The sequence below is a fragment of the Camelina sativa genome, chromosome 15, assembly GCF_030686135.1.
Source record: "Camelina sativa cultivar CO46 ecotype springtype chromosome 15, ASM3068613v1".
NCBI classification, from domain to species: Eukaryota; Viridiplantae; Streptophyta; class Magnoliopsida; order Brassicales; family Brassicaceae; genus Camelina; species Camelina sativa.
Window position 1 is genome coordinate 17,317,044 of NC_141894.1, and position 138,197 is coordinate 17,455,240.

The 138,197-nt window shown below is 37.9% G+C and overlaps 18 protein-coding genes, 1 long non-coding RNA gene and 4 pseudogenes across 27 annotated transcripts in view; 13 read left to right on the forward strand and 10 right to left on the reverse strand.

The window, feature by feature from the left end:
• Nucleotides 1–11,165: 11,165 nt before the first annotated feature.
• LOC104747112 (uncharacterized) lies at nt 11,166–17,213 on the forward strand. Its single transcript, XM_010468683.2, has 15 exons — nt 11,166–11,738; nt 11,871–13,738; nt 14,087–14,263; nt 14,351–14,422; nt 14,517–14,597; nt 14,672–14,709; nt 14,790–14,877; nt 14,964–15,089; nt 15,429–15,623; nt 15,709–15,788; nt 15,902–15,971; nt 16,049–16,153; nt 16,306–16,411; nt 16,547–16,634; nt 16,715–17,213. The coding sequence occupies exons 1-15, from the start codon at nt 11,354–11,356 to the stop codon at nt 16,902–16,904; spliced, it is 3,669 nt and encodes a 1,222-aa protein (XP_010466985.1). The 5' UTR covers nt 11,166–11,353; the 3' UTR covers nt 16,905–17,213.
• Nucleotides 17,214–18,481: 1,268 nt separating this feature from the next.
• Nucleotides 18,482–19,934, reverse strand: LOC104747113 (putative E3 ubiquitin-protein ligase XERICO pseudogene; annotated as a pseudogene). The gene is made up of 2 exons (XR_015581400.1): nt 19,794–19,934; nt 18,482–19,287 (listed from the first exon to the last, which is right to left on the reverse strand). The product of XR_015581400.1 is annotated as a putative E3 ubiquitin-protein ligase XERICO pseudogene (transcript).
• Nucleotides 19,935–21,426: 1,492 nt separating this feature from the next.
• LOC147926764 (uncharacterized) lies at nt 21,427–25,423 on the reverse strand. Its single transcript, XM_087487198.1, has 4 exons — nt 23,891–25,423; nt 23,733–23,792; nt 22,105–23,589; nt 21,427–21,498 (listed from the first exon to the last, which is right to left on the reverse strand). The coding sequence occupies exons 1-4, from the start codon at nt 25,421–25,423 to the stop codon at nt 21,427–21,429; spliced, it is 3,150 nt and encodes a 1,049-aa protein (XP_087343324.1).
• Nucleotides 25,424–33,993: 8,570 nt separating this feature from the next.
• Nucleotides 33,994–35,052, reverse strand: LOC104748582 (F-box protein At1g11270 pseudogene; annotated as a pseudogene). Its single transcript, XR_015582801.1, has one exon. The product of XR_015582801.1 is annotated as an F-box protein At1g11270 pseudogene (transcript).
• A 6,713-nt stretch (nt 35,053–41,765) lies between these two features.
• LOC147926765 (uncharacterized) lies at nt 41,766–42,635 on the forward strand. Its single transcript, XM_087487199.1, has 2 exons — nt 41,766–41,908; nt 42,185–42,635. Exons 1-2 carry the CDS (start codon nt 41,766–41,768, stop codon nt 42,633–42,635), a joined length of 594 nt encoding a protein of 197 aa, XP_087343325.1.
• A 2,039-nt stretch (nt 42,636–44,674) lies between these two features.
• Nucleotides 44,675–46,368, forward strand: LOC104748583 (AAA-ATPase At1g43910-like). Its single transcript, XM_010470199.3, has 3 exons — nt 44,675–45,119; nt 45,206–45,758; nt 45,845–46,368. The coding sequence occupies exons 1-3, from the start codon at nt 44,764–44,766 to the stop codon at nt 46,238–46,240; spliced, it is 1,305 nt and encodes a 434-aa protein (XP_010468501.1). The 5' UTR covers nt 44,675–44,763; the 3' UTR covers nt 46,241–46,368.
• Nucleotides 46,369–47,251: 883 nt separating this feature from the next.
• On the forward strand, nt 47,252–48,800 carry LOC104748584 (AAA-ATPase At1g43910-like; annotated as a pseudogene).
• Nucleotides 48,801–52,447: 3,647 nt separating this feature from the next.
• On the forward strand, nt 52,448–58,000 carry LOC104747115 (ribonuclease E/G-like protein, chloroplastic). 2 transcript variants are annotated; one of them, XM_087488080.1, is made up of 14 exons: nt 52,448–52,826; nt 53,164–53,267; nt 53,393–53,574; nt 53,734–53,986; nt 54,075–55,132; nt 55,216–55,533; nt 55,638–55,679; nt 55,981–56,105; nt 56,198–56,345; nt 56,654–56,726; nt 56,870–56,982; nt 57,144–57,263; nt 57,426–57,581; nt 57,701–58,000. In XM_087488080.1, the coding sequence occupies exons 1-14, from the start codon at nt 52,732–52,734 to the stop codon at nt 57,890–57,892; spliced, it is 2,979 nt and encodes a 992-aa protein (XP_087344206.1). In that variant the 5' UTR covers nt 52,448–52,731; the 3' UTR covers nt 57,893–58,000. The 2 variants fall into 2 exon arrangements, with proteins under 2 accessions (XP_087344206.1, XP_087344207.1); XM_087488081.1 differs by having other exon boundaries at nt 52,486–52,826; nt 53,757–53,986.
• A 123-nt stretch (nt 58,001–58,123) lies between these two features.
• LOC104747114 (uncharacterized) lies at nt 58,124–59,892 on the reverse strand. The gene has a single exon (XM_010468686.3). It carries the CDS (start codon nt 59,890–59,892, stop codon nt 58,183–58,185), a length of 1,710 nt encoding a protein of 569 aa, XP_010466988.2. The 3' UTR covers nt 58,124–58,182.
• A 268-nt stretch (nt 59,893–60,160) lies between these two features.
• On the reverse strand, nt 60,161–62,515 carry LOC104747116 (uncharacterized). Of its 3 annotated transcripts, none has more exons than XR_015582094.1 (5): nt 62,240–62,427; nt 61,296–62,137; nt 61,051–61,130; nt 60,638–60,979; nt 60,161–60,563 (listed from the first exon to the last, which is right to left on the reverse strand). XR_015582094.1 is itself a non-coding variant. In XM_010468687.3 (5 exons), the coding sequence occupies exons 2-5, from the start codon at nt 62,059–62,061 to the stop codon at nt 60,304–60,306; spliced, it is 1,371 nt and encodes a 456-aa protein (XP_010466989.1). In that variant the 5' UTR covers nt 62,062–62,137; nt 62,240–62,515; the 3' UTR covers nt 60,161–60,303. The 3 variants fall into 3 exon arrangements, 2 of the variants coding, with proteins under 2 accessions (XP_010466989.1, XP_010466990.1); XM_010468687.3 differs by having other exon boundaries at nt 60,638–60,902; nt 62,240–62,515; XM_010468688.3 differs by having other exon boundaries at nt 60,638–60,902; nt 61,296–62,133; nt 62,240–62,422.
• A 2,741-nt stretch (nt 62,516–65,256) lies between these two features.
• LOC104747117 (putative fructokinase-7) lies at nt 65,257–67,786 on the forward strand (annotated as a pseudogene). Its single transcript, XR_015582826.1, has 6 exons — nt 65,257–66,328; nt 66,450–66,662; nt 66,744–66,941; nt 67,041–67,181; nt 67,269–67,383; nt 67,468–67,786. The product of XR_015582826.1 is annotated as a putative fructokinase-7 (transcript).
• Nucleotides 67,787–76,648: 8,862 nt separating this feature from the next.
• Nucleotides 76,649–78,722, forward strand: LOC104747118 (uncharacterized). Of its 2 annotated transcripts, none has more exons than XM_010468689.3 (4): nt 76,649–76,829; nt 77,603–77,878; nt 78,066–78,254; nt 78,355–78,722. In XM_010468689.3, exons 2-4 carry the CDS (start codon nt 77,630–77,632, stop codon nt 78,436–78,438), a joined length of 522 nt encoding a protein of 173 aa, XP_010466991.1. In that variant the 5' UTR covers nt 76,649–76,829; nt 77,603–77,629; the 3' UTR covers nt 78,439–78,722. The 2 variants fall into 2 exon arrangements, with proteins under 2 accessions (XP_010466991.1, XP_019092078.1); XM_019236533.2 differs by having other exon boundaries at nt 76,689–76,829; nt 77,607–77,878.
• LOC104747119 (toll/interleukin-1 receptor-like protein) lies at nt 78,634–80,158 on the reverse strand. Its single transcript, XM_010468690.3, has 2 exons — nt 79,556–80,158; nt 78,634–79,466 (listed from the first exon to the last, which is right to left on the reverse strand). The coding sequence occupies exons 1-2, from the start codon at nt 79,975–79,977 to the stop codon at nt 79,265–79,267; spliced, it is 624 nt and encodes a 207-aa protein (XP_010466992.2). The 5' UTR covers nt 79,978–80,158; the 3' UTR covers nt 78,634–79,264.
• A 19,350-nt stretch (nt 80,159–99,508) lies between these two features.
• LOC147926766 (pre-mRNA-splicing factor ATP-dependent RNA helicase DEAH10-like) lies at nt 99,509–100,697 on the reverse strand. Its single transcript, XM_087487201.1, has 5 exons — nt 100,662–100,697; nt 100,184–100,273; nt 99,894–100,093; nt 99,753–99,785; nt 99,509–99,644 (listed from the first exon to the last, which is right to left on the reverse strand). Exons 1-5 carry the CDS (start codon nt 100,695–100,697, stop codon nt 99,509–99,511), a joined length of 495 nt encoding a protein of 164 aa, XP_087343327.1.
• A 3,270-nt stretch (nt 100,698–103,967) lies between these two features.
• On the forward strand, nt 103,968–105,343 carry LOC147926767 (uncharacterized). Its single transcript, XR_015581959.1, has 4 exons — nt 103,968–104,104; nt 104,201–104,355; nt 104,456–104,528; nt 105,019–105,343. It is a non-coding gene; the product is annotated as an uncharacterized LOC147926767 (long non-coding RNA).
• A 2,859-nt stretch (nt 105,344–108,202) lies between these two features.
• LOC104747121 (long chain acyl-CoA synthetase 8) lies at nt 108,203–112,319 on the forward strand. The gene is made up of 12 exons (XM_010468692.2): nt 108,203–108,558; nt 108,665–109,185; nt 109,275–109,355; nt 109,448–109,720; nt 109,869–110,000; nt 110,087–110,260; nt 110,344–110,573; nt 111,086–111,203; nt 111,289–111,420; nt 111,506–111,640; nt 111,741–111,947; nt 112,028–112,319. Exons 2-12 carry the CDS (start codon nt 108,679–108,681, stop codon nt 112,190–112,192), a joined length of 2,154 nt encoding a protein of 717 aa, XP_010466994.1. The 5' UTR covers nt 108,203–108,558; nt 108,665–108,678; the 3' UTR covers nt 112,193–112,319.
• On the reverse strand, nt 112,272–114,167 carry LOC104747120 (uncharacterized). The gene is made up of 6 exons (XM_087486701.1): nt 113,760–114,167; nt 113,494–113,639; nt 113,142–113,301; nt 112,954–113,052; nt 112,791–112,873; nt 112,272–112,707 (listed from the first exon to the last, which is right to left on the reverse strand). The coding sequence occupies exons 1-6, from the start codon at nt 114,102–114,104 to the stop codon at nt 112,572–112,574; spliced, it is 969 nt and encodes a 322-aa protein (XP_087342827.1). The 5' UTR covers nt 114,105–114,167; the 3' UTR covers nt 112,272–112,571.
• Nucleotides 114,168–118,443: 4,276 nt separating this feature from the next.
• LOC147926768 (uncharacterized) lies at nt 118,444–119,559 on the forward strand. Its single transcript, XM_087487202.1, has 2 exons — nt 118,444–118,718; nt 118,944–119,559. The coding sequence occupies exons 1-2, from the start codon at nt 118,444–118,446 to the stop codon at nt 119,557–119,559; spliced, it is 891 nt and encodes a 296-aa protein (XP_087343328.1).
• A 90-nt stretch (nt 119,560–119,649) lies between these two features.
• LOC147926769 (uncharacterized) lies at nt 119,650–120,062 on the forward strand. The gene is made up of 2 exons (XM_087487203.1): nt 119,650–119,790; nt 119,880–120,062. The coding sequence occupies exons 1-2, from the start codon at nt 119,650–119,652 to the stop codon at nt 120,060–120,062; spliced, it is 324 nt and encodes a 107-aa protein (XP_087343329.1).
• Nucleotides 120,063–128,993: 8,931 nt separating this feature from the next.
• Nucleotides 128,994–132,266, forward strand: LOC104747123 (indole-3-glycerol phosphate synthase, chloroplastic). 2 transcript variants are annotated; one of them, XM_087486702.1, is made up of 11 exons: nt 128,994–129,161; nt 129,388–129,921; nt 130,172–130,435; nt 130,524–130,700; nt 130,951–131,025; nt 131,116–131,160; nt 131,241–131,405; nt 131,511–131,589; nt 131,675–131,757; nt 131,840–131,908; nt 132,024–132,266. In XM_087486702.1, the coding sequence occupies exons 2-11, from the start codon at nt 129,751–129,753 to the stop codon at nt 132,108–132,110; spliced, it is 1,215 nt and encodes a 404-aa protein (XP_087342828.1). In that variant the 5' UTR covers nt 128,994–129,161; nt 129,388–129,750; the 3' UTR covers nt 132,111–132,266. The 2 variants fall into 2 exon arrangements, with proteins under 2 accessions (XP_087342828.1, XP_010466995.1); XM_010468693.3 differs by lacking the exon at nt 128,994–129,161 and having other exon boundaries at nt 129,305–129,921.
• Nucleotides 132,267–132,317: 51 nt separating this feature from the next.
• On the reverse strand, nt 132,318–133,863 carry LOC104747124 (protein NOI4). Its single transcript, XM_010468694.3, has 3 exons — nt 133,662–133,863; nt 132,708–132,890; nt 132,318–132,607 (listed from the first exon to the last, which is right to left on the reverse strand). Exons 1-3 carry the CDS (start codon nt 133,665–133,667, stop codon nt 132,566–132,568), a joined length of 231 nt encoding a protein of 76 aa, XP_010466996.1. The 5' UTR covers nt 133,668–133,863; the 3' UTR covers nt 132,318–132,565.
• A 2,950-nt stretch (nt 133,864–136,813) lies between these two features.
• Nucleotides 136,814–137,518, forward strand: LOC147926770 (uncharacterized). The gene has a single exon (XM_087487204.1). It carries the CDS (start codon nt 136,814–136,816, stop codon nt 137,516–137,518), a length of 705 nt encoding a protein of 234 aa, XP_087343330.1.
• Nucleotides 137,519–137,682: 164 nt separating this feature from the next.
• The window catches only part of LOC147926771 (uncharacterized), an 897-nt gene continuing 382 nt past the window's right edge, over nt 137,683–138,197 (reverse strand). The window contains exon 1 of the mRNA XM_087487205.1: nt 137,683–138,197. This exon is cut by the window's right edge and continues 382 nt beyond it. Within this exon, the coding sequence (XP_087343331.1) occupies nt 137,683–138,197 (515 nt within the window).

Consider the following 138,197-nt stretch of genomic DNA (forward strand, 5'->3'; position numbering starts at 1 on the left):
ACAGTCGGCTCGAAGAGGATGTTCTAGGACTCCATGCCACACACAATTGACTAACTCACATAATCAATCAAGACATGTAATCCCAAACATCTACAACAAAAACCTAGTGAACCCAAACCTAGAACCGTAAGGGCTCTGATACCAAAATGAAACGACCGACTTTTTTTTTTAAATAATAAATAATAAATAATAGTATAATATAATAAATAAACTACAACTAGTAGTACCATACCCACTAGCCACCTTACAACAATCACAACCAACAGCGGAAAAACCAATACCAATCAATATCCAAATAATATTCCATTAATAACCAATAATCATAACATCAACAATATCCAATAATCAAATAGCAGAAATCATAGAACCAGCAACCTAGCAATGTTCTAATGACTCAACTCTAGCAACCTAGCCAGACAACGTCAAACTGAGTCCCTAGAACATCCTCCTCTTCATTGCCTTGATTCCACGATCACACTTTGCCTTTACCTGCACCACAAACACATATTGCAATGCATGAGTATTTTATAAACACTCAGTAAGGCAATCCTCCCATCTACTGGGCTATACACACAAGCAATAGAGATATCTCTAACCATCAAACAACATTCAACAATCAACAATAACAAACCAGGACTCTGCATCGACCGATACCAACATACATCGACCGACACCAGATGGAGGTTGCGTCGACCGACGCAAGATCAGCGTCGACCGATGCAAGGTTAACTTGCATCGACCAATGCAAGATATGCATCGACCGACGCATGCTCGACATAACACGAAAACCCTAGAGTTTACGCGCCGTCCTCGCATCTGCATCGACCGACGCACAAAGTGCATCGACCGATGCAATGCCGAGCATCGTTTGTCTCCAAAGCTTCTCGCCGGATCTTCGTTCCTGCAACCACAAAACTCGATCCCAAGCCACAAGAAAGCTTCCTAACGTCCCAAATAACAATCTAACCAACCTATCGACACATAACAAGCAAATCAGAGAGATCTCTAGCTTAGATAAGCCATGGTCATGCACTTACCTTTGCCATAGAAGAATCTGAACCTCTAACAACAAGAACAAGCTCCTAGGAATCTCCTACAACGATCCCAGCTACAGATCTCACCAAGAAACGCCACAAATCCCCAGAAATCACCAAGAACTCTCAATAACCTTTTTCTCTCTTTTCGTTTCTCTCAAAAACGGCCACAACCCACCAATGAGACAAAACTCGCGTTAAGGGTTTTTCCTTCACCAAAAATGCAGCGTTTGACTTAAGTCAATACGCAGAGAAACAACCTTGCATCGACCGATGCAACTCCCAAATCGGGATTCTGGTTCACGGATGTTACAGTTATGTTTGATTCTGGAGCTTCTCATAGCTTCATTACTCCGGAGTGTGCAGAGTGTGCGGGGATCAGTGGGGATCCTGGAGAGCGTGCAGGAGTTGTCAGGGTTGCGGGAGGTGAGTTCCTGAGAGTGATTGGACGAGCTAGAGGAATTGATATTCAGATCGCAGGGGAGTCGTGGCCAGCGGATTTGCTTATCAGTCCAGTAGATCTATATGATGTTATTCTTGGGATGGATTGGTTGCATCGGCATAGGGTGCATTTGGATTGCCATCGGGGTAGAGTGGAGTTTGAGCGCTCAGGAGGGAAGTTGGTTTTTCAGGGTATTAGACCAACTTCGGGGAGTCTCGTGATCTCAGCCATTCAGGATGGGAAGATGATCGAGAAGGGCAGTGAGGCTTATCTGGTTACTATATCTATGCCAGAGTCAGTGGGGAAGTCTATGGTTAGCGATATTCCAGTAGTGGGGAAGTCTATGGTTTGCAGGGATTACCACCATCTCGGTCGGATCCTTTTACCATTGAAATGGAACCGGGGACGATGCCGTTATCCAAGGCTCCTTACAGGATGGCTCCAGCAGAGATGGCAGAGCTGAAGAAGCAGCTAGAGGATTTGTTGAGTAAGGGATTCATCCGTCCTAGTGTATCACCGTGGGGAGCGCCGGTGTTATTTGTCAAGAAGAAGGATGGGAGTTTCAGGTTGTGCATTGATTATCGGGGTTTGAACCGGGTCACTGTGAAGAACAAGTACCCTCTTCCTAGGATCGATGAGCTGTTGGATCAGTTGAGGGGTGCTACCTGGTTCTCTAAGGTAGATCTGGCGTCGGGTTATCATCAGATACCGATAGATGAGGTAGATATGAGGAAGACTGCTTTCAGGACTAGGTATGGGCATTATGAGTTTGTGGTGATGCCTTCGGGTTGACTAACGCACCAGCAGCGTTTATGAGATTGATGAACAGTGTGTTTCAGAAGTTTCTGGATGTATCTGTCATCATTTTCATCGACGATATCCTGGTTTATTCTAAGAGTCCTGAGGAGCATGCAGTGCATTTGAGAGCAGTTATGGAGAAGCGGCGGGAGCAGAAGTTGTTTGCTAAATTGAGCAAGTGCAGTTTTTGGCAGCGTGAGATGGGCTTTCTGGGTCATATTGGGTCTGCAGACGGGGTTTCTGTAGATCCAGAGAAGATTCAGGCTATCAGAGATTGGCCTAGACCGCAGAATGCCACAGAGATCAGGAGTTTTCTTGGGTTGGCAGGATACTACAGAAGGTTTGTGCAGGGGTTTGCAAGCAGAGCACGTCCTATGACTAAGTTGATAGGGAAGGATGTTCCTTTTGTCTGGTCAGAAGAGTGTGAGAAAGGCTTTGCAAGCCTGAAGGAGATGTTGACTACTGCGCCAGTGTTGGCTTTGCCTGAGCAAGGAGAACCCTATGTGGTTTATACAGATGCATCTAGAGTTGGTTTGGGGTGTGTTCTGATGCAGCATGGGAAGGTGATTGCCTATGCTTCGCGGCAGTTGCGGGTGCATGAAGGCAACTATCCTAATCATGATTTGGAGATGTGTGCTGTAGTTTTTGCCCTGAAGATTTGGAGATCTTATCTTTATGGTGCAAAGGTACAGGTGTTTACACTTCATAAGAGCCTGAAGTATATATTCACTCAGCCTGAGCTGAATTTGAGACAGAGGCGGTGGATGGAGCTTGTGCTGGATTATGATTTGGAGATAGCCTATCATCCTGGTAAGGCTAATACGGTTGCAGATGCTCTGAGTCGGAAGAGGGTAGCTTCGGCTCAGGAGCAGGAGTTGGAGTCTCTGGTTGGAGAGATCAGTGCTTTGAGCTTGTGTGATGTTTCACGGGAACCGTTGGGTTTGGAAGCATTTGACAGAGCAGATCTTCTGAGTAGGGTGCGGTTGGCTCAAGAGAAGGATTTGGGGATGGTGAATGCCGCTAATGATGTGGATTCAGAGTATCAGGTCTCAGATAATGGTACTATCTTGGTGCATGGTCGGGTTTGTGTGCCCAAGGATGAGGAGTTGAGGCAGGAGATTCTGAGAGAGGCTCATGCGAGCAAGTTATCTATTCATCCAGGAGCGACTAAGATGTACCGTGACCTCAAGAGGTACTATCATTGGGTCGGGATGAAGAAGGATGTGGCTAGTTGGGTTTCGAGGTGCGATGTATGTCAGCTAGTGAAGGCTGAGCATCAGGTTCCTGGCGGGTTACTGAAGAGTCTACCCATTCCTGAGTGGAAGTGGGATATGATCACCATGGATTTTGTGGTAGGATTGCCAGTGTCACAACCCTTTGATGCTATTTGGGTCATTGTGGACCGGTTGACTAAGTCAGCACATTTTCTGGCCATTAAGAAGACTGATGGAGCAGCGGTCTTGGCTAAGAAGTATGTGAGAAAGATAGTTAGATTGCATGGGGTGCCAGCGAGCATTGTGTCTGACAGAGATTCTAAGTTCACTTCGGTGTTCTGGAAGGCATTTCAGGCAGAGATGGGCACTAAGGTGCATATGAGTACAGCTTATCATCCCCAGACAGATGGACAGTCTGAGAGGACGATCCAGACGCTGGAGGATTTGCTGAGGATGTGTGTGTTGGATTGGGGTGGCCATTGGGCAGATCACCTGAACCTGGTAGAGTTTGCTTACAACAACAGTTATCAGGCGAGTATTAAGATGGTTCCATATGAGACTTTGTATGGGAGACCATGTCGTACACCATTATATTGGACTCAGGTGGGGGAGAGGAGCATGTTTGGTGCTAGTTTTGTTCAGGAGGCCTCAGAGAAGATTCGGGTTCTCAAGCTGAACATGAAGGAGGCTCAGGATAGGCAGGGGAGTTATGCTGATAGGAGGAGGAGAGATCTTGAGTTTCAGGTAGGAGACAGAGTGTACCTCGAGATGGCCATGTTGCGGGGTCCGAACAGGTCGTTGTCAGAGACTAAGTTGATTCTGAGGTATATGGGTCCATTCAGAGTGATTGAGCGGGTTGGACCAGTGGCATATAGATTGGAGTTACCTGAGGTGATGCGTGCATTCCATAAGGTTTTAGATGTATCTATGTTGCGGAATTGTCTCCGTGAGGGTGAGCAGGTGTTGGCTAAGATTCCTGAGGATCTTCAGCCTAACATGACATTGGAGGCGAGACCAGTGAGGGTTCTCGAGAGGAGGATCAAGGAACTTCGGAAGAAGAAGATTCCTTTGATGAGAGTCCTGTGGGACTGTGATGGTGTTGAGGAGCAGACTTGGGAACCTGAGGCAAAGAGGAAGGCAAGGTTCAAGAAGTGGTATGAGAAGCAAGCCGTGACTTGAGCTTGTTTAGCCTGGTCCCATCTGTAATCCGTTGCTGGAGCGGGAATGGAGTATTCCAGCCCATCTCTCTTGTTATTCGGTCGCTTGGGGTGGTTGGTTGTGCGACTCAGTAACAAGATGAAGTGGTGTTCGGGGTACAAAGTTTCCGTGAGGCGGGGTTTTGGAGGAAAGTTTCCTGAAATAGAAGTTTCCAAAAGTGGAAAGTTTCCAAAAATAGAAAGTGCTAAATATGGAAAGTTTTACGGGAGTTAGAATTTTTCTATTTTAGCGGTGGAGAGCCTTGGAGGGGGCTTGTGTGTGGCCTTAATGGCGGACTTTTGAGTCAGTGTGCCAGTGGGTGGCGGTATTTTTAGACTTTGTGTGGTCTTTGTGACGGGCTTTTTAGCCAGAGTGTCTTTGTGACGGTCCTCTTTAGGACATTTGTTTGGCTTTTGTGGTGGGCTGTTTAGCCAGAGTGTCTTTGTGACGGTCCTTCGGGACAGATGGTCTTTGTGACGGGCTTTTTAGCCAGAGTGTCTTTGTGACGGTCCTTTTTAGGACATTTGTTTGGCCTTGGTGGCGGTCCTCTTTAGGACATTTTGTTTGGCCTTGGTGGCGGTCCTCTTTAGGACATTTTGTTTGGCCTTTGTGGCGGCCCTTGTGGCATGTATATGATCCTTGTGTGGTCATGAGGTATTCCAGTGAGGGGATATGTGGTTGGTAGGACATTGAGATGTTTTTACGCGAGCCACGGGAAGGAAACCTGGATAGGGATAAGACTTAGACGTGTTCAGAATTGCTTGCTCGCAGCTCTTGGAGGACTTAGGTTCTCCTAGTACTGCCATATTCAGAGACTTTGTGGCTTGGGAGTATGGTTGGTATATCGACTTCGGACGACGGTCCGGAGGTGCGCTGTAGGGTGACGACCCGAGAGACGAGTTTGGATTTTTCCTTATATATTATGGCATGCGGGTTTAGGCCCGATGAGGAGCCAACATTTGGTATGCAGACTTAGGTCTGATGAGGAGCCAATAAGAACTCAAGGTTTAGGCCTATGAGAAAAAGGAAAGTCCAAAAGTCGAGAGCAAATGACGCCTGGAGCGTGAGTCTATCGCCTAGAGGTGACCTTCTGTAGATCGGTCGGAGGAGTGCAGGCCATGGAGACGGTTGCGTGGGAGTCCTTGGCTGATGGTTGTTCGAGATTCAAGGACAAATCTAGTTTGGTGGGGGAGAATTATAACACCCGCGAACCAGAATCCCGGTTTAGGGTGTGTATCGATCGATGCAGTTGGAGCATCGGTCGATGCTGACTCAATTCTCTGCGTTTTGTCTTAAGTCAAACGCTGCGTTTTGGGCAAAAGGGAAAAGGGAAAACCCTTAAGTCGTTTTTGTCTCATTAGTCGTGGGTTGTGGCCGTTTTTGATAGAAACGAAAAGCGAGAAAAAGTGATTGAGAGTTCTTGGTGATTTTTGGAGATCTATGGCGTTTCTTGGTGAAATCTGTAGCTGGGATCGACGTAGGAGCTTCCTAGGAGCTTGTTCTTGGTTGTGTGAGGTTCAGTTTCTTCTGTGGCAAAGGTAAGTGCATGACAATGGCTTATCTAAGCTAGAGGATTCTTTAATCTGCTTGCTGTGTGATGTTAGGCTTGTTAGATCATTGCTATGGACATTAGTAAGCTTTCTTGTGGCTTGGGGATCGAGTTTCGTCGTTATAGGAATGAAGATCCGGCGAGAAGCTTCGGGAAAACACGGTGCTCGATGTTGCGTTGATCGATGCATAACTTGCGTCGGTCGATGCAAGTGCGAGGACGGCGCGTAAAATTATAGGGCTTTTCGTTACGTCGAGCATGTGTCGGTCGATGCAGATTGGGTATCGGTCGATGCAAGTGTACTTGCATCGGTCGATGCAGCTTCTGTGTCGATCGATGCTTCCCTAATTGGTATCGGTCGATGCTTGTTAGCGTCGGTCGATGCCGAGTCCTGGTTTGTTACTTGTCGTTCATTGATTGTTGTGTGTTGGTTATTGATACTCTATTGCTTGTGTGTATAGCCCAGTAGATGGGAGGATTGCCTTACTGAGTGTTTATAAAATACTCATGCATTGCAATATGTGTTTGTGGTGCATGTAAAGGCAAAGTGTGACCGTGGAATCAAGGCAATGAAGAGGAGGATGTTCTAGTGGTTCGCTTGGTTGTCTAGCTTCTGTTAGGTTGCTAGAGTTGAGTCCTAGAATGTGCTTAGGATTGCTGGTTCACTGGTTTATGTTGTTTGGATCATTAGTTTATGATTGGAATTTATACTGGATATTATTCTATTGGTTATTATATTTATTGGATATTATTTATTGAGTATTGGTATTGTTATTCCGCTGTTGGTTGTGATTGTGGTTAGGTGGCTAGTGGATATGGGACCACTAGTTGTAGTTTATTTATTATATTATATTTATTATTTATTAGTTTTTTTTAAAAAAAAAAAAAAAGGTCGGTCGTTTCAAGACTTGACCAAGAAGACGGTGATTGAAGAAGCTTTGTTCTCAAGCATGGGAGACAACAATCCATCACCACGAACCAAGGATCTTGGATCACTATCGATCCATTGTCCGATGCTAACATCGACAAACTACACAGTTTGGGACCACTAGTTTAGAGTATTTATTATTGATATTAATATTATTATTATTATTATTATTATTATTATTATTATTATTATTATTATTATTATTATTATTATTATTATTATTATTATTATTATTATTATTATTTATTATTTAAAAAAAAAATGGGTCAGGTCATTTTAGTTTGGTATCAAAGCCCTTACGGTTCTAGGTTTGGGTTCACTAGACTTTGTGTTGTAGATGTTTGAGATTTACATGATTTGATTGATTATGTGAGTTAGTCAATTGTGTGTGACATTGAGTCCTAGAACATCCTCTTCGAGCCTACTGTGTGATTCCACAGTGAGTTATGTTTTTTTTTGTGTCCTATATAATTGAGGGCTTAGCCTTCTGTTCATGGTAGTGCAGATGGTTAGAGAGTAAGATGTTGCTGGTTATGGTCGTGGACGCGGCCAAGGTCGTTGTAGGGGCAGAGGCCCAGCAGTTAGTGATACTGTGGACCAGAGTGTGACAGCTGACGGTGTTGGCGAGTCGCAGGGCCTTCAGGAGGGATCCATGAGTGTGGCCGGTGGGGGTAGTGTCGGTCCTCGAGTGGCCGGTGGTGCTAGGGTTACGGGTGTGGGAGTCCTAGCAGGTGGAGTCCCTGGAGGAGGCGTTGATCTTGCGACCTTGTTAGCACAGGTGTTGGAGCGGTTGCCAACAGTGGCTCCGGCTCAGGCTCAAGTGCCACCAGTGGTGGCGGAGGAGCAGCAGCCAGTGGTTGCGGATGTGAGAGATCATGCTCGTTATGTGTCTATGCTGAGGGAGATGCATAACATAGATATTGTGTGGTTTTCATGTGGTACGGATCCTACTGCTGCAAATGCATGGAGGACGAGTGTGGAACGTAACTTCCAGACTCTTAGATGTCCTGAGGAGTTTTGGGTGGACATAGGGGTCCACAACCTGATTGGTGATGCTCAGGAGCGGTGGAGATCAGTGGCTGCTAGGAGAGTGCATAGGGAGATGACTTGGGCTGACTTCATGGAGGAGTTCAACCACAAATACTTTCCGAGAGATTATTAGTTTTGAGGATATCACATAGAAAATAACATTTGACTTAAAGTCTATCTATTTGGTTTTGATTCCAGAAACAAGTATTGTTACGAATATTTTTTTTGGGGATTATTGGTTCTATGATTTTAATAGATTTAAAAATCCAAACAAAAATCAGATGTTATTCAATCACTCGTTTTAAAATATTTATCAAAATAATGTGCTATTGGTTCTATGATTTATAATAACTTGTTAAAATCTCATTTTATTCGTTTAATGATTTGTTTTTGGATTTCAAATCCAAATTATGTTTTACACGGATTTGAATGGATTTCAAAGTGAAAAATAGGAAGATTCAAATCCAAGTGTAAAACATGTTCCTTTAAAATCCAAGTGTTTTGATTTTCGTAATCAATAAGGAATTTAAAATTATATATGGATTTACAAATCAATAAATCAATAACAGCCCCTTAAAATACACATATTATGAAATAACATTGCTGTTTAGTTTTGAAATCAGTGGGGTAACGCGACTTAGTGTAGTAGAACTCCGGTGGGATTAATCGCAGAAGTGGTGATGTAACCACTTGACTAAAGACACATCCTGTTAGTCTATATTTTTACTACAATGAAATAGAGTAACTCTAAAACTTGAGTATAGTTCTCTTCAATATTTATATCTATTTTGTAACTCTAAAAATAGTGTTAGTAGAAAATAGAATAACCCTAAATATAGAGTAATATTTAGTTTTACTTTAAAGTGAAATACAGTGTTAGCTCCATCTACCAAATATTAATTCGAACTCTACTTGTCTTTTCATATCATTGGAGAAAACATGAGTTTAACATATGTCAAAATTTCGAAAAATGGTTGAAAAATAATTAATATTAATACCAAAAAAATATTTAATTCAATTGAATAGAAACTTAAAATACATAAATATTTTAATATAAAAAACAACAAAATCATTGGCATAGTATTCATCTACTAATATAAGCCTAAGTAATTTTGATTTTTTATTTTGAATTTCCAAGCTTTTTCTCACTAATAAGGATATTTACCAACAATTAAAAGGAAAGTAAATCATACACGGTGTTATCTGAATTTGAGGATGAAAAATGTGCAACATTAAGGAATATGATATTTATTTTATATTTCTAATAGGTGAGGTATGTGAGATGGGCCAGAAAACAGTCTAACAAGAAAGAAGCCTAGTCAACACTCTTAAGTCAAGACAAAGTTGACTGTACCTGATGCAGAACCTTTTCTCCATAACGGATTTGGTGTTCTGCAAGATAAGGATAATGACTAGAGTATCACAGTTGTAACTATGAGTCATTATATTCTAGATTGTTCTCTAGATCTCTATATTAAGACAATGTGTCTCAAGAGTGTAAGGATATCCTAAAATTATAATAAAGAATCAAGTTTACTCAAAATTCTCTCTTTATTTTCATCTCTAAACTTCATCATCTTTTTAAAAAAATATTAAAGAAATGTTTATTTTCCAAAATTTGGGCAGCTGAGCTGACCTCCCATCATTACATATGGGTCCGCCTTCGTCGTTGGGTTTCATCCACCTATTGCAATCGCTCATGCAAAGTCTGATTGATGACTACGTTTAAACGAGGTGGTTAGAAAATTATAAGCAGTTGTAGAGAAGGTGGTTAAAAAAGCAGTTAAAGATAAGAAAGGGAAAAGACGGTAGAGTTAAAAAGAGCGGTTGAGTATTTAGTTTTGATTGGTAACATTTGTAGCGGTTGAATAGTATAAATTATAATAATTAGTAAAAAAAATAGTTTAGTTGGAAAATGAAAAATATGGAATAATAAATTATTATTTAATTCATAATATGAAATATGAACATAGTTAAATAAAAATTGTTAAAATGCTAAAGAATTAGTTTTTTTCATAACGATAATAGATTATGATAGTAAATTATCATAAATTATAAGAAATTGAATTAAATATATTCAATGTCATATAACTTTTTTTATATAAAATTCATGAATTTATTATATGAATTTTTTTTTTGCTAGATAAAAAGGAACCAAATGCCAAAAACAAAGAACAAAATGCCAAAATAAAAATTTGCAACTTATGTACATCAGTACATCAGCAAGCGTTGGTTTCTCCAAGTGAATGAACTTGGTGTTTGCAACCACTAAAACTAAGGTTTAACCACTTTATCCAGCCAAAATTTTCAACCGTTTTATTGATTAGTGACTATTAGAACGGTTCGTTTGCAAACGATATTAATAGGTGACACCAATCATAGCCCAATTAATAACTAAACTAGCGTGTGAATTTCTAATTGCCTATTAGCCCTGGTCATATTAACCAGATCCAAAAACCGAACCCGAATCCGACCTGAAATAGGCAACAAAATAAGCAGTTCGGTTTGGATTTGGGTGATATGTTGTTATACCGATCAGGTTGAGTATTATCTGATACTCAAAGAATGCATCTAAGTGGATTCAAACCTGAAACTAACCTGAAAAATGCATCTAAGTGGATTCAAACCCAGTACCTCAGGCATTTATTGGTACATATCGTAAACTATTTTGTCATTTTAGTTATTCTGTCCTATGAAAACGTTAAATATTTATATATATAGATTTGTTTAAACATTTTTAGTAAGATAAAATATGGTTTTTTTGTCTATTATTATGGTTTGTTTGAATACGGATATATCTGAACTTACCTAAACCCGAAAGAATCTGATCCGAATCAGACCCGATAGTATAAAAATTCGAATGAATTCTATAGGTGTAAACCCGAAAACCCGAATACCGAAAGTTATTACCGTTAAATGTGTTACTAATCAAAGCCAGTATAAGAATTAAGAACCAAAATTAATCTAGTCTGTTGACCGTTTTATTAAACGTATTTTTTTTTTCCACAAAATTAAACGTAACATATTTTTTACAACAATTATATAGGTCGGAGAAAAAAACTTCAATAAACTAAAAGTTTTCCCTTTTCCCGCACAATATAATTTTCAGATAATAATTCAATTTTCAAAAACCCTAAAATTCCCCCAAATCCTCTCTACCCAATGGCGTCGGAAAAGCCTGAAGATCCGATGAACAACACGGCCGGCGGAATCGGAACAGACGAGGAATCTATCGCACAGCGCCGGAAACGACTAAGGCGAGTGAGCTTCGCCGACCGTGAAATCACTTCCGTCCACATTTTCAAACGGGACGAAGATTACGAGACGCCGCCGAACACCTCCGCCGCGAAGGGTGAACAAGCTGAAACGTCAGAGTCTGAGGATAAAGTAATTAAGTTTTTCGGCGATTTATCTGACCGCGAAGACACTGAAGGAGATGGAGATGGTGATGGTGAAGATGAGCCAATCTTGAATAAATCCTTCTTGAGGCCAAAATATTCGCCATCTTCAGGTGGTAGCACTGTTGGCTCTGCTACTAGTGATGACGGTACGCCTTCAATTTCATTCTCCATTTACCTTTGATTTCAATGTTGCAATTGATATAGAGATAGGCTTGAAGAGAAGATAAAGTTCTGTGCTTTACTCATGTAGTTGAATCTTTTTTTTTTATTTTAATTAGAGGACAGTTTCTTCGGCCCTGTGTCTTCCCATTTTATCAATCCTGGAAGACTGTCTGACGCTACTATCTCTGAAGACCACCATGAAATGACAATGGACTCTACAGCATTTTCTATGCATTTCCGTAGTCTTGCGAGGTCAGAGTCTGGAGATGTGAGGACTCCTATGAGTAATCTTCCAGTAGAAGAGAAAACACCAACTGAGGTTACCTCCAGATCTGATACAGGAAGTGCAATGGTGTTGTTGACGAAACCTAAGAAGCTATTTCCAAAGTCCCCTCTACCTGTTGAGAAGGGGAGTGGTGGTAGAGACTCAAATGATATGAGTATCGTTGGTGAAAATTCTCGCAAATATGATTATGGTTATATATCTCCTACATTAGCAGCTCTACTGGCAGATGAAAGCAAGGAATTGCTTCCTGAAGACAATACTGTGGAAGCAAGATCCCCCATCCATGATTTTTCCTTGTCCCCTCAGAATGGATGCATTCCCGTCGTTCAAGCTAATAAAGACTCACATGGTATAGATAGTAGTGATGCTTGTCAAATCCTGTCACCTTCTGGTTCTTGCTCTCGCCCTCAGATAGTGCTGCAGGAATCAGGAAGCCAACATTACACAGAGGATGCTTCACTTTCCTCGTCAACTATTAGAAGGCAAAGTGCGTTTTCAGTTGGTTTATTACCCCAGTCCGTATCTTGTGTTACTCCTTCCCCTAAACATGGTGGAAGCTTTATGAGCAGGGAAACTCGGGCACTAGTTGAGAGCTTGTCAACCATTCAGAAAAGCAAATCCAGACTTGGATTGATTCCACCTTCCCCTGGTTCTGCTCTTATTCAGAGAATTGAGATATCAAAGCTTCAATTATCTGGAAACCGTTCTATGACTACACCATCAACTATTGGCAGGGAAGTAGATGTCCACATGGAAATTCATGCAGATATACCCATTACCAATTTGGAGGATTTGTTATCCGAACATGATAATAGAACACCAATTTCTGAGAAGAAAGGCATGCCAGATAAATGCAGTAGTGGTGCATTGAGCCCTGTTGTCGACACTGGCGATGATAGTAGAACACCAGTTTCAGGAAAGAAGGGCATGCCAGATAAATGCAGTAGTGGTGCATTGAGCCCTGCTATTGACACTAGGGGTGATAATAGAACACCAGTTTCAGAAAAAATAGACATGCCAGATCAATGCAGTAATGCTGCATTTAGCCCTGATGTTGACACTAGCGATGATAGAACTCAAGTTTCTGAAAAGAAAGGTGTACCAGATCAAAACAGTTGTGGTGCGTTGAGCCCTGCTGCTGACATTAGTAATGTGTTTGCACGCAGAAGTCCAGAAGGAAATACTACTTCTGATACAGAAGGTTCACTCTTTAAACAACAGCAAAGAAATCAGACAGCCAGCACCCCTGAGAAGTTTGTGTCATCAAATGCAACGACGTCAGCATCAAAGAATTTTGTTATTCTTCAAGATCAAGAGCAGCACAGTAAAGCCACCGAAAAATCTGAGATTGGGGATGGAAATGTGACCAAGGAATGCGCTAGTAATAATTCTTTGAATACCTTATCCGACAAAGTTCAATCATTGCTTCAAGAATCTGGCGTATTACTTAGTGACACAGGCTTCTTGAATGGCTCTGCTAAACGAAAAGAGAAGGACAGTATGCTGCATAAAAATCAAAACAGAACCGACATCAGTGCTGCCGAGTTCCTTCTGAAGGATAATAATCATTTGAAAGTCCATTGTGAAACAGAAGTTATCTCAGCTGAAGATGTTCCTTCTGTAGTTACAGAAACCCTTCCTAGCACCTCTGGCTCGTCATCTATGGACAGAAGCAATAATGAGGCTTTACATGCTAAGGTAAAATTCTCGACCCATGTACATGTTTTGAAGAACTTTCTCTCCACGGGAAAAATGGATTACACACTCCATTTCTGAACGTGAGTAGATCCTCTGGATCTCTGAAATGATTGTAAATTTCGAAATTGGTTGTTTTACACCAACAGCTGAACCAGATCATTCCTTTATAAGAAGTAAGTACCCACTAAGAGGTCATTCAGATTGAACATTTTGACTCAGATTCCATCAAAGATCTTGAGAAATTATACGCTGGAGACTATCAAATTTCGAAGCTATCCCAAAGGATGAAATGATATGATGATATAACTTTGATGTTTAGCCAGATTTCTGAACTATAGTAATTTGCAGGGATCATCCAGATTGTCAAGGAAAGCAGAAGATGTTGATTGTGCAGTTAGAAATTGTAGCCCCAAAGTCGGGAGAAGTACACAGTATATTTCAAATTCAGTGATGAACCACCGTGATGGAAAGTTCAATGCTCATGATTGCCGCAGAGTTCGTAGACAAGTAGTGAACTGGGTAGAAGTAAGTACTGGTGATAACCTATTATGTTATTGGAAGTTAGTCCCACTTTTCTTCATACAAACGAGTTACTATTTCACTACCTTGCAGATTCCAGGAAAAGTATCAGAAGAAATCAAACAAATGGTTGATCCATTGGCTAATAAGCTGAACCCAAGACTGGTATATTATTTCTCTCTATGGGAACCCAAGCTGGTTACTGAGACTGTTTCCTTTTAGCTTTTATAGTTGCAGTACTAATGTTCCAAAAGTGCAGATATGTAAGGTGGAAGATATATTAACACACATGAAGAAGGTTCATTTGTGTGAGATGCTTTGTCTTCAAATTCAGTCTCAGGTTAGCCTATTAGAAAACTTCTGCGATCATTATTTCTATATAAATGTACACTGATGATCTTGTTCTAATTGTAGAAAGTATGTGACGACTTGAGTGGTGCTAAGACAAAGAGGTTATCCCTGTACTGCCTTTATATATTTTTCGAATAAATTAGTGCCCAGTGTATAACATTCATTGTTAGTATTATTGCAGACATGCTGAGAGTAGATCATTACTCTGCAAGTTAGCATACGAAAAAGCCAAACTTGAGTTGCTGCACCTCAAGGAAGAAATAATGACGGTAGTTACTTTACTTAAGTTGTTCCTCCTTTTCAAATTTTCTTTGATTCTGCATGCTTGATCAAATTTCTCTTATATGATATGCAGAAAAAGTTTCAAGCAGTGACCACCGGTGTACAAACATCCGAAACATTGAGGTTGAATTGTGCCAACTTTCTACGTCAACATGGTTTCCGTTCTACTGGCTTGTTAGATCCTAACCAAGCTGATGAGGTAACTAGACCAGTTTGAAAACCATTCCAGGAATATGTTGGGGTGTCTAGTCTTCCAAATTATTAGGTCGCGTCAACTCTATTAGAGGCTCAAATTGTTTTTTTGGTAGGCATGGAACAATTTTCAGGGTGATGACTTTTTCACTCTTATTGCAGAAAAATTTATGTTTACATCTCAGATATAATGTTCTGTCCACAGTGTCTCATGATATTATATAGATAAGAGATGGATGCTATGTTTTATCTTATTAGTATTTACACTTCTGCTGTTTTTGTGTATTTTGACGCTTGTTTTAATCCAAGTAATTAATAGACTTCTTATCTATCAACATTTTTCTAGGTTATGATTACTAGTAAATGGGCAGAGATAACACAGGAGATCATAGAATTGGACTCAAAAATCAAGAAGTTGATTCAATGCTTTACTACGTTCGACACAATGACAGGAGAACCGGCATATGCAGACACTATTAAAATTGCTGAAGATACTTTAAAAAAGAGAATGAGTTGCAGATCCATACGTCAGGATATTCTGGTATATACCCTCTTATATCTATAGACATGGGGATCTAAAACGAAGTGTTTTCCTTAACTTAAAATGACCCTTCTGCTGTCGGCAGGTCTGGAAAGTTGACAGTTTGGGTGAATGGAATGATTGTCAAAGCATTGTTCTAAACTATAGTGGCCTTTTAAACCAAAGGTTGGTCCTGTTGGTTTCACTTTTCCGTAAATTTTTTGATTAATCTGTTTCCACACTTTGCTGCATATACATGAGTGCTATGGACTTTATTGAACAATTTCTTGGATATGCAGGCTCACATTAAAGCCTGGCCATCCTTCATATGTACTAGTTTCAAACAGTTTGAGTGATACATTTGTTAAGGTATGGACATCCAAGCTGTTTTCCTTCCATTTATACATCATATTCCTTTTGTTTCTAATCAAGGCATTGTTCTTCAGCATTTCCCAGGGCTGAATGTTTCAACTGCATTTAACTCGTTGTTTAATGCTGAAGACTCCCAAAAGTATATTGGTTGTTCCAATATATTGTTGGAGATTACACAGGTGTGTTTCTGTCTCAATGATCTTTTTTTGTTGCTATGGTTCTCTTAATACTATCATAGCATCTCAGGTATTTTTCTTTCTTATTGAGAATGTCGTTGCAAGTTATGTGAGCAGACCTCTGAAATTTGTCTCATTTTGCTCTGAGAATGCAGAAAACCAGTTTGCTCCTACACAATCTGCTTAACGTGGCTGAGGAATTTCATTTAGCTCAAATGAATATACCAAATTTGATCCAAGGAAACTTTGATTCTCCATCAGGTAATCTAGTTCCTCCTCGCACTTCCATTTTGGTAATACTAGTTTAACATTAGTGGCCAACACATGCGCAATGTAGCAATCCTTTAATTACTAGTTCTGTCTGAGAGAGGAACACTAATGTCTTGTTGATTGCAGCGGAGCAGCTTCATTTGCAGATTAGCTTTCTTGATTGCACAAACTTGAGAAAACTAAATGTGATTCTCGATGTGGCATGTTTGATTCAGTAAGTATATAAGCAGCTTAGTAGCTATCAAGTTTTTAAAGACTCTCCGATAATGAAACTGTGTGTTCTTTCTGTTACAGTGGGAAGTATCCTGGTGATGTAGTTCCTTGCGAATTACTAGAAGTTACAGGCCCAAAAAGAGACGGTGTTGTGTCGAAGCAACTGAAGAACGAAATAGAATCTGCAGTGGATGTTGTTGGATTGGGATATCCTCGGATATTGAGACTCTGTCGTTGCATTTCCGAAGTGTTGCAATCACAAAAGAGATGATGTCTCCTTTCATAACACTTCACAGTTTGCTGGTTTGGGTTTTGTAAATATGGCACACCAAGGGCTACTACTTCTTGTACTACTAGTAGTCTAGTACCTTTGCCCTTTAATCTTGTAACCAGAAGATTAACTTTGTTACAGTTTAGTCTTGGGTTTGTATATGTAACGTCAAGTAGTCTTCCACGTCTTAGGTCTTAGGGTAAAAGATTACCTATTAATATTTTGGTCGCGTACAAACTAAACTCTGAATGTCTGTTTGTTTGTTTGCGAAGTTTTATCAAAAGTATTGGCTATATATCGATCAACAAATCATTTGCTAAATGACACCATTAATCCCCAAAATCAAGTTGGTAAATTGGCGACACCTGTAACACAATGTAAACAGACGAAAGTGGTGTAGGCCACTCTTATCCCATCTTTTTAAAATAACCTTACACTGAACCTACCTATTCTGGATTTTGGTTATGGGTTTACTTACTTTATTTGCTACCTTATTGTTATTGATAGTATGCAGACTAATGTAGTAATGTTCTTATCTTATCTTTCCCAATTTGCAAGACATGTCATCAAAAAGTTAATTTCTTTTGTCAAATATCATATCAATTACACAACACTTTCAAATCTCACGAGTATACACAGAGCAAACTTCTCTAAATTTATGCTCTCAAACCGGAAAAAACTTTACAAATTTACGTAATAACCTTTACAAATTACCTCTAGAAATTTACGCTTTGAAATCTGGAAATATTTACAAATTTTCGCTCTGAAACCGGAAAACTTTTACAAATTTACGCTCTGAAACATGAGAATCTTTACAAATTTTTGCTCTGAAACCATGAAATTTCTACAAATTTACGTTTTGAAACCGGAAATCTTTACAAAATTACGCATTGAAATGAGAAAACCTCTACAAATATACGCCCTGAAACCTGAAAACCTTTACAAATTTATGTTACATATCAACTACAATTTCTCTATTAGAACAAATCAAACATTATAATGTTACAATGTTCACTTCTTAAATTGCTAGAGCATAGAGGAAGAAACAACTCAAGCTACAATGAGTAAATTAACCAACAGAATTCTCGAAACAAACATAGAGGAAATGGAGAAGAAAGTAGATAACAATCTCAACACAAATTCTCAAAACAGACTGAGAACAAAATGGAGAAGAAAGTAGATAACAATCTCAACACAAATCTCATGAGTCATGAATGATCCAAATTTGTCTTTGAGCTCCAAATAGTTTCCACCGTTGAACACAACTTCTAATCTCTACCCTCCATATGTCCATCACTTCTTAACCCTCTTTACTATATCAGTTTACGCCCTGAAACCGGAAAATCTGTTTCAGGGAAATCTAGACAAATTTACGCCGTGAGACCAGGATCATCCTCCACCCCACAACTACATGCAGGTTCAGAATAACTCTCTTTCTTGCGCTTTTGTTTTTTTTGTATGGTTAGAGAAATGTAACTTCAAAAGAGACTATGATCCAATCATACGTTTTGAATAGCTTAATTACTCATACGACTTTGTAAACATGAGGCCGTAATCCACACACACACTCACATAGATTCATGAAAACTATGTTCACACAAGAGCTCCATTACACATGGGTGTATATATATATAACTCACAAGATATGTACATCAGATTACCCATCCCCGGTCTAAATCTGTTCGAGAATCAACCGCGACGCAGCCTAATTCATAGTAAAGTAGCTGTACACAAACAAACACACCCAAACAAAAAAAAAAAAAAAAAAAAAAAAAAAAGCACTATACAGTGAAAAGCAGTCACCAAACAGTAGAAGAAAGCTGGTGGTCTTCTGCCACAACAACAAGAGGAGTCCTACACAGTGGGCAAGTGATGTTCCAATAGTCTATCCATTTCTCCAAGCAAGTTTTGTGAAACAAGTGGCCACACTTTAGCTTGTTGATCTCTGAATCCCCTTCGAATTTCGACAGGCAAACCGAACACTCGTTGTCCGCCTGTTTCTTGCACTTGCACAAGCTCTCAAACCTAAGCGTCGGAGTCCGGTTCCTGAATTCCTCAAGGAAACTCTCAGGCTGGCAAACCCGGAAATCGAAAGGCTCTGAAGTTGGATTCTCTGAAGACGCAGTCACTGAGGAAGGCGAGGATGAAGGTGGCGAGAGACGGATTCCTACTATGCCAAGGACCGACCGAACAATGCCTTTGACGATGGAGATAGATAATGCTGTGTTAACTAATATCACACATAGCATTCCTTCTGATGGACCAGGAAGACTCGATAGACCCATTCTTTCGATTCTTGGAAACTGCTACAACGGGTTTGCTCTGGATTCTTGAAACAAGATGTAAATCTTGATCAAATCTTTGTCGGTACAAGGTATGTGATCTGTAAAAACACCATTATGGACACAGTCAGCACATCATTGAAGAAGGACTCAACCAAATAAACTGATAATTTAAAACACTCCAACCAAAGCACATAGATTTCAATGTCTAGTATGAGCAATCAATACAGTTGGAGGTCTCATATAATGATCTTGATCCAGAAAGAGAAATAACTCTATATCTTAAAAACAAATCAAAACCAAAGCACAAAGCTTTATCAAGTTGATTTTACTCCAATCGTTCGAGGTGCCTCAAACCCAGAAAACACTAATCAGTCTCAAAAGGGTTCAAGAATCTTTGTACAATTAGTTCCACAGACGCGTCTAATCCGTACAACACACAATATTCTGACCCTAAATCAAGAAACACGGATCAAAACCTCTGAAAGATGCAAACTTTATGAAAGAAACAAGAACAAATAATCAATCAAACGTGTTTCTGGGCCAATCAAAGGTTAATCTTTCTATGGAAAAAAAATCAAAAAATTAGGGGAACGAGACTACGAACCTCTAGAGTCAAGTAAGAGAAGCGATGATCACCAATTCAAGAGTAAAGATGAAGTTTTTATTGTGAGTTTTCCTGGTGTGAAAGTAGTGATGGAATCTGAGAAAGTGTTGTGTGTTTTCTGATAAAAGAGGAGGTTCCAATTGTTGTTTAATATATAGCAAAGCAAATATCAAAAGCTTCCAATATCTTTAACCAGAGAAGCTTTAACTATGGTTAGTCAATCTAGTTTAGGTCTATCTCAGCCTTTTCAGGTTCTTCAGTTTAACCATGGTTACTTTATATCAACAATTGTACTTGCTTCCAAATTTTTTTATTCCATTTTGTTTAATCATACACTGCCAATAATAATCCATGTTTTAATGGAAAAAGATATTAGTAAGTAGGGTGTTTTCATTTCTTAAATGTAGTGCTTGGCACTAACTTTTTTTCTTCTTTTTTGTCCACACTTGAATATTTTATTTAGACTGAAAATATAATATGATTTAACATTTTCAAACATTAATACCATGTTTTTGTACCAACAAACAAAATTTAACACTGTATTTAGCATTTTGTCTACTTTTTATATCACAATCACTGTCGTAAACAATATGATAAATAATATGCAATTTATCCATGTTTTCACGTTTTGGAATAGTGATTATGCTATATATTACTAGCATGTTAAAGATTTAGTTAGAAAAAAAAACATAATTAATCTTCTAAAACTAGAGTGTCAACAATTTATAGTTATTTTTTTGAAAAATTTAGTTTTATAAAAAATTTCTCCAAATTATTTATTCAGTTCAATTCTTTCTTTGGCTAACAATTATTCAGTTATTCCATTATCTACATACATATTAGATATATTGTCATGCCCGACCAACAAAAAAACAAAAGAAAAAACAAAATATTGTCAAACCAATAATATTTATTCTTTAAAATGTAACTGTTATAAAAACAAGAAGCCCTTAAATGTTTTTCTCTAGTAACATGAATATATAACATATTAATTAAAGTAGTTTTTCTATGCCATATGTATATTTTAATTTGAATTCTTATGTTATTTTCGAGAATATACAACAAAGAAATTGAAAGATTATATTTACTAGATAAACCACTCGTCTATTACAATAACCGACATATAAAGAAGAGGAAAATCCAACCAAAATGGTAGAAGGAGAAAGAGAAGAGAGCAAGGGAAAAAGAAGATAAGCACATTCCTAAGAGAGGACAAGTACATAATAAGATTCAATCCAAGGAGGGAATTCGTACTTAGCCTTTACCCAACATTGAAGAAAATATACTCGGTTTGGGATACGAAAAAAAATCAGAATTTGGGCACACTTTTGATGACATTGAAGATTGTGAGGAAAACATAATTTGAGGAGAGCGTTATACTATTATGAAACCGTCGATTTCGCTCCGTCCAAATTTAATAAACGCATGCATTCCATGTTTGAAGCGATGCAAGAAAGGTGTTTTTGCTTCTAGAAGCTAAAGGTAGTCATTGGTTAACAGGATTTCATGCTATAAATGGGATTATGGACTACAGTTTCAACATTGTTTTAAATTAAATTTCCGTTGATAAAGAACATTAGAAAAATAAATGATCCATAGATTCCTCCTCCATACCGCAAAGAAGACATGTATATTACACTGCAAAGAAGACATCAAAACCTCCAAAGTTCTCTATAAACTGAGGTGTTGCACACACAAGTACTTCCTGAATAAGAAAGTCGTTCAAAGACTTCACATATACTAAAATTATGATTGTATTTATTTGTATATAAACAATTTATAGTTAACCGCTAAATATATGATCTTAAAAAGTTTCTCTAGTAACATGTATATATATATTAATTAAAGTCATTTTCTATGCTATATGTATATTTTAATTTTAGTTCTTGTTTATATCATTGGTTACTATAATCAAACAAATTATTTCCGCTTGAAAATTGTAATCATATACATATTATGCATTTCTTCTGCCTAGAGTCATCAAAATAATATTGCGTTTCAAGATATATTAGTTAATATAAATCACCCATATAAATTATATCCATTTAAAGATATTTTATATAATGTTTTGCATTTTTATTTAAATATATTTTGTTATTTCTAGTTGGTAAGTTTTCAACTAGATTTTATTAATGTTTAATATATACATTTATTATTGTATCCAATACATGTCTCAATTTTAAGAAAAGGTATATTTAAAAACCCAATAAAATATATCTTTTTTTTTGTCAACAGCTTACAAGAATGACTCAAACGAGCCAAAACAAAGGAAATTGTTTACATAGGTAACTAAGTGCGAAACTGAACGAACTCGTCGAGCTAGATTATCCGCTTTACCATTCTGGGAGCGAGGGACGTAAACCAAAGCAAACGAAACAAACTCCTCCAAATAAGGCGTAAAGGCTGGCCACTTGGAAGGTGAAGACACCATTTTCACTAAGTCAGAGCAGTCGGTGAAAAATACCACAGATTGATTATCCGTCCCAATCATACAACGCATAGCCCAGACAAGGGCCTCAATCTCGGCATAAAGAGGGGATAGACTACGACGAAGGTTAGCAGCACCCATAGTAGGAGCCTCTCCCCAAGGTGATGTACAGTACCATCCTCGACCCGCATAGCGATCTGTTGCTTTCCAAGAGCCATCAACAAAACAAGTATAACTTGAGAAAGACCGAGAAGCCCCCAAACCCCCGTTTCTAGATGGTAGAACCGCATCATGAACATTCGATGTGTGAACCATATCCTCTGTCTGAGCCAGAGCCCATGCCTTTGCCTCATCCTCTGCTATTCGTAATATAGCAAGGGAATTTGAATCCAAATTACTGAAAAGTTTATCATTGCGTGCTTTCCAAATATACCACAAGATCCAGGGGAAGAATTCCTGGTTTGGAATATTGTTGAATCGCCAAAATAGGGAATCCATATTCGTGAAAACCGACTCCGATGGGAAAAAACCCAGTGCTGTCGGGAATTGGGATAAAGCCCAAACCTGTCTAGCTGGTGGGCATTCAAAGAGGGTATGATTAATTGTCTCTTCCTGACAACCACAAAGACTACATGTGGCCTCTCCACAGATACCACGTTTCCTTAGATTAGCCGCAACTACCATACACCCCGATAGCACTTGCCATAGAAAATGTCGAAGCTTCAGAGGACATCTAATTTTCCACACAAAGGCCTGAAGAGGAACAATGCTCGGCCCAAAGACACTCAATTCAGTAGGAACTGTGTGCTTTGAACGGAGGATATGATACCCTGATTTAACGGAATATGTACCAGACTTAGTAAAATGCCAGCCCAGCAAATCCGGTTTATCCGGATGTTGCAATGGTAAGGCAGAGATTATAGCCACATCTTCCGGTACAAACGTAGCCGTAAGCTGAGCCATATCCCAGGAGTTTGAACTCCTATCAATAAAATTTGAAACTCGGAGCTGAGGGTCAGTAGGAGCCCCCATGCTCAGTGCTGGTCTCGGGGATTGGGCAGGAATCCAGGGGTCTGTCCATACCAAAATGGAACCACCGGATCCTACCCGTTTAATTAGTCCTTTGTTAACCAGAGAGCGAGCAGAAACTATACTTTGCCACCCATAAGACGGCAAATAAGACTTAATAGGATCTAAAGGTTCAGAATACCGATAGTAACGACCCTTAAAAACCCGTGCAAAAAGGCAATCCGACACCGTAATTAGCCGCCAAAGCTGTTTGGCAAGCAAAGCGGTGTTAAAATCATCCAAACACCGAAAACCCAATCCCCCAGCATCTTTGCTGGAGCATAGCTTATCCCAAGCGATCTAGTGTAGTCCCCGTGATTGCTCAGACGAGCTCCACCAGAAATTCGAAATGGCACTTGTCAGCTTTCTCGTGACCGTCTTTGGGAGACAAAACACGATATTACAAAGGTAGGAACCGCCGTGGCTACTGATTTAATCATTACCTCCTTCCCCCTTTGGATAACAATCTTGCAGGCACCCACTAGCCCGTGCTTGCAGCTTATCTTGGACAAACGAAAATTTTTTTTGTCTTAGATCCACCTAAACTTTCCGGGATGCCCAAATAAGAACTCATCCCGCCCAAATTTGTTATACCCAAGACCTCCTTTAATTCCTCCCTGAGATTAACATCCACCGTATGTCCAAATTGAATAGAGGACTTCTGGAAGTTGATTTGCTGACCAGAAACCCGCTGATATTGTTTGAGAATCCTCAAAACCACCTCACACTGCTCTTTTGTAGCCCGACAGAAGAACAAACTATCATCCGAAAATAACAGGTGCGAAATAGGAGGACTAGCAGTGGAAACCCTGATACCAGTGATAAGCTTTGCCTGTTCTGCTTTCCGAAAATGAGCAATAAGCACCTCCGTGCACAAAATAAAAAGATAAGGCGACAAAGGATCCCCTTGTCGCAATCCCCGATGTGGAATAATGGATCCCCGAGGACGACCATTAATCAATACCTTGTACTTAACTGATGTCACACACCACATAATCCAAGATATCCATGTCTCGCAGAAACCAAACTGATGAAGCAATTTCTCAACAAAAGACCATTCAACCCTATCATAAGCCTTACTCATGTCCGTCTTGATGGCCATAAATTTCCCTTTACATGAAGGGTTAGTACGGAGGCCATGGAACATTTCCTGCGTGATCAAGATATTATCCGAAATATAACGGTCCGCCACAAATGCCGACTGTGTTTCGGAAACCAAAGACGGAAGAATAGTACGCAGTCGTTGACATAGAACCTTGGAAATAATTTTATACCCAACATTGCATAAGCTGATCGGACGCAACTCTGACATCCTGGTTGGTTTATCTACCTTCGGAATAAGACAAATATTTGTCTCATTTAACCGTTTATCAAAAACTCCCTCCTGAAGAAAATAATTAACCAAAAGGACCAAATCCGCTTTAACCGTACTCCAAGCTTTCTGATAAAATAATGCCGTCATACCATCCGGTCCCGGGGCTTTATCCGGATGCATCATAAATAGTGCCTGCTTAATCTCCAGCTCAGAAACTTCCCATGTTAGAGAATCGTTTGTGACCTGACTAATAGATGTACCAATCTCGGCCAGACTCTCCTCAAAATCGGAAGGGTTTGACGAAGTGAAAAGCTTCTCAAAATACGAAAATGCAGTATTTTGGATCTCACTTTCCTCTGTCGACCAAGTACTAAGACCGACAATTTGGTTTCGGACCCGCCGCTGCTTCCTCTGGGCATGAAAATAACTGGTATTGTTATCCCCAAATCTCATCCAGCGACTTCTACTTTTCTGATACCAATAAACCTCTTCATCCCGATACGCTTCCCGTAACTGCCAAGTAAGTTCCGCAATCTCATCAACTGATGTATTGTCATTCTCTTGTGCCACCGCTAATTTATTTTTCAAATCCTCAATTGTCTCCCGTCCATATGGTACCTGAGGTTTCCGCCATTGAGAAATGGCCCGCCGACATGTAATAATTTTGCCCACTAAAGTGGAAGACGATGAACCGACCCCCACATCCCACCCCTCCGCTATTGCTCCAAAGAGCCCATCCTTATGAAGCCAGTGCCGGTCAAAACGAAAATTGTTTTTATCCCGATGAACTTTGTCCTCAATTACTGCTAACACCGGCATATGATCCGATGCAATCCATGGTAAATATTCCGTAAAAGAATCAGTAAATAAATCATGCCACTGGTCATTTGCTAATGCACGGTCTAGTCGACACCGTATCGGTTTCTTGTCCCTCCAACCTCGCCAAGAAAGAGTATCACCAAGGTCCCTTTATAATTAATCTCCACATCAATGAGTCTGTTTGATTCAAATAAAAAATAAACATTATTATTATTATTATTATTGTAGAATAAGGCCAAGCCACCACTACATCCAATAGGTTCAACAGTTTTTAAAGCTGAATAACCAAAATGACCAACAAAAGACTCTAAAAAAGAAAAAGGTTGTCTAGTTTCAGACAAAAACAAGAAATCTGGCTTATGCTTCCCCCATAAATCCCTAAGATACCCAATAGTAGCTTTATTGCCCTGTCCCTGGCAGTTCCAACTTAGTATCTTCATTTTGAAAGCTTTGAAATTGGTGGCTTAGCTCCACCAGCGATACCCTTCTCCATATCCTGAGGCTTCAGGGTAACCGTGTCTCCAACCAAAGCAGAGCCCTTTAAAGCTGGTCGCTTGCAGGGGGTACGTACATACACATTCAGTTTCTTGGAACCCAGACCTTGGGTACCTATGGCGCCTTTTCCCTTACATGACTTCTCCACAACCGTAGTTTGACTTGGAATACTCTCGTCCCTGCTATGACAAGTTTCTCACCAACGAAAGCTTCCTCCTCCATACCAGCAACAGCCTGATCCTCATTCCCTTCTTCCTCTGTCGCATCAGTATCAACCTGCATATCGATAGTCTCCTCCACCATGGGAACCAAGACCTCCTTCTCCTGAACACTCTTCGTAACCACACCAGCATCCACAGCAAGGTCCTGCACAACATGCTCCTGGACAGACATAGTGTCGTTGTCCCCATTAGGGACAGCAACAACACCAGACTCCTCCTTCTCAACATGAGATGCCTGCATTGTTACCCCTGGATTTAAAACAGCACAAATAGCACCCATCTCTGCGACTGTATCCACATTGTCCGTCGAAGCACCCTCTTGAAACAATGCCTTACGCACCACCTTACTTGGACGAAGATCATCCACTGGAACCGTAACAACACCAGAATCACGCTGCTCCAACTTATCATTGAGGTGCTCTTCAGACCCCTTCGCAACTTCCCAAGGTTGTCTGTGTTCGTTATGTTGCACAGACGGTTGGAAACGACGTTGCTTGTGCACCGGTTCCCCAACTGGAAAAGTCGACCGACTTTTGTAACCTTTATCAGACCGCCCCTCCATAGGTCTCTTCCCATCAGCCTGAGACCCCTCGCCACTGTGTTTACCTTGATAACCCCATTTAGCACCTCCCTCCGATCCAGAACCTCTCTGCCTCTCCGACTTAACCGCACCCTTATAGCTCTGGTGTCTGCGATCAGCATCCTCCCGAGGTAAGACAAGTGGTGCTATAGTAGGTTCCTCTAATGGAGGACAATGATCCTCATCATGGCACAAACTAAAACACTTCTTGCAAAAGCCAAACAGCCTTTCATAGCGAAGGGACACCACAGTGGCTTCACCATTGAAAAACTCCACCTCCGTCTCAAAACAGAGACATTTGAGACCATTGACAGTCACCTGAATCCTCCCTCCATCGATATCGACATCTAACACAGATCCCAATGCTTCCCATATGCTCCTGAAGGTTGGAGCAGCCCAAAATTGGAACGGTACACCCATGACTCAAACCCAGAAGGTCAAGGACGACGGGTAGGAAGGATCGACCGGACGCCAGCAAACCATGGAGACCATCCAATGGTCAAAGTAAAATGGAGCCAACTTTAGCACCTCAAGCATATTGGATTCCTCATCGAAATCGAACTGAAACTTCCCCATCCCTAGGTCTGCACCAGCAACTCTGCCTTCCATATGCCAAATCCGCGGGAACATAAGAAGGAGAGCCTTCATGTCTTGCATCTTCGGGTTCATACATCTCCCGACCACTGTCTTGGAATAACCTTTGATCAATGCCGAATTGTCAAAATACGGAACCTTCACTTTGGTCTTCATCACATTCGACCCCTTACTGAGAACCAAACTCTCCGACATCACCACAAGAAATTTTGCGAACAACAAAAACAAGGCGCACAAAAGATAAGCACAAGAAGCTTCGAAACAGAGAACAAAACACTGTGAGTGATGATTTTCCTGTTGCACAAAGGCCAGGTCTTTATACTCGACAGAGGAGTAGACCCACGAACTCATAGGACCAATCAAATCCCAAAAAATTCGACCCACCATATCTCGTGAAAGTTGTAATCGCCAATCATCAAGCAAGATATGCATAGCGCACCAGATCGAACCATTAAAGCCAGTCGTAACCCGATCATACCAAGGATCCCCAAATCTCATGAGAAGCCCAAAGAAAAACAAATTTGAATCCTTCCGTCTTCCCTTTCTGATATCAAAATCAGCAGACCACCAGAGATACGGATCCGCACAGATTACAGCAAAGATCCACCAGGATTGCCCAACCTTCCAGATTCAACCAATCCTCTCCCGAGGATCATTTTGATTCCTTCGATTGAATTTCCGATCTGGGGATCTGAATCCGATATCACAACACCCAAATGAAATCCTGTAACAACCGCATTGAACCCAAAGAAAACCAAAATAATAAACGCTCATAGTCAGGTCAAACCCTAGAGCCATCGCCATCGCCGTCGTCGAAAGAGTATAATTGTTGTTTTTCTCCAAAATTGTTGTTTCTAAATAAACTCATCCACATCTATCTCAAACTCTTATAATTAGTTAGTTGCATTGGATTAAGACACATTTTAACCCCAGAAACACTAACAAAGCTATTTAGTGCTTCTAAGCAATGTTTTCTTGGTTTTAGCCTGTTTTGGGACAAAATGGGTATAAGTGGCTTTTAAACTCTCCACATCAATCTCAAACTCTTATAATTAGTCAGTTGCATTGGATTAAGACACATTTTAACCACAGAAACACTAACATAGCTGTTTACCGCTTCTAAGCAATGTTTTGTTGGTTTTAGCCTGTTTTGGGACAAAATTGGTATAAGTGGCTTTTAAACTCTCCACATCTATCTCAAAGTCTTATAATTAGTTAGTTGCATTGGATTAAGACATATGCCAAATCCGCGGGAACATAAGAAGGAGAGCCTTCATGTCTTGCATCTTCGGGTTCATACATCTCCCGACCATTGTCTTGGAATAACCTTTGATCAATGCCGTATTGTCAAAATACGGAACCTTCACTTTGGTCTTCATCACATTCGACCCCTTACTGAGAACCAGACTCTCCGACATCACCACAAGAAATGTTGCGAACAACAAAAACAAGACGCATAAAAGATAAGCACAAGAAGCTTCGAAACAGAGAACAAAACACTGTGAGTGATGATTTTCCTATTGCACAAAGGCCAGGTCTTTATACTCGACAGAGGAGTAGACCCACGAACTCATAGGACCAATCGAATCCCAGAAAATCCGACCCACCATATCTCGTGAAATTTGTAATCGCCAATCATCAAGCAAGATATGCATAGCGCACCAGATCAAACCATTAAAGCCAGTCGTAACCCGATCATACCAAGGATCCCCAAATCTCATGAGAAGCCCAAAGAAAAACAAATTCGAATCCTTCCGTCTTCCCATTTTGATATCGAAATCAGCGGACCACCAGAGATACAGATCCGCACAGATTACAGCAAAGATCCACCAAGATTGCCCAACCTTCCAGATTCGACCAATCCTCTTCCGAGGATCATTTTGATTCCTTCGATTGAATTTCCGATCCGGGGATCTGAATCCAATATCACAACACCCAAATGAAATCCCGTAACAACCGCATCAAACCCAAAGAAAACCAAAATAATAAACGCTCATAGTCAGGTCAAAACCCTAGAACCATCTCCATCGCCGTCGTCAAAAGAGTATAATTGTTGTTTTTCTCCAAAATTGTTGTTTCTAAATAAACTCATCCCTTTTTCTTTCAAGATATATTTTATTAACCAACAAAATATATCTTGAAAGAAAAAGGGATGAGTTTATTTAGAAAAATATTTATAAAAGTATATAACTACCAATTAAAAACTGGTTCATACATAAAACTGGAAGGGTTTAAAATAAAAAATAATGAAAAAATATAGAAGAGTTTTTTGCTCATAATTTTGAAAGTGCTAAGATTCAAAAAAATTGAGAAACTAAAAATGGAGAAAATATGAAATCCATACAAATAGATATTATTTTTTTAATATCAAAAGAATAATGGAATAAAGATGAATGAAAAAATGTAGAATAAATGAATATTTTCTAGTTCATCTGTATACAACACAATTCAGAAATATTACTCTTTTAATAAATCATTTTATAGATTTTTTATATTTCTATCACAACGAGAACTGTGACATTTAGCAAAAAGATACTACCATATTTATTCATATTAAAAAAAAAATGGAGCCTAAGTATTTAAGCTAATTATTCTAGCTTATGTTGTGAGGCCTCAGCCGCCTAACTCATTTATGAACTCAATTGAAACACGGCCGATCTTGATGTCGTTGCTGAGATTTACAAAATGGAAGTGGATATAGTTTTGATATAGGGACACAAAACTTACACAATATATACATTCTCATAGTATTCTTTTTTTACATTTGTATTCTTGTTTATATAATAGAACAACCTTCTTAATTATAGTTCCATTAAGAATGATCCATCTTCATCTATATATAATTCTCTAATAATTTTGTAAGCATGGAAGTAATCTGAAATAAAAGAGAGGAAAACTGAATGGATGAGTGGACAACATTAATACGACAACAAAGATGAAAATGATATAACAATTAAAACATACACAGCTGCCGCAAGAAACCTAACTACACATCCAAAATTTTAAAATCTGATAATTTCACTATAATTCGTATATTTATTTTATCGACTATAGAAATTGTTTTTTAACCCAAATATACACGTTTAAATTGTACTTTGACGTCCAGTTTTGACTCGAGTCTCTTGTGTAATTTAGTACTAATGAGTTATGCATTCGAAACGTTTAGAATTCCATTTTAAAAAATTTATGAGTTAGGTGGTCACTGCTTTTTGCTAGTAGGTATCGTGGAGAGCTATTGATAGCTTCTTCTATAAATACGATGAGACAAATCACACAAGATACGAACCATAATTTAAATAGTATTATACACCCTTAAACTAATACTTGATTTACAAAAATGTCGTACAAAACCCCGACATAAGGGTTATGGAATTGATTCGAGAAAAAATAGTGTTGTGAAATTGATTTTGTCGTTATCCCAAATCTGAATAAAACATGTCACGACACATTAGTTACGTTGTATTGAGTAAAAAACCTCACGTTGGCCATGTGTCCTCTCTTGGGCCCTCACAGGACCTGCGGCCTTCATGTTCTACACTTTGTCTTCTTCGTCTTCTTTTGAATTATTTTGATGTGTACATATCAAATTGTAATTTGGCATTTTATCCATATATAATGTATCGTAAGAATACTCCAACGCTCCACATGGTCCGACCTTATCGAAAGGACAAACTTTTTAAAAACCATTAAAGCTAACCGCTCCAAAAAAAACTTTTGAAGGAGAGCTAATGAAAGTATGAAACTATGAAAGTGTTTGAAGCTATAATGTAACTAGGTATAGGTAGGTGGTACTAAAACGTAGAGGTGAACAACCAATATATATTCAACACTAAGTTAAGTTGTAAATTAAATTTAGTAAAAGTGTGATGATAATACTAAAGATGATATTTTAAATAGTAGAATAGGTAAGCTTTTGATTCAAACTGCAATAGTCGGGTCCGAAAAGTTGTAGCGGATAATTGGATATAAAGTATAAAACTTAAACACGAAATGATAATCAATGTTTAGTAAATTTTAAATTCCATGTTTTTACTCAATTTTTTTATATCTAAGATCTTCCTAGTATATATAACTTATATTAATGTTTACTAATACAATTATATTAATTTTTTGGAAATTAGAGATGTAAGAATATATTATAAATTATTAATTATCCCCTTTATAGTATTTGAAAAGTGCCCTTTATAGTATTTGAAAAGTGCAATTAATTAAAAAAATTGATCACCCTTACGAGTTGAAACCCTTGTGATATTTTGAGAAATTTCAGTTATACTAAAAACGAGAAAACTCCTTTGAAAAAAGTCACATGTGGGTTCTTTTTTTGAAACAAATAAAGTTTCCATCATAATCTTTCATAGTCTATTTAAAATTATTATTAAAAAAATTATAAAGATAAAACAATTTTTTTTTTTTTTTGAAAAGTATGAACATTGACTTAATATGCGTCGAATTTCATACATTTCTTTAGTTGAAAAGCATTATTATATAAAACAAAATAATTTTTTAGGATATGTTAACTTGGAAAATTGTAAAATAGTTTAAATTGATATTTTTAAAACAATATGATAAATATTGAACAAATCTTAATATTTAAATTTTTAGGATACTTTGACTTAGAATATTTATGGAGTCAACACTGGAGCTCGAGTACTGAAAGTCCTTATGATGTTATTGTGGTGATAGTAATTAGCAAATCACATGCCGTATAGGCTAAACTACTAAGTGTCTAAGTCAATGTTGAGAAAGATGTGAACGAATGTTTAATGAAAGGGTTGTTTAGTATTTTACATTGCACATACTTAGAGTTTACAGTCTTGTATAAATATGTAGTAGGCATCCATTGGGTGTTAAGAGAAATAATAGAAAATACTAGGTGATACCCGTGCTATAGCACGGAATTATATATTTTGTTAGTTATTTTTTTTTTGTAATTTGTATTTTTGTAATATAGTTTTTTATTTGATTTATTTTATTTGTTTATATAGTGTTTATTTGTATATTTGGGGTTATACAGTAAATTGGAAATCCTAATAGAGTAAGTAGTTTGTAAAATGTAGTTTTTCACGGAAACAGACACACCACAATAGTAGATAGTAATTTTGTAAGAGAATAGACACTCCGCAATATCAGATAGTAGTTTCGTAAGAGGATAGACACACCCTGCTTCCATGACTTAATTTATAGTTTGATAAAAATACATGTTTTAACGGATTTAACTCAAAAAAGTTTTATATTTTAAATTTTTTAGAATTAAAATATTAATATTACTTAAATATTTTATAGACTTTAAATTTATATTATGATATTTTAAACTTTCGACGGAGTTCAAATATTTATAATAATTTAACCATCTATAAAAATTTAAATATTTATAATATCTTAAACTTTTTTTAAAAAATGTAAATATATTATAATATGTTTATTTTTTAAAAGTTTAAATATTCTCAAATAGAATCAAATTAAACTGTTAAATTTGGATACCTGATAAATCAAGTTTCCTGCTCATTTGTACTCAAAACATTTTAGTCACATATTTATAGTGATTATGAACCGTATTCCAAAATATTTAGTCGATGTGGGATATACAGTACACCTTTTCTGTAAATTAGTTTACAACTTTACATATAGATAATTTCTGCGTTTATAATTCTTTCTATCTATACTACTCACAATTAATTACTATAATTTCGTTAAGGAAATATTATAATATCGGAAATCAAGCAATTTAGTCAGATTTGGTAACTTGAATATTCGTTTTTAAAAGATTATCTGAATCACTAAATATTCCTTTTAAAAGATTATCTGTTAAGATCAATCTCGGTAATTAAGGAAATATCCGAATTTTTGGTAATTAAAATTTATGGTTTTCATTTAAATACCTTAAAAGAAAATGAAATAAAAGTGTTTGCTTATATCGAATGAGTTTGTTTGGGATCTTAAATAATTAATCTTGAATGAAATAATATACTGGATCCAAAAAATATTATTCTGGAATACAAACAGATCCGCGGGTTTTTTTCTTTCTGTAGTCGGATATTTTAGGATCCGCGTCCCGACCCGGCAATTTTTTAAGTGATCGACCGAGGGTATTTTTGTCATTTAAAGAAATCAAAACTATAGGTTAATTAGATTAAATTTTATGATTCTCTAATCATTTTTAATGAAAAACCTACCAAAACCAAGTCATGGTCCATTTTTACTCTAGAGAGTACTTCTGCTTTAATAGTATAGATATTCTAGATCTTTTATGGTATCAAGAGTTATGGTTGTGATTTCTCAAGTAATGTAACTTGGTGATGAAAGTGTGAACGGCAATAATAAAGGTGTTGAGTATCCGTGCTTAATTTCTCCTTGGGGCCGCCAGAGATCAGATCAGAATCTTGAAAGTATATATTCTGAGCTCGAAGGAGAGGTTATCAAGAGGATTCTGATCCGTATCCTTCAAAGACGAGAAATCCATGAAGCAAACTATTGGAGTGATGAACGGATAAGAGGTTGATGGGCATTAACATAAGACTTAGTCATACAGTGACACTAACGTGCCAATGTTATATAGGCCTCTCCACGACTTAGTCATACGACGTAGGAACTGTAACTAACTGTTGTTGTATACCTCTATATATCCTTTGTAAGTCTCTTTGATTAAGTAATGAGAAGCACTCTTCATAGGCGTTGTATCATTGTGAATGAAGCACAGCCTAGAGGAAGCAAGCAATATATCTCTAATAATTCAGAGTTGCGAAAGTTGCTTTTAAGTTACAATGGTTCTCATCGATACAAAGAAAAGAAAAGAATCAAATTATAGAACAGAGAACAAACTTTGGAAATAAGAAACAGGAGCTCTAGGTTTGATTGGTTTGTAGAGTAATTTATAGCATTTGCTATGGAGATTATATGTCACCAGTGGGTCCACCCAATCGGGACCTTGAAGGAGTAACCTTTTCTTCTCCAGAATAGCTATCGGCGACAGAGCCAAGGCGGGTTCCTTAAAGTAAGAAACCGTTAAGGTGAGATCTATCGAACACAGTTTCTTCCATGTCTTGTTGCCGCTGCCTGAAGAATCAAACGACCATATAACTTGTGTCGGCCATTTTTTCTCAGATACGCACAAGCGGTTGTTAAGTACGCACATGGTGAGCTGAAGAGGGTCGCATCGATATGCAAAAGGAGCTTTACAAACGACTTGAAACGTTTCGGTGTGAAGATTGAAAGATAACACCATGGGTTCTTCACATTCGGTGAACCAATAAAGTGAACCATCTAAATACACGGGTTTGTGATGAGCGTTTATCCGATAAGGAGAAGCAGGGACAACGAACCTCCAAGCATTGGAGCAAAAATCGAAAACTTCACAAGTGGTGACATTGTTGAGGCCAAATTCGGATGAATTATATAACCAAACCGGCTTGAACGTGCCTTTCACCGTGTCTTTACCGAATCCAAGCTTAAGACTCGGCAAGTCAAACTCTTTTCTTTTATACTTTTGGATGAGGAGATGTTGGCAGTAGGAAAGATGAAAAGTCCGATGCCATCTAGTTAAGGGATTCACCACGACACTCGGTGTGTAGATACAGTAGACGCAGACTAGACCGTCGCAACTACCGTAACAGAACATGCTGCCCGAAACAGGAAACGTGGCTGTACAAACTTGAGTTGATGATCCCAACACAATTTTGCGAGAATCTGGATTCCGACCATCATCACGGTGATAATTGAGACGAACCATAAGGACATCGGGACCCTGTGATTGCCTACGGTTGATCAGTTGTCTTTTATTAGGATTGATAACCGGTTTAATTGACTGGTTTAGTGTAGTTTAGTTTATGTAGGATTAAGCCTCCTTTCACTTAATCCTACTCTTGTATATAAGCTAATGTAATCACACATTTAACACTTAATGAGAAATTTAGTTTTATCCAAACTTTGTTTGATTCTTGTTATGGTATCAGAGCACTAACAGAATTTCAAAAAGCTTCCGCCATTGTTTCTCATTCATCTTCTTTGATTGAGCTGAGATTGAGCTTGCTCCTTCAAATCATGAGCCGCTCGATTTCCCAGATTCTCATCGATTCTATCCTTCGCTTTTCTTTCGCTGTATTGCAATTTCTTTTGTTCGCATCTTTTGTTTTCTTTTTCTTGCTTTTGATTTCGATTTCTTTGACCTAGATATGTTGCTTTCTTCTTCAATCATTCAATCGGCACAGATCCTCTTCGTTGATTCTCAATTTCATCATCAGAAATGGGATCGATTAATCCAAATTCAACAGCGAATCAAAGCAATGTTCATCAAGCTCCAGATCAGTATGAGAATCCATATTTCCTGCACGCAGCGGATCATGCTGGACTTGTTCTAGTTTCCGATCGTCTCAATGATGGTTCTGAGTTTCATTCATGGCGTCGCTCAATTCGCATGGCGCTTAATGTCCGCAACAAACTTGGCTTCATCGATGGTACAATTCCTAAACCTGCTGATACTCATCGCGATGCTGGATCTTGGTCTAGGTGTAATGACATGGTAGCTACCTGGTTAATGAACTCAGTTAGTAAAAAGATTAGCCAGAGTCTATTGTTTATGTCTACTGCTGAGGCTATTTGGAAAGATTTGCTCTCTCGCTATAAGCAGGATGATGCACCAAGAGTCTATGCGATTGAACAACGATTGAGTACGATTAGGCAAGGTTCACTTGATGTCACTTCTTATTATACAGAATTGGTTACGTTGTGGGAAGAACACAAGAATTACATTGATTTGCCGGTTTGCACTTGTGGACGATGTGAATGTAATGCAGCTCTTCTATGGGAGAAACTCCAACAACGCAGCAAAGTTACAAAGTTTTTGATGGGACTGAATGAGAGTTATGAAGCTACTCGAAGGCATATCTTATTGCTTAAACCTTTGCCAAATATTGTTGATGCTTTTAACATGGTAACACAGGATGAGCGACAAAGGACGGTCACTCCTTCTACCAAGCTTGAGAATGTAGTATTTCAGAATTCTGGACCTTCTGAAATGGTTTCTCCTGGTTACTATAGTCAAGAGGCTACGCAGAATCCGAGTACAGGCTATTATACTGGTCCTCCGGATAATTCGGCTTATGCTGTGGTGAACTACAGGCCTAGTCAGCGACCATACTACACTCATTGCAACCGTTCTGGTCATACGATACAAAAGTGCTACAAGCTGAATGGTTATCCACCGGGTCATAAGTTTGGACCGAGAGCTTCTGGACAACAATACTCACTACCTCGTAGTCAAAGCACTTCAGGACAACGTCCTTCGTTTCCTCCACAGTCTCACTTTCAACCATCTCAGTATGCAACTCCGGGACTGATGGCTAATGCGGTTACACAACCTGCTCCTCTCTATATGCCACCACCAGCTATGACTACTAGTAACCTCAATTTGTCTCAGTTTAGTACTGAACAAATTCAATCTTTGATCCATCAACTCAACAATCATGTCAAGCTGCCTGAACAGTCATCTCCTCATCTAACTGCTACGATAACTGAGAGTGGAGCCATGGCACCTACTTCCACCGCTGGTACTGTTTCAATTGAATTTCCTTCTTCTAATCTCCGATATGAGAATCATACATTCACTTTTCAACATCATTCACTTACTTCTTTATATTCTACTCTTCCTAATGGTGCTTGGATAATTGACAGTGGAGCCACTAGCCATGTTTGTTCTGACTTGGCTTTGTTTAGTGAAGTCTTTCCTGTTTCAGGTGTTACAGTCTCGCTCCCTAACGGCACTAGAGTGCCAATTACACATACTGGCACCATACATATTTCGGATCATCTAGTTTTACATAATGTGTTGCATGTCTCGACTTTCAAATTTAATCTACTGAGTGTTAGTTCTTTGTTGCATCATAATCAGTGTTCTGCACATTTTTACTCCGATACTTGTTTTCTTCAGGACCTTTCTCAGGACTTGACGATTGGTAGAGGCGTCTTAATTCACGGTCTTTATATCTTGGAAACTGACGTTATTACTGCAACTTTCTGTGGATCCTTGCTCGTAGATGGTGACCTTTGGCATCAATGCCTAGGACATCCATCTCCTGCCAAGTTACAGCATATGTCGGGTACTTTACCTATGTCTAAGTCAAGTTCTTTACATTGTCCAATTTGTCCTTTAGCAAAACAAAGAAAATTATCTTTTCCATCTCAAAATCATTTGTCTTCTTCGCCTTTTGATCTTATTCATCTAGATGTTTGGGGTCCTTTTTCTGTCGAGTCTGTAGAAGGTTATAGGTATTTTTTAACAATAGTGGATGATTGTACTCGAGTAACATGGCTTTATATGCTAAGAAATAAAAGTGATGTTTCTATTGTCTTTCCTGATTTTATTAACCATGTCCAAACACAACATAAGACTGTTATTAAAGCCATTAGAAGTGATAATGCTCCTGAACTAGCTTTTACTCAACTTGTTAAGGATCATGGCATGATACATCAGTTCTCATGTGCATATACCCCTGAGCAAAACTCTGTTGTGGAACGAAAACACCAGCATTTGTTAAACGTTGCACGTGCATTGTTGTTTCAATCTAATGTTCCATTACAATACTGGTCTGACTGTGTGCTTACTGCCGTTTTTCTTATTAATCGCACTCCTTCTCTTTTGTTAGATAAAATTTCACCTTATGAAAAATTATACAAGAAAACACCGGATTATAACTTTTTACGTTCGTTTGGTTGTCTTTGTTATGCCTCTACTCTTGTTAAGGATAGAAACAAGTTTACTCCTAGATCAGAGTCGTGTGTCTTTTTAGGATATTCTCCCGGTTATAAAGGCTATAAAGTTTTGAATCTCGATACTCATATTGTTTCAATAACTCGCAATGTAGTTTTTCATGAAACTGTTTTTCCTTATAAAACTATTTCATCTGATTTACCAAAACAAGACTTGTTTTCTCGAATCATCACACCCTTGTCTACACCTGTTGTTCTTGATTCTATCGATAAGGTCTCATATCCTGTTTATGATGGTAATGCATTGGCTTCTGCTCCTGTTACACGTACATCATCCTCATCATCATCATTGTTACCTGTCACACACTCTAGTGCTCCTCCATTGCCATCATCACAAGAGACTGTGACATCTGCCTCAGCACAGGCTCCTCTGATCATGACCAGGTCAAAGAGACAGGTGAAGGCTCCAGGTTACTTATCTGATTACCATTGCAATCTTATTCACACTTCCCATTCCTCTGTTTCTTCTTCTTCTTCTTCTTTCTCTTCTTCTTCTCCTCTTCTTTCTGATCCTCTTTATCCTCTTTCCTCTGTTCTTACATATTCAAAACTAAAGTCTCCCTATCAGGCTTTTGTTCTTTCTTGTTCACTTGAAACAGAACCGAAAAATTTCCGCGAAGCCATGGCACACCCTCATTTCCCGAAGGCTATGGATGTGGAGATTACAGCTCTAGAGCAGCTTCGCACATGGACTGTTGAATCTTTACCCCCAGGTAAGCATGTGATTGGGTGTAAATGGGTTTACACTATCAAATATAACCCAGATGGTTCAATTGACAGATACAAAGCACGCCTAGTAGCTAAGGGATATACACAACAGGAAGGAATAGATTATATTGAGACTTTTTCTCCTGTGGCAAAATTGGCAAGTGTCAAGTTTATCCTTGGTCTTGCTGCGAAACTAGGCTGGACTCTTACGCAAATGGATGTCACAAATGCCTTTCTCCATGGCACTATTGATGAAGAAATTTACATGAGTCTTCCCCAAGGGTATACTCCTGCTAGTGGTGCACCTTTACCTCCAAATGCAGTCTGCAAGCTGCACAAATCCTTGTATGGTCTAAAACAAGCATCGCGGCAGTGGTATCATTGTTTTTCGACTGTGGTTCTCGGTGAAGGCTTTGAGCAGTCTCCTGTTGACAATACTTTATTTGTTAAACAGACTGGTGATCGGTTCATTGCCTTATTGGTCTATGTTGATGACATTATGATTGCATCAAATAATGACTTTGACTTACAGGCACTTCAGGCTGCTCTGCATAAGGCGTTTAAGATTAAAGATCTTGGTGCTCCTCGATATTTTCTCGGTCTTGAAATAGCCAGGAATGCTTCGGGGATTTCCATCTGTCAACGCAAATATGCTCTGGATATTCTTGCTGCGACAGGTATGCTAGCCTGTAAACCTGAAACTGTTCCCATGGATCCGACTGTACATTTAACTAGGGAATCAGGGAACCTATTAGCCAATGGAACTTCGTATAGGGAATTGGTTGGACGATTGCTATATCTAACTATCACTCGGCCATATATCACCTTTGCTGTCAACAATCTTAGCCAGTTCCTTTCATGTCCAACTGATGTTCATTATGCTGCTGCTATACGTGTGCTACGCTACATTAAGGGTAATCTGGGACAGGGTCTTTTTTACTCTGTGGACACGGAACTATGTCTCAATGCATTCAGTGATGCAAATTATGGTACTTGCCCTGATTCTCGCCGTTCTGTCACTGGCTTCTGTGTTTATCTTGGTACATCTTTGATAAGCTGGAAGTCTAAGAAGCAAGGAACCGTGAGTCGTAGTAGCACAGAGGCGGAATATCGCAGCATGGCATTAGCAACTTGTGAGCTTCTTTGGTTAACTCAGCTGCTGAAGGACTTACGAGTACAGATACGTGTTCCTGCCAAACTCTTTTGTGACAACAAATCAGCAATGCACATCGCGACTAATCCGGTCTTCCACGAGAGGACTAAACACATTGAGATTGATTGCCACACTGTACGTGATCAGGTGAAGAATGGCTTCTTGAAGTTGTTTCACGTGATTAGTGCCAATCAGCATGCTGATATCCTCACTAAACCTTTGCATCCTGGTCCCTTTCATTCTTTGTTATCTCGTATGTCAATCTCAAGTCTCTTTCATCCTGATCGAGCCTCGGTTTCAGAGACTTGAGGGGGGTGTATTAGGATTGATAACCGGTTTAATTGACTGGTTTAGTGTAGTTTAGTTTATGTAGGATTAAGCCTCCTTTCACTTAATCCTACTCTTGTATATAAGCTAATGTAATCACACATTTAACACTTAATGAGAAATTTAGTTTTATCCAAACTTTGTTTGATTCTTGTTATCTTTCCTTGAAAGGTCGGGAATCGATAGTTGATTTCCATAACTTAGATACAGATCTGAGTCTTAGCAGAGGTTTCACCGGAAGCTTCTCGAGGATGAGCGCTACAACGTCGTGTGGTAGAGAATCCACAATAGAGCGATGCCTTTTCGATACCAGTCTCGACCCAATTCTTTTCTTCGACATTGTCTTGCTTGTAATCGATATCATATCAATACACTTATCGAAAAAATATATACAGAGTATATAGCCTGTAAACACTGGGAAAAAAGGAAAACTCAGAAAAAAGGAAGACCTTAATTTCTTTATGACTTGGGCTTAGGGCTTAGGCCCATTAACAATTTTGCGTAGAGATTTTTAAACCGATGTGGAAATTAAAATTTCCTTGAAATTCAAAATATTTTAGGAATATTTGTTTTTGATGTCTGTGAGACTTTGACTGTGAGGGGAGGAGAGTGAAAAGGTTTTTTTTTTTACCTGTTGGAGAAATTGGTTGCTAAACGAGAGATAAATTTCTGAACGAGAATGGGCAAAATATATTTAAACGAATATTGAATACATTTTCTATTATATTTTTTTTAATTGTTAATACTATAAATTAAAAGGAACACACAACAATCTTATTATATAAAGTTTGGTTCTCAAAATTAGCAACTCAATGCATTAATGGAACGGCTTCCTCAATGCACAATGTTTTACAATTTCTCAAAGAGTATGAAGTTGTGTCAGGTCTACCCATTAGTATTCCTAAGACCAGTTTTTTCACCTCTGGTTTAACTCAACCTGAAATAGACCAAATCACTTCTTCATCTAGGATTAGTCACGGACAATTGCCTATAAGATTTTTAGGCATACCCCTGTGTACAAAGAAGCTCACCTTGTTAGACTGTGCTCCTTTGATTCAGAAGGTAAAGGGTCGGTTCAATGCTTGGTCCACTAAAACTCTATCATTTGCAGGCAGACTCCAACTCCTAAACACGGTAATAGCAGAGATCTCAAACTTCTGGTGTTCCGGTTTTGTCCTGCCAAAAAAGTGTGTGAGAATTATAAACTCTCTTTCGAGTGCTTTTCTATGGAAGGGTACGACAGAGGGACATCATTCAGCAAGGGTTGTTTGGGAGACTGTCATATTAGAAAAGAAGGAAGGGGGGCTAAGGATCCGTAACTTACAGGCTTGGAACATAGGTTGCATGTTAAAGCTCATCTGGTTAATTTTCTTCTGAGCCGGATCAGTATGGGTAGCGTGGTTCAGGCAAGAAGTCCTCTCTAGTAATCTTAGAAGCTTCTGGACAAGGAAAACAGATAATAAACACTCTTGGTTAACTAACAAGCTGCTAAAAATTAGGGAAATGGCTTACCCTTGGATTAAGTTGAAGCGTGGAAATGGTGAATCGTGTCTGTTTTGGACAGATAACTGGAGTAGGTTGGGAAAAATGACAACTTACCTTCAAGGAGATGGGATCTATCAAGTTGGCATTCGTCGAGGAACTCGGTTATCGGATCTGTGGCGACACGATGCTTGGAATCTCCCACCTGCAAGATCGGACTCACAAGTCAATCTCCACATAGATCTCTACCATTCATCTAACAGAAGAACCAGATTCTTACCTCTGGTGGATTGATGATTCACTTAAGGGTCGGCATACTACAAGCATTATCTGCTCAGCGATAACGGCAAATCATCCCTCTGTTCCTTGGCATACTATTGTTTGGTTCTTTGAGGTATCCCAAAGCATAAGTTTCTAACTTGGCTGTTCATGTTGAACAGATCACCCACCAAAGACCGGTTACTCAACTGGGGTCTCCAAGTAGATCCACTGTGTTTACTTTGTGGGATCCAGCAAGAAACACGAGATCATCTGCTATTTGACTGCTCCTTTAGCTGGTCGATCTGGTCCGCTACTCGTTGCAACCTCCATCCTTCTCGATCATGGAGCACGACTATCCAACGTCTTTTGAACTCCCGGGGATCGCGTGACTCTAGGAAACTTGCACTACTAGCTTGGCAAGCCGTGATCTACACCATCTGGTCGGAAATAAATCACCGGCTTCACAGGAACAGCTACAAGTTTGTTGATCTCCTCCTTCGTCAAATTGATGTATTCATCAGGAACAAAGCTTCTAGTCTGCGAGACACTCAGTCGGAACTATCTCTCTCGCTTCTACACCTCTGGTTCTCTGGAGAAGAAGCGGCAGAGACAACAACAACCATACCCTAATCTCCAAGAGGTCTCAACTCTCCATTACGCCAGTGTTTGGTCGATTCAGGTGCAATAATGGAGCTGGTTAGAGGTGGTTATCTCCCAACTGTAAATCTGGTTCAATTCTAACTGAGGGTTCAACTTTTGGTTCTTTCATAACTATGCGTTTCCATTCTATGTTTTATTTCTCTAAACGGGCTTCCGGATTGGGCTTTGGCCTTGTAAACTTTTTTTCTCCTGCAACTTAAATTGAAAGCCTTTTAACAAAACAAAAATAGTAACTCACAGATCGTGACACATGTTAGTTTTAACTACGATAACTACGTATATCTATATTGTAAAATTATCTGTATGATTTTTTTTATGTTTTTGAATTATGAATTTTTTTGTTAGGACGATTTCGTTTTCTTTAGAATTACAAAATTGTATAATTTACAACATAATAATAATTTTCTTTTTTAACAGCAAATTATCATAGATATCAGAATGCGTTTACAAAGTATAGAAACAAATCAAATACAACCGATTATCATAAATAAAGGAAATTGAACACAATTTTGAGAAAAGAGTAGATTAACCCTGCTTTCCAACAAAAGCCTTACGGGCTAACAGATAACATTTGTTAAGTCCCCCTTTCATACAATTGTAAATAACTATCATCTTTTTGATGAAACTCCAAAATGCACTTGGCATAACCTTGATTAATAAACTGAAACTGAATGTTGTTAGACTTGATTCTGAAACTTGTCTCCTTCGTGATATCAAAATCAAATTTGCCTTATTCATCCATTGATAATTGCTTATTATCGCTATATCTTCACCCCACAATTGTCCCTTTCTCCATGGTGGTTTTCATGGGTGTTTTTTCCAAAGCAGATATGCTTGTCCCGGTAACACCGTAAAAGAGGCTCCAAAATTTTGACACCTTAAATTCATCGGCTTACCCATTAAGAAGAATCGTTAGGCTCAGAGGCTTGAACGACCACTGGAAATTGTGAAAATGGTTGTGAAAACACCATATCTCGAATTCTCCATTTATAGATCTGCGACAAAGAGAATACATCACATCAAATCATGGGCTTTGGTGTGGGGATAACTGCCGGAAAAAAGGAGAGATGTCCCACGAAACCCCTATCACTGGCGTAGAGGGTAGCAACCATCACCGTAACGGTGAAGAGCAATTGAAGATGATAAAATATTTTATTTTAATCTAAAAAAAACTATATAGGAAGGAAAAATGAAAAACTAGAATAAAAAGAGAGGGCCGACCGACGCCGGAGAAGCCAGCGCCGGCCGGAAACAGTGACTTAAAGAAAGATGTTTTTGCTTGAGTAGTGTATGAGCGATCGCCTAAAGAGAGATATTTTATGATGGAAGCAACACTCTTTTTTTTTCTTCGTTTAATAAGATTTTATTATTATTTTAATAATCTACAACATAATAATTTTTTTACAAAATTGTATAATTTACGACATAATAATAAAACTTTATTATTATTTTAATAATCTACACCATAACAAAAATTTTGACACATGTCACGATCTTATAAAATAGTAACTTTTACAAGATAATAATAAGACTTTTTCATAATTTTATTATTTTAATAATCTACAACATAATAAGATTTTGACACATGTCGCAATCTTATGAATTAGTAACTTTTGAAACCATACTTTATATGATAAGATTTTTGTTGCATATTTCCTTATGTTTTACTTTTATTATTTATTTTAGATTTTGTGCATTGTAATTTTTTGTAGAAGACAATAATATCATTAAATTTTATTTTAGTTTGGTTAGATAATTTTTTTCTTTTTAATAGTATGTGATACTTTTCCAATGATAGAAAACTCTCAAATTATATATATATATATATATATATATATTTCTCTTTATGACTTGCATCTATTATGAATATCTTAGTAGTTAATAGAATCTTTTAAACAAATTCATAGACACATGGACACAATTCAATTTTGTGTAAATTTCCTTCACATTATTTTTTTCTTTCTTGATTAAGCATTAAACTATTAAAAGTTTGCAAGTTTCTCTTTTATGTTCACCACTATAAACTCTTTATAAACCCCAAATAAGCACATACTCTTCTTAACCAAAGCTCTTCATCATCTTCCTTGTTGCTTAAGCTATGGCTTCTCTCTTTAACCAAGTCCCTTCTGTATCCACAGTTTTCGCCCTCTACACAGTGAAATTTATAGACTTGTTCTCCTCTTATTATCAGTCGAGTTTTACGTTTGTGATCGAGCAAAAATGGGAGTTTTGTGATAATCAGACTTTTCGTGCCGCCGAAGTTTACTTAACATCGCGCCTCGCCGGACTCTCCACGGGAGAAGTCCTAGTGGGTTCGAGTGATCTCAAGAATCCGGCGGCTGAGCTAAATATCGGAGTCCCTGTCAACGCAAAGATCGCTGATGAGTTTGAAGGGATTCATCTTGAATGGACTCTACACTGTCTTGAGACTAAGAGTTTTCCCTACGAGAAACAGTACTTTTAATCTTAATCTTTCTCTTCTCCTTGATCTTAATCTTAAATATCATTTTTGTTCTTACAGTACTGGTTTCATGTTTCAGGTATTTTCATCTGACTTGTAAGAAGCAATATCGTGAGAAGATAATGACGGATTACTTCCCATACTTTGCAAAATCAGCAGAAAAGATTATAAGACATCGCGAAGATCTTTGCATCTACACTTACAACCGGCAACAGTCAACATGGCAAGCAGCCATTTTCGAGCACCACACGACCTTCAAGACCTTAGCTATTGAGCCGCAACTCAAGACCACCATGATCGACGATCTTGATGCTTTCGCTAAAGGAAAAGACTTCTTCAAGAGCGTGGGACGCGCCTGGAAACGTGGATATCTTCTTTATGGTCCACCGGGTACAGGAAAATCCTCTATGGTGGCTGCAATAGCTAATCACATGAACTACAATATCTATGATCTCCAAATTCAAAGCATTAGTGACGATGGTGAGTTGCGGAAGGTTCTTACCGGCACCAAGAACAGGTCAATTCTTCTCATTGAAGACATTGATTGTGGAACTGATTCGTCTTGTAGACGCCAAACCAAAAAGGAAGAAGATGTTGAGCTCGAAAAGAAAAAAAAGAAGCGTGACCTTGGGGTAAGTTAGAAATATTCCTCTGTTTTGTTTTTTTATTACCTCTCTGTTTTTTGAACCTTATTATGAATCTTCTTCCTTGTGGATAGATATCTTTGTCTGGCCTACTGAACTTTGTAGATGGGCTTTGGTCGAGCTGCGGAGAAGAAAGAATCATCATTTTTACAACAAATCACAAGGAGAAGCTCGACCCGGCATTGCTGAGGCCAGGAAGAATGGATCTTCACATTCTCATGGATTATTGCACCCCTTTTGTGTTGAAGAAACTTGTGGCTATATACCTCAAAATTGATGACCATGTCCTGTTTGATCCTCTTGAGAAGGTTGTCCTTGAGGTGAGTGCAACTCCGGCAGAAGTCGCGCAGCAGCTCATGGCGAGTAAGAACGCTGATATCGAATTCCTCAAAAAGAAGAAGTTGAAGAAAGAAGATACCAAAGTAGAGGAAGAGGGGGAAATTGAAGATGTTGACACTACAGAAGCTTAACATAGAAAGTATATAATTTGTATGTCAATTCCTTTTGGCAATAATAACCATTTCTTCATACCAGAGGAGAACCAATCAATACCTAAGAGACTCATAATTAAACATATATTTTTGTTTATATAACCCAATAGTTTGGCTGAAAACCGGTAACCCTGTCACTTAATTTCTTTCTCAAGGAACCTCGAATCCAACCACCAATGCAAGTAATGTTTATTTTAAACCTATCATTTTATAAACTGATTTGCTTTAGTCATTACAATATTTAAGACATATACATAGGTTTCTGTCATCATCAGTAAATTAACAAAATAAGTAATGTATCTACTTACAATTTTGATACATTACTTATTTTGTTAATTTAGATCCAGTTAACATTATAGTTTTTTTTTCTTTCTCAAAAGGTAGTTTAGTTAATTTATTTTCACTCCTTTATAATTTTTTGTTATTTTTTATTGTCGGGTTTTAATTAAAATTAACACACGCAATTTAAATTAGATTATATCTTATTATATAAAATTTAGTTTTCAAAGTTATTTAACTCACATTATTGCATATGTCAAATTTATCGATTAGATGTTGACACATGTTAAAAAATAGCTAATTTTCTTCATTGCATAATGGAAAAAGAAAACAAACAAAATAACAAAAAAATAAAACATATATCAAGATATTATTTTAAAATTGTCAATCAATTAAATAGAATTAAAATTCTATAATTAATTTTATATCTATGATTTACATTCACTACTTATATCTTAACAGAAAGTTTTAAACTAATATACATTATTCACTGATACATTAACATATTTCAATTTGTCCATATTTTGTGTAAGTCTCCTACGCTTACCCTAAAAAGCCAAACTTTCTTTTTCTTTCTTGTGTGATTATAGTAATAATCTTATTATATATATAGTTTCTTGCTCGCCACTCTAAAGTACAAACTCTTTATAAACCCTAAAAAAACACATATACTCTCTCACTTCTTTACGAAAGCTCTTCTTCGCTTAAGCAATGGCTTCTCTCTTTAGCCAAGTCCCTTCTGTATCAACTGTTTTCGCTCTCTACACATCTTTATCTGCAATCACGTTGATTCTCCGAAACATCTTCAACGAGATTGTGCCTAAGAAAATCCGTGATTACATCACTGTGAAAGTTGTAGGGTTGTTCTCTTCTCACTTTAAGTCGAATTTCACGTTTGTGATCGATCATAAATGGGATTTTTGCGAAAATAATACTTTCCGTGCGGCCAAAGTTTACTTAACCACGCGTCTGGCAGGACTCTCCACCGGAGAAATCCTCGTGGGTTCGAGTGATCTCAAGAATCCAGACGCTGAGCCAAATCTCGGAGTCCCTCTCAACACAATTAGTGGATTCTACGCTTCATTGAGACTAAAAATTATCCCTACGAGAAAAAGTATACTTTGCTTCTTCTCTCTTCTCCTTGACTGAAGTCTTAATATTTTTGTTGTTCTTACAGTGTTTCATGTTTCAGGTACTTTCATCTGACTTGTAAGAAGGAGTTTCGTGAGAAGATAATGAAAGATTACTTCCCACACTTTGCGAAAACAGCTGCGGAGATCATGAGACATCGCGAAGATCTCTACATCTACACTTACGATAAAAGAGATTCATCATGGGAATCAGCTATTTTCGAGCACCACACGACCTTTGAGACCTTAGCTATGGAGCCGCAACTCAAGACCACCATGATCGACGATCTTGATGCTTTCGCTAAAGGAAAAGACTTCTTCAAAAGTGTGGGACGCGCCTGGAAACGTGGATATCTTCTTTACGGTCCACCGGGTACAGGAAAATCCTCTATGGTGGCTGCAATAGCTAATCACATGAACTACAATATCTATGATCTCCAAATTCAAAGCGTTAGAGACGATGCTGAGTTGCGGAGGATTCTTACCTCTACCAAGAACAGGTCAATTCTTCTCATTGAAGACATTGATTGTGGAGCTGATTCGTCTTCTATACGCCAGACCAAAAAGGAAGAAGCTGTTGAGCTCGAAAAGAAAACAAAGAAGCGTGACCCTGGGGTAAGTTCAAAAAAAAGATTCCTCTGTTTTTATTAACCTCTCTGTTTTTGAACCTTATTATGAATCTTCTTCTTTCTGGACAGGTATCTTTGTCTGGCCTATTGAATTTTGTAGATGGACTTTGGTCGAGCTGTGGAGAAGAAAGAATCATAATTTTTACAACCAATCACAAGGAGAAGCTCGACCCGGCATTGCTGAGGCCAGGAAGAATGGATCTTCACATTCTCATGGATTATTGCACCCCTTTTGTGTTGAAGAAACTTGTGGCTATATACCTCAAAATTGATGACCATGTCCTGTTTGATCCTCTTGAGAAGGTTGTCCTTGAGGTGAGTGCAACTCCGGCAGAAGTCGCGCAGCAGCTCATGGCGAGTAAGAACGCTGATATTGCGCTCAAAGGTCTCCTAAAATTCCTGGAAAACAAGAAAATGAAGAAGGAAGAAATTACCAAAGTTGAGGAAGAGAGTGAGATTGAAGATGCTAAGACTAAAGAATTAAAAGATGCTCAGACATAACTGATGCTATTAATTATCTTATGACTTATTAGAAGTTACTTTAATTATATTTCAGTTCTACTTCATACCAGATGTGACAAATTCTATAGTAAACTACATGTTGGTTGTGTATGAAGTATTAGGGGGAGACTCAGTCTTATAATATTAACTACTGTAGTCGTTACATCTGGATTAGGTCTCTTTGATAAACTAAGAGATGCTCTAACATCTTTGGATCCTGATGTTGGAAATGTGAGAGGTCAAGGTTATGACAATGGTTCTCATATGAAAAGAAAACATCAAGGAGTTCAAAAAAGATTACTTGATATTAATTCAAAAGCCTTATATATACCATGTGCTTGTCATTTGTCTTAATCTTGTGGTTAGTGATATGACACATTCTGTGTGAAAGCTATTTCTTTCTCTGGAATTTTACAACGTATATATGTATTGTTTTCTTGTTCTACTAAAAGATGGGAGATTCTTTGTGACCATGCTCCATACTTAACAGTGAAATGTCTCTCCAATACTTGGGAAAGTCGTATCAAAAGTGTTAAAGCTATAATGTTTCAAGCTCCCCAAATACGATTAGCTTTATTTGATTTATTTGAATCTTGTGATGATGCCATAACTAAAAGTGAAACTGAGAGTTAATTGGCTCTCTTGAGAATTTTGAGTAGTTTTTACTTGGCATGACTATTTGGTATGAATTACTGTTTGTTATGAACACGGTACGCAAGAGTTTACAATCCAAAATCCAAATCCATGTGCATCGATATTGCTTTAAGACAATTGGAAGGTATAATGCTGTTTTTTGAAAAGTTTAGAAATGAAGGATTTAATTCTTGTTTGAAAGTAGCTCAAGGTCTAGCAATTGATCTTATATTTCCAACTAAGCATCGTATCTTTAGAAAGAAACAATTTGATGAGAATGACATGATGGATTGTCGAGATTAATGGCTATGTTAAATTTGGGCTTTACTGTGGGCTTCCAACTCAAAACCAGTTGGTAATGAGTTGAGATACCTTAACCTTTTATATATTACTGAAATCCCTTTACATTTATCAGATGTAGGATCTTTTCTCCACACGCCCCCTCGAGATAATGGTTCTTCTAGCTATTAATCTCGACAATCCATCACGCCCCCTCGAGATAATGTTCTTTATTTAGCTATCTCAATGAAATTCGGCCTTCCTTTAGGCCATCAATTAATGGGGTGATTGGGCCTCTGTCTAGGCCGGATTAATTAACGGGATATCGTGTGTAGGCTCTGATACCATGTTAAATTTGGGCTTTACTGTGGGCTTACAACTCAAAACCAATTGCCAATGAGTGGAGAGACCCTAACCTTTTATATATTAGTGAAGTCCCTTTACATCTATCAATCAGATGTGAGATCTTTTCTCCACATGACCGGGAAAACAAGCTATTTCCCCCCGAGAACTATCATATCTAGCTAGATAGAGCCGGAACTTTGACCACGATGTAGATATCCGCGAAAACAAAGTTCGATTCCTATTTCTCCACGAAACCAAAGTTCTATACTTATATCTCCCCGAATTAAAAGTTCGAGATCTAATTACCCACAATCCTTGGTTTCCACTGGTTTATTGCTTACTTAACCGTCTATTAAAAAACCTAAAACCAATTTGACCAACCTAAACCTTATATTTGACCCAACGTTTTTTTTTGACCCGACCAAACTCTTGTCTTCCCCAAATTCCCATTAATTAGAAACCCTAAATATAACCATGGGAGCAAACGACTCTAATGACACAGCAAATCGAAACCATTGTGGAACTGAATTGGCTCTTTGTCTTCCTAAAATCCATCCCGGTGGGAATTAAGAATCTCCCTCCTCCGTCGAGCCGATGCAATTAATAGAAGAAGAGAATTGGAAGGCTAAGCTTGCGGCTGTGCAGTGATTTTGGGTAACCATGGATTACGTGACAACATGATTTAGGATTTGGGATTTGATCAGTGGGATGAAAGTGGCGGTGCAGTGATTATGGCTGAAGAGGGAATTGGTGCTTTCATCGGCGCCGGGGAAGTCATAACCATCGGAGATGGTGGTGGAAAGGGGATTGATAATCGAGGTTTTCACTAGCTTTCAACAAAACCAATGGCGATGAAATATTTTGGTCGCTTTAAATATTTGATCGGAGGAGGAGAAGCAATAAAATCAAATTGTTCGTGGTACGAAGTGATTAGCTCTCCCTCTATTTTTCAAACTCGATCTTCTCTTCATTCATTAGATTATTGTAGCCTTTTGCAAAGGAAATTTGTAACCTTTTGCAAATTCATAACCTTTTTCTTTTGCTGAAAGTTTTCTTTTTGTAAAAGAGCAAACATGATTTGTTCTTCTTTTTCTTGAGAAAGTCAATTATATTCAATTCAGTTATTAAAGTTTACGATGGAGGCATCGGTTGCTGTAAATTTCTTATGCCAAATCAATTTAGGGTTCTTATGTTTGAAAATTGGGGATTTTTAGGTTTATGAACTAGCGGATCAGAATTGGGTAAAGAATCGGGTCTTTAATTGGTTTAACTTCGGGTATATTTGGTTTAGTCTTGGGTCCACAATCCAAACCAATGCAACTCAGATTTAGGGAGATATAAGTATAGAACTTTGGTTTAGTTGAGAAATATGAATCGAACTTTGTTTTCGGGGATATCTACATTGTGGTCAAAGTTCTGGCTCTATCTAGCTAGATATGATAGTTCTCGGGGGGGGGGGGGGGAAATAGCTCTTTTTCTCCCACATGACCTTGATAAAGAAGCATTATCTGTTGAAGATGATTTTAGAGTTAATTATTTTCTTGTTGTTGTAGATATGGCAATTGGTTCGGTTAAAAATAGGTTTGAGCAAATACTACTTTTAAAAGTGTTTATTGGGTTTTTATTTGATTCTTTGAAATTAAAGTCACTTGATGAAAATGAATTAAGAGAGTATTGCACTAATTTTCAGAAAACATTTTCTCATGGCATTGTATCAGATGTTGATTTAAATGACTTTTATTCTGAATTGAAAGTTTTACAAATGGTTTTACTAGATGTGCCAATGACACCTAGTGAGGTGCTTGAATTTGTTGAAAGTATAGGGTGTTACCCAAATGTTTCAATTGCTTATAGACTTCTTCTAACTACACCTGTTAGTTTGTTACTGTAGCATCCGCTGAGAGAAGCTTCTCAAAATTAAAGCTATTGAAAAATTACATGAGATCTTCAATGTCTCAAGAAAGATTGAACGGTTTAGCCATTTTATGCATTGAGAAAACTATGTTAGAAAGCATGGATTTTGATACTATTATTCATGATTTTGCATCAGCTAAAGTTCTTAGGAGAAATCGTTTTATATGATCATTTTCTCTATTTATTTGGAATAACTATAGCCGATGTTAAAATAAAATCCAATAGTTGTTCCAATAGTTATTCATGATTTTACATCGGCTAAAGTCCAATAGTCGTTCCAATAGTTATTCATGATTTTGCATCGGCTAAAGTCTGTCCAATAGTTGTTCCAATAGTTATTTTCTCTCTATTTTTTTCTTGGAACAACAGTTGTTAAACATGTAGCAGGTGAGTCCAATCTAGACCTGAATTAATGGGCCAAAAGTAGATCACAAATCTAACTATTAATTGTTATTGGGCTTTAGAGAGTTTCACACGTATGATACAATATCTTTCGCACGTGCCACAGCAAGGCGCCAAAGCCAAAGAAAAGGAGGCACACCAGTCACCACCATATCCTTCCGTTATCGTCATCTTCTCGAGCACCTCCACGGCGGAATCTCAATTTCTAAGCCTTTGCTCAAAAAAGCCGAGCTCTTTCCACTTCTTTCGGCTTCGGCTCTCTCTTCTTCACCATCATAGAAACTGGCGCTTCTAACTCCGCTCGTTTCGTCCACCGGGTCCGTGTGTTGGTGAAACTCAATAGCAACTCAGTAGTACCATGGATGTTGCTGAAGTCCCATGGCGTCGTCTTCCTCAATTTTCAGTTTCTTCACGCTCCTCGTGGCTTTTTACTTCTGGGTTTCCTGTTTCTTCGTAAGTTATTTCGTTGGGGCATTCTATCATACACTTTGTCTGTGGTCTGTTCTAATTGAAATTGAAGCTTTGGGCATTTAATTAATAAATTGTGGAGATGGGTTTCTTAGATAGTGTTGTTAGAGCTTTTAGTGGAAGTTTACTTTTGGGAAAAATGTTGAATTGTACCTTGCTCTTCCTGTTTCTACTCAGTCTCTTGAGTTCATATCTCACAGGGCTCCTCCCTGAACTCAGTTTTTGATAATATATTGACACAACAAGATTAGAGGGAAAATTATACCATTTTTTGAACAGGATATGCCATTTGTAATGACTTAGATTCTCTGTCGTTCAACAGATATATGTTCTCTAATGTTGAGCCTGGGAAGACCTTTAGGCTCACCTTGTGCTTTGGGGTCTCTCGTTTACGTACAAGGTCTGCTATTATAAGCGCCCAACAAGGTAACTGGGAGAAGAAAACATTTCGCATTGTTTAACTTTCCTGTGGTGTTTTCAGTTTTGTTGTGCCTCAGATTTTGATGTTTGTATTTTCAACTATTGATATTTTGGGTTTTCTGTATTCTCAGAACAGCCGGCTAGTCTGCGCAAAGGATTATGCGAGGTTGTTTGGATTGTGGAAGCTGATCTGGCACCCAGTGAACATCTCTATGTTACTGGAGATCCTTCCGCTTTAGGTAGCTGGGAGCCAGACTGTGCAATCTCAATGTCGCCTACTGAAAATGAAAATGAATGGGAAGCTAAAGTCAAGGTAATCCATTCACTTGTTTCACTTAAGCCTTAGCGGACATAAGTAGAGGTGTATCTTACTTTACATAAATATTTTAATCTTCACTCGTAGAATTAAAAGGAACCAAACTCTTTTGTTGAGAGCTAGTTCTTATGTCTTATAGCTTAATATGCTTGGCAGATTGCTTCTGGTGTAAATTTCAGGTATAATTATTTGTTAAAAGCTGGATACGGGTCTTCATCTGATGTCATCTGGAGACCAGGGCCACAATTTTCGTTACCTGTTCCTTCTTCTGTCAGTCGAGAGAGAAAAATAGTTGTAAATGATTCATGGATGAGTGCTTCCTCAAAATCACAAGAATCCTACGTATGGGGGTCTTGGATTGATGATGCTTACCTTTTTCCAAATTCTGTTACTTCAGCTCAAAGCGAAGGTTACATTTCCGTGGTTCCTCCTCCTTCTGTCTCTTTTCATCCTTTGCAAAATGTTTTAAAACTCAAATGCTTCCAGTGGTTTGGCAGATGAATGCAATTCCGCCGATAGTGCTATAGAAGTCCCGAGACCACTTCTGAATGATAAGCAAGTAGGAGATGAATCTTTCTTCGGTGATGAGCTTGCAGCTTTTTCGTCAGAGAACTTGAAATTTAGGGCGTTATTTTCTGACAATTATCAGCCTATTGAGGAACCGTGGTTTCTTCAAGAATCTATTACTTTGCCACATGCAAGGAATATGCAGACTGATAGCGAACAAGATGTCGAAAGCTGTGATGAAATTGAAAACGACTTAGATACTGATGAACAACATCACCAGCTGACTGAGACTCTCTTACCTGATGATGGATTGTTTCAACCAGAATCCATTTCTACTACAATACTGATCAATTCTTCTATATGTACTGTGCAAAGGATTGCTGTCTTGGAAGGTGAAAAGCTGGTTGAGTTATTGTTGGAACCAGTTAAGACCAATGTGCAGTGTGATAGTGTTTACCTGGGCGTAATCACTAAGTTTGTGCCCCATATGGGTGGTGCATTTGTGAATATCGGAAGTGCTAGACATTCTTTCATGGACATTAAGTCAAACAGGGAACCATTCATATTCCCTCCATTCTGTGATGGATCAAAGAGGCAAGCAGCTGATAGTTCTCCGGTCCTCTCTATCAATGACATTCCAGCTCCCCATGAAATCGAACATACTTCCTATGACTTTGAAGCCAGTAGTTTATTAGACATTGATTCAAATGACCCTGGGGAATCTTTTCATGATGACGATGAGCATGAAAATGATGAAGATCATGTCTCAGATGCTCTAGCTGGACTAGTTAATGGAACTGTAGGGAACCATGGTGCTGTGGAAGTTGGATCTGAAAATGGCTTTATTCCTCTGGAAAGAGAACACTCTGCAGATTCCCTCGTTCCTAATGGATCAGTTGCAAAAACTTCTAAGGGGATGTCATCTAAGGATGATAAGTGGATTCAAGTTCGGAAAGGCACCAAGATAATTGTGCAAGTTGTTAAAGAGGGCCTCGGTACGAAAGGTCCAACTCTTACTGCTTACCCGAAACTGAGAAGTAGATTCTGGGTATGACATGTGTTTTTTCCTGTGACACTTTTCCCTATCGTTTCTTATGATTGTATTGTCTGAAATAAAGTTTTTCCGTATAGGTATTACTGACTCGCTGCAAACGAATTGGAGTCTCGAAAAAAATTTCGGGAGTTGAGAGAACCCGGTTAAAAGTTATAGCAAAAACATTGCAGCCTCAGGGTTTTGGCCTGACTGTAAGAACTGTAGCTGCTGGCCATTCTTTAGAAGAACTGCAGAAAGACTTAGAAGGTCTGCTTTTAACCTGGAAGAACATATCAGATGAAGCAAAATCTGCAGCTCTTGCTGCAGATGAAGGTGTTGAAGGAGCCATTCCAGCGCTGCTACATAGAGCAATGGGTCAAACACTCTCAGTTGTGCAGGACTATTTCAATGACAAGGTAGTTAGGCCATTTTTCATATTTTTCTCCTCGATTTGCCCCATTTGCCCCTTAAGGTTCTATGGGTGGACATTCAAGTGACAGTAACATCTTGTGTTTTTCAGGTTGAGAAGATGGTAGTTGACTCTCCCAGGACATACCATGAGGTACATTGCCCTCATTTTTCTCAGTTTCATTTTCCACAATAAGAAATGGATAGTGTGTCGAAGGAGACTTTCCTTGTCTAAACAATGATCTTAGTACCTTCATACATTTATTAATTTACATCATATCTTGAATGTTATTTTCAAATGCTTAATTAAAAGCTCCAGTTAGATGTGTTACGTCTTCTCTATTTGTACCAATTCTTGCACTTGCAGATAATTAAACTGTACCATAGTCTAGAACGGATCCCCAATAGAGTAATACTGTATCCAAATTATTTCACTAACTGGTATTAGTTTACAGGTTACACACTACCTGCAGGATATGGCACCTGATCTTTGTAATCGAGTGGAACTGCATGATAAGGGTATCCCTCTTTTTGATTTATATGACATCGAGGAGGAAATCGAAGGTATTCTCAGTAAAAGGTAAGAAGTGGCTAACACCGCACTTCGGGAGTTATGACCCACCTTTTCCTTCCCAGATATCTTCATGTAAATGTATATTTTGCCTCCTGCAGAGTTCCACTATCCAATGGAGGTTCTTTAGTGATTGAACAAACTGAGGCGTTGGTCTCTATTGATGTGAACGGAGGACATGGAATGTTTGGTCAGGGTAATTCACAGGAGAAAGCTATTTTAGAAGTTAATCTTGCTGCTGCCAGACAAGTATGTGATACATTTTGGCTGCTAGATTACATATTATATTCGCCAACCTTTTGCGGCACAAATTCTTCCTCTGAAAATTGCCTTAGTAATTATTCTACAGAATGTGTCATGAGGTCAGATACGAGCATATTTATGGGTGTATGAATTATCCAATGATTAGTAAATGCCTTAGGAAAATTTTAACAGGGAGAAAGAGTAACTGTGTGAGGCCTGCTTGACTTGTGTAGTTCTCCTTGAAGTCTATTCAAGTTTTGCAATATGCTGATCTTGAAAATTATTTATTAATACTCGATGTGATCATGATTCAGATTGCAAGGGAGATTCGGCTGAGAGATATTGGCGGTATCATTGTGGTAGATTTCATTGACATGGCAGATGAATGTAAGTTAGAATGTCATTGTTTTTCATGCAGTCACTTCAAATTTTAGATGTGCAAATCCGTTTCTTGAACAATGGATATCTTTTTTTTTTTGGTGTGGACAATGGATATCTTGAATATTCTTGTTTATTTTTTTGGGTTTCAGCAAATAAGAGACTCGTTTATGAAGAGGTTAAGAAAGCAGTGGAGAGAGATAGGTCACTGGTAAAAGTATCAGAGCTGTCTAGGCACGGACTTATGGAAATAACAAGAAAAAGGGTATAGTTCCAACTTGTGGATATTTTACTCTTTCTGTAGAGCTTCTGATCAAATCTTTTGGCATAGCACGTCCACTATATACTGTTACAGCTGTGGTCGTTCCCCAGAAAGAACTGAGCCCTTGATCTATACTTATTGCAGTGGATCTAACTTTTTCACAGGTTCGACCAAGTGTAACATTCATGATCAGTGAACCGTGTTCTTGCTGTCACGCAACTGGTAGAGTGGAGGCACTGGAAACTTCCTATTCAAAAATTGAGCAAGAGATTTGTCGGCAGCTCGTGAGTGTTACAATATAGACTCTTTTCTGTTAATTCTCTTTCCAACCAAATGAAGAGCATCTAGAATAAGTGATTGTTGATGTTGTTGTTGTTCTCCATTTTGTTTAAACGTCCATCCGTCAATGATGTTTTGGTCCATGTCATGACGATCTAAAATTTCAGGCAAAGATGGAGAAAAGAGGAGACCTAGAGAACCCCAAGTCGTGGCCAAGATTCATATTGCGGGTGGACAGTCATATGTCAAGCTTCTTGACAACGGGGAAGAGGACGCGGCTTGCTATCCTCAGTAGTTCCCTGAAAGTATGGATTCTCTTAAAGGTACCTTCAGCACTCTTCCTCCTTTGATGGGATTCGCGTTAGCCAGAAGTTTGCATTGATGAAGCTGTCTGAATATTAGATTTTCTGACACAACTGAGGAATAAATATGTCTTTTGTAGGTTGCTAGACATTTCACCAGAGGAACCTTTGAGGTTAAACCGTTCATGGATGAGAAGACGGTAAACGAAAGACAGCATCAAGTTGCCATTTCACTGCTCAAGAAAGCTGACGCCATAGCAGACTCTGGCAAGAAGAAGCTCACCCTTTTTCCAATTAAGAAGGAGAAGACCAGTGGTAAACAAAGACGATGAAACATTTTTTCTTAATTTTGCATCACTTTTGTTAGTTGTCTCAAGTAATACCGTTCTTCACTGTACCAAAACAATTTTTTGTGTATCAATAATATCATCTTCTTCTCAGTTTTTGCATTTCAAAGAAATAGAACCAAACTAGAAATGCCCAAAGGGCAAATATTAGTCTAAAAGTCACGAGAGACGAAACAACAGTAATAGAAAATACAAAGCTATTCTACAAGACAAAACTGGAAACAAGTGGTACAAGATGATTTCAAACAACAAACAAATGAAGAACCTAATGGGGATCAGGAAGTTGCAGCATTGCAAGTCCCAACTCCATCTTTGCAGTCGTTTGTAAGATCATTGAATGTTTCAATCTGCTTCTTGCCTCTCAAGAATACTTCTGTATCAACAGATGCTCTCATGTAACCATCAAATTCTACCGGGTTGCCTCCATTAAGCTTTGTAGTCTCTGAATACCACTCGCTGCTCTCGTCCCACAGATCTTTGTAGTCATAAAGAAAATGAGTGGCATACCTGTCTTTCAAAGGGTTGAAGGAGGATAACTCTTCTTCATTTGTTGCTATGTAGAGATTCCTTCCTTCTTCTACTTTGTCCTGCAAGGTCGACAAGAGAGTGCTCGGGGAAGTATCTGCTTCAAGATTAGGCCAAAGCTCCTTGTTTCTTGCTTTCTCTCCTCTCTCAATGTGTACTGCATCGTAGTCCCAGTTTAACCTCGATGCAATCGCAGAGACAATTTCCATCAACCTTCTTGATTTCCATAACAAATGCCACGGTCTTTTAACTACAGACTCTGCATCTCCTTTACAAACTCTGTACCAGTAATTGTCAGGTTCTACTGACCCAAACTTCCTCATGATCAACGTATCTTTTACACCAGCAAGCTTCATCGGAGTGACCTTAAAATCCTCCACGAGATGAAGGTTCAACCTATTCTTCTTCTTATGCAATTTCCCCCACTCTGCCCAAAACTGAACTTCATCCAACACAGAAGCCGCTTCTTTCAAATGCTCAAAATCAAAGTAAAACCGGAAGTCCTTCCCTTCCTCGTTCTGGCCAGACGATGTGTAGATAGAAGACAAACACAACGTCAAATCCATCACCAAAGTCCGGTTCAAATACTGAGCTTCCCCAAGTGCACACAAGAAACTCCACAGGAAATGGTTCATGCTCTTACACCTATCTCCTCCACCAACATAAACCAAGTATTTCCCACTTCTAAACGCGTTATCAGACTCAACCATAGGAAGTGAATCATTCACTACTTCACCAACAACAGGCAATGAGAAATCATCTTTCTTCCCACCCGTTTTCTCAAACCCGGCTTTCTGATTCTTCTTCCTCTTCCTCGCATTCAAACCCGAATGATACTCCCCAATCCCAACCACACTCAAACTACAATTCTCAGACTTGCCAATCACAAACCTCCTATAATCTTTATAAAAAGCAGCACTCTTCCCATCTCTAGGCCTATACCGCCACGCCATATCACAAGAATTCACACCTTCCCCAACCGCAGGCTTACCAAACTTATAAAAGTGAATGTCTTTAAACTGCTCAATCGTAGCTTTCATCATAAGATGAAACACTTCTTGATCTTTACAATCAATAGGAGCATTCACATCACATTCCAACTGATTACCCTCTTCCTCATTGGTCTCATTGCTATTGGCAGTGGTGGCTTCAACATCAGTTATGTTGATAAAAGCTGCAATCGCGGTTTGATTCGCCACCATGAAATCTTCGCCGGTTCTAACAACAGAGTCATCAGATCTCAACGTAGCGTTAGACGTGGAAGTGAGAAAAGTTGTGATTTTGTCAGATGGGTGGAAGAGAGGATCCTCTGGTTCGTAAGTAGCGGCGATGATGGTGAAGATTAGTACTCCGAAGACGAAGAGTGAGAAGCCTATGTTCCCGATTAAGTTGAGCGCGTTTTGACCTAAGTTTTCAGGACGGAACCCTCCGGTTCTTGAAATCGCAGGTCGGCCAAACATTTCTTCTTCTTCCGATACAGAACCAGAAGAGATTTAGAGCTACAGATCCTCAATGGTAGTACGTACTGTGCTTGCAGGGAGAAGTCCAGTGAAGTGAAGATCCACCGACAATGGCAGAATCGTAATTTTGTTGTGGTTTTTAGTGTATTTATTTCCCAATGGAACCACCAATCAGTGTTTTTATTCTTATTGCATTGGATAATGGTATTAATGCTAAACCAAAAGATATTGTAAAGATCAAGACTTTGGCTGACACCATTTCACAGTGTTTTGGATAAATCTAATGAAGAATTGAAAGAATAACACAGCTGTACATTGTAGTATTACTCAAAGATCTAAACAGGAGAACAAGAGTTTATGAGAGAAGAGAAACGTGAAAAAGAAAGTACTCAAGAGGGGAAGTTGTTTGGTTTAGAGCCTAAGGTAGCCTCTTCTTTCTTGGACTATGGTTGGTCTCTTCTGGAACGATCTTCTGTTTAGAGACCAGCTTCTTTTCATATCTCTAACACTCCACCAAGAAGCTATCCGACTATATAACGCTGGGAAACCGAAGCAGGACAACACTAGAGCCAGCATTATCAGACAGATGTACATCACGTTTCTAAATCCGTCTCCTAGCTCGGGTTTGTCTTGTCCCGTCCAAGGAACTCCTCCAACGTTCATCCCAAAAACTGGTTACAACAACAGGTTAGATAGTGATTTGAATGGAAAAGAGAGTGTTGGCTTTTTTGGTGTTTTGCTTTACCTCCGGTTATAATCGATAGAGGAAGGAATATGATGGAAAGAAAGGAGAGGTAGTAGAGCTTTCGGTTGATTTGCTCGGCTTGCCAGCTATCCAAACCAGCTTGGATTGCAGTGACACGGTTCGCAATGAAGCCTACATTCTCTTTTAAACGTCTTAACCGCCCAATCAACTCTTCCAAGGAGTTGATGTCTTCTGCCAGAAACCAAGGCTTCGTGGAACATTTCTCCTTCACTCTTGGAAATACTTGTTCCCCATGTGCAATCACCTGAGACTCAGAGAAATGTTTCACTCAGAGTAGAAACACGAAATGAAGCCAGAATCTTTTAAACCACCAAAAAGTTCCTGCAAAGACATGAAGTCACACCAAACAGTGTTCTGAAGAAAGCTCAAGGTTTGGTGATCTATAGCTCTACCTGCAAAAGACGCTGCAAGTTGAGATGCAATTTCGGGAACCTTCTATCATCCAACATTTGTTTCTTCATAGCAAATCCACCTATTGTCAAAAACGATTATTCATATGAAACCAACAACCAAATCAAATCCTTCACAAAAATTCCTTATCATGGTGCACAAAAAAATGGCAAATGCATGTTTTTAATTTGAGTCATATAGACTTTGGTAACAAAAATAGCTGTTGAAGAAGAGAGTGCTAGCTAACCTCTATCCATTTCGAGTTCCACCGCATCCAATTCAATCTCAAGTTTAGTAACAACATCCTGAAGCTGATCAACATGTGTGTCAATGATATGCACAACAAGATTCGAAACAGAAGTTGGGACAGGGTTATCAGCTTCCTCAGAATGGTTCATAGTCAGCAAGAATTCAAGAACATGCTCCTCTATCACAATCCCACTTCTTTCCTTCCTCTCACCACGGTAATACGAAGGGGAATCCACACTAGGAACTTCCGAGAGAAGCGATTGACCCATAGGCGAGAATCCTAACCTAGGAACTCGTCCTAAAGACACAGTAATCACAGAATTCTCAGTAATCCTAGCAGCAATCTTGAAGGTAAAGCTACTAGAAGCAGGACCAGGAGAGTTAACTCTAAAAACAAGTGCTCCATCAACATGCCCACAAAAGGGTCCATTACTAACAAGAGAAAGAATGTCTTGAAGCTTCAATGGTGGACACAAAGCATCAATAAGATGCTGAGCTGATTGAGAAAGTTTCTGATTCCCTTTAGGTAACTCAACATGATACCAACAAAACTCTTTCCCTGTTCCTTCAGCAAGATCCCATTCTTTGTTATAGTATTTGCCATCACCATCAAATATGTAAGCTCTTTGTCTCACCATTCCTGAGAATTGATGATGAGACCTAAACCTATTATGAGCGTCTCTACGAGGAACGCCACTTGTCAAAGACTCAAGATCTGTCTCATCTACTTCATCACCAATTCGATCTTGCTGCTGCTGCATCATTGACAAATCTTAACTTTTGAAATCAACCCACAAAGAAAAATAGAAACTTTGATCATCAAACTTGCGAATTCACTTCCTGAAACGAATTGGGTAGATGCAAAATCCCATGATCAGCAAATTAAACAACATTGTAAAATCCGGAAGAGACACAAATTGAGATCAAAAGGGATAAACTTACATGCAGGTGTGGGTGAGATCTAATTGAAGCTAGATCACCGGAGCTAATTAGACGAAGCTGTTGTGGAGGAGACTCAGACGCGTGAGAAGGATGAAACAGTTGAATCTGGGCGTTGACAAGAGAAACTAGTAGGAATCTGTCAGAGCCAATTTAATGGCACAGATTGGATCATACAATCTTTATGGCTTTTACTATTTTCCAATTCAATCACTATATATAAAATTATACAAAACTCATAATTATTAAGAAATTTTATTTAAATGTTTAAAAGTTTTTGTGAATTTTGAAATATTTAATGAAAATATTAAGACTAAATTTAGTGTGAAATTAGATAAAGTAATCATGCTGGTAAAGTTAATTTTCTGAATATGCTTTTGTTAAAAAAACTGACTCAACAAACTTTAAATAATAATTAATCTTAATTACTTGATAATTGCGTCATAAACAACAAAAGTCGATACTTATCTAGAGGAAAAACGACTTTTTCATACCCCGACAATAGCCCTGTGTTGAATTCATACATTTGACTATTAATCTGGCCTAAACATACATTAGGTTTATGAATATTTGAATTCCGTATCCCAACTTCGAAATCAATACCCCAAGTATAATTGTTGTGCCATAACATACAAAAACGTGTTTATCGACTAACTCTATTAAGCTTCCGTTTAACCGTTCTGACGTGGAATCCACGTGTGCACAGCGATCCAAACGACGTCGTTTTGGCTAAACAGAGAAACTAAAATTTCGACCAAAACGACCTTGTTTTGGTCAATTTCTCTCACAAAATCTCTCTTCCTCTATCCCGAAACTCTCTCACGGCAGAGGAACCCTAGAATTTGGGCGTTTTCAATTTCGCGTCGATCTGAAAGAGCTGCCTAAACACCTATTTTGGGCTGCCTAAACTACTTCAGATCGACTCGAAAATTAAAAATGCCCAAATTCTAGGGTTCCTACCTGCGAGAGAGAGTTTCGGGAGAGAGGAAGAGAGATTTTGTGAGAGAAATAAAAAACGACGTCTTTTTGGTCAAAATTTTAGTTTCTCTGTTTAGCCAAAACGACGTCGTTTTGATTGTTGTGCACACGGAAGCTTAACAGAGTTAGTCGATAAACACGTTTTTGTATGTTATGGCACAACAATTATACTTGGGGTATTGATTTCGATGTTGGGGTACGGAATTCAAATATTCATAAACATAATGTATGTTTAGGCCAAATCAATAGTCATATATATGAATTCAACACAGGGCTATTGTCGGGGTATGAAAAAGCCGTTTTTCCCTTATCTAGAATTGAATTTTTTTGACCGCATGTATATATCATCACTGTCATATTTTGAAGGCTAAATGAGCCACAAGAATCACTTTGGAAACAAACGTATTACGTATAAATAACTAAAATTGTCACATGAAGTGATCTTAGTGCAGTGGCCAAAGGTAAGTCTTTAATGTACAAAACACCATCATACCAGGGATCGAGTCCCGCTCCCTATTATGCAACCACTTCGGTTTCTAAACTAGACCAGGTAAGAGAGTGAGAGAGGATGTGTTGGTTCAAAACCATTTCACAATACCTAACTCCATCTTTCCTGATCCAACCAATTCCACATATACCTCATTTTCATTCTCCCAAAAGACATCTTGATTTTTCTTTAGAGAAATAGAAGAATTTTTTTAACATATCGAGTGTCTTCTTAGAAAGAAAAAAAATACTCAAGGAAAAAGTTGTGGTCTTTCTTTCATCCCATAACTCACCACTTTCACGAACAAGCATTTTGGCAAAATTGGTGATAATAAACTCAGTAAGGAACACCTGTTTTTATTGGAAGTCCATGAATAACCATACACTAGAAGAAAGAATTGTTGTGTATAGTTACGATTTAATTAGTAGATATTACATATTATTTATAGCAAAAAAATATTTGTTACAATTTTGCCACACATTAAATTAGTAATAATTTGGTTGTAGCAAATTTTCCCTCCATCACTAATTGTGGAAATTTGCTACCAATTTGGTACTAGTTAATTAGTAGCAAATAACTACTATTTATGATATTTGTCTGTCGCTATTTGTCACACATTAAGTCGAAAATATTCGTAGCAATTAGCTTCAAAACTAGCTTCAAAACGCCACACCATTACCGTCTCTAACTTGTGACAGTTGGATACCCATTGAGTCGTCTTAAACTTTTTATCATTTGTTACGCAAATGTTGTAACTAATTAGTTACAATTAGCTTCGTGTTCAGAGTGACACAAGTTGTCACAGTTGTTACAACTCATGTGCAGCAAATAATTTCGACTTTTTAATAAATTCATCCCTACAAACAGTTACGATTCCTCAGGGGCTACAAACATTTTTGTCACTAAATTAGTAGTAAATTTGCTACACTAATGTCTCGTCTCGTTTTGTGATTAACTTGCTACGAATACTAACTAATTTGCAACAAAATTTTTTTTACCATATTTTGTAACATTTTGTCACATTCTGAAGTTAAAATTTGCCATTAATTATTTTGTAGCTAAATTTCGTAACTATACAGAACAGTTATTCTAGTGATATGACAATTTAAGTTTAAAATAAAAAATAAAAAAATATAATTTCAACTATTAAATATTTTGAATTTTGAAATATCACAAAGAACTGATTTCACATATTGATGTTAATTATTATACAACAATTGATGTCGCAAAATAGATTGTTATAATACCATTACTGCCAACAAACAAAAAAAAATTCACAATGTTGTTATAGTATCTATATATAATAATAAGGGAAATTACCTAGAATATTGCATAAAAGTAGGTTTATTACTAGACTAACACGTTGAGATTTCTGTCTTACTAGAATAACACATAAAAGTTTGCAAATTATTTCTATACCTGAGTTGTGTGTTTTATTACGTTTTATGCCATTTCTAATTAAATTTGGTTGTAAAAAAAACCAGAATAATTCTTTCTAATTGATTCATCTTCTTCGACAAAATCATAGCATCCAAACATAAGAAATCATATTTTTGTTACAGATCTAGAGGTGAATTTTTTAAAAATTCCAAAATACTCATCTCTGCTTAAATTGATTCATTAGGTGTTTTTGGAGAGATTTGTTCAATATTCCTCCTATTTTTCTTCTTTTCCTTTTTTTCTCTCTCAACTGTTTGCCCTAGCCGTCACAAAAAAGTTTGCCCGATGACCAGCGATGGGTGGCTTCCAGAGCACCATCGTCGGTCCATTTCCTTTGTAGTTAAGTAGTTTCTCTTCTTGGTAGTTTGCTTTTGTTTTTCCTTTTATCAATCTCAACCTTTAGCTTTGTCGTCTCCGTCTTGTGGCGGATTGGGGTTGTTCTTAGATGGATCTATTCCCGGTGGCTCCGTCTTGCTTTTCCGATCTAGCTTTAGAGGATCTGGTTCCCGATCTGGTTTTTTTGTCTCGACATTCAGGTCTCTCGACTCTGTTCTCGTTGGATTGGGAGTGGTGGTGACCTGTTTGTTTTTCCGGCTGCTCTCAAGGTGGACCTGAAAAGTTTTGCTCTTGGATTCTGTTGGCTATTCGGTGGTGCTGCTTCGTCTGAGGTTTGTATTTAGTCAGCTTCTTGTTTCTTCGAGTTGGCTTTGATAATCCATTTCTTCTGCAATTACGGTTGTTTTGTCTTCGGGTTCTTCCTCTGTGTTGGTGTTGAGTGACATCTAGGGTTTGTGTCCAAAGCCCAGCTTTTTCTGTTGAATTGTTTCGGGTTTTCTCTAGGCCTTGTTTCAGTTACGGTGTGAAGCTGTCTCGATGGGAGAACATAAAAGGTTTTCATCATCTCTTTGAAGAAGCTGTTCTCGGGGCACTGTAACCTCGCCCAGCAAATGAAGATTCCGTCCTCCCCGCATCTTAAATAAATTCTTCCACTGGAGTATATAAACAGCTATAGCTCAGTGTCTTCCCGTGTAAAGGCTGAAGCACTTCAAGGAGTTATTGGGTTATGGATCATCTGAGAATGAATGGTGCATACTGGGGACTCACCATTCTGGACTTACTTGACAAGCTGGGCACTGTTTCTGAAGATGAAGTCGTTTCATGGATCATGACTTGCCAACATGAATCTGGTGTGTACTAGAGTACCATATCTGATCACCTTTCTATATTAGAAATTTGAAGAATCATTGAGGGATAAGAAAGATATGGAAATTGATGATGAGTTTTTGATCTTGTTTGGAAAAAAATTAGGTTGGTGATGATGAGTTTGGACGTATGTTAGCTGATATTCTAAGGCTGAACAATGTCGACAATTCTGGAATGAGATTTGATCACAATGCACGGACAGCTCTGGCCTTTGTCACTTTAAGAGCTGATGGAGAGAGGGAGTTTTTGTTCTTCAGGCACCCTAGTGCTGATATGCTTCTCTCGAAATCTGAGCTTGACAAGAACCTCATCCAAAAGGTAGATTAGATTTTTTAGTTACTTTGAACCACAAACCAAGATGAGAGACTTAAGTCCACTGGTTGTTTTGTTTGATTACAGGCCAAGATCTTTCATTACGGTTCCATCAGTTTGATTGAGGAGCCTTGCCGTTCGACTCAGCTTGCAGCTATGAAAATCGCTAAAGCTTCAGGGAGTCTCTTATCTTATGACCCGAATTTGAGATTGCCGTTGTGGCCATCAGAAGATGCTGCAAGGAAAGAGATCCTGAGTATTTGGAACTTAGCAGATGTGATAAAGGTATATATGATATTTTTTACTCCAAGTTAAGGTAGAAGATCAGATCATCATCCCTAGTAGTACTTGAACTGACACAAGTTTTGTCTAAGAGTTTCTCAGATCAGTGAGGACGAGATCACATTCTTGACTGGTGGAGATGATCCTTATGATGATGATGTGGTGTTGCAAAAGCTCTTTCATCCCAATCTCAAGCTTCTCGTTGTTTCAGAAGGACCTAAGGGCTGTAGATACTACACTCAGGTTTGCTTCTCTTTTAGAATAAACTTCTTCTTCCGTATCAAATCGATATTAGATTACTTATTCTTGTAGCTGTATATTTTCTTGCAGGAGTTTAAAGGTAGAGTTGGTGGAGTAAGTGAAGCCTGTTGATACAACCGGCGCAGGAGATGCATTCGGGAGCGGTCTGTTGAACAGCTTAGCTTCTGATCTCACTCTTCTCAAGGTACTTTTACTTACTCTATCTCTATCATTTTAACCTTCTGTGGTTTATAAACTAGACTGAATCTGACTCATTGTGAATTTGCAGGATGAGAAGAAACTAAGAGAGGCACTTCTATTCGCAAACACTTGTGGAGCCATTACAGTAATAGAGAGAGGAGCTATTCCTAGCATGGATGCTGTTCAAAACCTTCTATCATCTTCTTCTTCTCCTTCTCCTCGCTCCTAAAATGCTTCACGAGTCTCTCTCTCTTTTGAATGTATCAATTCATTACCTTTTTACTGTATTTTTGTCCTTTTTTCCCCAGTTTGTAGGAACTCAAAAATATTGTGTGTGTGTTTTTTAGTTTGTTGATCTCCCGGAGTTTTAGTATTGGGGTGGTTTTATGTTGAAGTTAGTTTCTAAATCTACAACTATAAGGAACAAACAATTCATATTTCTCATATTGTAAACTGCACACCATTTTTATGAACCGAGAACGACACACGACAAATCTCGTGAACCATTAATTTAAATTGTTAGTAAGTAATAGGTTAAGTACATTGGAGGAAGTAAAGATAGCTTAATACCAAGACTATGATGTCTCATAGCTTAATCAATGCAGCTATAGACATGTGATTAGATGCATAAGTTTGGTTAAAGGAAACCATACGTAATAATTCGGGAGCATGGGTTTGATCCAGAGACTGTTTTAGTGAATTCTCTAATGGTGCAAATCATTTATGCTGTCAATCTTCTCTAGTTCGGTTCAGTACCTATCTCCGAAACCCATGTAACTCACAAAGGAGTTGAACGTTTCCTTCTCCAAATTAAGCATTTGAGAACCGGTCTTTTAGTTCCGAGGTTGGAAGTTGATGGAGTTGTTAGCTTGGCATGGGCTTTAAATGGAGTCACCTTGTTTTATACTGTTGCAGATGAAAACCAAAGACCTCACAGGCAAATACATTAACTTATAATAGTAGTAGATTGATAGATTTTTGTCTTTATAAAACTTGGGGTTGTTTGTTCAACTGTGACATGTTTTTGCAGGGTTGTTGTTACAAATGTTGAATCAGATAGGAGGGATGATACCGTAGTGTTTACCGAAAAGGATTCCAGTTGCTGTGTAGACATAACGACCACAAAAGATGGCAAGTTTGTTACTATCAATTCGAACTCAAGGACTTCATCCGAGGAATGAAACCTGTTTTGAACTTTCAATTGCATTTGATTATATAGTCTCTATCATCCATATACTTTATGCTCAAGGTGATTTATCTAAATATTACCCTCTATAGTTAAAATGTAATTTTGTGTGGTTATTATTCATTAGCTTTCGGAAATATAATAAATAAATAAACAATTAAGAATTACATAGGTTGTTCTAGTAACATCTCTTACTTTTTCTAGTAACATCTCTTACTTGTTCCATTTCCGGTGAACAACAATGACAATATTAGCTAGGGTTGCAGAAGAAGATATGTTGAAGATGACTACAAAATTACAATAATATTGTTCATTAAAGCGGATTTATGGACCTACACTAAGCAAAAGAACGTTATGTACGTACACTAATCTCAAGAACATTATGTATGTATAAGTTCATATGTACGTAGACGTTTATATGTACGTACACGTTCGATTTTAGGTTTAATGAACCCGAAATTACCATAATATCCTCGTCTTCTACCTCTAACATACGACTGAAAACCCTAATTTCCCCTGCCTCACTTAATTTTTTCACGACTTATGTCTATTTTTTTGGTTTCACTTGTGGGGTTTTTACTCAACTATTATAGATTTTCGTCTCAACATCTGATTTCTAAATTAAAAACCTATAAAAAGTGAGTTATATAGATTTCCTAAACGATATCTTGCTCTTCCATGGATGAACCCAGAGGAAAGATTTAGGGAAGAACAACAAACCTGTTTAGATCTTCCTCCAATAAGTCTATCGCAACGCTATACTGTCTTTGCCAGCTCAAACAAATTCGTGTTATTCTGGTAAGACTTTACAGCTGTCAATCTTACTTACTAAATCTACCACGGACATGAAGCCTACCACAACACTACGAAAACTATTTCAAAAAACAAGCAAAGTATACCAAAAATATCTGTAAGGAGAGAAGGCTGTCGCAAAAATCTGTCGCAACATGCCATTAGTCTATCATAAATATCTTCCCACCCTTTTACGTTTCCCGCTAAACACGCTAAAAACAAAAGTCTATCATCAAAGGGAAATTCCTCTACCAACTTAATCTACCGAATCGATTTCATGTACGTCCACCGATAAGTGTACCAACACTACAACTAAGTGTACCATCTACAGTGACCGATAAGTGTACCAAGACTACAACTAAGTGTACCAAAAATATCTGACGTACACCTTTAATCAGTCCACGTGTATAAATCTACCATCAAAGGATCGGTAGACTTAGTCCCAACTTCCAATGTTTTTTTTCTTTTTCTAATGGCATTAGCCGTAATTACGTTTTTTCTCAACACTAGTTTCAGGGGTAGTATAGGTACAAGGTGTTAGTCTAGTCATTACAAACAATTGTATGTTGCTTTTGTAATAAGGAAGCTTTTATGCAATATTCTAGTAACTCACCCTAATAATAAACCTATTTTTAGAGGTCAATTTTAATATAATGGATAATATTGTTTTTCTTATCTCATTTAACGGTTTAGATTTGTTAATGATCCCAAGTCCCAACTGTTGTAAGGTTTTTTTATTCCAACGTGTTTATTGGTTGTATCCCCATCTTTCAATGTTCGCACCTATTATTTTTCATACATTTTTGTTTCACACCTTTTTGTTTTTATATATAAACTTTTATAGACCTTCAAAACAACTTTCAAGTTTTTATATTTTAGAGTATTATTTCAAAGTTTTAAGATAAAAAAAAATCAAAAAATTGTTTTCTTGATGTTGATTCATTTATCTTCGCTAAAAGTTGTAGTGTTTTATTTAACTTTTGTTTGGTATTGTTTTCCAACCGCATTAATCATTTCTTCAAGGTATTTTTGAGTTTTATTTAAATGAGTTTTTTTTTTGAAGCAAAATGTGAGACCAAAATGCCTAAGAATGTCAAAGTATTTTTTAAATATATATCTCCAAAATTTGGAGCTGAAAATTTGAGTTACTTTATAATAGCTAATTATGTTTGTTGATCATATAAAAGTCGGTTGGGTCAGTGAAAATAATCAAATTAGTATAGAAAAATAAAAATTTACAATGAATTGTCAATGTTGACTTTTATTTCAGAATTTCACATTTCTGTACGGGTCACTTTTCCTAGTAAATAATAATAAAAATATTTAAACTATAGATTAGTAGTGATGTAAAAAATATAATACTAAGTAGTAGCATACAGGCTAGTCCAGTCTTTGTGCTATGTGATCAGAAGAAATTAATTGTTCTTATTTATGAACATCCGCGGTTAATTAATGGCATCTCCAACAAACTCTTAAATTCTCAAATTTTGAGGTTTTTGGCATTCCAACAAATCATTAAGACCTCATCAAATTTAAGGTTTTGAATAGTGAAATTTGAGATTTTGAAGCTACTTTTTATTTTCAGTTTGGCTTCTATAATTATGTCTTTCACAAATAATGATAGAAAATTTAATTAAGAGAACTTAAGCACACTAAAATAAATTAAATAGAAAAACATATTTTGTAACATGAAAAATAAAGGTCACAAAATAAAATATAATATTAAAAACAAAGTTCACAAAAAAAGGAAAAATACATTAAATAAAGATCACACAAAATAAAAATACACTAAACAAACTTAACACAAATTAAAGCAAATTACTTATACACATAGATATTACATATATTACAAATTGTACCAAAATACTAGTATTCCAGTAAATCAGATCCTGAACCTCCAAAATCACAAAAATATTACAGAAATAATGTTTGATTAATTTGCTATTTCATATGTAACTTTGTAAAACTTATGTTTATGTGTTTTATTATTATATGTAATTTATATTACCATGTAACTTGTATTATGTATAGATTATGTGTTGTATGATAAAATAAATTATATTAGAGCATATACCCATTACTGCTGACTCTAGAGGAGAATTTGCCATTATCCAAAACGCTTATTGTTTCCCATTTCTTTCTCTGTCTCAGTGGGAAGAGAATATTGCAAAACTTACTAGCAGCGCTAGAGTATTGGTGGTTGATGATGGATGTGATGTTGAAGACCTGACATGTTTTGATTTTGTCATCAGTAGTTATGAAACAGTCAGGAGGAGCGTTGACAAAACCTTGGGTTGCCCACACTGCCACAAGCTACTTCGGTCTGTCAAGCCACAACATTTTTGCGATACCCATAAAGAGATACAAGGAAAAAAGCCAAAAACTATCGGGCCACTCCACTCAGTTGAGTGGGAAAGGATTTTTTTGGACGAGGGCCACCTCTTGGAAGGAGGAGACCAAGCCATTTTCTCCTTGAAAGCAAAGTATCGATGGGTTCTTACTAGTAGACTCGACTTTGACCAGCTTTATCCTGTGGTAAGTTATCCTTTGATGTTTGCTGCTCTTATAATGCAATTATATCCATTTTTGTGTTTGATTAGCCTATTTTATCTAACCATTAGATTGCTGAGTTTCTACTCGTTATCTCTTTTTGGGATTGAATGAATGGTAACAATTATGTTTGCAGAAAAAATGTCTATGATCAACTAATCAAGGTTGAAGAATTAGAAAAAAGTTAATTTGACATAATTAAATAAATAATAGAAAATTTTAAGCACAATAATCTATGAATCCTAAATAATTCAAAGATGAAAGTATATATTAAATAAAATAATCTAGAAATACTACAATAAATATTAAAATATTAGAAAAAAAGACGCATATATTAATTTTTTTTTGGTTAACATATTAATCTTACCTATTCAAAACTAAAAAAGGAGAAAGTAGGAGAAATTTTTGGTTTAAAAAATAAGAAAAGTTTACATTCCCATTAAATTTTTTTTACCAATAGAACAAAGTTGAAATAATTGTTTTTGAATAAATTTTTTTGTTAGATGAAAAATATGAGACGATCTTTGTTTATATAAAAGTTAGTATTTACAAAATTTATAATTAAATAATTAAGTGTATATTTTCCTTAATCTCAATTCTATTTTTTTCTGTATAATTAATAACTTAAAATGAAGAATAAGTAAATAATGTTATAATTTTTAATTTTATAAAATATATATATGACTCTTTATAATTATTTTAAAATTTTTTTAAATTTTGTAATTTTTTTAATAATTATCTTTTTATATTATTAATATTTTTTAAAACAATATATATATATATATTTGTAATATAAAATTCCTCTTATTAAATATTAACTTCTACACATATCAAAATCTGGCTAACTTTCAAAATCTAATTATATATAATAAGATGTAACATTACTATGTATTGATTATGTGTTGTATGATAAAATAAATTATATTGTGTGTTTTATAATAGGGAAAATCACATTTTAAACATTTAAAGTGTAACTGAGTAGCACTTTAAACCTGGAGAGAATTTCACTAACATTATAAACCTTTAAAATGATTTTACTAACACTTTGAACCTTCAAAATGATTTTACTAGCATTTTAAACCTTCAAACTAACTTTCATATTTGTACCGCCATAAAAATTAACAGAATAATAATATTCGTCAACGCGAAATAGTTAAACTATGTTGGTTTAATTTAAATATTAATTAGTTTTAGTTTTTATAAATAAATAAAAAGAGAAAAGGATAAATTTGTATTCATCTTCATTGTAGACAAAACTTTTAAAACGTCATTCTTCATATTATTAATCTTTTAAATAAATGCATTTCCTCTGGATTCTGATTAAATCGAATCACTTCTCATTGGAAACCAATGAATCTTCTAAATATGTTGTCGTCTTCAATTTTAGATTTATCAAATGTTTTAATCTTACCCCTGATTCTTCAATTTTTTTGCTTTGATATATTTTTTTGTTTTTAATTTTTTTTATCAACTGTAATAAATAATTAAATTAAATTAAACAAATATTTAAACGAAACCAGCATAGTTTAACTATTTTACGGATATTACTGTTCTGTCATTGTTAATGCCGGTGCAAACAAGAATGTTAGTTTTAAGATTTAAAGCATTAGTAAAATTATTTTAAAGGTTTATAGTGTTAATGAAATAATCGCAAGGTTTAAAGTGCTACTCAATGACATTTTGATGGTTTAAAATATGATTTTTCTTTTTATAATATACTAGGAAAGCGACCCGTGCGTTGCCGCACGGGGAGGTGAAATCCTAAATTGAAATTTAACATTTGTAATTCATCCTAAATTCTTTCTTTTCTCAATCAATTTGATCGTTTTCATTTCTTGCTATTGCTTTCTGCTGATTAAAAAGCCAAAGATTCATTTCAATGTTATTATATTTTATGTTGTCACACACAAAAGTTAGCCTTTTTTAGAGCTTGATTTACTATGAACATTACTTTTAACCATATATAAAAGTTCACTTATGTTTGTCTCCGACCATATGGTACTATATATTGGTATCCTTTCTTAATTTGCTATTAGAAATTGTCTTTGTTGTTGATCATTATCAATCGAAATACATATGAGGCTGTTTCTCTCTTGGTTTATTTACTATATCGAGAAAGTACTAAATGCCACTTGTCGAAGGAAGGTTGAAGATTAGGATCAGAGTAGATGGCTGGATTGAGTTTCGTTTCCCCTTCACTTTGATACGCGATTTCTCTTTCCACAGATTACTGATTCACAAATCACAATCAATATTTCGATGCTGTAAGCAAGTGGAGTTTGTATACAAATGATTTACTATGAACATTACTTTTAACCATATATAAAATTTCACTTATGCTTGTGGATGTTTTTTTCTCTCACTTTTAGATATGTACAAAACCGAGTTTTATATGACCGACCAATCAAACCTAATTGGTTAGTATAGAGTAACGCACATTCTTCAGCTACAACTTTTAGAGATATATATTTGGCTATAATGCTTTCAGTTCCATGCATGTTGGTCTCATGTTTTCCCTCAAAAGACCCCCTTCTTTCCTCCCTTTTAACGGGTTAATCTTGATTGCCTTATTTCCTACTAACACATTTGATACATGGATTTGTAATATTTGCTTCAGATCACATATTCCTCTTTGGAAAAGAAAAAAAATCAAGACGTAACAGACTAAGAATGCATATAGACAAAAACTTGTACACTCATCAGCTATTCAATCAAAGCAATTCAATTAAACTACAAAAGTTCAGAAAATTAAAAAAATATAGAACAGAGGATTTTATGTTGGTCTCTCCCAATCCATCCCATTCCACCGTGTCGGCTGCTCTCCATCCAGGCTGCATCCCCTTCTATTTGATTTCCCACTTATGTCTATGAATCGGTACCATCATGTTCTTCAATAAGCGACAGCGAAAACGAAGTCGATGTGGTGAAACAGGTGATAATAATATCTTACTTTTTGATGTTCTCTTCTTTATGTTAAACACTAATTTTATAAATTTCTTGCATTTTCTTTTTTTTTGGCAGATTCCACTCAAAGTAACTGTTATACATTATGTTTTTAAAAAGTTGTATATACAGATTAGAAAGTCATCAAAGACTAAATAAGTTACCTTTAGTAGATATTTTCTTTCTAACTTGACTTGTCATTTGGTCGTGCTTACGCTTTCTAAAATTTGATTTTGTGTTGTCACAAGTATGTCTGGCTTTTTCTTCGGCACTCTCTATTTCCATGCTCATTTGTAATATTTCTATATATTATCAAAATGTTTGATACCCAGAAAGTATAAGAAATTATAATTCAACTAAAATTTTAAAAAACTTTATTTACAAAAAATGTTAACTAACCTAGATCATGAACATCTAATGGGAAAAAAAATAACATTTATACCATGTTTGTTAGAAAAAATAAATAGGTTAAAATAAGAACATATATAAAATTATAATTATACCATGTTTGTTAAAAAAATTTGGCTTATCCGTAGCTCTAGCATCACTGCATATTATCATGCCTCTCGTATCTTGGTTTTGGTTTTTCCAAAAAGTTAAAAAATAAAATCTGCACATTGAGAATCAAAAACGTTAGCCATGCAAAAAATATGGCACACGTACTTAATAACATTAGCCATGCAAAAACATGAAAACCGGAAAGGCTAAAAATTTTGAAGAGACTAAAAGTTAACAAAACTAAGATTAATGTATGAACTTAATAGTGTCGACTAACAGTAATAATAATCTAACCGAGAAACACTACAGGTCATTCGCAGCAAAAATATTAAATTACCTTGAATTAGAGATTGATGTTTGAAAGTTAAGAAAATACTTCAATAATACAATTCTTTAGTACTCAGAAAACAATTTTTTGAAACTTGTTTATGTAGTCAAGAAAAGTTTATATATAATAAACAAAGAGATGTAAGACATAGATGTGTGAAATGTAAAGGTGTAAAAATTAATAGATGTGAAACATGGAGGTACAACAAAGAGGTGTAACACATAAATATGTGAAATTAAAAGGTGTAAAAATTAATGGATGTGATTTTTGAAATCAGGAGGTACAACAAAGAGATGCAAAGACTAAGAGGTGTGATTTAAAAGGTGTAAAAATTAATGGATGTGATTTTTGAAACCAGGAGGTACAACAAAGAGATACAAAGACTAAGAGGTGTGATTTAAAAGGTGTAAAAATTAATGGATGTGATTTTTGAAACCAGGAGGTACAACAAAGAGATGCAAAGACTAAGAGGTGTGATTTAAAAGGTGTAAAAATTAATGGATGTGATTTTTGAAACCAGGAGGTACAACAAAGAGATGCAAAGACTAAGAAAGTGTGATTTAAAAGGTGTAAAAATTAATGGATGTGATTTTTGAAACCAGGAGGTACAACAAAGAGATGCAAAGACTAAGAGGTGTGATTTAAAAGGTGTAAAAATTAATGGATGTGATTTTTGAAATCAGGAGGTACAACAAAGAGATGCAAAGACTAAGATGTATGATTTAAAAGGTGTAAAAATTAATGGATGTTATTTTTGAAACCATAAGGTACAACAAAAAGATGCAAAAACTAAGAGGTGTGACTTTTGAAAGATGGGGGTGCGACGAAAAGACACGATTAATAATTTTAAACCGTTGGATTAAAACTGGAACTAATCTCATCCGTTGGATTAAAAATTGACACAAAAAAGTGGGTTTGCTATTATATATAGATAATTGTAAGTTTTATATTTATTTATGAATTTTTATTATTATTACTAACTTTTGTAAATATTAAGGACTATATTGCAAATTAATTAATTTTAAAAGATTTTTCGAGGATCCATTGTTGGAGTCCAAACCAGGAGACTTGTTGGAGATGATGCCCTAAACGAAGAAGAAGACTTTGGCGACAAAACAAGTCTCGTTTTGTCTACCCAATCACTCTTGATCTGGTACGTTTACATCTGCAAGCTCCTCATCTTATAACCTCTCTTCACTTAAGAGATTTAATCATTGAACTAATTCATTCTGAATAAGTTTCGTTGATCTGTTTGGTGAATGATCTTTCTGGGTTTTATAGCCAATTTTTTCCCTACGCACCTATTTTCATTTCCCACTAGTCCTTGCTGCAAAAAATGTCTAATCTTTCGTATCTCTCATGTTGAGGAAAAGCTGCACACAAAGTGTTCGTTACAATGCCGCAGCGAAATGTTATTTAACATTCGAGATTGGATTTATTATAATTTACAGTGTTATCTTGCTACCTAAGTTGGATTAGTTCTTGAAAATTTGTGGTTCTTTGTTTTGAACATGTCACTCAATTCATTTAGCATAGTTCATTAGCATCTAGCAGAGTGGTCGCAATTAAGTTTGCACATCGAGATTAGTTTTAGTATTGTTAGCTTCCGTGAAGATATCTGAAGTGTTTTTTTTTTTTGTTGAGGTCATTATGAGAGAGGATTTGTGTTGTCTACTATGTATAGGATGGGTGTGTTCTTCTAAGAGGGCTGCTGGTTAAATAAAAAAGAGAGACTTAATAGTTTCATCTAAGTCTATATCTGTTGCATCTTACTTTCTCTGATTAAACAAAAGATGCAAATAAATGCCTATTGAACGTTTATTTCTGCTTGATGTTTTGTGTTGGAGTTTGGCTAATGGTTCCATCGTTTCCTTGATTCCAATTTGGCTAAACTGTGTTTTTTTTTTTGTCTATTCTTTGACATAGAAAGAAGATTCCCTGCTCCTGGTTATTATGATGTCTCGGCAGAGTCAGTTATTTACATTGCTTAAGAGAAGATTTCATTCACCGTCTAATGATGCCCCAACAGAAACCTTAAGAAAGAAGTTAGCCGATTTGCAAAAAAGTAAGAAGCGAAGGAACCCAGTAAAGAATCAGTTTCTAGTTGAAGTTCCAGAATCAAGATCGTATCTGGACACAGCAACCATGCCTATGTTCCTCGCCGTTGTCGGTATCGCATTGTTTGCAAAGGTGTTAATGATGGTAAGCCTTTCTATGTCATCTCTCTCTATGAGTGTGTCTTCCTTGTTAATGTCTTAGCAGCTGTTAAGTAGATGTGGCTTCGTAATTGAGCTGTTACACTGCTTTATAATTTCTTTGTGCAATTGAGTGATTAGATAAAGATGAATCCTGAGGAAATTGCTGTTTCTCATTATTGGTTTGTTGTTAGATCGATGATTCAAAATCGCAAGAAATGATTGAACGCAAGATAAAGAATGCACCACCGGGGCAAGGCACAGTGCGGATGATCGAACGTGAGGAGTGGGATGAGTTTAGAGAAGTAAGGCCAAGAACACCTTTTGAGTCCAAGCTTGCTCGCCCAAATGCACAAATTAGAACTGGAGAACCTGTGCGCAAGGTAAAAAAAACCTATATTCAATCATCAAACCTTACTGTCATTTGCTAAATCATATCGTCGTTTGATGATCAGACTTCTTACTTGTTTCCTTTTTCATCAGGATGACTTGAAAAACTGGACAATAGACGTGCTAACCGATGCGCTTGCACGAACCGAAGAAAGTGTTCGTCGCGGTTCCAGTTAGGTTTTCATGAATTCTCCTTGTTTCAATGGGAGTTTCCTGGTTAATATATATAACTTAAGAAGAATTTGGTAGTCAAGAACATTATCGGCCATTCTCCTAAGCGAACATAGGCATTATTAGGACAGTAGGGAGAAGAACATACATAAGCAGTCTTGTAATAAAGAAATCTTGGAAAGCGAGATATGAATATTCTCGTTTGTTTCGGAACTGCATCGTGTATTCACACAAATTTTCATCAAAATCATTAAACATCTTTACAGTGTCAAGATGTTTCACACTCTAAATGGGTTTGATTGGTACTTCAGTATATTGTAGGTAAATTTTTAAAAGACTAAACGCAGAACAGAGCAAACCAAATCAAAAGGGGAAGGAAATAAAAGACTAAACCCTTAATTCTTCTTTCAATGCAAGAGTGGAAGCCAAACTGATCACACTTTTGGCAATGTCTTGTGCTAAGAAAAACTACTGTTAAAACAATCAAGACATTTTTGTTAGAGTCAGTTGTCCTTCAAATGGCTGGCCGGCTTCTCCAAGAACTTGGAGATTACCATACCGATAGCAAAGAAGAGTGCCGTCACTGATACGTTGATAGGACCCTCACGGCGTTTTTTCTCGACAAAACCCCAATTGATCGACGACACTAGTAGCTGACCAACGCCACAGAACAATAAGACCGTATCCGAGAAACTTGCGAAGATTCTGTTGTAGCCACGTGATGGATAGTAGAACCAAGGTTAAGGCCACTTGCAACGGAAACAAAGTTTATGGACTCGGATTTTGTAAGTGAGGTCAATGATGGAGAGGACAACAGAAACAATTGCCATTGCTAAAGAGAGTCTTGCGAAGTAAGGCTTGCCAACGAAAGAACACCGGTCCGCAACCACTGAAGCAATCTCACGAGCAAATTGATGATGACGAGGAAGGTCATTGCAATGGAACACCGGCTTCTATTTTTCACTATCGGCTTGTTAGGCTTCACAATCTTCATGACTTTGAGAAAAATCTTCTCCACAAACACGCTCTCATCCCTGAACATATTACATCAATATTACATGGATGTTGTTTTTTAACAATTTGAAACAAAAAATGAATGCTAAAGAAGAAGAAGAAGTGGAACCTTGCATACATCCGGCCAGGTAGCGCAGCAATTTTGGTTACAGCATCGACCCATCTAACCGCCTCTTCCTTGCCAATTTTAAATCTAGCGAAGACTTCATCGGCTACTAGATGGCAAGGCTCTGTGTCAAGGAACACCGGTATGATAACTTGTCCGGCGGTTCTTTCCCCCTTTATGATCGTCTCAAGCTTTTTCAAATTCCAATACCGTCGACGTTGTATTAAAGTAGCACTGAAGACAATCACTAAAACCTTGGATTCGTCTATTGCTAGAACGTCAACATGCTCACTTTGTCTGGGACTGTTGGAGATATCTTCAAAGACTTTTATTTGCCGACTGAGTAGAGCCGCTAATAATAATGAAGAAAAGCGACTTCCACTTGAATCTCGGCAAAAGATGTAAACGTCATCCCGGAAAACCATGACGACTTCTGTTCTGCATATGTTTCAATCATCCATACCCATATATAACCCCACTAACAACAACCGCGTTGGATTATTAATTTATTTGTTCATCTCTTTTCTTGGGAGTTTCTTGAAGATAGAGTGAGACAGTCAAGATATAAAGAAGATAAGCATTTCTTATTATTGCATTTCCTTATTTGACTGCTTATTACAATAGTGGGTCTTTATATATACATGAGACCTTAGGGTTTTAGGGTTACTCCTCAATGCCAAGTATTGCAAACCTATTGGCTAGCTCTATTTGAGTGTTACAGTTAACCTTCTCCTTTTCCTTCTTTGGCAGCTTATGTGAAGTTCCTTTTGTCTCAATCTTTGTCTCAATCTTTGACTTGTCTTCTTGTGCAGGAATATTCTGGAAGGGAGAAGCTTGTGTTGTATTGTTGGGTTCACTAATGGACTTGGGTCTGTAAATTACTTTGACAGCCTTATTGGGCCTTGCTCTGTGTTGGCCCGTTTGCTTAGACAAAAGTTTGTGGTGACCCTTTTGCTTCTGTCTCATTCTGTTCGATAGATCTAAGATGTACTTTCATCTTCTTCTCATTCTTTTCTGTTCTCACACTAGATCCGTGATGGTCATGAGGAATCCTGCTTATAGCCCCCCTCAAACTCAGAGTGGGTGGAAAGGACACGCCGAGTTTGGTCCGCAAATGTTCAAAAGCTCCGATCGGTAAGGATTTTGTGAAGATGTCGGCGAGTTGAAACTCACCAGGGATGTGCGTGACAGTCAGGGTTCCAAGAGCGACTCTCTCACGGACGTAATGATGGTGGGTTTCAAAGTGTTTGCTGCGTTTGTGGAAAGCCGGATTCGCAGTCAAATAGACGGCAGAGAGGTTGTCGCAGAAGAGCTCCGGTGCTTTGAAAAGAGGAATCCGAAGATCCTTGAGAATCTTGCAGAGCCAAGTCACCTCGGATGCAGCTTCTGAAAGAGCTCGATACTCCGCTTCAGTGGAACTCTTAGAGACCGAGTCTTGTTTCTGAGAAGCCCAAGAGATGATATTCTTGCCTAGATACGTACAGTAGCCACCAGTGGAACGTCGAGAGAGGTCACAGCCGGCGTGATCACTATCACTATAAGCTCGAACTGTGCAATCAGTGTTTTTATAAAACGAAATTCCCATTGATATTGTGCCCTTAACGTATCAGAGAATCCTCTTAAGCAGGTTGAAATCTGATTACATCAGAGCATGCATCCGCTGACAGACAAAATTCACAGCGAATTGGAGATCAGGCCTAGTAAGAGTCAAGTACTGAAGCTTACCAGCCAAGCTGCGAAAGTACTTCGGATTGGGGAAAGGAGTATCATTTTCGATACGTCGATGAATGTCTTGGGGCAAGGGAGTTGGCATCGGGTTGCACTTTTCCATCTGAGCTACCACCAGTAAGTCTTCTGCATACTTCTGTTGAGAAAGAAAGATTCCCCCTGAGTGATATTGAAATTGGATGCCAAGAAAATAATGTAGTTTTCCCAGATCTTTCATTCTGAATTGCTTGTTTAACTCTTCTAGCAATTTTGACAGAGCCGCGGAACTGTTGCCTGTTATAGCCATGTCATCAATGTACAAAAGGAGAATGATCATAGCATCATCTTTGATGTAGACAAACAGAGACGGATCCGACTGACTGCAGTAGAAGCCAAATTCAAGTAAGAACTTACTGAATTTGTCGTACCAGGCCCTCGGTGATTGCTTGAGGCCGTAGAGTAACTTATGCAACTTACAGACATGATCTGGCTTTGTTGGATCCACAAACCCGGTAGGTTGCTTCATATATACTGTCTCTGTTAAATCACCGTGTAAAAAAGCATTTTTAACATCCATTTGTTTTATTTCCCAGTTCATGATGGTAGCCAAGTGAAGAACAGAGCGAACTGTGGGTGTTCTGACCACTGGACTATAGGTCTCGAGGTAATCAATTCCCTCCTCTTGGTCAAAACCTTGTGCAACTAATCTCGCTTTAAGCTTGTCCAGGGATCCATCAGCATTCAACTTTGTGCGAAATACCCATTTGCATCCCAGAATATGCATATCTGGTGTAGGCGGAGTGAGAGACCAGGTATTTGCTTCTTTACAATTACTCATTTCCTCACCCATTGCATTATTCCATCCTTCATGTTCCGAGGCTTCTTTTACAGTTTTAGGCTCCGGATATGACACTTTGTGAGTCATGAGTGCATATCTCGGATTTGGTTTACGAATGCCAGTTTTTGACCGTGTGATCATCTTATGTGTAGGTTGGCTTGGAAGAGGCTCTTCTGTAGGACCAGCATCTCCTGTAGGACCAGTATTTTGAGGAGCATTGTCTTCTTGTAGCTCAGTTGTTTGGATGTCCGGAACAGTTTCTACTGCCTGCTCAACTGCTTGGAGATCCGGTAGCTTATTATTGTCTTCTCGAAAAGACTGAAGATCAGAATGTAAGTTTAGAAATGAGAGAGTGTAATGATCAAGAGAGATTGAGAGTGTTCGCACAAGAGAGTATGAGAGTGTAAGAGGGAGAGTATAGAAGAAGAATAAAGCTTCTTACTTCAATTAGAACATAGTTACAACCTAAATATAGACAATACAGCTAGGGAATATTCTTTACAATATGCTACACGATTATCTTAGTGATAGAGACATCTAAGACTCCTTAACTAAACATGTGATACTAAATTGACTTTGGCTTCCCACTTGCTTTGAATCTCCAACGGTTGGGAAAGAAGGTTCTAGAGACTTGGTAAGTCTTTCACATGAGGCTTGTGAGACATTACATGGGCTTCTCACCACTAGGCCTCACGATCGTACGGACGGCCCGTCGGAGGTTGTACGGATGGCCGTTGTACGGACACGGTGATCAAGTTCCCAAATCACACTCCCCCTCAAGCTTAGTCATTGGACCCCATGACACAAGCTTGAACCATTGATCACCTACCTCATTAAAACTTTAGTATAGAAAACCACTTGGAAAAAACTATACTTAAGGAAAAAGAGTATAGGATCTCAAGGTTTGGTGAGGTCCATGAGTCCAAGCTTAGGGTGAATGTATTCACACAGTTGTGGACTAGCCGCCTTTGTGAAAATGTCGGCTAGTTGCTCTTTGGTGTCGGTATGGCATGGAAGCGTGACACCAAGTTGAATCTGCTCTCGCACCTTGTGGCAGTCAACCTCGATATGTTTCGTTCTCTCGTGGAATACGGAATTGGTGGCGATGTGGATGGCTGCTTCATTATCACAATGCATAGTGATAGGTGTTGATGATTCGACTCCAAGGTCCTTCAATAGAGCTTTAAGCCACATAAGCTCGGTTGTTAACTTCCTCATGGCCCTATACTCGGACTCCGCACTAGATAGCGAGACAACCTTATGTTTCTTGCTTTTCCAAGTGACTAGGTTCCCTCCTAAAAACGTGCATTATCCTGTGGTTGAGCAACGATCCCCATGGTCTCCGGCATAATCTGCATCGCAATATCCTATTAACTCGGTGCTCTTATTTCTGCCCATCCATATGCCTTGTCCCAGAGCACCCTTGATGTATTTGAGGATTCGGTTCACCATGTTCCAGTGATGTCTAGTTGGGTTTTGCATGTGTTGGCTCACCTGGTTCACAGCAAAACAAAGATCAGGCCTAGTTATGATTAGATATATAAGCTTACCCACTAGGCGTCTATATCGCGTGACATCCTCGAATGGAGGCTCCCCCTTTCCGGCTGTCTTGTAGTTTTCTTCAAGTGGTGTAGTCACAGCCTTTGATCCAAGCTTTCCTGCTTCACTTAAGAGATCAAGTGCATATTTTCTTTGTGATAAAAACAATCCTTCATCAGACCTATACACTTCTATACCAAGAAAATACTTAAGCTCTCCAAGGTCTTTAATATCAAAAACTGACTTAATAAATTCCTTGGTCTCTTGAATGCCTACCTTGTCACTTTCAGATATGATGATGTCATCAACATATACTAGAATGACTATTATACCTTTGTTACTTGGTAGAGTGAAGAGTGTATGATCCGATGCTGATTTGCGAAAGCCTCTCCCAAGCAAGGTTGTGCTTAACTTGTGGTACCAAGCTCTAGGTGATTGCTTAAGGCCATATATCGCCTTGTTGAGTTTCAGTACCTTGCCCGGGCCTATGGTGTCCTCTAAGCTAGGCGGTGGCCGCATGTAGACCTCATCCTCAAGTTCGCCTTGTAAGAACGCATTCTTCACATCCATTTGCCATAGATCCCAGTCCAAGTTTACGGCCAAGGAGAGAATAACTCGAACTGTGTGTAATTTGGCCACCGGAGCAAACGTATCCTTGTAATCCTCCCCATACGTTTGCATAAACCCACGAGCCACAAGTCTGGCCTTGTAACGTTCAATCTCCCCATTACTCTTATACTTGATAGTGAAGATATACCGAGAGGTCACAGCTTTCTTGCCCTTGGGTAAGTCGGACTCGTCCCATGTGTGATTTTGCACCATGGCCGTATTTTCGGCATCGACGGCGTCGCACCAAACCTTGTGGTCCTTGGCTTCATCATAGGTCTGGGGAGCCCAATGTTTGTCAATTTGGCCAAGGAAGACTTGATGTTCCATCGGAAAGTGCGCCAGAGTACATACGTCTTGAATCGGGTGTGCAACGGCTATGTTGTTGTAGTACACTCGTGTGTTCTTCCAGTTGGATGGGGGAAACTTGAGACGTTGGCTACGTCGAAGAGGGACTATAGTTCCAGCCTCCGAGCTGGCTCTCCCTGGTGTAATGATTTCCTCAAGTTGCTCGGCCGGTTCCTCGGGTGACTCGGCATTGTTATCCTCGGGCAGCTCGGTTGAATCCGCGGGCAGCTCAGTCTCGTCATTGGGATGTATCTCAGGATACTCTGGTGTATCAAGGTCAGGCTCATTCAATGGCTCAGGACGTTCAGGTGATGGTGGTCTGGCCGGCTCGTTGATGATCCGATCATTCTCAATACCGAGTCTCTCAAGAATCACTCGGAGGTTGCGTGTCCGATCAGATGAAGAGGTCGAGAGGTTGCGAAGCTCATCCCAGTTCTTTTCGTCATAAAATCCTTGTGACTCCACAAACTTGACATCACGAGACACTAGAACTCTCCTTGTCTCCGAGTCATAGCACTTATACCCTTTTTGAGTTGCCGAATAGCCGATAAACATAGCCTTAGTACTCTTAGCATCAAGCTTGTCCCTTAGTTCACCTGGTCGCAACACATAGCACACACAACCAAACACTCGTAAGTGATCAAATGTAGGTGTTTCATTGTTCAATACCTCAAATGGAGACAAGTCGTTGAGGATCTTTGTTGGTGTGCGGTTGATAAGATAACACGCTGTGAGTACAGCATCTCCCCAAAAGCGTTTTGGAACTCTTGTGTGGAACATCATAGACCTTGCTACCTCAATGAGATGCCTATTCTTCCTCTCAGCCACTCCATTTTGTTGTGGTGTGTATGGGCAACTAGTTTGGTGAAGAATTCCATGTTTGGCTAGATATTGCTTAAAGGCATGGCTTGTGTAATCTCCACCATTATCTGATCTCAAAATTTTAATCTTGGCATGATAATGGTTAGTGACATAATTTTGAAAATTAGTAAAAGCCTCAAGAACTCTATCCTTAGAAGGAAGCAAAGTTATCCAAGTATATTTTGATTTTTCATCAATAAAAGTCACAAAATACTTTTGATTTTCTCTAGATAAGCAATGAGATGTCCAAACATCAGAATGAATTAAATCAAAACATTTTTCATAAATAGTAACAGATTTAGGAAAAACAGCCTTGCAATGTTTACCAAGAATACAAGTCTCACACTCATCATTTTTAAAAGAAATATTAGAAAACATTAAAGCTAAGGCTCTAGTGTGAGGGTGTCCTAGCCTAGCATGTAAAATAGAGTCATTAGGTTTAACAACAACCGAATTAAGACAAGAAGCAGAAGAAGATAAATTCAAGTCCCCAAGCACATAGAGATCATCCTTGGAACTTCCTTGACCAAGAACCTTACTTGTCTCAATATCCTGAAAATGCACCTTGTTAGGACCAAATATTGCACAACAATTTAAATCAGTAGTGGCTCTCTTAACTGATAACAAGTTAGAAGTAAAATTTGGCATATAGAAGGCTTTAGTTTCCTTATCAAATAATCTCAAATTTCCAATGCCTTTAACCGGCACTTTCTCACCATTTGCTATCACAACATTACCATTAGCCGGTTTAATATCACTCATTAGTCTAGAATCACTAATCATGTGATGAGATGCACCGGAATCAACTATAAGATGTTTATCTGGTTTTAAAGCAAGAAGTGAGTTACCGGAGTTCTCTTTGAGCGCTTTGATTAGAGCGTCAAGGTCAGACTTCCTGACTAGGTCACTGTTTGCGGCCATGGCAGTTTCGTTCACGTCCGAGGCTCGCTGATTTGATTCTACACTTGGCGTCTCCACAGTCGCTTGATGAGCTCTTGGTGCTCCACGGTTGTTCATTGGCCGGTTTGCTCGGAGGTGTGGGTGGAGAATCCAACACTGATTCTTGAAATGGCCCGGCTTCTTGCAGTGGTGGCACACTAAAGGATTCTTGTCGTCGCCTCGATAGTAGCCCTTGTTTGCGGTCGCTACATCAGCTTGGTTGGCGGTTACAAGCTCCCCCTTGTTACCAAACAGCCCCATGGAGCCATGCTCCTTTTGAATATGACTACACACATCCTCTAGGCTAGGAAGCTTGTCCGACCTCAAGATATGCTTGATAAGGTCATTGTAGGATTGATTCAGTGTAAGGAGGAGGCCGAACACCTTGTCTTGCTCACGCCTCTCATTCAAGATAGCCGGATCAAGTGTCGCTGGCCTAAGCATTTCAAGCTCAGCCCAAAGAGACCGGAACTTCCCAAAGTGCTTGGTGAACTCCATGTCTTCTTGGCTTAGGTTGTTGATAGCTCTCTTGACCTCAAAGACTCGGTTTAAGTTGGTAGTGTTACCAAAGACAATTTGCAAGGTATCCCATAGATCCTTGGCCGTTTCACAATACGAGTAGGCCTCGAGTATTGGAGCATCAAGAGAGTTTTGTATGATGGCGAGAACACTTTGGTCTTCTTGAAACCACTTTTCTTCACCACTTGCGGCCACAACTTTGCCGTCTTCAATAGGCTCGCCTTTTGGAGCTTCACTCGATGTCACATGGGTCCAAAGCCCTCGGCCACATAGAGCCGTCTTTGTGGTTCTTGCCCACAATAAATAGTTCTCTCCTTTGAGAGTAACTGGAACAATCAAGGTTTTGGTGCTTTCCATGGAGTTTTGTCCAATGGTCAATAAGTTTACCCAACAGTTAAAGAGAAAGAATCAAGAAATTGAACGTTTGTGAAGGGAAGTAAAAGAGTGCGGAAGTGAGTGATGAACGAAGTGTTTAGAGAGAGGAGCAACAAGGCTCTGATACCATGTAAGTTTAGAAATGAGAGAGTGTAATGATCAAGAGAGATTGAGAGTGTTCGCACAAGAGAGTATGAGAGTGTAAGAGGGAGAGTATAGAAGAAGAATAAAGCTTCTTACTTCAATTAGAACATAGTTACAACCTAAATATAGACAATACAGCTAGGGAATATTCTCTACAATATGCTACACGATTATCTTAGTGATAGAGACATCTAAGACTCCTTAACTAAACATGTGATACTAAGTTGACTTTGGCTTCCCACTTGCTTTGAATCTCCAACGGTTGGGAAAGAAGGTTCTAGAGACTTGGTAAGTCTTTCACATGAGGCTTGTGAGACATTACATGGGCTTCTCACCACTAGGCCTCACGATCGTACGGACGGCCCGGCGGAGGTTGTACGGATGGCCGTTGTACGGACACGGTGATCAAGTTCCCAAATCACACAGAAGACATTTGCTCATTTTCCTCTGTTGTGAACGGTAAAGGCGAGACAGGCAATAAGTTACTGGACCTGCTTGTTTCTGGTGGTGACTCTTCTTGTGTTGTCTCTGGTATGGGAAGTGATGTGTTAACTCTTATGTCTGTTGATTGTGATTGGTGAGAAGGAGTAGATGGAGCTGTCGAAACCCTTGGTGATGAAGGTAGAGAGCTGTTGCCTATAGAAGCAGGATCTAAGCCTGTCGTACACCCAGAACTCTCTTCCTCGATCAAAGGTGCGACAACTACACTACTCCTCTGTGGTAAAGGTGGGAAATCTTCATCTGTAAACACCGGTTGATCTAAGTTAGCATCCTCTGTGTCTTTCATTTCAAGTGCTTGCGCAGGAGTTACTTCCACACTTTGGAGCCAAGCTTTCATCAGTGGTGTTGGATTAGAAGGCTGTTGATGCCGATGTGAATGAGTGAATGGGTAGTTCTCTTCATCAAACAGCACATGCCTACTAATGTAGACTCTTCCTGTGGTAGGTACTAAACATCTGTATCCCTTATACTTCTCATTATATCCTAAGAAGACACATTTAAGTGACCTTGGATCAAATTTTGTGGCAGCATAATCTCTGAGAGTAGGATAGCAGGCGCAACCAAACACCCTAAGAGCTGAGTAGTCTGGAGTCCTTCCCATTAGAGCTTCATACGGACTACATCCTTTGGTAAGAGTCGAGGTAGGTAGAAGGTTTATCAGAAAATTTGCTGTATAGAAAGCTTCAACCCAATATTTTTGAGGTACTCGAATTTGAAACATCATTGATAATCCCAATTCTACAATGTGTCTATGTTTTCTTTCAGCCATGCCATTCTGTTGAGGGGTGTGAGGGCATGAAACCAGTTGCTGAATACCGCATTTCTGTAAGTGATCGAGAAACTTTGTACTCATGAATTCACCTCCACCATCACACTGAAAAATTCCTATTTTACTCTGAAACTGATTTTCAACTCTTGCTTGAAATATAGTGAAGATGGAGAGGAAATCTGATTTCAACTTTAATGGATATAGCCAACAGAAGCGTGAATAATTATCAATGAAGATTACATAGTAGCGAAAGCCTTGAAATGAACTTATTGGAGCAGGTCCCCAAAGATCACAGTGAATCCTTTCTAAGGGCCTAGAAGCAACATAGCTAGAGGAAGAAAAAGGTAATCTGCTACTCTTGCCAAGTTGACATGCTTCACACATCTTCTTGACTCCTTTATTAACCAGAATAGCTTTTATTGCAGACAATTGCTGAAGGACTTGATCATTTGGATGTCCCAGTCTTCTGTGCCAGACGTCTTCACTTACGGAGTGTTGTCGTGTGGAGTAGAAAACTTTCTTAGGTGAGTCCTTCAGTATATATAGACCTTTACTGTAATTTCCCAGAATCAGCAGCCTCTTTGTTTCCTTATCATTAACACGAACCGCATCATCATCAAATTGAAAAGAACACGGATAATCATTTGTAGCCTTACAAACTGACAATAATGATTTTGCAATATCAGGACAAACTAGCACATCATTGAGAGGGAGCTTACCATAGGTTGTCGAAGACTAGTTGATCCAGTGTGAGTGATGGGCAAGAAGTTACCATCCCCAATCATAACTGTGTCAGTTCCGGCATATGATTGAGCTTTCTGCAGATTATGTGGGGAATTAGTGACGTGTACGGTGGCTCCAGAGTCTGTAACCCACACGTTCCCACCAGAATCCGTGACATCCGTGATTCTTAAGGCTGCTAAAGCTTGAGGTATGTCTTCATACTGATAACTACTGTCAAATCTATACCAGCATTTGATAGCAGGATGACCTGGTTTGTTGCAGATTTGGCATACCACCTTTGCTTCAGTACCACTACTGTGAGGGGAAATTTGTTGTGGGAAGCCTCTGCCTTTGGTGGTGTAGAAACTTCCTCTTCCACGAGATCCACCGTTCCTGCCTCTTCCTCGACCAGGCTGGTTAGTGAAGAACGCCACATGGGGTGACATCTCTTGTGATACACTGTAAGTGGCCAACCTGTCTGCATAGCTGATGAGGCATGAAGTGACCTCATCGAAGGTAGGAGGTGGAACCAGATCTATCATCCCTTCAATAGAAACCTTGATAGGTTCGTATTCTCTACCTAACCCTCTAAGAGCTGCAAATATTTTCATCTTTTCTGGAACTGGGCTCCCTATAGATGCTAGTTGCTCACACACGTTTTTGATATCTCTTAGGTACTCAGACATTGGCCTCTCTAGTTTTTCTGAGGATTGTAGCTTGCCTTGCAGTTCAAAGAGCCGTGTAGAGGATACCTTGTTAAAGTGCCTAGCGAGAGCATTCCATAGTTCCTGAGCCGTTGTGGTGCCTGTGACTTCAGCGAGAATGTCTTCAGAAAGAGATCAAAGAAGCCACACTCTAACAATCTGGTCTGCTCTAAACCATTCGCTGTAATCTGGATTTTGAACTGTGGTGACTTGACCTCCGATGTGTGGGACTTGAATGACCGCACCGGGAGAAGGAAACGACCCGTTCACGAATCCAAGAAGATTCTGACCAGATAAGAACGACTCAAACTGAGACTTCCATGATATGTAGTTCTTTTGGTTAAGCTTTAAAGTGACACAGTTTGAAATGTTTAATGTAGGAAAAAGGAAAGGAGAAGAGTAGAGTTCCATGGACTGATTAGCCATGGCTCTGATACCATGAAGATAGAGTGAGGCAGTCAAGATATGAAGAAGATAAGCATTTCTTATTATTGCATTTTCTTACTTGACTGCTTATTACAATAGTGTCTTTATATATACATGAGACCTTAGGGTTTTAGGATTACTCCTCAATGCCAAGTATTGCAAACCTATTGGCTAGCTCTATTTGAGTGTTACAGCTAACCTTCTCCTTTTCCTTCTTTGGCAGCTTATGTGAAGTTCCTTTTGTCTCAATCTTTGTTTCAATCTTTGACTTGTCTTCTTGTGCAGGAATATTCTGGAAGGGAGAAGCTTGTGTTGTATTGTTGGGCTCACTAATGGATTTGGGTCTGTAAATTACTTTGACAGCCTTATTGGGCCTTGCTCTGTGTTGGCCCGTTTGCTTAGACAAAAGCTATGCTTTTGTCGTTTGTGGTGACCCTTCTGCTTCTGTCTCATTCTGTTCGATAGATCTAAGATGTACTTTCATCTTCTTCTCATTCTTTTCTGTTCTCACACTAGATCCGTGATGGTCATGAGGAATTCTGCTTATAGTTCTGAATGAAAAATACAGTATAAAGTATAAACTTTCCGTTAGTCAACTAAACTATTATTAAAATTACCATGATTTTTTTAAAAAGTTATTAATTGTACGACCACGTAAAGTTATCAATTGTACGAGCGCGTAATGACCAAAAGTCTTGAGCTTGTTTTCCATTTATTAATTAGTTCACGCATTCTACTCAGTTTGAGTCTTCATAATGATATATTCTACTAAACTGTAAAATATCGTTAGTTCGTTCGATCGGTCTTGTTAACATAGATTTGTTTCATATCGATTAGACTGTGAAATATGGTTAGTTCGATCGGTCTTGTTATTACAAATTTGTTTCATATCAATTAGACTGTAAAATATGGTTAGTTCGATCGGTATTGTTAACATAATTTGTTTTGAAACAAAAATTTATGAGTTAGTGAGTATACGTCATAACATGTCATAGATTGAGTTACGGAGTATTGTAAACAATCAAACATAAAAACAAAACAAAAACAATCAAACCTATACCATATTAAAACATGCTTGTACTGTCTGTTATACATATATATCTCTAATGGCAAATCATAAGTTTAGTCTACGATGATGGATTGATGGACGGAGCTTAACAGCTCAACGAGACGGTCCAATCTACGTTATGAAGAGTAGTCGGCTAATGTTTCGACTTTCTCGTTTTGGTTTTATAAGTTACTAGGGAGAAGCCCGCCCATTGTGCGGCTTTGTTATTTTAAAAAAAAAAATTTTGCAATGCAACTTTTGTAATTTCTTTAACTGTTTAATTGTGTTTTCAATCAATCTGGAGATACATAAAGTTATTTGTTTTGTTTTGTTTTCAATTTTTTAACTTCATTGTTGTATTAAGTACATAAGTTTGTTATTTTTACTAACTAATTTATATGCATCGATAGACTGTAACTCATTTCACTAAAATCTTGTTCTATTTGTTTGATGATTTTGTTTATTTTATTAGAATAGAATCTCTTATTCTGGAATTAATTGGGTTACCCTTACCAATATCCATTATCTAAAATATAACCTATCTAAAATAAACTGCTTATTTCAAAAAAAAAAAAACAAAAAAAAACAATTGATATTATTAAAAATGCAAACTTTTAAATGAAATTAAAGTATATGATGTCAGTTTATTATTTAATATATGATTACCTCATATAAATAATGGTATACTACATATACATAAACCTTAAAATGAAGTATAAAAAGTAGCATATAGTATACTTGTAAATTTATTTTAAAATATGAGAGGATCGAGGAATATACTATAAAATGAGAATAATAACTGTGTTCAAAGTTGGAATGTTTGTACTTTGGACACATAATAAGTCGAGTGCAGGCGAAAGCCAAAAACACCTAAATCTATTACAAGATACAATAATAAACACACCTTCTTCCCTTGAAATGTTCGGTGTCTCCAGCTCTACATAAGAGCATAGTATAAGTGATACTTGTGAGTTGGGCCACAAAATGATCCAACAAGGAGGAAGCCCAATAAAGAAAGCTGGTCAAGGTCAACACTCTCAAGTCATGCCAAAAGTTGTACCTGCAATGCCTCTGCTACACAACCGTTTTAGCTCACTGCAAGATAAGGATGTTGACTAGCTGATCACAGCTGTAATGAGAGCTGTCACAGTGACTCATCAATTCTAGATTGTTCTCTTTGTTGTCTATATAAGACATTGTCTTCTTTGTGTAAAAACTATCTTGAAATCATAATAAAGAAACAGAGTATTTCTTGAGTCTTTACTTTCTTTACATGGTATCAGAGCCAAACGGTTCTTATGGGTTTAACTAGCTTATAGCTTCCGCTCAATCTAATCCAGAAGAAAGCTAAAAGGCAAATGTTGAAAACACATTCAATGGTGGTGATGATTAAGGTTCCCGAGCTGAGACGAAGACAAAGAAGAGCAGAGGAGATTATGCAACACTTGTATGTTGAGAACAGAAATTGTTGGAGTTGTCCCCGAACTAGACCGTAACCCGCTACTACCAAATCATAACAAACGGTAATGTTTTTGGTCTTTGCTTTGAGACAACACAAGAGTAGGGATGATGGTTGGTTAGATTTATAGGTCTGGAATTGAGATATTCGGATGAAATATGCTGGTTTGGGGTATGCTAAATATGATCTTATGGCTGCATATGTCTGGTTTTGTTGAGCGCATACAAGCTGTTCGATAAAATGCCAAAGAGAAAATCAGAAGGTTAGATGGACTGTTAATCATCTGTTTTGTTGTGGTTGTTGAAGAAGAAGCTGAGAGTGAGTAGTATGTTAGTAGATAAGGAAGAGTCTCACATTCATTACAAGGCATCTTAGGGGAGTTAGACGAGGTAAAGAAAACCCGGACTCTTCGTGAGATAAATAGGCTACAAAGATAGACCTGAAAATATCTCACACTAAGGACTGATCTTTGAGTGAACTGAGGCTATTAAATACTTCAAACGAACTGACTTCAAGCTCTCTTTTCTCTCTCAATCTGCTGCACTTATGCTTGGAATGATGGAGTTTGTGGAGCACACATCTATTGATCTCCTCTTGCTGCAAAATACTTCTTCACATCTGTTGGCATTGAGACTGATTCAAGAAGATAAAAGTGTGATTGAGATATAATGTTCATCCATGGGATCATGGACTGAAAATCAAGCTCCTACATCAACTACGGTAAAGTGTCTGAACTTTCTTCTTAGGCTAAACAAGAGACAATGCTTCTGGTTAGTTTAGGCTTGTTGGCTTGGAATCAAGAAGTTAGAATGCATTAGGCTGTTATGGTTTATTTGGACAGAAGTCTTGAAGTGAAAAGGAGAAGGGACATTGTGGTTGATTCAAAGCCAATGGCAAGGTTACAAAACAGTCACTCAAAGTAGTTAGAGTGATTTTGTTTCAGAATAGCTTGGGAGCACCTCTGAGAGAGTGAAAAACTCTACAAGTGTTTACCCAAATCTGGAAATTGGGAATACCTCTGAGAGAGCACTCATAGCTCTACAAGTATAAACCCAAACTTGAGTGTCAATTGGTCAAAGTACCTCTGAGAGAGTTTATCGAAACTCTACAAGTATAGACCTCACATGGTTTTTTTTTAAAGTGTTATTGCAAGTGTCAAGTTCACCTTCAGCTCTAAAGTCCAAGCCAAGCCTACTACTTGCTAAAACTTGATGTTGGTCGTCCTTTGTGCATACAAACTAAGCATCATTGTTTTCACACCGCTGCTGAGTTTGCGGGAGAGTATAAGACCATTCAAGGTAGAAGCCAAACATAAGTCCAAGCCAAGCCCAATGTGTTATTGCAAGCCTATGTATCTTTGGGTTTCCTTAGAAAGTGATATAAATAGGATTGTTATGTGAGCAAGAGAACCTTGAGAGTTGTATCGAGACAACTCTCCTTCATCACATTTATGAAATATTAATCTACAATCTCTTGTTCTTGGTGACAATCTAAGTTCTTCCCCTTCTCTTTACATTTCTGCATAATAAAGCTCAATGAGCTATTTGATATCTTTTCTATTTCATTAGTTTCAATAAATCCTTTCTTGGATTCTCTTACATGGTATCAGAGCCTTGTAAACCCTAACAGGTTCTACAATGGCGACTTCTTACCCTTTTCCTGACAATATTCATGTCACGAGTACAGTCACTATCAAGCTAAACAACTCAAATTACCTTCTGTGGAAAACTCAGTTTGAATCGCTCTTATCATGTCAAAAGCTCATCGGGTTTGTCAATGGAGCCGTGACAGCTCCTTCTCGTACCACCACGACAACAAATGGCGCAGAGGTTCCCAATCCGCAGTTTGAAAGCTGGTTCTGCACAGATCAAATTGTCAGATCGTGGCTTTTTGGCACTCTGTCTGAAGAAGTCCTCAGGTACGTTCATAATCTCACTACCTCTAGAGACGTCTGGATTTCTTTAGCTGAGAACTTCAATAAGAGTAGCATTGCTAGGGAATTTGCTCTTCGCCGTAGTCTATGGGTTCTAGAGAAAAAAGACATGTCTTTTGCTGCGTATTGTCGAGAGTTTATAGCTATTTGTGATGCCTTGAGTTCTATTGGCAAGCCAATAGATGAATCCTCAAAGATTTTTGGGTTCTTAAATGGTTTGGGGCGTGACTATGATCCGATTGCCACTGTCGTTCAAAGCTCCTTGAGCAAGGCCTCTCCGCCAAGCTTCGGTGATGTGGTTTCAGAAGTTGAGAGCTTTGACAACAAGCTTTAGTCTTACACGGTTCCAGAGGCTGTTACCCCACATCTTGCGTTTCATGTTCAACAAAATGGCTATGGAAATCAGTCGAGGGGAGGTTATCGTGGCAGAGGTCGATCTTCAGGCCAAAACAGAGGACGTGGAGGTTACTCTTCTCGTGGCAGATGGTTCTCACAACATCAAACAGCTCCGCAGTCTTCTGGTGAACGTCCCATATGTCAGATTTGTGGTAAAACAGGACATCTCGCATCTGATTGCTGGAATCGCTTTGATCATAATTATCAAAGACCTGATGTTGCTCAAGTGTTTTCATCTCTGCAAATCTCTGACGGAAGTGACTGGGTCATTGATTCTGGAGCCACGGCTCATGTCACTTCCTTGACCAATAATCTGCAGTCTGCTGCGACTTACACTGGGAATGACACAGTTCAGGTTGGAGATGGCACCTTCATACCTATCACTCATGTTGGATCCGCTACCATTGCAGGTAAAATCTCGCTAAAAGACGTTTTGGTATGCCCAGATATGCAAAAATCACTCATTTCTGTATCTAAACTGTGTGATGACTTGCCGTGTGGAGTTTGGTTTGATTCTAATAAAGTTTGTATTGTTGACATACCAACTCAGAAGGTGGTAGCAAAGGGTCCACGAAATAGAGGGTTATACACTTCGGAGAATCAAGAATTTGTAGCTTTATTTTCAAATCGACAGTGTACAGCCTCAGAAGACACTTGGCACCATAGGCTTGGACATGCAAATTCTCAGGTTCTCCAACATCTCAAGACCAGCAAGGAAGTTAGCATCAATAAGAGCAGAACAACCTCCATTTGTGAACCTTGCCAGATGGGGAAGAATAGTAGATTACAGTTTTTTGATTCGGATTCAAGAGTTTTTTGTCCCCTAGATCGAGTTCATTGTGATCTATGGGGACCCTCTCCAGTTGTATCTCGACAAGGGTTTAAATATTATGCAGTTTTGTGGATGAATACTCAAGGTTCACCTGGTTCTATCCTATGAAAGCAAAATCTGAATTTATCTCTATATTCAAGGTCTTTAAATCAATGGTTGAAAACCAATTCAAGACTAAGATCAAAACGTTTTAGAGTGATGGTGGAGGAGAGTTTACAAGCAATGCACTTAAATAGTTTCTCTCAGAGAATGGGATAATTCATAGAATCTCATGTCCTTACACTCTCCAGCAGAATGGAATTGCTGAGAGAAAACATAGACATATAGTTGAGCTAGGACTAACTATGTTGTTTCATAGTCACACTCCTCTATATCACTGGGTTGAGGCTTTTTTCACAGCCAGCTTCATCACCAACCTTCTACCCTCGTCAATACTGAACAACTGCAGTCCGTTTGAGGTTCTATTCAACGAGAAACCTAACTATTCCATGTTGAGAGTCTTCGGTTCAGCCTGCTATCCGTGTCTTAGACCTATGGCTACTCACAAATTTGATCCAAGGTCACTGCAGTGTGTTTTTCTGGGCTACCATACTCAGTATAAGGGATATCGATGCTTATACCCTCCAACAGGTAGAGTTTACATCTCGAGGCATGTTATTTTTGATGAAAACTGCTTCCCCTTTCAACAATAATACAAACACCTGATTCCAACATACCAAACTCCTCTACTTCAAGCGTGGCAAGCAGCATCACCAATTACATCACCTGACATAGCTCCGATTCAGTCTTTGGTCCACTCATCACGTGGAGTCACAACAACAACAGGTTCAGAATCTGAAAATACAATCACGAATGTTGATGAGACAGATAATATGCAGAGTGAAGAAGAATCAACAGGGGAAGACACTGACAGTTCAGCTCTTGAAGAAGAAAATATTGAAAATCAAGAAGAAGAAAATCTTGACAATCAAGAAGATGAACCACAAGAGATTAATGCTCATTCTATGACAACTCGAGGGAAAGCAGAAATTCATAAACCGAATCCAAGATACGTCCTTCTTACATCAAGATTTGTTCCTCAAGAACCAAAAAACATTACAGAAGCTCTAGCACATCCTGGTTGGAATGATGCAGCCCATGACGAAATCAAAACAATACATATGCTGCACACTTGGGATTTGACTGAGCCTACGGAGGATATGAACATTCTGGGGTGCAAATGGGTCTTCAAAACCAAGCTTCGACCTGATGGTTCGGTGGACAAGCTAAAAGCTCGTCTCGTTGCAAAGGGCTTTGATCAGGAGGAAGGTTTGGACTATCTGGAGACCTTCAGTCCAGTTGTAAGAACAACAACAATTCGTATGGTGCTTGATGTTGCAGTTGCTAAGGATTGGGACATCAAACAGCTTGATGTTTCTAATGCTTTCCTTCATGGAGAATTACAAGAACCTGTATTCATGCTTCAACCTCCTGGCTTCTTGATAAAGAGAGACCTTCCCATGTTTGTCGACTCACAAAAGCTCTATACAGCCTAAAACAGGCTCCACGAGCTTGGTTTGACACTTTCAGCAAATATTTAATTGAATTTGGGTTCACTTGCTGCAAATCTGATCCATCTCTGTTCACTTATCACAAAAATGGTAAGTCCCTAGTTCTGCTCTTATACGTTGATGACATGCTTCTTACAGGAAGTGATAAGAGTTTAGTTGACACTCTGCTAGAATCTCTAAATAAAAGGTTTTCTATGAAAGATCTTGAAGCTCCCAGCTACTTCCTTGGTGTTGAAATCCAAAAATGCAAGGATGGATTCTTTCTTCATCAAACGGCTTATGCAAAAGACATTCTCTATCAGGCTGGTATGTCCGACTGTAATCCCATGCCAACACCACTACCACAAAATCTTGACAAGATGAATACAGAACTCTTCTCTGAACCCACTTACTTTCGGAGTCTTGCGGGAAAGCTTCAATATCTCACAATCACAAGGCATGACATTCAGTTTGCAGTCAGTTTTGTGTGTCAACGGATGCATGAACCTACAATCTCTGACTTTGGACTGCTCAAACGTATATTGCGATACATCAAAGGTACAATACAAATGGGGTTGTCCATAAAGAAGAGCTTTAATCTGTCTCTTTCAGCGTTTTGTGATAGTGATCACTCTGGTTGCAAAAAAACTCGTCGGTCCACATCAGGGTTCTGCATTCTTCTTGGTCCAAACCTGATCAGCTGGTCGGCTAGAAGACAAGAAACGGTCTCACACTCGTCTACTGAAGCAGAGTACAGGGCGCTAACTGATACGGCTCACGAAATAACCTGGCTATCATTCCTTCTTCGTGATCTCAGGATATCCCAACAGTTTCCAACCTTGCTCCAATGTGATAATCTCTCTGCAGTGGATCTCAGTACAAACCCTGCTCTTCACAAATGTTCAAAGCATTTTGACACTGATTTCCACTACATTTGGGAGCAAGTAGCATTGGGACACATTGAGACACAACACAGCCCAGCTCAGTTTCAACTTGCAGACATTTTTACAAAATCTCTTCCCAGGCGTGAGTTTGAGAGTCTGCGACACAAACTTGGTGTTGGTGTTCCACCCACCACAAGTTTGAGGGGGAATATAAGTGATACTTGTGAGCTGGGCCACAAAATGATCCAACAAGGAGGAAGCCCAATAAAGAAAGCTGGTCAAGGTCAACACTCTCAAGTCATGCCAAAAGCTGTACCTGCAATGCCTCTGCTACACAACCGTTTTAGCTCACTGCAAGATAAGGATGCTGACTAGCTGATCACAGCTGTAATGAGAGCTGTCACAGTGACTCATCAATTCTAGATTGTTCTCTTTGTTGTCTATATAAGACATTGTCTTCTTTGTGTAAAAACTATCTTGAAATCATAATAAAGAAACAGAGTATTTCTTGAGTCTTTACTTTCTTCTCACATAGCATAGATTAAGCTTCTTGTTTCCTAATAAGTAATGCTAAGCTCAGCCACAGTCATCTTCTATCAACCGAACGCATTCCCTTTAAATGTTCAGCATCAGTCTCCAGTGGTATCAGTATTCAACCTCCATCAGGATAGAAATAGTTATATCTGCATGAGAGAGAGAGAGAGAAATGATGATTACAAAAAGAACCAGGGAGATGTAAATCTTCTCTCTATGCCATGTTAAAATTTCAAAAACTGATGAGAGATATTGTTGTGTTTTACCTAGAAAATAAGTTAAGGGGGTAAGCTAAATTCACTCTGCGGTTTTGTAATGATGAGGAGCCAACTCAGCCAACCATCAGGGATCAATGCTTGCGAGGTTCTTGATGTACTTCTTGCTGGTTTGCATGAGCTCGTCGAATATAACACTTTCCAAAGCACGGAATAGAACAGAAGTTGGGTGGATGTGGACAATCTCACCACTTTCCAAAGCCCTGTCAAGTCATTAGATATCGATGGAAGTTTTGCTAAAAGAGCAGAGCATAATAGGCGTATTTACATGTTAAAATAATAAATGAACCACCATATATAGGTAAACCTACCTGTATTGTATGTACCGTCCAATTGTCTCTGTGCTGCTTTAAGGAAAAATGATGCAGCAAGACATCTACGAAACTCAAGCATGCATTTCCGCATGAAGACACATTAAAACCCGTCTACAAAGAAGGCATAACCGTACCAACCTATATATGTCCCGAGCATGCTTCAAGGAACGGCTATTCACAAAGTTCTCCTTACACCATTTTTTCATAATTTTATCAATATTGTTTCCACTGCCGGCTACTTTTTTCTTTTCCAAGAACTTATCTGACTCCCGATAAACACTAAGATAAGTTAGGTGATCCCCTTCAACGCTAGCAAAGTGGTTTTTTGCAGTTCTTGCCTGTAAAACAAATGAATAGAAGTGGCTGCTTTAATCAACTATTAATATAAAGAAAAATAAAATTATCCCCTGGTCTTTTGGTATGCTCACCTCTTCTCTTTTCTCACGCGGATCATAAAATATGGACTCCACAGTGAGCACTTTTCCATTTTTAATAAAATATACCAAGTGAATCATCATCTGCCATAATAGAACTCTGGACCATGTCATAAATGCTAAGATTATCAAACAGTTAAACCCGATAATGAATATCCATTCACTAAACAAGTTACATATTTTCTAAAAATTCATTTTCTATTTTTAAATGTTAGTTTTTATTTTATTTTTTAAATGTTAGTTTTGTGATGCAATCTCAAAAACTCATTAACATATTCATAATTTTAAAATACGATCATTTTTTTTGTTAAATGATGAATTATATTATTATTACTAAAAAAATTCATAATATTATTTTTATTACTTTTAAATTTTTATTTCTTTTAATTAATACATTTTTATATAGTTATTACTTTTATTAACTACTAAAAAATTAATAGTACTGTTTTTAATATTTCAATATTTCATTTACTAGGTATAGAGCCCCCGCGATATCACGGAAACTCATTTTAGTAAAATATTTATTAGAAAAATTCTTTAATTAAATTTATTAATTAAACTATTGGTATTCCTAAACTATTTAATAAAAATTTCAAAAACATACAAATTTTTTGAAACATTCTTTATATTTTTATTAAAATATATTTTTTTAAATAATCTTACCTTTACGTATGATTAAATAATTATCAGTGCTACACACATCAAATTAAACAAATTTTTACGATTAACTGCCATGAGATAACATATCAGTTGTGTTATTTTGTTCGCTTTTACTCGTCTTAACCTTCCGTTTGCGTCTTTTCAATGTAACCTTTTATCTATGTTTTATCGTCGTAATTTTTCGTAAAATATTTTTAAATTTCTGAAAAATGTATAAATGTAATCTACAGTCATGTCTTCTCTTCTTAACCTTACAGTCATATTTTGTATATTTTATGAATCGTTACAATTTATTCTCTTATTGTCAAATATGATATGTAAATGATTATATTTTTAAATTTTTTTTTTGTTTTGTTTTAAATGATAAAAATATGAATACATTATATAAGACACTATAAATTTCTTTAATAATCATAAAACAAATTATAAATATTAAAAATATTAATTGAGGACCATTCTTAAATTGACATAATGATTTGTTTAAATTCATTTCTATTAATTATTTTAATCCTTTTTAGCATAACTCAAACATATTTCTATTTCCAAAATCAATTTTTACTTCATAAAAATGAATATAAATATTACTATTCAGTCAATCAGTAAGAAAATTACCAATCCTAGCAAATTTGAATATAACTAAACAGAAAATTATCACATATTTTATTTATTTAAATCAAAAATCATTTATATATTCATATAAAAGGATACATCTATTTTCATAAAGGCAATATTGTAAATGTATATGTAATAAAAACAACTATCGTTTTATTGATGAAACATATTTTTATATAAAACAACCTATAGTCATTAAACATTTTGCCAATTATAATAGATTATATATACATGGTTAATCTAATATTGAATGTACTTATTACTAATTTTTTTCCATAAGATGCTGGTTAATTATCTCGAGTCACACATAAATAAATAATATAATAAATATTATAGGGGAACAATAATAGTTAGAACTTATAACAATAATATTTAGGTGTATGATGTAGCATCACAATGTGCGTGTCTAAGGAAGATGGTCGGCCAAGGACGGCCGGATTCATTGCTCTCACACGCTCCTCTTTTTTTTGGCAGTCAGAATCCAAAACCTTTTCAAACTTTTATAATATTTCATATTCAGTATCTTTTGTTGTTAAGATTTCAATTTGAGTGTATTATGACTAGAACTAAATATACAAATTCCATTAACCTATATGAAGTTGTAGATAAGTCTTTGTTGTCAAGATAGTTTATTGGATAATCATCTCAACCGTCAATCTTTCTGTTGATCACCAGTTTTCCATCTCTCAATAAACTGAATATTCCCAACTCTAGAAAATATAATAAAAAAACTATGATATTTTATTTTTATTTTTACCTTGATATTTCATGATTATATTTTTTTTTTAAAGTAAAAATATAGAAATCCATATTGTTTTCTATAATACAATTAGTTTTCTAATCAAAAAGCATGGAGTAGACAAATATATATATATATATATATGCTTGTGACATAAAAAAAACAAACATATACGAGCCAATATGCTCTCATTTTCTTAAAAACCAAACTGAACCACATTTTTTAACAGCTAAAAACAAAAATTTCGGTTTGGATTCATACCAATAGAACGATAACCCTCGATGAATAGATGGTTGTATACATAGAGACTGAATATAATTAAATAATACAACAATTAAAAACATATATAAAACTGCAATAAATTTCTCACAGTGATGAGACGTTATTGCTAACAAATTCTCTTTTAACTAATACAAATATAAAAAAAAATTTGAATACAATGATGAGAAGTTATTAATATATAGATCTCTAAAGATGTGAACATTTGAATAGACACAACTGTTTGTAAAAGACACAATTCTGTATTCAACAGACGCAATTTTTTAGAGAGACGCAATTGTAAATTTTTTTACAAAAAAATATAAAATAAAGAAAATTTGAATACAATGATGAGAAGTCACTTATATATAAATTTATAAAGATGTAAACATTTGAATAGACACAACTTTTTGTAAGAGACACAACTCTACATTTAACAGATGCAACTTTTTAGAGAGATGCAACCGTTGAAATTTTCTATCAAAAATATATATATTTTACGAAAATGTACGACGAAAAATCACAACTGTTGTTGGTATTTTTTCAGAGTGTTATTATTATATTTGAATACAATAATGAGAGGTTATTTATATATAGATTTATAAAGATGCGAACATTTGAATAGATACAACTGTTTGTAAAAGACATAACTCTATATTCAACAGATGCAACTTTTTAGAGATACGGAACTGCAAAAAATTTCTGTCAAAAATATAAAATAAAGAAAATTGAATACAATGATGAGAAGTCACTTATATATAAATTTATAAAAATGTTGAATAGACACAACCGTTTAAAGAGATGCAACCGTTGAAATTTTCTGTCAATACATATATATATATATTTTACGAAAAGGTACGACGAAAAATCGCAAATGTTGATTGCATTTTTTCAGATTGTTATTATTATATAGATTTTACTTCATTCATTTTTTATTTAGTTATTATTTTATTAATTTTGCAATTAAATTCCCACCAAAAAATGAAATTTAGCTATTAAATTGAGTTATGTTTTGATAAATGTATCAATTCTTCTACTAAAAGTTTAAAAAGAAATTAGCTTAAAATTGGTTTGATGCATATAATTTGTGTTTTATGGATAAACATCATGCATATCCAATTACTATTGTTTTTAATATTTCAATATTTCATTTATTTTACTTAATTGGTTTTTTATTTAGTTATTATTTTATTAATTTAGCAATTAAATTCCTACCAAAAAATGAAATTTAGCTATTAATTTTAGTTATGTTTTGATAAATGTATCATTTCTTCTACTAAAAGTTTAATAAGAAATTATCTTAAATTTAGCTTAATGCATATGTGTAACATCCGCGAACCAATTTTTAAGGTTTTGGTGTGGGTGTCGATCGACACCCTTGGTGTATCGATCGACACCATGTTTTCTGGTTTGGTCCGGTTCGTTTTAATTGCTGTTTGGTTCGGTTTGGTTCAAGGAAAAATCCCTAAATCGTGTTATAAGTAGAGAAGCGACAAATTTAAGGGTTTTAGGGTGTCTTGTCGCCGTTTTCAGAGATAGAGAGAGAGGAGAGAGCCTATTGTGGTGTGAAGGAGATTAAAGGAGAAAGATCAGAATCTTTAGGGTTTGGGAGGAAACAGTTTCGGCATATCAAATCGTTCTCAAAGGTAATGAAATTTGGTAGGTTTATTCCCAAGTGTTTCATCGTCATTCGCCTTTTTACAGAAGTAGATTTGGATTTAAAGTCGATGAGTTATTGGCAGTTTCGTGAGACACGTTTTCTCAGACGCGAGTTGAGACCATCGGAGATTGTAACTAAGATCGTGGTCTCGTGTGGTGTCTGATCGTGCTGAAATTTTGTGGGAAGCTTCGTGACGTCTAGGGGTAGCTTTTCACCGGAGAGATTTGATAGATAACGGTTGGTTTTTATTTTAGGGTTTCGTCTTTGAGACTGTTCTTTTCTGATGTTTCTGTCCAGTTTTGTTATAAGTCGTTTTTGGTTGTGTGGCTTGTTGTAGGGCGTTTCTGGGCTGTTTCAGATGTTAGGAGGGTCTCAACTGGTTGTATTGGTTGTTATAATCAGTAGATAAGGTGAGTGCATGACCATGGCTTATCTAAGCCTGAGAATCCTTTGTTGTTCTTGCTTGATTGGTGGTGCTTTGTAGTGTTGTTCTTGCTTGATTGGTTGTGTTAGTGGTGTTGTTCTTGCTTGTGGTGGTTGTGTTATGGTTCTTATAGGTTCCTGAAGGTTTTGGGTGAGGTTGGAACGGATTGGAGATGATTGGAAACGGAGGTTCGTCGTTTGGATTCGTGCAGTTCGCGTCTGCGAAGGGAGTGTCGATCGACACCAGTTAGGTGTCGGTCGACACCATGTTTGGTCAGTGTCGATCGACACCTCTCTGGTGTCGGTCGACACCAAGTTGCTTGTTATGTGATTTCCTGGTTTGTTTGTGTTTGGTTGTTATTTGTTAAGCATTGGTTTCTCAGTGGCTTGTGTGTATAGCCCAGTAGATGGGAGGATTGCCTCACTAAGTATTTGTGATAATACTTACGCATCTCAATTGTTGTTTGTGGTGTGCAGGTAAAGGTATGTGACGTGGAATCATGGCGATGAGGAGGAGGATGATCTAGGGTCTCGTTTGTGTGTTGTTGGTCTTTGCTATATTGTTTATGTTGGGAACCTTGGATAGATATATGCTAGGTTGTTGGATAGAATGCTTAGGATTGGTATTGTATTGATGTTGTAATGGTTCTGTAGGGTTGGTATGTTTCCGCTGTGTGTATTGGTTGTTATTGGTTTAAAGAAGAGTTGTGATTTAGGTTGGTCTAGTTAAGTAGTATGGGCTGCTTAATTATGTATTGTATTTAATGTTATTATTAAAAAAAAAAGGGTCGGGTTGTTTCAATATGCTTTGTGTTTTATGGATAAACATCATGCATATCCAATTACTATTTTTGTTAATATTTCAATATTTTATTTATTTTACTTAATTCATTTTTTATTTAGTTATTATTTTATTAATTTAGCAATTAAATTGCTACCAAATATAATGAAATTTAGCTATTAAATGTAGTTATGTTTTGATAAATGTATCATTTCTTCTACTAAAAGTTTAATAATAAGGTATTTTAAAATTAATTTAATGTATATGATTTGTGTTTTATGGATAAACATCATACATATCCGATTACTATTAGAGACAATATCAAAATTATTAGTAAATTTGGATTCATTCAACCATACCAAAATCCCTTTGAAATCCATTGTATATTAGCAATGGATGTTGAATGAAGAGAGAAAGGCAGGAAAAAGTTTTATATCAACGTAAACTCCATTTCTAAATTCTTTCGGTTATTTAAAAATGCAATGGTTTATAGTGGCATTCCTTTCCGTTTTTGGTTTTGTGATCCTCTCGATGATTGTGGGTTCTTGCATTTTGTGTATCACTGGAAAACATAGGAAGGACGAGGACGAAGACTAATGCATGAAGGAAACTTACATATGAATATCAGAATATGGCAGATGAAATTTATCTTTCCTAGTTTTTGCTATTTTATAATTTCTGGAGTAGTAAAATAAGTATGACTTTTATATAAATCTATCTTTTAAATTTAAAATAATTATATTTATATTAAATAATTTTTATTAATAAAAAATTAAAGTAAAATTCCGCACAAATGTTTGTTCCATAAACCATTGATTGTATTTGGTTCATATTAATGAAATTTGATAGATGTTAAACAAAAAAAACAAAAAAATATTATCTTCAACAATATATATGTTGTATATCTGTAACACCCGCAAACCTATTATTGAGATTTTGGTGAGGGTGTCGATCGACACCACAGGAGGTGTCGATCGACACTAGTTGTGACCGGTTTGGTCGGTTCGATTTTAATCGTCCGGTTTGTGTGGTTGGTTTAGGAAATCCCTAAAATCGAGTTGTAAAAGGGGGAAAACAACCTAAGGTCGTGTTTTTGTGTTGTTTGGCCGCTTTTAGAGAAAAACAAAAGAGAGAGTTGGTTCTTGAGCTTTTGAGTGGGATTCGGAGATTTCTTGGCTGTTCTTGAGAGATTGGAAGCTAGGAAGGATTTAGAAGCTTGCTAGGAAGGTTGGATTCGTTGCTTTTGGCCTGAATCTTCCTGCAAAGAGGTGAGTGCATGACCATGGCTAATCTAAGCCTTTGATTCCCTTGTTCTTGCTTGCTGTTGCTTGTTTGTGTGTTTTTCTTGCTGGGATTGGTTGATACAGGTTCTTATGGAGGTATAAGGCTTGGGTTTTGAGTATTGGACGATTTGGAGGAGATTTGGGAGCGAGATTCGACTCTCGACTTCGCGCGGATCGCAGTTGCAGAGGGAGTGTCGATCGATACCACTTGGTGTCGGTCGACACCAGCAAATTGGGCATCGATCGACACTGTGGGGTAGTGTCGGTCGACACCATTGAGCCAGTGTTGGTCGACACTAGGCTGGTGTCGGTTGACACCTCCCTTCCAGCGAGACGATGTTTGATTTCCTGGTTTGTGTGTTTTGTTTGATGCTTGTTTGGAACTTTGGAATCATTGTTGCTTGTGTGTATAGCCCAGTAGATGGGAAGATTGCCTCACTGAGTGTTTATCAAATACTCATGCATCTCAATTTGTGTTTATAGTGCAGGTAAAGGCAAAGTGTGATCGTAGAATCAAGGCAATGAAGAAGAGGATGTTCTAGGGACTCGATTGGATGTTGTCTGGCATTGCTAGGTTGCTAGAGTTGAGTCATTAGAACATTGTTTAGGATTGCTGGTTATTTGATTTATGCTGTTTGGACCATTAGTTTGTGATTGGAATTAATACTGGTTATTATTTTATTGGTTATTGGTTTATTGGATATTTATTGGTTTGTTTTTTTTTTTTTTTTTTTTTGTTAAAGGCTATTCAATTTTATAAATAAATGCCCAATGGGCTATTTCCGGATTTAGCCCATTACAAATCCCAAAGGGCTTAAACCACTTACATCAAACCAAATAAAAAACCGTGAATCAAAATTGACCCAGGTTTAAAACACGAACCGGAATCAAACCGGCTTCGTTTACCCTAATTCTGCAACTGAAGAACACAGTTGCAGCCGCCGCCCAAATTTTTGCGGATGCTCATCGGAACAGGTCCTCCGACGAGCCTGGACGACGCGAGTCAAACGGAGATGGTGATCCAAGATCCGTTGCCATCCCGCCACCGTAGAGCAGCTTCGAGGAGGAAGAAAAAAAGAAGCTAACAGCAGAGTTGATGCTGAAATGAGTCGAACTCAAGACTTGCCTCATAAATGAAATGATTATATTTGAGTTTAAAAATTTATATTGATAAAAAATATTTTAAATTAAAATCACATGCTTAATTTTATTGGTTTGTTATTCCGCTGTTGATTGTGAATTTGGTTAGGTGGCTAGTAGGTATGGGACCACTAGTTGTAGTTATTTATTTATATTTATTATTTATTAAAAAAAAAAGGTCGGTCGTTTCAATATCACTTAGTAAAGTAAGTTTAGTGTTTATAAAGATTTATATTCAAAAATTTGAATGATTATATATGAGTTTAAAAATTTATATTGATAAAAAATATTTTAAATTAAAATCACATACTCAGATATAAATTCTAATTAAGTATATTTCAGACTCTCAAAACATTATAGAGAGTTTATTGGTAATTCGGAATCTATCCCAGTTGGTAAAGAATGAAACATTTGAATATTAATCGTTATTACGTATTTTTCTATAACTATTTTAGTTGCCACTGGATTTGAAAAATCAGCGTTTCCATATTATTCAATTGGGAGAATCTTTTAGAACTTCAACGAAGCAGCTTCCCCGGAATTTTAAGTAAACGTGGCAACAAAAAACCAAATAGAAAAACATCCACGTGTCCCTCCATTACCCAACAGCCACGTGTCCATCACCGTACCGACGAATCATTCCTCTCTAAACCACGGCTGCTCGAATAAAAGACAGAGTCCACAAGCTTCGGATTGTTCAGAAGTTTTCAAACAGCGAAAAAGGTTTTAACTTTCACTTTCTTTTTTTTGGAATACGATTCGAAGAACTCATCAAGAAACTTCCTTTCACTGATCCCTCGATCCCATTCGTAGGTAACCCACAATTCCCAAAACTTTTCGATTCCTTAGCTTTGGATTCTGTTTCGCTCGATCGATCATCATCGGGTCCGGTTAAAATTGTTCCTTTCCGTTGTTGTAGCTTTCTTCGCTCTTATGGAAGATTCTGGGGTGAATCCAATGGGTTCACCGAGTGGATTTGGAGTCTATGGGATCATAGGAGGTGGAGTCGTTGCTTTACTTGTACCTGTGTTACTCTCCGTTGTGTTCAACGGAAGCAAAAAGGGGAAAAAGAGAGGTGTTCCGATCAAATTAGGCGGCGAGGAAGGTTATACGATGCGTCATGCTAGTGCTCCTGATTTGGTTACTGTTCCTTGGGAAGGAGCTACAACTATCTCTGCTTTGTTTGAGCAGTCTTGTAAAAAGTATTCGAGAGATCGGTTGCTTGGGACTAGAGAGTTTATTGGTAAAGAGTTTGTTACGGCTAGTGATGGCAGGAAGTTTGAGAAGCTTCATTTGGGAGAGTACAAGTGGCAAACTTATGCAGAGGTCTTTGATCGTGTTTGTAACTTTGCGTCCGGGTTGGTTAATGTTGGACATAATGTTGATACTCGTGTTGCTATCTTTTCGGATACTCGTGCAGAGTGGTTTATCGCGTTTCAGGTTCCTTCATTTTAGCTAATGGTTGCCGTTTTTTTGTTTATGTGGGTTTTTGCTTGATATTGTTTGATGAAATTGGTCAAAATTTTCAGGGATGTTTCAGGCAGAGCATAACCGTTGTTACAATCTATGCTTCTTTAGGAGAAGAGGCTTTGATTTACTCACTTAATGAGGTTGGTAGGGGAAGTTTTTGACGTTGATGTTTTCTTTAATTACTAAATTTGGTTGCTGGATCTCTGAATATAGAGTTTTGTATTGTTGACAGACACGAGTGTCGACTCTAATATGCGACTCAAAACAACTTAAAAAGTTGTGTGCGATACAATCAAGCTTGAAGACTATAAAGAACATTATTTACATTGAAGAAGATGGAGTAGATGTTGATCCTAGTGACTTCAATAATATGGATGACACAACTGTTTCGTCCATCTCTGAAGTTGAGAAACTGGGGCAGAAGAATCCTGTTCAACCCATCTTACCTTCGAAGAATGGAGTTGCTGTTATAATGTTTACCAGTGGTAGTACCGGCCTACCAAAGGTGTGTGTGTGTGTTGGACTGCTTCCTTGCTCTTTGTTATGTGTTTTTGCTTGCCTGAATTCTTGATACGGGAAACCATATTTTATTTTCGTTTAGCAAATCTATCACTGCAGTTTTTCCTAACCTTTCGTTGTGCGTATTCACTCAGGGAGTTATGATTACCCACGGGAATCTTGTCGCAACTGCTGCAGGAGTTATGAAGGTTATTCCAAAACTGGATAGGAATGACACATATATTGCTTACTTACCTTTGGCTCATGTGTTTGAGCTGGAAGCTGAGGTATGTTACGGTGCTCTCTCTCTCTCTTTTAAGTACTACCTTATTGTCTTGCTCTTTCTTACCAAATCATGATTTTTTTTCTTCAGATTGTGGTCTTTACCTCAGGTTGTGCCATCGGTTATGGCTCAGCAATGACTTTGACTGACACTTCTAATAAAATTAAGAAAGGAACTAAAGGAGATGTTTCAGCTCTAAATCCAACTATCATGACTGCAGTTCCTGCTATTCTTGATCGTGTCCGTGATGGAGTTCTGAAAAAGGTACCATCTTAGCGACAATAATGTTGTGTGTATTTTTGGAGTTACTTGCTATATCATTTATATTTCTATACGTAATAATCTAGGTTGAGGAAAAGGGAGGGATGGCGAAGACCCTTTTTGACTTTGCATACAAGCGCCGGCTGGCAGCTGTGGATGGAAGCTGGTTTGGTGCCTGGGGTCTGGAGAAAATGTTGTGGGATACTCTAATCTTTAAGAAAGTGCGTGCTGTGCTTGGAGGACACATCCGGTTTATGCTCTGTGGAGGGGCTCCACTATCTCCTGATTCACAACGCTTCATCAATATCTGCATGGGGTAAGAGAATCCTCTGTGGTCTCACTTTTGACATTTCCATACGAGTCTTGTGATACGTGATCATGGTTAGGTAGATTAGAGTATGGTTAGGACGTTTTAATTAATTGGTTTTGGTGCTTTAGTTTATGCATTTGGTTTTCATAATTTCCATTCTACGTTAAAGTATTTTCTATATTTTACTAGGGTTTTGATTAAGTTGTATCAAGGCCTATATAATGGTCTTTATTGATTAATGAGAAACGAAGCCCCAAGAATTAACCTTATTCTCTAAGAGAGAATTAGGGTTAAGAGGTAGCTAAGCATTCATATCTTTCTTAATTCTCAAGCAAATAGTTGGTTCATAACATCTTGTCCCATATTAGCTTGGGAAAATGCCATTGAAATCGTTTGGATTTGTGTTCACATCATTAGTGACGTTGGTATGGTTGTACTTGTCTGTATTCGTCATAGCAACTTCATAATGCTTGGGCTTAGATTTTTTCTGATTGTGACTGCCCATTGTTTTCTGTTAGGGCTCCCATCGGTCAAGGATATGGATTGACTGAAACGTGTGCTGGAGCTACATTTTCTGAGTGGGACGACCCTTCTGTTGGCCGTGTAGGACCTCCACTTCCATGCGGCTACATTAAGGTTCGCAGACAATCTTTAATCAACACAACACATTGACAATTTGTAAATTTTTTTGTAATCATGAGAAAAAATTTTCATCTTGCAGCTTGTTTCTTGGGAAGAAGGTGGCTACAGAATTTCAGACAAACCAATGCCTCGAGGGGAGATTGTGGTAGGTGGTAACAGTGTAACAGCAGGTTACTTCAACAATCAAGAAAAAACCGATGAGGTTTACAAGGTAAAGCACACGGTGTTGCATATTCTAGGAGCTTAGTTACCCACTTGCTATATAGATTTCTGAGGGTCAACATGACAAAATGCAGGTTGATGAGAAGGGCACGAGGTGGTTTTACACCGGAGATATTGGAAGATTCCACCCTGATGGATGTCTTGAAGTTATTGACAGAAAGAAAGATATTGTTAAACTTCAACACGGGGAATACGTATCTCTCGGAAAGGTTTGCCAAATAAAACTTAAATTCTACATGGAGAAATGAGGATGGTATGATATTATTATCGCCTCATGCCTTTTTATTGTCTGAATTGTGTGTTTCACAGGTGGAGGCAGCTTTGGGTTCAAGCAACTACGTTGATAACATCATGGTACATGCTGACCCAATGAACAGCTACTGTGTAGCTCTTGTCGTTGCATCACACGGAGCATTAGAGAAATGGGCAGAGGAAGCCGGAGTTAAACACAGTGACTTCGCTGAGCTATGCGAGAACGGTGATGCAGTCAAGGAGGTTCAACAGTCTCTTACCAAGGTTTGTATTTTCAATAGCCGTCTCAGGTTTTACATACTTACATCTGTTAATATATGTATTCCAAACTCTTACAATTTCAGGCAGGAAAAGCGGCAAAACTCGAAAAGTTTGAACTTCCAGCAAAGATCAAGTTGCTGTCAGAGCCGTGGACACCGGAGTCGGGATTAGTCACAGCTGCTCTCAAGATAAAGAGGGAGCAGATTAAGGCCAAATTCAAAGATGAACTCAACAAGTTGTATGCCTAAACAATTTTCTTTGACTTGCGACAAACTTTATATATTTCAGTTTGATTTTCCACGTTTCGTTATATCTACTACAATAAAGTTGGAGTTTTTCTCTTGTTAATGAAATATTGGTAAGATTACATTTTCACTGTAGTACTGAATCTATTGTTAAGGAGCTGGAGTAGTTTGTTCTGATGATCCAGAATTACATTTCCCTCTGTATGATCTAGAATTACATTTCCCTCTTCTAGAATACATTTGTGGCACTGGTGATTTACCATTTTCATTAATCTTATCATCAGCCTTCATGCATCAGAAATTTGATAGTCTCTGAGAAACCTTCCTCGGCTTTTGGAAACTCCGTGACAATTTTCTTGTCATCGAGTGAGCGTTGATGTTGCTATTGATTTGGGTCAGATGATGGAGATTCTTTAGGAGCTGTCGTCTCTGACACTGCTGGTCGTAGGAGAAGATACAAAGAAGGTCCCAAGAATGGCACCACTGATACCGGTAAAAGCCAGCTGCCTTTATCAAACCTGAAAAAGAAGCAGTGTGTTCAATAGAAAAGAAAAGGGTCTTGCTTGAGTAAACACGGTAAATAGCTTTGTATAGAACTCACCATTTTCGGCTGGTCATGTCATTGTAAACCCAAAACGGAGCAAATGCAGACAGTAAACAGAAATCAAGACTCGTAACATGAATCTGCATTTTGAGAAGGTATGTCAAATATGAGCAAAAAGATGATTTGCATTTCTGGAAAAGAATGAGCATATCGAACTTACGAATTTGCTCTCTCGAAAGTACTGATAGAACTCTGTCCAGTCACCAGCATTACCAACTACTGAATAAAGAATTATACCCAGTCCTGCAACAAGAGTTACCTGATGCATAAATGTGTCAACTCTCAGTAATGGAAAACCAAAAGGCGAGAGACATGAATAAAGATTACAAAAAGAGGGAGATCTTTTACCCCAGCAGTTATTTTTGATTCCAGAATATTCAAAGGCCATTTTCTCAGTTCAGTGTCTGAAACAGGAGGAGCAGGAGGATTCCACAAGGCAAAATAAGGTAACAGAGCGTATACACCACCGAAAAACGAAAGCACAACAAAAGGCCAAGCCGGGGTTTTACTGTCGAACAAAGTGTATAATAGATTGAATATAAACACTAATATGAGAGTTGATGAGAAAGTTTCACTGAACAATCTCTAATATGGTATCAGACAACTCTAAACTACTAGTTTTTCTCTATTTCATTGCAGCTTAGAGTGTTACTTAACTCTCTAAAGAGGATAAAGGAAGAAGCCATAAAAGTAATGATACCTTCGACCAGTGGGAAGCAGGAGCATGCCATATACCAAAGGCCACAAACCCATGATGTACCATAACCCAACAAGGATCTGATTCATTCTAAAACCATCATCACTCTTCAAATTCAAGAGCTTTTTCAAAAAGTACAAGTCTTGCGTCTGCAAAAAAAAAAAAAAAAAAAAAAAAAAAAAAAAAATCACAATTGATCAAATCTAAGAGGTCAATGTGAAGTTACTACCAATCCATCACACAAAAAGGCTTCGGTGTTAGATGCGTACCGGTGTTTGATCAGGAGCGAGATTGAAGCAATAGTACAGAAGCGCACCCCAAAGCGCAAAAAGCAAAATTGAGCTTGACCAATCTCTTCCTTCATCTTGGATTTGAGTTTTCTCTGGTTCTGGGTTGTTTAAAGAGCTTTTGCAGCAGACATGGAAGAATGTGTCTTTCCTCTCGTATTTTGAGAAAAGGGCAATTCTGTAAGATTTTGGAAATGGTGAAGAAGCTTTTGATTGTAGAAGAAGGAGGTTTGGGGTTTGTGTTAAGGTTTGAGGTCGTGTGTAGGGTTTAAGAAGAGGAGGAAGACGAGAGAAGTTGCAGGAGATGAGGCTAATGCTTTCCAACATTTTTAGACCAAAAAGATGGACTTACCACTCAATGTCTAAACATGTATGTTTTTATATAATTTTTGTGTAAAAAATATTAAAAAAAAAACACTAATTTATATATAGAAGAGAAAAAAAATTATTGGTAAGAAAAAATTTATTTTTTATTTTATAAAAAAAAAATTATGATGCTATTTCAATTAATTGATTTTTCTATTTTTGTTAAATATTAATCTTATTCAATAGTAGAATGGTGTTAATTGATAATAATATCATTTGAAATAAATTTTATAGAAAACTAAACAAAAATTTTGAAGAACCAATTCCTATGTTTTATGCTCACATTTGGATAGAATTTGTTGTAAGTTACAATTTTGTTCAATTCTTCTGATTTACTTTAAAGATTCATTTAAATTTAACCAAGTTGACTTCCATATTTTATAACTATGAGCATAAGGTTTACTAGTCCTAAAGTATGTATATCGTAGCTCAAATTTAGGAGAACGATTGATATTTCAAAGGAAAAAAAATGTCATAAAAAGCCTCATAAAAAGCCTGAACTTTGTAAAAATGGTGAAAAAAATATCAATTTTGTATGTGTTGAAATAAAATTCTAAGTTTAATTGACTTTCCAATTTAATCGTAAATTTTCGTTGACTGTGGCAAATGAGACACGTCGTTATATCTTCTAGTGGAATAAATTAACAGAATTAAATTTCTGTTAGGATATTCCATTAAATCATAAAACGACGAAGTTATTAATGATTTTTCGTTATTTTAGGTAAAATCCATATTAAATACACATGGATTTGAGACTCTATAACTGGATGATCCATTTGATTTTTTCATCTATACCAAATTACCCTTATTAATTTTGATTTTTTTTTCTAAAAACAATAATTGAGCGGCAATTGAAGTAATTAAACTAATAATTTTGGACATCTTTAAATTTTTACTTCTCTTTTAATATGATCTGCGATAATATGATCTGCGATAATATGATCTGTTGGCTCTTCTTTGTTTGGAGATTGAACTATGCCTTAGATTATATACCATCACACTAGTGCAGTTAAATTTAACAACAAAAAATATGACTGATGATCCTTGTTTTAAGGAGACTGTTGACTCATTGCATGATATATTTACCAATGGAATGATATAATATGTTAATGTGTCCATCATGGCTTTGGGGGAAATCACCCTAGCGTTTACCATGTTTCATGTAGTTGTGAAAAATGGACAAGCAAATTTAGAAGTAAATGACTCCCAGTTAGATATATGTTCCATATCTTAAGTTGAAAATGGATATATATATATATTTTTTTTGTGATATCGCCTTAGTGATTTTCAAAATACTGTCGAAGAAAAATTATCAAATAGATCGATATGATATGTTGCTTTGCTGATAATAATTGTGTTATAATTTTTTGGGATAAATCTATAACATAATTGAATTTTGGTAGAATAGACAAATCCACTATTAAACTTATTGTGGTCGGTCCTAGACACGAGCACATAAAATTTGGCTTGGGAAAACTATATTTAACTAATTGTTATGGAACTACTAGTATATGAAAATAATTTGTCTAATGACACGAAAACATGAATATCACAATTCTCAGTTTAGAACTTTCAAAATAATTTAATTAAAATCAGATCCAACATATTATATATGCTTCAACAACAACATCTTAGCGAAAACAACAGATTTGTTGATGATATTGCAATTTTTTTTTTTTTTTTTTTTTAACAAACTGGTGATTCTATTCAACTGGTGGATGTTGTGAGAAATGGGGTCACCTAAGTGCAATTTGTTTATCCGCTGAGGTGGTTGTAGCAGAAAAACAAGATATTGGCTCAAGTGAGGCTCAAAATAGCGGTTCTCCCAAACCTCACCATAGTGTTAATGCAGAGACTGTTGTTGTAGATCTTGCAGAAACAGTCAGAGTTGGTTCCGGAAGTGGGTGTCTCGGATAAGGGTGGTGTACCTCCGGTTAGTGTGGAGAAACCAGGGCAAGAGGTTTGGATCACGCCTAAATCGACTCGAGGGAGTCCCGGGAAAACAAAAAATTTGACATTGGTGGAGGGAGTCTCTCTTTCGAAAAACTCTTTCTCAGCTTTGGGTGATGTTCCGGATGAAAATCAGGATATACCTTTAGTAGTCGACCCTAGCTCGAGTGCTTTGGTTGCTCAGACTACAATCAAGCCTCAGGAGACTGCTAAACCGCAGGGTTTGCAGGGTTCACAGGGGGAGGTCCCCTTGCGTACTTATTCCCATCGAGGGACAAAAACGGCTTAGAAAACAGTATCTACTCTTCCTACTAATTCGACTAGGGACCAGCCTAGGATTCCGGGTAGGAAGCCACACTCAAAACCTTAATGCCAGGGTTCTCTTGGAATGTTCTTGGTTTAAACAAGACATCTAAACATTCCGTTATCAAAGAATGGGTTGCAAGGAGTAATTTTCAGTTTGGTTGTTTGTTGGAGACTAGGGTAAAGGAAACAAAAGCGGTGAAACTGGAGAGGAAGTTGTTTCCCGGTTGGTCAATGTTGACGAATTATGAACATAGTAGCAGGGGGTGCATTTGGGTTTAGGGTTGATCCTTTTTTCAAAAGTGAACAACTCATTACTTGCTATGTTAAGTTGGATAATCAAGAAGAGGAGTTTTTTTGCTCTTTCGTGTATGCTCTCCATACAGTGGAGGCCCGGAAAGAGTTGTGGAAGGAGATTCAGGATCATTATGCATCTCCTTTACTTCGTAATAAACCTTGGGTTCTATTGGGAGATTTCAATGAAACACTTGATATGGCTGAGCACTCTCGTGTTGATGATAATCCGATGATCACAGCGGGTATGTAGGACTTTCAAGCGGTGATTAATTCATGTTCGTTAGTGGACATGACCTTCCATGGTCCTCTGTTTACTTGGTGCAATAAAAGGGAAAATGATTTGATCCTTAAGAAACTGGATCGTGTGATGGTGAACGTTGCGTGGGGAAATGTTTTCCCACAGAGTTATACGGTTTTTGAGGTAGGCGGCTGCTCAGATCACTTGTATTGTCGACTCATGGTCCGTGGGGAGGCTGCTCCGGTTACCAGACGGAGGCCTTTCAAATTTGTGAATGCTTTGACGGAAATGGAGGAGTTTATGCCATCAGTGGCTGACTACTGGAACAACACAGAAACTCTGTTTTTGTCAACTTCCACTCTGTTCCGATTCTCGAAGAAGTTAAAAGGTCTTAAACCTCGTCTACGCAGTCTGGCTAAGCTGCGAATGGGGAATCTTGTTAAGAAGACTAAGGCGGCTCTGGATACGTTATGCCGTAAGCAACAAGCCAACTTGTTGCAGCCTTCAGTGAAGGCTATGGAGGAGGAGAATGAGGCTTATCGGCGCTGGGATTTCCTGGCAGGGTTGGAGGAAAAATACCTCAAGCAGAAGTCCAAGTTGCATTGGCTACAGGTGGGAGATCTAAACAATAAAACTTTTCATAGAGCAGCACAGGTGAGAGAAGCACATAATAGTATTCGGGAAGTGCAATGTCTTGATGGTCGGGTTGTTGTCACGGCAGAAGACATAAAATTCGAAGCTGAGCGACACTTTAGTGAGTTCTTACAGCATATTCCTTCTGATTTTGAGGGTGTCTCGGAGGAAGGGATGGCGAGTTTGTTGCCATATCGTTGCACTGCAGTGGAATTTCATGCCCTTACTAGAGAAGTGTCGGGTGAGGAAATAAAAAGAGTGTTGTTTTCTATGCCTTCTGATAAGTCCCCTGGACCTGATGGATGCACAGTGGAGGCAACTTGGCCGTTAATTGGAAGGGAGTTTGTTTTGGTGGTTCAATCTTTTTTTGCAAAAGGATTCTTGCCAAAGGGGGTTAATGCTACTATACTTGCACTCATCCCCAAATCATTAGAAGCAAGGCAAATGAAAGATTATAGTCCTATCTCTTGTTGCAATGTGCTATATAAGGTGATTTCCAAAGTTTTAGCCAATAGACTGAAGCGTGTGCTGCCCAAGTTTATCTCAAGTAATCAGTCTGCGTTTGTTGAAGATAGATTGTTGATTGAGTATGTGTTGTTGGCAACCGAGTTGGTCAAAGATTACCACAATGACTCTATCTCTAGTCGATGTGCAATAAAATTTGTTATTTCCAAAGCCTTCGACTCGGTTCAGTGGTCGTTTCTAGCTAAAGCCCTCTCTGCTATGCAGTTTCCGCCACTATTTATTCACTGGTTGATGCTTTGCGTATCTACAACTTCTTTTTCAGTACAAGTGAATGGGGAACTTGCATGATATTTTTGAAGCTCTAGAGGCCTCCGTCAAGGTTGCTCGTTATCGTCGTATTTGTTTGTCATATGTATGGATGTCCTTTCGAAAATGCTTGATAAGGCGGCTGGGGAGCGGTTGATCGGTTACCATCCACGGTGTCGTCAACTAGGTCTCACGCATTTGAGTTTTGCAGATGATCTTATGGTTCTAACGGACGGTAAGCTGCGATCTATCATGGGAATTCTTGTTGTCTTTGCAGAGTTTGCCAAGATGTCAGGGTTGAAGATCAGTATGGAGTCGGTTATACCAGAGTCTCAAATCCCTTTTGAAGTAGGTCGTTTGCCGGTTCGATACCTAGGCTTGCTGTTGGTCACAATGCAGCTCACAATTGCCGACTGCTCTCCCTTGCTGGAACAGCTTCGGAAGCGGATAGGTTCTTGAACAGCACGTCATCTCTCTTATGCAGGACGGTTCAATTTGATATCCTCGGTCCTCTGGAGTGTTTGTAATTTCTGGCTTGGCGCTTACTTTCTACCTAAAAAATGACTTGAGACTATCGATTCCATGTGCTCGGGATTTCTCTGGTCCAGGGTTGATTTGAATCCTAAGAAAGCTAAGGTGTCGTGGGAGGCAGTTTGTAAGCCGAAAGCCGAGGGGGGACTTGGTCTGCGATCTATCCATGAAGCTAATACTGTGAGCTATTTGAAGTTAATTTGGCGTGTGGTCTCGAAGGGAAATTCTTTGTGGGTTCATTCAAACTTACTAAAGCAGGCTTCTTTTTGGTCAATTAAGGATACCACCAGTCTTGGCTCGTGGATATGGAAAAAGCTACTTAAATACAGGGGTTTGGCACGAGATTTTTGCAAAATAGAAGTGGGAAATGGTGAAACTACATCCTTTTGGTATGATCGCTGGTCGGACATGGGCTATCTTTTGGAGGTAGTGGGGGAGAGAGGGATTATTGACTTGGGGATATGTCGGCAGAGCACATTAGCAGAAGCATGGGATCACCATCGTCGAAGGCGACATCGGGGGGGGGGGGATCAGCTCAATGAGGTCGAACAGGTCCTGTACCAAATGAGAGATGCACGCTCGGTAGCGGGGGATAAAGTTCTATGGCGTGGTAGGAATGATGTTATTCGATCCAAGTTTTCCACTTCGGATACGTGGAACCATACTAGAACCACAACGAGTATGGTCGCCTAGCATTAGGGGGTTTGGTTCACTCATTGTGCGCCCAAATTCTCCTTCTGTGTGTGGCTCGCCGTCCAAGACCGTCTCTCCACTGGTGCTCGCATGGTTATGTGGAATGGTGGGGCTGCGGGACTGTGTACTTTCTGCAACTCGATTTTAGAGACGCGTGACCATCTCTTCTTCTCCTGTCCGTTTGTCTCGGATGTGTGGTTAGGTTTGGCAGAGAATCTGCTCAAGGCTGCTGTCTCAACAGATGGACTATTTTAATAGCTCACATTTCTCAACCTCAGTTGCCTCGGACAGAAGGGTTTCTTATCAGATATGTTCTCTAGGCCACGGTGTATTCAGTCTGGAGAGAACGCAATGGGAGGAGGCATGGGGAGTCGCCAACTACTGCTGCGAATTTGATTGGCTGGGTGGATAGACAGGTTCGAGATCAACTGCTTGTGACTGGGAGAATGGGGGATCAACGGTTTCAACCAGCATTCCAGCTCTGGTTACAGTCACGTGTTTAGTTCCTTTAGAATCATTTTCTTGTTGCAAATTTAAGGTTTTTTTCAGTCTAATCTATTCTGAAACAGATGCACTAGTTGTAACAAAGTATTTTTCCTTTTGAATATAATTTCACATTAAATTCAAAAAAAAAAGAAAAAAAAAAAGAGGAAGATATAAACTCCCAGAATTCAAGACATTACAAGCATAAGCTTTCTCCAAAGCCATAAACATAAATAAAGAGGTAGAGAACATCAAGCAAAAGTCCATGAGAGCTTTGAAACATATGCAAAGAAGCAGCTTGAGACATGTGAGGTCATGGTTGCAAGATTGAACATCATCGAGGGACACGATAGATAGCAAGGAGATCACGGTCATAAGACTTTGTGATTTTGATAGAAGAATCAGGGCCAAGGAACTCACCGGAGCGAGGAGCACTAGCAGAAGCAATGCCATGGCAGGGATTCGGGGGGCTTCAGCCCTAGGGATGGTGGTGATGCTGATAGTAGTTTGCTTATATACGTCAGATGAAAACTTTGAAGTGCAGGGCAATAGACCATAGGGAAGCAAGGCGTCACAATCAGCACAAACAAAGGGAGCAAAAACCAAATTAAGCCATGTAGATATGACAAACCGTAGCAGTACAGGTGGGTGTTCTCTCTTATGGCGCCCTTTGCCAAAGAGATCAAGAATTCCACACAAAGCATGCAGCCGGTTTGACAATGGTAGATGTGATTTAGGCTTGGTCTGGTGGGTTGTTATTAACACCAAACTGGTGCGGTTGATGGGATGTTGTTGAGAACTAGAAACGCTAGTTAGCATAGAGATAAACGGGGTGTGGTTCTTCCAGTTAACAATCAAAATCACAGCTTGAGCAAAGCCCAGGGACCTCCCATACACTATGTTACTAGAAATCATTCTAGGTAAGTGGATTCTCAGATGCAGTCTTCGGACACCGAGTTCAACCAAAGAACCTAAGAAATGTTTACTAGAAAACATAGGGCCATATAGAGTAGACCTGGGATTTTAGAGGTTGGGTAGGACCGTTTGGGATGCTAGCAATCCAAAATCAAGTCCTGAGCTCATCCGCAGAGATCCAATAGACTTTGGGGATGGCCAGGGGAGTTGACATGGGTCTACCAAGATCATGGTGTGACAGATCTTAGCGATGGGAGTCCAAAAACGGAGATAAATCGCATCTCTGGAAGATTCCTTGCCAGACATCAACTTGGGAGCCGTGGAGGAAGAGGAAGCTTCAGGGGCGAAGCACAATCCGGATCGGGGAAAATAGAAACACAAGGACTTTGGTACCGTTGATGGTAAGGCTGGGCGAGAATAGGTGAGGATGGGGTTTGCCGAACTCCAGATCCTTCTGTAGGGACACAAGGACAAGCCTTCATCTAGATCTATGGTAGTTATAGAGGGTTGGTCGGGACACAAAAGAAGACAACAAAAGGGGAAAAAAGAATGCATGGTGAAGCTAAAGGGGTAGAAGAAGTAGTAAAAGAACGGAGAGATTGAGAGATCCCGACGCCGGCGAGCCGGAGCTCTACCGTCGTTAGAGAGAGGTGGTGAAGGAGGCGCCTCGATTATAGTGTCTAAGAAAAAAAAATTAGGGCCTTTAGTCTCGCATGAACAAATTGACAAATTGATATTGCAGTTTTCTAACATTATGGAATCTGCGTATAGATGAAAAGTTGACAATATTCAAGTGTTCCACTCTCATCTAATCAACTTTTACCAATGATCTCCCTAGAGGAATTAAAACAATTGATTTCGTACCAAATTCAGTAACCTAAATGTTGAAATACTTCACCATATCGAGAAAAACGGTTTACTATCAGGTTTATAACTATAAAATATTAGTTATTTGAGGATTATTTATCAAAAATGTAACATGAACAGTTCACTCTTCTGAAATATCTTGTCAAAAATGTAATTAGTTGTCTTGTTACGTAAAAAAGTTTATATTTTTTCTACGCCAAAATAGCAAGCTTTGTGTATTTCGATTCAAAATTTTTTCATACTCTTCTTTAAAGAGAGGATATTTTATTACTTTTTATGAATTGTTACCATTCCATTATACCACCATCAATAATTTGAATAGCAGACAGAGAAAGCCCAATAAACCTCCATTCTGTAGCCACAAGTTCAACATTCTCAATTAAAATATTCCAATACCATCGGATAACACATAATATCCTTAGAGAATTGATCTCAAAATTTAAATAAAAAACACTAAAAATAATTTAATTACAAAATTAAAATCAACCAAACATAAAATCAAAATGCACAAATATATATATATATATATATATATATATATGTGCTACATATTTAATTAATTAGCTAATAGTTGGAAAATATTATAACAACAAAAAAAATTCCCTAACGACCAAAATCTTCAAAAACATCATGCAAATAGAGTCTTGATAAACCTTCTTCAATCCCTCATCTAATGCTAGAAAACCAATGTTCCCATAGAACAGCATATTGCGTAATTTTTTAAAGAAAACAGATTGAGCAATCAATAAAACCGGATTTAAACCAAAAAAGATAAATTTAAAATAATAATAATATAATATCCTAAAAATCTATTAGAGAAAAGTCATATATCTAAACATGCGAGCTTTAGTGAACAATCATTGAAAGATCTTAAGATATAATTATAATTCTGAATAAATTTTTTTTCCGTTTTTTGGCGATCTTTAATCTTCACATATTATTTATTTTTCTTTATTTTTTTTCCGTTGCTCCTTCAGCTTATTATTTTAAAAATTGATCTCCTTGATAATGATATACTGAAAACCATCTATGTCATTATCTTGATTTTAGTGGATACAAAAGTTTGATTACTAATGGAAATTTTGTTGTAAAGAGTACCAATATTTGGCCATCAAATGTAGACATTAATTACCTTACATTTAGTTCAGAAAAATATGTTGAACAAAATACTGAAAAAAGTGCACCATAATTGTCTCAAAAAAGTGCATTATGTTCCTAATAGTCTCTCTATATAGTACTCCCTTGTGAGAACTGAAGTCTAACTTTAGTTCCGGAGTGAATTTTGAGCGGGGGTGCTTACGACCGTTCTAGTTCCGAGCTGAAATAAAGATTAATCGTACTTGCGAAGTGAAATGTATAATCTTATTGCCAAGTGAAAGTTTTTCCATGGAAATCTGATAATTATATGGGTTTTGTTGCAGATCTGAAATATTAGTGTTAACGACGAGGACTATTATCGACAAGACCACCACCACTACTCAGCGGAGAGACGCCGTCGTGAAAGTCACCACTTCTCCGTTTTCTTCTACGCCAAAAGACCAAGCCCAAGCTAAATGAAGATAGTAACAACAGAGAAGAACCATAGACGGACCTCTCACGACTCCGACCATGAAGTTTGGCTGTCGGCGTGGCCAGATCGGAGAACACGATGGGGGTGTTTTAATAGAGGCGGCTAAACCTAATTTTGTTTCGAGAGTGAAAAGAGATTTTTATTATTTTTAAAGAGATTTTTGGTATTTTGTTTTTTGTAATGAATTTAAGAAATAAAAATAAAATAATTTTTTTTTTTTTTCTTGATTTATATAATAAAATAAATTTGTTTTTTTTTTTTAATTTTTTTTTCTAGGTTAGTCGCTAAAAAGTCCCTAATATACACCTACTTCTATTCATGATTATTAATCATAAATTAGTTGTTAATTAGTCGTTAAATTTAGTGACTATTTTATGACTATTTTACGACTATGAGTATTAGTCGTAATGTAGTCGCTATTTGGCGACTAATTTTACGATTATTAATTTTAGCGACTCTCGATTAACGACTACTGATTTTAGTCGCTATTTAGTCGTAATACACCATTTAGCGACTAAATAGTGACTAATAGTGCAGTCGCTATTTGGCTGTTTTCTTGTAATGGCTTCCACCCATTTGGAGAAATAATCAATAAGAGCCAGCACATACTGAACTCCTCCCGGACCCCGATGTAAGGGACCAATGATATCCATGGACCATCTCATGAAAGGATAAGGTGCGGACACAGAGGACAAGAGCTCAGTAGGTTGATGGATTGACAGAGTGTGCTTTTGACATTTTTCACAGGTTCGGGAATATTCTTTGCAATCGGCGACCATAGTAGGCCAAAAAATACCCTTGTCTTTTGAATTTGAAGGCCAAGGTACGACCTCTAGAGTGATTTCCGTTGGGGCCATTATGGACAGCTCGCATTAATGTCGCGGGCTCTTCTCCAGCGACACATGAGATATGGACCAGCTATGCTTCGGCGTAGGAGCGCTCCGTTGTAAATGCAATACCGTGCAATGACAATTTTGAGTTTCCCAGCTGCCCACTTGTCAGCTGGGAGTTCCCCCTTTTCCAAGTAAGCCCAAATTGGGCTCCGCTAGTCTCTTGCCCCCCAATTGTTGGTGTTTGTATTGCTGGGAGGTTGGTGCGGGAGAACAGTCTGGTCGATGGTTTGTGGACTGGATATCTCCGAAGCTTGGATAAAATCTTGTTCGATGGTAGACGTGTCAACAATTTCCGGAGTTGGTTCGATGGGAGCCGAGTCTACCCGTGGTTGGAGGTCAGAAGTTGCCTCCCAGGCTACCTCTTTAGCTGCTCTTTTCTTCATTGTCTGAGTTAGCACATGTGAACTTTCTAAACGTATACTTGGAAATTCGATGACCTCTACTGGGATAATTCTGGTAGTTGCGTGGTCCGAAGTCGAAGCTAACACCGCTAAAGCGTCTGCGGTGGAGTTTTCACTTCGTGGAATCTTAGTGATTTCGAAATCATCAAACTTATCTGCTAACTCCCAAGCTGCTGCTACGTAGGCTTCCATGCGCCCATCTTTAGTCTCATATTTTCCCAGGAACTGGTTAGTGACCAACTGCGAATCACAAAAAGCCCGGAGCTTTCGTACGCCAATTCCCACTACGAGACGTAGTCCAGCTAGAAAAGACTCATATTCGGCTTCATTATTCGACGCACTGAATGCCAGGCAAAATGATTGCTCGATTACTTCACCGGTGGGGGAAACGAGCTGAACCCTAATTCTTGCACCTGTCCTTGAGGACGTACCGTCCACATGTAAGGTCCATGGAACCTCGATATTGCTTTCCATCGAACTGGCGAGTGGAAGTTCTATGAGGAAATCTGCTAGAACTTGCGCTTTAGCACAAGTTCGGGTCCGGAACTCGATGTCGTATTCACTAAGCTTGACTGACCACTTAGCTAATCTGCCGGATTGACTCGGACTGTGTAGTACTGTCCGAAGTGGTTGTCTTGTCAGGATTACAATCTAGTGAGACTGGAAGTAGGGCCGTAGTTTTCTTGTCGAAGTAACTACTGCTAGAGCCAACTTCTCCATCATGGGATACCTAGATTCTGCCCCTGTAAATGACTTACTAACATAGAAAATTGGCCTCTGTTCCCCCCTTTCTTCGCGAACCAAAACTCCACTTACTGCGCTATCCGAGACAGCTACATAGAGAAAGAGCGGTTCTCCTAATTCTGGCTTAGCAAGGACCGGAGGCTGAGATAGGTATGCTTTCAGCTGAGTGAATGCTTCCTCGCACTTCGCATCCCACGCGAAGTTTTTCCTTCCCTTTTTCAGTAGTTGATAGAATGGGAGGCACTTGTCCGTTGATCTGAAGATCAAACGATTGAGAGCTGCGATCCGTCCGTTAAGACGCTGCACTTCTCGTAACGTCCCTGGAGAACTCATGGATAAGAAGGCATTGATCTACCTCGGGTTCGCTTCGATCCCTCGTTCGGTGACAATGTAACCTAAGAATTCTCCAGACGGGACTACGAAAGTGCATTTTGTAGGGTTAAGCTTCATTCCGAACTGGTTTAGAATGTCGAAACATACTTTCAAATCCGTAAGGTGCGAGCTGGTTTCCATTGATTTCACCAGCATGTCGTCAATATAGACCTCCATGGTCTTTCCGAGCTGATGCTCGAACATGCGGTTCGCAAGACGCTGGTAGGTTGCTCCGGCGTTTTTCAATCCGAATGGCATCACTTTGTAACAGTAAGTCCCGCGGTCTGTTATGAATGCGGTCTTTTCCTGGTCCTTCGGGTTCATTAGGATTTGATTGTAACCAGAGAAAGCATCCATGAAAGACATCAGTTCGTGTCCCGAGGTGGACTCGAGTAGCCTGTCGATGTGCGGAAGTGGAAAACTGTCCTTTGGGCATGCCTTGTTCAGATCGGTGAAGTCAACGCAAACTCGTGACTTTCCATTTTTCTTCTTTACAACCACCGTGTTTGCAAGCCATTCGGGGTATTTTACTTCGCGGATCTGACCTGCATTCAGTAAGCGATCTACTTCTTTGTTGATGATTTCAGCTTTTTCGGAGCCGAGTTTCCTTCGCTTCTGCTTTACCGGGCATTTTGTCAACGGACCACGCGAAGGTGGACATATTCTCCTTCAAAAAGGAGATCAACTTGGTTCGGAGCTCGCTTCCTAATCCAGCTCCGATCTTGATTTCCTGGTCTGGAAACTTATCATTAATAAAAATAGACTCAGTGAGGTCACCTTTGAGCTTCTTCCGAAATGGATTCTTTGTGACCTCGAGCTGTGGTTGCTATTGAACCAAAAGCTTGTGACTCGCGAGATAGCAACTTCTCGCCGTCCTTTGGCTTCCTAAAATTTCCCGAACTCCTTCCGGGGTTGGGAACTTGACGCACTGATGGTACGTTGAAGCTACAGCCTTCATCTGGAAGAACCAAGGTGTTCCCATTATAGCATTGTTGGCCGCAGGTCGATCAAAGACCCTGAACTCCACCATTTTCATTACTCCTTGAGTGGAGACAGGCAGTGTTATTGTCCCTAATGACATCGATGTCTCACTTTTAAATGAGACCAAGGGAGAAGGTGGTCCCACAATGTGCTCTCTTCCGATGCCCATTCTAGTAAGCGTTTCTAAGAATATTAAATCCACCGGACTCCCAGTGTCTATCAGGATCCAGCACACCTCGTGATTTGCAACATCTAGCGATATGACAAGTGCGTCATCATGCGGAGTGTTCAGTTCCTCGGTTTCTTTCTCTGAGAAGGTGACTTTGGGCAAATCACTCGTAGTACATTTTAATTCGTTTAGGCTGCGGGCTCGTGAGCTTCCGCTGATGGTCTTTTATTGCCGTGATGGAGTTTCGGAAGAGGTGTGAACCTCCCATTATAATATCTATTCTTTTCTAGGGAGCTGCATCACCGTCGGTCTGCTTTGGTTTCTTCAGCGGTGGAGCATCCTCATCGGCTTTGGAGATTGTTTTTTGATCGAGCTCATCGATAGTCACGTTTGGCATTTCGATAGACACAAATTTTTCTGCGAGAAGGTGCATCAGTTTTTTGCAATCCCGAGTCGAATGCCCATTTGCTTTGTGAAGCTCGCAGTACGCGTTCTCGTCCCGAACCCATTTGTTACTTGAGAGTACTCCGCTCTTGGAGCATGGTGAAAACGGCAGTTTTGACAGTGAACTCTTTGGGGAGCCTTTCTGTGGAGATTGGTTCACGGCAAACGTGCCAGATCCAGGCTTCGGGGTTGAAGGCGGAGTCTTTTTAGCAGGAGCTTCAAATCTGGGTTTGGTAACGACTTTATGCTTTTGAATTGCTGCTGCCTTTTCTTCTTCCGCAACTATCCAGTTCGAAGCTCGATGGAGTGCATCCTGGATGGTAGCGAACTGGTTCACAGTTAGTTCTTCGCTAAAACGGGACTCGTGCCAGAGATCATTTTTCAGTGCAGCCAAGGCAGTTGAATCCGAAATCCCCAGAATCTGGACTTGAATTTCCTTGAACTTAGTGATGTATGACCGGAGTGACTCCCCAGCAACTTGGTTTAGATTCCAAAGTTTAGCGTCTGTTACTGCCATTTCGATCAAACTAGAATATTGCTTGATGAAAGAAGTTGATAGCTCTGTGAATTTGTTAATGGAGCCAGCTGCCAAATATGCGAACCAGAGCAGGGCTGGTCCACAAAATGTTTCTGCAAACAACTTACAGTATCCAGCGTCCGCTTCGTGAGGCTCGAGGTCCACGCGGCTGGTAGTTAGCAAGAAGGTCTTGAGATGAGTTGTCGGATCTCCTTTTCCTTCGTAGCTCACGAATTTTGTTTTTCCGGTATCCTTGATGCGAACTCGGGCTATCTAATCTGAGAAAGGAGTTCGCTTTGACTCTTCAATTACCCAGGAAATATCTGGTGCCGAGGTAGTCGCACTGTGCATCATAGACCGCATATCTCGGATCTCGCTCTGCATACGGTGGAGCTTAGGGTTGGAAGCATAACCCGGAGTAAGGATATTTCCGCCCACAGGGGGAGGAAAACGAACTAGAACTTCAGAGGATCCAGCGACATCGAGCTGAACTGGAGTGTGGCTATCCCCAACCAACGGTGGTGCTGCCTGAGTATTTATCTGAGGTGGGAAAGTGTTCCCCGGAGTCGCAGTTACTGCTGCCGGCTGCAAGGTGAAAGGTGGAATGACGCCAGCGAAATCTAAAGCACGTCGTCGCGGGTTTTGATCGGAGGACAAGAGATCGACCCGATCGGCATACGCGCGGTGAGAGGCTGAAAGATCGGCTACCGAGCTAGTGACTGTCGAAAGTGGGTAGAGACCTGCCCTTCCAAATTGTCGAAACGCTCGGACAGAGCAGCGAAGGCTGCTTGCTGATGGTCGGATTTCTCTCACAAATCCTGCAAAAGTTTCTGGATTGTTTCTAGAGTTACCTAGTTGGAAGAATCAGTAGCCATAGCGACGTTTGTACAACGTGGACCCGGAGGTGTAGTCGGAACTAGCAAGAGTATAGGTGATATTTTCCCTCTCTTTCTAGCGCCAAATGTGAGAACTGAATTCTAACTTTAGTTCCGGAGTGAATTCTGAGCGGGGGTGCTTACCACCGTTCTAGTTCCAAGCTGAAATAAAGATTAATCGTAACTTGCGAAGTGAAATGTATAATCTTATTGCCAAGTGAAAGTTTTTCCATCCCCTTTACATTCAAGCAAGATGAAATGGAAGAAGCCTTGAAGAAAGAGATCAATGAGCTCTTGCTCAAGCAAACTGAAATGGAAGAAGTCTAGTAGAAACAAGCAGAAGAGATCAACAAGAAGTCCAACAAGTGGTGGTGAGCTCTCCAATCTCCTATCCTTTATCCCCTTTTGGTTTCAGTTTCTCTTTGGTAAAGATACAATCATGGTCTTTTGGAAGCTTTTTTTTTGTAGAACTTAATCTTATATATCTTAAATGGTTAGCTCAAACTCAAAAGACAAGCCTTCGTTTCATTGAGCTCTTCCTCACCCAAATTATCTTCATTTCTCGACCGTGAAATAACCTAAGGATCCTATCAACAGGTGAATCAGCTCTCTTTTGAAATGGGAAGAGAGGACTCCCCAACCTAAATAGTATAATAGAAAAGTCAGTGGTAAAACAAAAACAAAGCCACACGACTAGACCAGTCTCTGCTTAACTTTGTTTTCACCAACCATTGCAAGAAAAAACCTCAGCCGTCTTACGCTGGTGTTCTTATTAACCCCACGTGTTAATCACACCAACTACCAATAACATTCATAATCAAAATTCTTGATTTTTTCTATAAAAACTTTTTAAGTTTGACCATAAATTACATAAACCATTTGAATTCTCTTTCTGGTGTCTGTTTTTTTTTTTTTGGTTTCTCTCCTTCAAAGTTCCAAACTTTTTTTTCATTCTCGGCAATGGAGGGACTAGTGCCGGTACAGAGACTTCCACTTAGAGTTGCTTCACCTTCTCTGTATCGGTATAGTAACGTTTCTGTCTCAATCAGACGTTCACTTTCAGGTTTCGCCATGGACAAAAGGATCAGATTTACGGCTCCGTCGTCGGAGTTCTCGATCCGGGCTCAACAGGTTCGGCTTTCTTGATTTCTTCTGTCTATGATTTGATGAACACCCTTAAATAAAGTTTGAGCTTTCGTTTAATTCTGTATGATTGAACCCTTAGCTGGAATAAAGTTTGAGTCTTTCGTTTGATTCTGTGTGATTTGTCGCATTTTATGTTGTTTACGGTCTAGATTGAAAACCCTTAGCTGAAACAAAAATTGGGTTTTTCTAATTCTATCAATCTGTTGCTGAAAGTTTTTGCCTTTTTTTGTTGTAGTCGGATTTGAAGGAAAGCTTAGTTGTGTCTTCTTCTTCAGTAGAAGACAAAGGAAATGCTCTTAGAATCAAGGAATGGGAAGTAGAGATGTATCAGGATGAATTAGCAGTTAGCCAAGGTATTAGGATAAGGAGAAAGCCACCAAGCAAGGCTCCTTTGGGATACTCTGGACCATTTGAGTTGAGATTGCATAGCAACGATGCTGATTCGCCTCGTAATATCTTGGAGGAGATTACATGGTACAAAGACGTCGAAGTTTCACGGGTATAGACTTTTGATTAACAAGACTTTTCTATTTTCAAAGAGGAGATTACATGGTTCTTAATGTGATTGTTGTCTCTTCATTTTTCAGATGAAGGAGCTAAACCCACTTGATGAGCTGAAGAAAGCTGTAGAGAATGCTCCTCCAACTAGGGATTTTGTTGGGGCGCTTAGGATGGCTCAGGAAAGAACTGGGTTGCCTGGCTTGATAGCTGAGGTTAAGAAGGCTTCTCCAAGTAGAGGGGTCTTAAAGGAGAATTTTGACCCGGTATGCGATGCTGGTTTCTGTTTATTACTGTAATGACATTAGATCTTGTTCTCGAATTGAGTTATTGAATCCTGATTAAGCGAGTAAAGGTTGATTCTTTTCAATGTATAAAAGGATTGGAGCATTGAGATTTGTAGTCTTTGTCATTTGTAGATCAACATTTTTTTTATGAACGGTTCCCAATATGATCTAGACCTGCTAGATCATCATGATTCCTCCGGTTGTGTTGCTAATGCTTATGGTCTTACAGGTTGAGATTGCTCAAGCTTATGAAAAAGGTGGAGCAGCATGTCTCAGCGTTTTGACAGACCAGAAGTATTTTCAGGTTTACATGTGTATTCAGTTGCAGATATCGTATTCATACTTGCAACAAGTTTTTAACATTTGTAGTTCTTATCTTGATGTTGTTCAACAGGGAGGCTTTGAAAACTTGGAAGCAATAAGGAACGCTGGTGTGGAGGTACTTTTTTAGCAAAGTCTGTTGTCTTTGGTGCTTGATAATCAAAACACTATGTAAACCATGATTTTCAATTATTGCAGTGTCCACTTTTATGCAAAGAGTTTGTTGTAGATCCATGGCAGATCTATTATGCTCGGACTAAAGGTGCTGATGCAGTATTGCTTATTGCTGCCGTATTGACTGACCTAGAAATAACCTACTTGCTTAAGATTTGCAAGAAGCTCGGTTTGGCTGCCCTTGTTGAGGTATCTTTCCCTGCTTTGTTAATTGTTGATTGGGTGGCATATTTATATGCGTTAAAAGTTAGTATTATTTTTGTTCTGCTCTTAATAAGCTTGTCCTTATATCAGGTACATGATGAGAGAGAGATGGGTCGTGTTCTTGGAATAGAAGGGATCGAGCTCGTTGGCATCAATAACCGAAGTCTTGGTAATGCTTTTGTACATATTGCTAGTTCTGATATCCTTTGTTTTAGAACGAGTTCACTCAGAAAATGAAAGTTTTGGTGTTTCAGAAACGTTTAAAGTAGACATCAGTAATACTAAGAATCTTCTTGAAGGAGAACATGGTAGACAAATTCGCGAGAAAGACATGATTGTAAGTACTTCCACTTTTCATTCTTGAATTGGTGTCTGTCAATTGCTGGAAAATAATCATGACTCCTCTTCTGTATGTTAAGGTGGTTGGCGAATCCGGTTTGTTTACACCTGATGACATTGCCTATGTACAAGCCGCCGGAGTTAGAGCGGTAAGCTTTCACAGTTATATATTAAAACATTTGGCTGCTTGGAAACCTCTAGAAGCATTAATCATATGAACAATTCACTAAAATGCTGAATTATGAGCTTATGCTAATTTTTCAGGTCTTGGTTGGCGAGTCCATTGTGAAGCAGAGCGACCCTGAGAAAGGAATAGCTGGACTTTTTGGCAGGAACATTTCTCATACTTAGAAACCGTATCGCCATATTGCTCGTCTCCAAATATGTTTCCTAGTACATTTGTTTGTATCTTGTTCTGTGAGGATTGAGATGAAAGACTAGAATAAAGGCTTGATGATTCTAATGTGTCAGGCATTTTCAATTCTCATAGAATAAGTTGAATCAAAATCGATCTAAGCAAGCTTCCCATTCCATGGAACCCCAAAACCAACAGAGAAATAGCAAATATTATGTTGTCATAACTCATAAGTGAAGAATACAACCAGTACACAGAAATGACAATTTTGTTATCTAAATACATTCATCCTTGCACAACAACCGGAGTCACTAAATACACCACTCGAAACATTTCCGACCAGAATCCAAAAGTGACTGTCATGGCTTCTCAGACAAGCTCCAGTCTTCCTGATGCAGTATGATTTTTAGATATAAGATAAAACGACCTTCCAAGGCAAACACTTCTCCACTTATTCTGCGCCAGTTGATTTTATACAGCAAAACCATTTTTTCTGCAAATTATGCAATAACAACAGCATCAATTAATAATACATCCATACAAAAACAAGATGACTACGAGAAGAAGAAGAAGAAAGAGATGCGATGGCTTACGGTGGGTTTCTCAAGAACCTCCCCATTTTTATTATATCCAGGTTCATCTCTCCCTGGTGAGTCAGTTTTTCCACCTCCCTTTTTCTCGTTTCTAGCTTTGTTGAAGATAACAGTGAATCCCTCAGCTGATGAAGGGTCATTTACATCCCATTCGCCAAACTTTGGCAACGGGCGGCCCTTGTCCTACACACAATCCAAGACGATCAGTTCTAAAAGCCAACAACACTAAAACATCCATGTAAAACAAGTCTTCATTACAACTTATATTGATTATTCCAAGCCAAAACACTAGAGGTTGTCTCATATGATAAATTTTTCTACTTAAAATGTAAACAGTATCGAGGAATCGATGCCCAACACAAAGAACTCGTAAACACACAGATCCAGGTACAAGTTTCAGTAAAGCATTGAATCTAGAAGATGATATGCACAGACAACAATGTAATTCATCTCATTAGCCCTACGCACTGTTCAAGATTTGGTTGCAAAGATCTTACTAAGACTTTCTCTATTCACTAATTTAGAATATCCAGTCATGAGACCAGAGGCAATATGACAGATAACAAAAAAACCAATACTTTCTCAACATCAAAATCTTGAAACTGCACAAGAGATAACAAAACAATAGTTTTTAAAAACAGTAACTACATATCCATACACTTTCGTCAGATCAAGACAAGGAAACTCCATTTCCAACAAGCAAAAAGCATTATTATAGAATCGAAGAGTCAAAGACACACAAGACGGATAAATCCAAAAGAATAAAGGTAAATCAAATAGAAAATCCATTCGAACAATCAGAATAAAAAAGTATCAAACTTTTAACAATTTCACAAAGAAAAAAAAAACAAGAACATCAAGATCAAAAGATGTGAGGCCAGAAACAAGAAATCTCAGGATTCATCACAGATTAAGAAAATGGGAAAAAAAGAGAGGGATGGAGAGAGATCGTACTGCCATGGATTAAAGAAGAGCTGAGTTGAGATGCGTTGTGGTGGTGGTGGTCGTCTCCTTCCTCTGGTTTCCTCTTTCAACTTTTGTTTTATCTTTTCTGATGAACCTTTGGGGATGAGGCGAAAAAGAAGGAGTCATGAGATACTGGGCCTCTGTAAGGCCTAATGGCCTATTATATCTTTTTTCTTTCTTTTTCTTTTTTCTTTTCTCATTTCTCAAGTAGGCCTCGGAAAACATATCGAACCGAAAGGACAGAAGCAAACCGTACCGAACCGAAATTGTTTTGGTTGTTATACGGATCTTCATCATGAGAACCAAGAGAACCAGAATCGTAAACCGAACCAAACCAGACAAAAAAATTATGGATATCCGAAAATATCTGAAATATAATTCTATATCCATAACTTAACAACCGGAAATAAACTGAACCGAAATATAATAACTTAGGTATCAACATAATCAGAATCGAATGGAACCGATCGGAAAACCTGAACCCGCAAGACAAAATCAATACAATAAAACTAGAATAGGTGATGATACCTCAGTATTTTGGAGAAATCTACAGCTGACCCATCATGGTAACCAATCAAAATATAAGAATTAATACAACTCAACATATTCATCCAATAATAATTTTTTTTCCCTCTATTCCATATGTACACATGTGAAGCATAATATAACTTTAGTCATTTAAAAGCTCTCCAACTTTTAAACAGTTTTATTTTTATATAACGCTTGAAGAAAATTTTTAATCAAGTTACTTCTCAATTTTATGAAAGAGTTATGTTGGATGATAGCAATTCAAAATTCTCCAAAAAAGATAGAAAAATAAATCTTTCAGTAAATTTCTACAGAATTATCAATTGGATTGTAAATTTGTAATTTTTTCTAACTACAAGGTTGCGTATGAGATAAAAAATATTTTTGAGCAAATCATATAAAGAAAAATGGCTCTACCGCTGCTGTTGCTTTTAAGCAAAACGCATATATCCCTTAATTCTATTATTTGTTTTTATGTGTCAGAAATTAGATACAAGAAATTTATAAATTCGTTACAAAGTTTTTTTTTATCATGAATATTATGTATAGAATCGGAGGAAAACTCTAATGTTGATTTTGGGAAAAATCTTTGTTGTGTGTTTGGTTGATTAACTCGAATAATCTGAAAATTTTCTCAAGTATGTTCGGTTCAGCAAGTTACATTTGAGGCTGTCACCTTAGAAATACTATGATAGTATGATCTATGTGATTTTTGTTTCCATCTTATGTGTATATATACTTCATCTTATGTGTATATATACTTACATGGTTTCTTTTATGTGTCTCTAATTTGATTTGATGGTTTAGAACTTTTGATGAGTTGAGGGAACTTGATGTTTTCTTTATTAAGGGACACAAAGTTATTTAAACATATTGGTTACTTATTATTTGTAATCATTTTAGCAGTTTATTTTCTTCTAAACTAGAATGAGTCCCACGCGTTGTGTGAGTTTAATAATATAGAAAATATACTATGGAGCTTAATATATTGAGATTTGTTTAGATTTTTTTTTCTCAAATTGATTATTTGTATTTCATATCAGTTAGAGTAAAAATTATCTTATAACTTCTTAACAAAGTACTTATAGCAAATATTAGATATGTGCAATACCAAAATGTAGGAAATAATACATTTAACAAATTGGACTACAAAAAAATTTGAATGTATAATTAAGTTATGTAAAGTAAAGTTTTTTGTTTTAGAATATCAAATTTTTCTATTGTTTATTGGCAATAGTTAAGTAAGAATTTTTTTTACAAAAACACTATAAAGGAATCTTAATGATTAATGTTGAGATATATATAGTAAGTAAAACTTAATATTTGTTAAACAAAAAAAAACAATGTCTCTATTATATTTGTGTTCCTATGATGGAGAGGTCCACTGTTGATAACATGAATTATATTTATTATATTTATTAAAGAAATTTGTGTTAATTTGGTTGCAGTGACTCATTAGGATGATGGAAATACTGAAAATGTTGTTATTTATTATGCAAGTTGGAAAGAGTAGCAAAGTTATTTTTTTAAGGTTAGTTCTAGAAAACAGAAAAACTATTATTTATAACAAATATATTTTGTGGAGTATTAATGTTTTTTAAAAACTTCATACATTACAATAGTAACTACTCACTCCTTAATTTCTTTAAGATTAATTGCTTTCATACATTTAAGATTTTGAATTTTTAGAATTAAATGTAGTTATTATGGTTATTAATTCAAAAACTTGCTCTTATAAACTTCCATGTAGCATCTTTTCTTTTAATAGGTGTCTTCTAAAAAGTAAATATATTGTTACTTCTTGTAAACTGAATTTATTTATATAATCATACTTAAAAAAGTAAATATCAAATTGCATAAGTTAAAAAAAACTTTAAGATACAAAAGTTTTGGTTATTTCTTCACTATTTAAAGTTAAAAATAAATATTAAATTAGATAACGCTAACATAATTTAAAGATATTATGATAATAATAATTTTCCTTAGAAACACATTTTTCAAGATTTTCGTTGTTTTTTTTCTTCATCATTTCACGAGAAAAAATAAACCATATTATGGTAAATATTAAACCAATAATATATTTTGCTGATTCAAATTCTCGCGGAATTGAACAGATAAGAAGGAAGGGTGGGGAAGAGAGAACGACGAGGAGGAGGAGAAGTCGGAACTCAGAGATTCTGTCGGTTTTTCTTTGAGAAGTCGTCAAAATTCTGTGGCCCATTAACCATTTACTGCCCATTACTAATTGGCTTAAACATGAGATAAATTGTTTAAAAAATAAAACAAATGTTTAGAGGTGCCACGTGGCAGATAGATAGAGCTTCTTAGAGGGTGTAACCCTAATTTAAAAAATAGTTATTATATAATTTTACTGTAATTTATATATACAAAATCTATAATATTTATCTGTAAAATTATTATGTGGGTTCTAAATTCAATTTGTGTAGTATATTTTTTTTTCAGTTTTCTTTGCATATATAAATTCTTGTATAATAATTAAGATTTAACATATGGAAAGTATTATAATTTATATTATCTCACCATATGAATCAAGAGATCTTAAAATTTTATGAAAATGTAACAATTAAGTTATAAAGTCAGTTTTTGCAAATATGGATCATTTATTGGACCCCAATAGCCCGGGCTCTCATGTGTCCGCTTTCCCGTGGATTTTGTGGTATTTATGGAAGGCGCGTAATGCAAAGGTTTTCGAAAATATTACAGAACGCCCAGAGGAAACGGTCCGGATAGCTGAAGGTGAGGCTGTATCCTGGCATAAGGCTCAGGAGGGAGGTGAAGATGGGGTTAACTCTGACCAACCTACGGTAGCCGAATCCCGCCCACAGCGGCCCAACGGCTCTCTACCTTTGTTCTTTACAGGTTACCGATGTTTTGTGGATGGTTCTTGGAAATCCAATGATCGGTTCGCAGGAGCAGGGTGGTTCTGTATCCAGTCCCATGACCCAAGGCCAGGAAGGGGTGCTACTAATTTCCGGCGAAGTCTTTCCCCCTTACACGCTGAAGTGGAAGCTTTCATTTGGGCAATGCGCTGCATGATCGGACACGATTACCGTGATGTGGCTTTCTACTCGGACTGCGCTGACTTGGTGAAGATGGTGTCTTCACCGCACGACTGGCCGGCTTTCTCGACTTACCTACATGACATAAGGACGAACAGGGAGGAGTTCTCTTCCTTTTCCTTATCTTATATTTCCAGAGATGCAAATTCAAAAGCGGATCTTCTTGCACGCTATGCGCGCACTTCTCCGCAAAGTGTTCTGTATGTAAACAAGTTCCCTACGCATTGGCTCGTTTGAGCTAATCTATTGTTGTCAAAAAAAAAAAAAAAGTTATAAAGAAAATAAAAGAATTAAAATTTGGGTGTAAGTGATACAATTAAGTTATAAAGAAAATAAAAGAATCAAATTTTGGGTGTCATTTTTTTTTTTTTTTTTTTTGGACAAACAAGACTTCCATTCACTTAAAACCTCATAAGAGGGAAGTTCATATAACTGAAAGTTAAGAAAATACAAAGCAAATAAAGATAGTGGTTCCATGAGTTTTCCAAGAAGGTGCTGAGCCTTGAGAAGTCTGCAGTGCTTGAAGAATCTGTTGGGACCATAGCGGAATCGACTATGAAGACAGGCTTCGCGAGTTCCTTGACCAACAAGTGGTCATAGACGGCTCGAGCAATATATGCAACTGAGCTTTCAGAAGAGTGCTCCACAGGGGATACACAAGGTAGGGTTCTCGTCACTAAGAGAAGGCTCAAGAACAATCGTTCAAGGTTTTCCACACTTTTAAGACCAAATCTCAAGACTGTTGGTGAAGCTACAAAAGGGGATCGCAAGTGATATGTGTAGGACAGTAACAGAGCAGGTAGGTCCTCCCTCACATGAAGCCCTCGGCCATGGAGGTTAAGGAATTCTACACAAAGCTTGTAGTCTGTTCTACACTTCAAAGATAATACAAACCCAAGCTTAATCTCTAGTGGTG

Coding starts and splice junctions, on each gene's coding strand:
- LOC104747112 (XM_010468683.2), top strand. CDS start 11,354: ATGGCGTCGGAAAAGCCTGAAGATCCGATGAACAACACGGCCGGCGGA. Junction 14,423..14,516: donor ATAAGCTGAACCCAAGACTG/GTATATTATTTC, acceptor CCAAAAGTGCAG/ATATGTAAGGTGGAAGATAT. Junction 15,624..15,708: donor CCATACGTCAGGATATTCTG/GTATATACCCTC, acceptor TGCTGTCGGCAG/GTCTGGAAAGTTGACAGTTT.
- LOC147926764 (XM_087487198.1), bottom strand. CDS start 25,423: ATGCCGGTGTTAGCAGTAATTGAGGACAAAGTTCATCGGGATAAAAAC. Junction 23,793..23,890: donor TCAGGGAGGAATTAAAGGAG/GTCTTGGGTATA, acceptor CGTTTGTCCAAG/ATAAGCTGCAAGCACGGGCT. Junction 21,499..22,104: donor CGGATAATCTAGCTCGACGA/GTTCGTTCAGTT, acceptor TTTCTTATTCAG/GAAGTACTTGTGTGTGCAAC.
- LOC147926765 (XM_087487199.1), top strand. CDS start 41,766: ATGGCTTACCCTTGGATTAAGTTGAAGCGTGGAAATGGTGAATCGTGT. Junction 41,909..42,184: donor GGCATTCGTCGAGGAACTCG/GTTATCGGATCT, acceptor CATGTTGAACAG/ATCACCCACCAAAGACCGGT.
- LOC104748583 (XM_010470199.3), top strand. CDS start 44,764: ATGGCTTCTCTCTTTAACCAAGTCCCTTCTGTATCCACAGTTTTCGCC. Junction 45,120..45,205: donor AGTTTTCCCTACGAGAAACA/GTACTTTTAATC, acceptor TTCATGTTTCAG/GTATTTTCATCTGACTTGTA. Junction 45,759..45,844: donor AAAAGAAGCGTGACCTTGGG/GTAAGTTAGAAA, acceptor CCTTGTGGATAG/ATATCTTTGTCTGGCCTACT.
- LOC104747115 (XM_087488080.1), top strand. CDS start 52,732: ATGGATGTTGCTGAAGTCCCATGGCGTCGTCTTCCTCAATTTTCAGTT. Junction 55,534..55,637: donor AGGACTATTTCAATGACAAG/GTAGTTAGGCCA, acceptor TGTGTTTTTCAG/GTTGAGAAGATGGTAGTTGA. Junction 56,106..56,197: donor GAAGGTATTCTCAGTAAAAG/GTAAGAAGTGGC, acceptor TGCCTCCTGCAG/AGTTCCACTATCCAATGGAG.
- LOC104747114 (XM_010468686.3), bottom strand. CDS start 59,892: ATGTTTGGCCGACCTGCGATTTCAAGAACCGGAGGGTTCCGTCCTGAA.
- LOC104747116 (XM_010468687.3), bottom strand. CDS start 62,061: ATGATGCAGCAGCAGCAAGATCGAATTGGTGATGAAGTAGATGAGACA. Junction 61,131..61,295: donor GGAACTCGAAATGGATAGAG/GTTAGCTAGCAC, acceptor TTTTGACAATAG/GTGGATTTGCTATGAAGAAA. Junction 60,564..60,637: donor TCTATCGATTATAACCGGAG/GTAAAGCAAAAC, acceptor TGTTGTAACCAG/TTTTTGGGATGAACGTTGGA.
- LOC104747118 (XM_010468689.3), top strand. CDS start 77,630: ATGATGTCTCGGCAGAGTCAGTTATTTACATTGCTTAAGAGAAGATTT. Junction 77,879..78,065: donor TTGCAAAGGTGTTAATGATG/GTAAGCCTTTCT, acceptor GTTTGTTGTTAG/ATCGATGATTCAAAATCGCA. Junction 78,255..78,354: donor CTGGAGAACCTGTGCGCAAG/GTAAAAAAAACC, acceptor CTTTTTCATCAG/GATGACTTGAAAAACTGGAC.
- LOC104747119 (XM_010468690.3), bottom strand. CDS start 79,977: ATGGTTTTCCGGGATGACGTTTACATCTTTTGCCGAGATTCAAGTGGA. Junction 79,467..79,555: donor CCTGGCCGGATGTATGCAAG/GTTCCACTTCTT, acceptor TAATATGTTCAG/GGATGAGAGCGTGTTTGTGG.
- LOC147926766 (XM_087487201.1), bottom strand. CDS start 100,697: ATGAGTTTCCGTGATATCGCGGGGGCTCTATACCTA. Junction 100,094..100,183: donor CGCGTGAGAAAAGAGAAGAG/GTGAGCATACCA, acceptor TTTGTTTTACAG/GCAAGAACTGCAAAAAACCA. Junction 99,786..99,893: donor CATGCTCGGGACATATATAG/GTTGGTACGGTT, acceptor TCCTTAAAGCAG/CACAGAGACAATTGGACGGT.
- LOC104747121 (XM_010468692.2), top strand. CDS start 108,679: ATGGAAGATTCTGGGGTGAATCCAATGGGTTCACCGAGTGGATTTGGA. Junction 110,261..110,343: donor GTGATGGAGTTCTGAAAAAG/GTACCATCTTAG, acceptor GTAATAATCTAG/GTTGAGGAAAAGGGAGGGAT. Junction 111,204..111,288: donor TTCCATGCGGCTACATTAAG/GTTCGCAGACAA, acceptor TTCATCTTGCAG/CTTGTTTCTTGGGAAGAAGG.
- LOC104747120 (XM_087486701.1), bottom strand. CDS start 114,104: ATGTTGGAAAGCATTAGCCTCATCTCCTGCAACTTCTCTCGTCTTCCT. Junction 113,640..113,759: donor TCGCTCCTGATCAAACACCG/GTACGCATCTAA, acceptor TTTTTTTTGCAG/ACGCAAGACTTGTACTTTTT. Junction 113,053..113,141: donor AATCAAAAATAACTGCTGGG/GTAAAAGATCTC, acceptor TTTATGCATCAG/GTAACTCTTGTTGCAGGACT.
- LOC147926768 (XM_087487202.1), top strand. CDS start 118,444: ATGGATGTCCTTTCGAAAATGCTTGATAAGGCGGCTGGGGAGCGGTTG. Junction 118,719..118,943: donor GTTCGATACCTAGGCTTGCT/GTTGGTCACAAT, acceptor TCTCTGGTCCAG/GGTTGATTTGAATCCTAAGA.
- LOC147926769 (XM_087487203.1), top strand. CDS start 119,650: ATGGTTATGTGGAATGGTGGGGCTGCGGGACTGTGTACTTTCTGCAAC. Junction 119,791..119,879: donor AGAATCTGCTCAAGGCTGCT/GTCTCAACAGAT, acceptor TATGTTCTCTAG/GCCACGGTGTATTCAGTCTG.
- LOC104747123 (XM_087486702.1), top strand. CDS start 129,751: ATGGAGGGACTAGTGCCGGTACAGAGACTTCCACTTAGAGTTGCTTCA. Junction 131,161..131,240: donor TAAGGAACGCTGGTGTGGAG/GTACTTTTTTAG, acceptor CAATTATTGCAG/TGTCCACTTTTATGCAAAGA. Junction 131,406..131,510: donor GTTTGGCTGCCCTTGTTGAG/GTATCTTTCCCT, acceptor TCCTTATATCAG/GTACATGATGAGAGAGAGAT.
- LOC104747124 (XM_010468694.3), bottom strand. Junction 132,608..132,707: donor AGGTTCTTGAGAAACCCACC/GTAAGCCATCGC, acceptor CATAATTTGCAG/AAAAAATGGTTTTGCTGTAT.
- LOC147926770 (XM_087487204.1), top strand. CDS start 136,814: ATGGATCATTTATTGGACCCCAATAGCCCGGGCTCTCATGTGTCCGCT.